Source organism: Myxine glutinosa, chromosome 8, assembly GCF_964187855.1.
Source record: "Myxine glutinosa chromosome 8, kmMyxGlut1.1, whole genome shotgun sequence".
Lineage (NCBI taxonomy): Eukaryota > Metazoa > Chordata > Myxini > Myxiniformes > Myxinidae > Myxine > Myxine glutinosa.
Window position 1 is genome coordinate 105,186,208 of NC_136268.1, and position 144,179 is coordinate 105,330,386.

A 144,179-nucleotide genomic window follows, 5' to 3' on the forward strand; every position below is an offset into this window, starting at 1 on the left:
TAGCAGTGGGTGGACAGGCGTTCTGATGCTTGCAGGGGTTGCTACAAGTGGTACTGCTGATTCCTTCCTGAAAGTGACCCATGTGACACGCACACGACGAGCACACCAAGTCACAGCCAGTACTCTCTATCTTCTCCTGAAGGAAGCCTACAGCCAGTACACCAGTGGACTAGATGAGGGACAGGATACGATACCACTAGATGACTGGTGCGGTGAACAAGCCAATGCAAGTCCACAGTTTCAGTTCTGGTTCCTAATTATGCAGCTAGAACTGGCAGTCCTGATCTATGTGAGATCCGTCCGTGAAGGAAACTTCCAACTGTACACTGATGCTCTGACCAAGCTTGTACCATGGTTCTTCGCCTTGGGACATACAAACTATGCCAGGTGGATCCCAGTTCACTTGCGCGACATGGTGACACTTGCAACAAAGCATCCAACTGTATACGCACAGTTTCTGGCAGGAAACTTCACCATGAAGAAGACTACACGTGCATTCTCTGCCATAGCCTTAGACCAGGCACACGAGCAAAATAATGCATTGGTGAAAGGTGATGGAGGGGCTGTAGGTCTTACGGAGAATGCTGCAGCTTTGCGCCGATGGATGGTGTCTGGTCCAGAGATGGCCAAACTGATCTATAAGTTCGAGGCCACAACAGAAAAAAGAATTAGGAAAACTGAACTAAAACACCATGAACAGACAAAGCACACGCAGGTAGCCTTTGCTCGAGATGTGAGAGCACTCACCCGTGTCATAGGAGAGATGGGGAACCCATTCTGTGACGACAGCAAAGATCTCTTGGTGCTAGACAGCAGAGACCTGGCAGACCCAGCAGTCCTCAACACCCTTTACCAGATCGAGAAGCTGGGAAAAGAACAGTATGACACATATGTGAACGAGAGGCTTGTACATCAGACAAAGCCTATCACTGACCCAATAAAAAGAAACAATCTCCCTCTCTTCAGCCGACCCCCAGTCAGAGAGAAGTCAAGAACAGAGTTGAAGGTGGTATCTCTGAAGAATGACTGCGTTCTGTTCTCCAGGCTGTTTATTGCATCCCAGACACGGAATGGAGATCTTGATGAATTCTTTGCACATGAAAACCAAGCTTGTCCCCCTGCATTGTCACAAATGGGCAAAATCCGGCTTGGAACCAAGTCTGATCTGGTTGGGTGCTTAGAAGATCTGATCACCTCACGGGAAAATGATGATGTAAGCCCCCCTGTTGAAGTCATGATCCTGGATGGAGCAGCCATCGTGAACATGCTGGCACCTCGTAATGCGAAGACCTTCTCTGAGTATGCATCACTAGTATTCTTGCCATACATCACATCTCAGATACAAAATAAGAGCAGGGTTGATATTATCTGGGATGAATATTTCCCAGACAGTTTGAAAGCCGACACCAGGAAGACGAGGGGTAAAGGCACCAGGAGACGAGTTGAGCCATCTAGTTCCATCCCTCGAAACTGGCAGGCCTTCCTTCGCATAGACGAGAACAAGGTGGAGTTGTTTGACTTTCTAGCAACGAGGATAGCAAACATTGAGACTGACAAGCAAATCGTCACCACAAACCACAAAGAAGTTTTTTGTACACAGCCACGAGATGTTACTGGTCTTTCCCCGTGTAGTCACGAGGAGGCAGATACAAGGATACTACTCCATGTCCAAGATGCAGTCAGACAGGGCTATACCAAGGTGTCAATCCGCACAGTGGACACAGATGTTTTGATCCTTGCAGTGGCAGCAACTGGATATCTTGACATCGATGAACTCTGGGTTGCTTTTGGCACAGGGAAGAATTTCAGGCACTTGGCAGCTCACGAGATGGCTGTGGCACTGGGACCAAACAAGTGCCGAGGGTTGCCATTCTTCCACGCCTTCACTGGGTGTGACACCGTGTCCTGCTTCGGCGGAAGGGGGAAGAAAACAGCATGGGAAACATGGAAAGCCTATGATGAGGTCACCTCAGCTTTCTGCGCACTGGCTGCCACACCAACCATTTCAACTGCAAATGACAACATGGATCCACTGGAGCGTTTTGTTGTTCTGCTCTACGATCGAACAAGCAGCCAGGAACATGTTAACGATGCCCGCAAGCATCTCTTCACCCAGACTGGTAGATCAATAGAGGCTATCCCACCAACGCAAGAAGCCCTCAGACAACACATCAAGAGAGCTGCCTACCAAGCCGGCTTTTGTTGGGGCCAGATGATGATTTGCGCACCTGAGCTCCCATCGCCAAGTGAATGGGGTTGGAAACAGAGTAATAACGGCTGGGGGATATATTGGACAACCCTCACAGAGGCAACTGAGGCATGCCGACAATTGATTAGATGTGGATGCAAGAAGGGTTGCAGGAAACAGTGCAAGTGTGTTAAGGCCGCACTCCAGTGCTCAGCTCTGTGTCACTGTGCAGGGGAGTGCACACGATAGTATACAGGAGGAATAACACACCTGTTACATATACACAAACATGTGGAAGACTGTTTTGTAGACTGTTTTATAGTGAAAGTCACTTCCACAGCGTTAATGTGGCATTTTCACTTCATTTCCATTGTGTTTCTGGAGTTTGCTCAAAATAGCTCAAAAAGTAATTATTTTTGTAAAGAATAAGGACCAAATAAATGTTATGTGAGTTTGTTGACATTTAATTATGATCTTACAACCTGTTTACGTGAAAAAAACATCATAGGTGTGCTTGAGCAATAAGTAAATCTAGTTTTATAGACATCGGTACTGTGTATCTTATTATCCGTAAACGGCCATTTTTAAAATGGCCGCCATTTTGTCCCTAGGAAAAGATTTGAATGCCCCTATATCCAAAAATCTTCCTAGTAGTATGCTCTATCAGTGTTCAAAATTTCATGCTTGTATCACCAAAAGCACAATTTTTTCACATATCTGCTGGGCTATAACTTGTGGCGGCGATTATTATCCTACTCTTGGTGAAAGGCAGCGTGGGATCTTTGACGTCCACTAACGTGTGAGCAAACACGACACCCATCTTCACATCCATCCGAGGGACGGTGCACATGTTGATACCTCGTCCTGCATGTGAATCACCACAGTATATAGCTGGGGAGGGATTCAAACCAGGCCAGTGTGCATACCTCCGAGATATCCTGCCAGTCCTTCGTAAACCAGCGCATGCTGCAGATATTGGTGTTTTAACGTGGCAATTATACACAACTACTAATGCACAATGTGAAACAATTCGAGATAAAGCTCATTTATCCGCATTGGGATACTTTGAGGGACTTTGACAGAGAGAGGCCATTTATGTGTTTCATCCAGTCTTATGCGTTATTTGATATTTCACCTGCCACAAGCTGGAGTGTAATTATGGTACCCCTCTAGCCCTCGGGTAGAGCAATATTCCACTGATGTTTTGTGTGTTGTGAGGAGGCATGAAGGAAGGACCGGACTTTTTGGAATACGCCCCTTCTGGCACATAGGTGAGGGTCTATTTGCTATGGTGCTTCATTCCATACAGAAAGAACATCAATTTGTGGGGGCAAACAACAAATACACAATCGAAGCCCACAAATGAAGCAAACGCCTAAACAGAACAGTATTTGCTAACCAGGTCACTTACGATCCAGAAATGTAGAGGAAGAGTCAATTTCCATTACATCATTATCTTCTGGTCTTCAGCTTTTAAGTTACACCCAAATCCCTCATCTTATATGTTATTGTGAACCATGGTGTCTGTGCATGCATTTGTCTGTCTGTCTCCCGTTTATAGTACAGCGGATAAGCTCTCATATTTTAACAAATTGTGCATTTTTTGAGAAAAGCATGAAATTTCTAGCAGAGTTAGTATATACCATAAGGTTTATTTTCAGATGTAGAGGGAAGTCAGATTTGACCTCTGAGGACCGTGAGAGGTCAAATACAAGATGGCCGCCAGTTCCCCAGGGGTAATGTTCAAACGCGCTTAATTTTGGAACCAAACAGCGTAGAAAAACATTTAAGGTTTCATTTCCAACTAAATTGGGGATGGCCATTCATTTGGTGATACTTTTGAGATCGCCAGAATTGAAGGAAATGCATTTAGGTCACGGTCAAGGTCAAATTACGTTAAATATCTATTTTTATGATACTGCAGTTGGAACTGCTTTTGGAAAAAGTTCATTTGAACTTTTAAAACTTTAGTTTTTTCAGGTACAGGGAGGGATAGGTACAGAACACCCAAAGACCAGAAATGATGAAAAAAAGTGTTTACACTGCAAGGAATGATGCAATAACCTCTGAAAAAATAACTGGAGTTAACCAAGTATGTCCACAAAAGCTTACATTAAATCAAGTGCAATGATGAAAATTGGTAATGATCAAAATCTAACAGTCTCCAGAACAGAAGCACAGTGCAGTGCACTTGAGTGCAGCTTTGGTACTTGCAGCGTCCAGTGCACCCTTTCTTGCAGCCACAGTGGATCGATTTTGGCACGATTTTGATGCTTCAGGGAGAGTGCTCCAAAGAGGCTGCCACCCAGTTGTCTCCTTTGACCAGCCCCAGTCAGATGGGTCTGGCATCTCTGGATCCATGACCAATGCCTGGTTCCAACAGTTGGCCTGGTAGCAAGTGTGCTTGATGTGCTGCTTGAGTGCTGCCTAGGTTGGAGGAATGTTCTCTAGAGTTCTACACTTCTGTGTGAAGAGCTGTTTCCTGGCATCATTCACTTCCGTGCTCACTGGTTCGCGGTTCGGTCGTACATCAGCACCACAAATCGCTCCAGCAGTAACATTGAGCCTTCACTGACCTCACTTGGCATGCCTAGGAGTTCATTGAAAGCATCATTCACCTCTGGGAAAGACTTCCAAGTTTCCCAGGCAGTCTTCTTTCCTCTACCAGCGAATGCAGATACAGTATCACACCCGCTGAAAGTGTGAAAGATTGGGAGAGTCAGACACTGTGTTGGATTCAATGTGGCAACCATTTTGTGAACAGCTATGTACCGAAAGTTTGACCCGACACCAAAGGCAACCCACAGCTCATCAGGAGCATCCCCAATTTAGATGGAAATGACACCTATAATGTTTTTCTACACTATTTGGTTCCAGAATTAAGCGCGTTTGAACATTAGACTCGGTGGACTTGCGGCCATTTTGGATTTGACCTCTCACGGTCCTCAGAGGTCAAATCTGACTTCCCTCCACATCTGAAAATAAACCTTATGGTATGCACTAACTATGTTAGAAATTTCATGCTTTTCTCATAAAATGCACAATTGTTGTTGTTATCCGCTGTAGTATTATGGCGGCTGCTTTCCACGCTGCGTTTGAAAAGCCGCTGGTTGGTTGTGTTGCATTTCCATTTGCCTGTCCCTGCACAGCAGGAGACGGGGTTTTGTAATCGCGTGTGTGTTGTAACTTTTTTTTTTTACCATACGAGCTATTTTCAACAAACCTTTATTATGATAATATGGAGAAGGCAAATTAATAATTGTCAAAAGGTCAAAGGTCAGCATCACCTTCAAATCAATTTTCATCCAATTGACCTAAAATTTCAATTTACCATTTGAGTTTTGTCATCAAATTTTTAACAAGGCTTTATGAGAATATGGAGAAGGCAAATGCATAACTTGGGCAAAAGGTCAAAGGTCAGCATCACATAAAATCATCAATTTTCTTCCGATTGACCTGCAATTTTAACAATTTGCATATTTGTTCACTAGTCAAAAGGTAGGCGTTGATTGGTTTGTTTTTAGATGAAAAGGTCGAAGGTCAAGGTTGCATAAAATCAATTTTCGTCCAACTGACGTGAAATTTTAAGAATTTGCATATTAGGTCACAATTGGTTCACCAATAAAAAAAAATAGAAACTGATTATTTTTTAAGATCTAAAGCTCAAAGGTCAAGGCTGCATAAAATCAATTTTCATTTTGTATTTTTTAAACTGTTTTCGTTATTTTGAGCATATGGAAGAAGAAGAAGACGATATCTGAATACAAATGAACGTGGACAGCCTTTGCATTTTCAGATGCTTTCAAGTTGCACTTTTCTTGATACAATATAGTCAGTAACATTGCTGTCCCTTCCAGTAATCTTTAACATCAACATGAACATGTGTTTTAATACACGTTAATGGAGTAACACACGATTTAAAATATATATTTTGCAATCTTTTTATAGAAAATTGAACCTTTGCCACCCGATGTTGCACCACCATCTTGCAGTGGGCAGTATAAGTAGCTCAGAGTTTTGGCTGAGTGAAACCAAGAGTGCAACACAATTGACCCTTTTAAAGTCCATGATATAATTTAATGTGATAGATTAACTAAAACTTTTCCCATCATTGGTGACAGGTATTTTTGTTTGATTGGGTACTGTGATAATCCAGAAATGTAGAGGAAGTACAAGCACTGTGATTGGGTTATTTTTTTTGCTAATACTGGATATTCTGTATTGTCCACCTAAAAACATGGAAATTTTCCTTCTACTGCCCATTTAATTCAATTCAAAGAAGGGAGAGGTGGGATGCGAATTGAATTTGGTACAAAAGATAGTCGAAAGAGATAACGAGAGGTAAGTGGAACACGAAGGCGAATGCCTGAACGATTAAAACAAAAACAACGGTGAAGTGGGTGTGATGGATCTTACATTATTTTGTGGGCCTTCAATACGCGCCCTTCTCATACAAGAAACAAATTGTGGTACGATATGGTATTAAAGGCAGTGGAGAAAATAAATAATCTTACACGCGACTTCAGAATATCTAAATGATGGAACAATCTTTGGCGATAAACAAGCATGGCATCCTCGACGCCTCGATTTCTCTGATTATGAGAATTGGGATTGGTGAAACGAGCCGACTTGAATGCACAAACATTTCAGCAATATCCTTTCAAATTACATGAGAGGTCAAGGCTACTGGACGGTCATTATTCAACTCATCGCTGATTTTTTAACCTTTGGTACTGGAATGATAATAATTAATGATTTCCAATTTTGGGGAATAACACCATTGTCTATGATTGATAGATGGATACATGTGAACATTGGAGCAGGTTGTTGACTACCTACACAGTTTCAGAACCTTATTATAAATACCATTTGGGCTCATGGACTTGTTCACTTTAGTCTTTACAAATTCATTACGAACCAAAATCTCTGCCAGACTCTTGTCTGAGTCCCCAAATCTTATCCTTTAAGGGGGCATTATACCATTGTAGGCAAAAAAAAAAAATTTTTACGAATATACAAATGCATCAATTAAAATGTTTGTTTCCTAGTATTGTATATATGTACCAAGTTTGAACGTAAATGGACTTGTCATAGAGAAGATATAAGCTCCCCATTACACTGAACACAGTAAAAACAACACTGAATCACAGTAATGCACTTTTTGATAAAATGTCTTGATTGAAAATATGCAAAACTATATATGTACATGTTGCTTGATATATGAACATTACATTGGTATACATTACATAGCATTATATTATGCATGGTTACCATGGTAACCAGATGCATACAAATGATGAATTACCACTTTACAGCTTATATCTTCTCTATGACAAGTCAATTTACGTTCAAACTTGGTACATATATACAATACTAGGAAACAAACATTTTAATTGATGCATTTGTATATTTGTAAAAAAAATTTTTTTTTTTGCCTTCAATGGTATAATGCCCCCTTAACATTTCCACAACAGAATCATTCTAAATTTTCAGATCATGAATGTCAAATCTACAATAAAAATCATTCAAATCATCAACAAAGTCTTCAGTGCAGTGTGCTAGCCCCATCGATGTGTTTTTATATCCAGTCACAGATTGCATTTTCTGCAAAGCAACTCAAATTATTTCCTTTAAAATTCGGTTCCAGCCTCAGTTTATAGTCTGCCTTTAGCCATTGGACCAATTCCATCTATTCCTTTCTGAATAGCTTTAACTTTCAATCTATCTCCATCTAAAAAGGCCTCCCTCTTTTGCTTAATTAACACAGCACTTCAGCTCCTTGGTAATCCACGGATTATTATTTGGGTGCAATTGAACAATCTTGCAAGGGATGACGGAATCGACACAGAAAATTGATGGACTCGAAAATAATTAAAGTCCATTCCAATTCCTTCAATTCAACACATTTTACTTTATTTTAAAATGTGATGCAATCAACAAAGTATGAGCGAATAACATTGGTTGATATAAAGTTTGTTTGTGATGTCAGCATGGCAGCATCAAATTCGACATTCCAAATACAGCATTGGAAACATTGAAATTCCGATGTTATTGATTCGTAACACCATATGCAATATTTAATTGCCACGACGCAACTGGGTAATCCGTTTCCTTGTACAAAAATAAAATGTCACCTTTGTCTTTAGGACTAGGTGCAAAATAGAGCAGATAGTCAGGTTCACCATGTTAACAAATATAATTTCTTTCAAGATTTTGGGATTAGCAAACCTGTACATTTTTGGAATCATCAGAGCATGGAGAATCCGAAAATCAATGTTGGCATTTGCACAGACACAGATTTTGGATTTTCAAAATGGCCGTATTCAAAATGGCTGTAGAAACTGACAGACTGCTGGAGGAAAGAGAAAGTCAAAAGCCCGCGGGATAATGAAGATAAAGAATTAATGAAGGTACCGAAAAATATTTTTCCCCACAGCAGAATGTATCAAAAGTGAATAAATACAAGGGACTTTGTAATCCCGGACTCTGAAAGACAATAGTGAATATCCGTAATTCATTGTGGAAAAGTGTACCGGCTTGGACTTCACTAATATTCCAATATAGTCAGGTTCGCTATGTTAACAAATATAATTTCGTTCAAAATTTTGGAGATTAGCAAAACTGTACATTTTTGAAATATTCAGAGCATAAGGAATCCAAAAAATAATGTTTACATTTGCGTAGACACCTTTGCGAAAATGACACTCAGGACAGTGATGAAGATAGTCAGGTTCACTATGTTAACAAATATAATTTCGTTCAAAATTTTGTGAGATTAGCAAAACTATACATTTTTGGAATATTCAGAGCATGAGGAATCCAAAAAATAATGTTGGCATTTGCGTAGACACCTTTGCGAAAATGACACTCAGGACAGTGATGAAGATAGTCAGGTTCACTATGTTAACAAATATAATTTCGTTCAAAATTTTGGGATTAGCAAACCTGTACATTTTTGGAATCTTCAGAGCATGGAGAATCCGAAAATCAATGTTGGCATTTGCACAGACACCTGCAAGGCCGCCATTTTGTATTTTCAAAATGGCCGCCATAAAATACATATTTTGCGCTATCTCGGCTTCGAGTCAACCGAGAAACTTAATTAAATATGCTAATCCTATGTTTTCTGGGTCAAGGAATCCAATAAAGGCCTCAAAATAGTGCTCAGGATTATACAAAAGCAACAAACAAAGGTAAATGAAAACCATTGTCTTTATATTTGTGATATAACTATTACATAATACATGATATTGCAAGTCCTTTGAAGTTATAGGTATATATATTGAAGGACGAGATTATATTATATTGAATTATGAATGCAGAGAATGAATGGGATGGCAACATAGAGAGTAACCCAGTTTTAGGACCGGCAGAGAAGATAACGGAGAAGGAAGTTGAGGAAGCAATAAAAGCAATGAAGAGTGGAAAAGCGGGAGGGCCGACGGGAGTTGTGGGAGATATGTTTAAGGCAGCAGGAAGTTGGGGTGTGAAGAGAATGACAGAGATCTGTAATCTGGTGGTGAAAGAAGGCCGCATTCCAGTGGATTGGGAACTGAGTACCCTTGTCCCTCTATACAAGGGAAAAGGTGACCCTCTGGAGTGTGGCTCGTATCGAGCGATAAAGTTATTGGAGCATGGAATGAAAGTATTGGAAAGGGTGTTGAAGAGGAGGATAAGGGAGAAAGTGAAGATCGACGAAATGCAGTTTGGATTTATGCCAGGAAGAGGAACGACAGACGCGCTTTTTATTGTGAGGCAGTTGCAGGAGAAGTACATGGAGAAGAGGAAGAAGTTGTTTCTTGGGTTTGTTGATCTGGAGAAAGCATTCGATAGGGTTCCACATGAAGTAGTGACATGGGCATTAAGGAAGTTAGGAGTGGAGGAATGGTTGATCAGAGTAGTGATGGCAATGTACAAAAGAGTGCGCACAGCTGTAAAGACGAAGGACGGAAACGGTGGTGAGTTTGAGGTGAAGGTGGGAGTGCATCAGGGGTCGGTACTAAGTCCACTACTATTTGCAGCTGTGATGGAGGTGCTGGCTCAGAACGTAAAGGAGGGTTTGCCGTGGGAGTTGTTGTATTCAGATGATCTGGTGTTGATTGCAGAAAGTATGGATGGACTGAAGGAGAAGACGAACAAGTGGAAGGAATGTATGGAGACAAAAGGTCTGAAGGTGAATATCGGAAAAACGAAGGTGATGGCAACTGGTAAAGCATGTGGTGAGGTGGAAAGAACTGGGAAGTGACCGTGTGCTGTGTGCAGGAAGGGTGTCGGAGTGAACTCCATTCAATGTACAATGTGCGTTGAGTGGGTTCATCAAAAATGTAGTGGTTTGAGAGGGTCATTAACCAGTGTCGCAGCGACATTCAAGTGTAAGGTGTGCACAGAGGGAGCTCCAGATGGAGGAAATGTTGAGTTGGATCTTGGAGACAGCGTGAAGCTGGAAGGTGTGAAAACATTTTGTTACCTAGGAGACATGCTGAATGGAGAAGGTGGACCAGACTCGGCAACGGTTGCTAGAGTGAGATGTGCATGGAAGAAGTTTCGGGAACTGAGAGGCGTGCTGACGAGGACGGGAGTGTCGTTGAAGCTGAAGGAAAAGGTGGAAAGGTGTATGCTGCATGTGTGAGAAGTGTTGTGATTTATGGGAGCGAGACATGGGTAATGAACGTAGAGCAGCAACGAAGGCTGGAAAGGGTGGAAATGCGAATGGTTCGGTGGATGTGTGGAGTATCGTTGAATGACAGGAAGCCAAATGATGAATTGCGAAAGATGATGGGAATAGAGCCTGTGATGGATGCTGTGAAGAGAAACAGTTTAAGATGGTTTGGTCATGTGTTGAGGAAGGATGAAAGTGACTGGTTGAGAAGAGTGATGGAAATGAATGTGGAAGGAAGTAGAGGACGGGGAAGACCGAGAAAGACTTGGCTAAAGATGGTGGAAGAAGAAATGCGGGCAAGGGGGTTAACAAGGAGAGATGCAGAAAATAGGGCAAAATGGAGAAGATTGTCATGGGGACCGCAAGGCTAACCCCCGCTCTTGCAGGGAAAATGGCCTTAAAATGCATGTTGTTGTTGTTGTTGTTGTTGTTGTTGTTTGAAGTTATAGGTATGGGTTTATAAAGCAAGAAAGCAGCCTTGTTAGTATCAGATTGATCTATAAGTCCTATACACAGGATCTACTAGGTCTATACCGTTCAGGAATATATGCTTTTACAGATCTTCATCAATGTCCTGAGTGTCATTTTCACAAAGGTGTCTACGCAAATGCCAACATTAATTTTTGGATTCGTCATGCTCTGAATATTCCAAAAATGTATAGTTTTGCTAATCTCCAAAAATTTTGAACGAAAAAACATCGTGAACCTGACTAAGAGTGGGGGTAAAGAGAAAAGGGAGGAATGGACTGGCAATGCTGGAGTGGAAATTGGACTTCTGGGAACTTTCTGAACTCGACTTGGACGTTCGGTTAACTTGAAATATTCCTGGAGAACCTGAAACCGTTACCATTTAGCTTGCCGATAGTCATTATAGTGTTAGCAAAATATCTTAACGATTGTAAAAACATAGGCTGGAGGTGGTTGTATGTCTGGAATTGAAAAAAAAGAAGCAAAAAGCTCGAATTGCACTGCCAATGGGATAAACCAGGTGAGGTGGTGGTGGTGGTGGTGGTGGTGTCGCAGCCATCATCGAATGCATGTTGGACTGAGATTCGATTTTCAATTTTTGCCTACCACCTGCATCATTGCTGAGGTGTGGCTGCACAGCTGATGCGGTGTCCCTGCTCATTTGAAATTGCCGCAGGGTGCTGGCAAAAACCCACCTACTAAAACATTTGGTAGACCGAGTGTAACGTCCATTAAGGGACAACACACACACACACACTGTTACCTCGTCCGACCTGTGAAACCCCAGGACAGTTTATAGCTGGGTCGGGATTGAAATCCAGGCCGCTCTAGACAGCTCGGAGGGGAGTGTGCGTACGTCTTGGCTATCGTCGCAGCAGAGATGGTGATTGTCATTGCTTTTAAAACAACTGTGACTTCTCAGGAGAGTTATGACGTCATCACTGACAGTTATAAATGTGCCAAAGAGGAACAATCTTCACGATTCTTCTGCTTCCAGCTCGAGGGAATAGAGCGGATTGTGGAAGACGAGTGGTTTGTACAGTTGTGTAGCTCGAGACCTGAAACGAGATATGTCCTGGTACTTCTGGGTTAGATCGGTGGCTGGCAACTGAACATCCATGCACACTGGGTTTTGAATAAACAGGGGAAGGCTTCGGGCCTTGTAGTTCTGGGGGTCTGATTGGAAACGCTGCTGCCCGTGTCTGCGGTGATTTTCTGCTGCTATAGCTAGTCCGTTCGGTTTGCTTCCAACTGTTGAGTCCTCTGTTGTGGTACGAGTTGGAGATCCATCTGCCGCTTCACCCTCAATCTTGCGTTCATCACCCAAATGGCCACCACATGCCGCTTCCCACCTAACGGGTCTTGCGACTGGTTGACGACTGCTCGCCGAATCCGGCAATGCTGGCGGTATTCCTGTGTCTGCCTCTGAAAAGGTAAAGACCTCTGGTTCCTTGGAGTGCCGTGGAGACTGAAAAACCACCGAGCTGTCCTTGTGTCTGATCAAAATGTCATTCTCGGAATGCCGTGAAGCCAAGGCCAGTTCAAATCCATTTTTCATTCTCCTTGTAGTTTGTTCATCCTCTTTCTTTATTCGAGTCATATTAACATTCTGAGGAAGCTGATCCGGTACTTTCGCTAATCCAGGGCGCTGTGCATCATCTTCCTGCACCTTCAGGTTCTCAAATCCAGGTTCGACAAGTGCTGTGTTGAGTTCCTTCAATAGTCGGGGAAGCTCTCCGAGTTTATGTGCAAGTTCCTGTGAAGGAAAGTAACATGTTCAGTGTTCATTCCAAATACCCCATACTTAAACAGGTAAACTTATACTTCTTACCTGCTGCTATACCACCGAAGGTGGACGGAAGCTATGTTTTCACCCATGTCTGTTTGTGAGAAGATATCTCAAAGTTTTGGACGAAACTTGGTGGAGAGGTTGGTTGTGTGACAAGGCCAAATAGATTCGATTTTGATGAAGATCCGGATACTATAATTTTTTAATTTCTTAAGTGATCCTTCACAATTGAGATAAGGGGCCAAAAACGATTTCTGGCACGATATCTGAAAATGTTGGGGATGAGTTATGACAAAATTTGCTAGATTAGTTGATTATGTGACAAGAACAAGCCAATTCGATTTTGGTTCAGGTTCGGATACAGAATTGGCCTATCGTTGGGATACAAAGTGTAAACTGTTCGGTCTGGCGGAGGTACGCTCTCTACCGAGTGCCGGTCTAGTTATGCATGCATTCTCGGAATGCCGTGAAGCCAAGGCCAGTTCAAATCCATTTTTCATTCTCTTTGTAGTTGGTGTGTCTGATTGGTGTGTCTTGTGTCTGATGAAAATGTTATTCTCGGAATGCCGTGGCCAGCAGGAAGTATTCTGGTTGTGGAGAAGAGATTCATGTTGTGACCTTTCTGCATTGTTTGACACTTTTCAATTTAACATGATCAGCATGTGTTGGGAGTCGTTGCATGAAGCCAATTTCCACTATGCAGGCCGACTCGGAATGCTAAACATTTTCCTCAAAGCAATAACACATGAGGGGCATGACAATTACAAAAGAATGAACAGAACAATACATTACAATGGACAACACGATTCGATACACACTCACAAGATTAACCACCTGTATCATTACCGTGGGGGTGGCAGGATAGCCTCGGCCCTACGTGTACACTCATCTCAGCCATCTAGCTTAGGTTTGAATCTTGACCCACCTATAAATTGTCATCTTGGTGTTTTGGATGCAGGTGAGGCATCAATGGGTTGGCCATCCCTCGGATGGACATCAAGCCAGAACACCCGTGTGCTAGCACCGGTTGGAGTTGGATGTTAAAGGCCCTACAGTTGATTTTGCATGAAGGAGGCGAGTTATCGTCGGAACCCTGAACAAATTACGCTATTGATTCCTGGCCAAATCACATTCCGTCAAAACTCGGGCATGGCTAGCAGATTCATGAAAGATTTGGGCTGAAAATGCTACCCACAGGAAGGCGAGAATAATTGGGGTCGTTAAATAAGTAGGCCGAATAGATCAGTAGGACTACACAAATTAAAAGGCATCAAATTACCAACATGTGATCCCAAGGAATTGGCGGTACCCAACATGTAATCCCAAGGAATTGGCGGTACCCAACATGTAATCCCAAGGAATTGGTGGTACCCAACATGTAATCCCAAGGAATTGGCGGTACCCAACACGTGATCCCAAGGAATTGGTGGTACCCAACATGTGATCTCAAGGAATTTTCGATGCCCAACATGTGATCCCAAGGAATTGGCGGTACCCAACATGTAATCCCAAGGAATTGGCGGTACCCAACATGTAATCCCAAGGAATTGGTGGTACCCAACATGTAATCCCAAGGAATTGGCGGTACCCAACATGTGATCCCAAGGAATTGGTGGTACCCAACATGTGATCTCAAGGAATTTTCGATGCCCAACATGTGATCCCAAGGAATTGGCGATACCCAACATGTGATCCCAAGGAATCGGCGATACCCAACATGTGATCCCAAGGAATCGGCGGTACCCAACATGTGATCCCAAGGAATTGGCGGTACCCAACATGTGATCCCAAAGAATTGGCGGTACCCAACATGTGATCCCAAAGAATTGGTGGTACTCAACATGTGATCCCAAGGAATTGGTGGTACCCAACATGTGATCCCAAGGAATTGGCGGTACCCAACATGTAATCCCAAGGAATTGGCGGTACCCAACATGTGATCCCAAAGAATTGGCGGTACCCAACATGTGATCCCAAAGAATTGGCGGTACCCAACATGTGATCCCAAAGAATTGGCGGTACCCAACATGTAATCCCAAGGCATTGGCGGTACCCAACTTGTAATCCCAAGGAATCCGCAGTGCCCAACATGTGATCCCAAGGAATTGGTGGTACCCAACATGTAATCCCAAGGAATTGGCGGAACCCAACATGTGATCCCAAGGCATTGGCGGTACCCAACATGTGATCCCAAGGAATTTGCGATGCCCAACATGTGATCACAAGGAATCGGCGATACCCAACATGTGATCCCAAGGAATCAGTGGTACCCAACATGCGATCCCAAGGAATTGGCGATACCCAACATGTGATCCCAAAGAATCGGCGGTACCCAACATGCGATCCCAAGGAATTGGTGGTACTCAACATGTGATCCCAAGGAATTGGGGGTACCCAACATGTGATCCCAAGGAATTGGCGGTACCCAACATGTGATCCCAAGGAATTGGCGATACTCAACATGTGATCCCAAGGAATCAGCGGTACCCAACATCCGATCCCAAGGAATTGGCGATACCCAACATGTGATCCCAAGGAATCGGCGGTACCCAACATGCGATCCCAAGGAATTGGTGGTACTCAACATGTGATCCCAAGGAATTGGGGGTACCCAACGTGTGATCCCAAGGAATTGGCGGTACCCAACATGTAATCCCACGGAATCCGCAGTGCCCGACGTGCGATCCCAATGGTTTATTTCCCAAATAGGTGGCAGAACTTGCACAATCATGGCTCTCACCAATTGGGCAAATCGAAAAGCCAATGTCCAACTCCAATCAAAATGGCAGCTTGTACGGGCACCTGATTTGTAAGAAGAGATTCGGCCAGCAACGAGTGCAAGCAGGACAGCTCACGACCAAGATCCACATGGCTTTGGGGCGTTGTTGGTACATGGGGTGCAGGGTGAGCACTGGAAACGTCCGCAAGGAAGTAGTGCATCCGTACGCTCTGTTTGTCCACAAAGCTGCTCACGAACACCATGGTCTTGTCCCTTTCACTGAATCTACGCAAAGGAACAAGTTAAAATGGTCACATTATTTTTTTTGGGGTTTTTTTTTTTTGTATACAACATCGAGGCTCGTGTAAGAGCTAAAACTGTGCTGATTACTGTGCTTCGCTTCGTAAAACACATTACTGTGCTTCCACAGAATTGCAATGTCGTTTTGCATGTTGTCACCTTATCCATATAAAATACATTCCTATAATGCATTGTCCTTCATTTTTCCAACTTTTCGAATTCCACAAAGTACTTGGTCACCTATTCAAGTTTTGCTACATTTTTTAAACTCCAGGGTGAGTCATAAGTCCCAGGACACGGTTTTAGCTGCTTATACAAGATTTGTTTATATAATACATTTATACTTCTTGTACACCACTCCTTTCCTATGCCATCTCCCAGGTACTGCATAACGTCATTGCCGGGCCCCCTGGACATCATTGGATAACCCCTGGCGTCATTGGACGCGCGCTGAAAGGGAGTACTCAGTTTTCACTCCTGTTGTTTGTTTGTTGGTTTTCTTGTTTGTTTTCTTGTTTGTCAGGGTGATATCTCAGCCATCCTTTGAGCTAGGAAGCTAAAATTTCTGCACAATAGTGAGCAAGTGCTTTGGCAAAAATTACATTTTTTTTTTTTTTTTTTTTTTTTTTTTTTTTTTTTTTTTTTTTTTTTTTTTTTTTTTTTTTTTTTTTTTCCTATACTGAATCGAGGCTCGTGAAAGAGCTGACAACCGCGAGGGAAAGACAAAGACAGTACATGGGGACCGCGAGGGAAAGACAGTACATAGGGACCGCGAGGGAAAGACAAAAACAGCACATGGGGACCGCGAGGGAAAGACAAAGACAGCACATAGGGACCGCGAGGGAAAGACAAAGACAGTACATGGGGACCGCGAGGGAAAGACAAAAACAGCACATGGGGACCGCGAGGGAAAGACAGTACATGGGGACCGCGAGGGAAAGACAAAAACAGCACATGGGGACCGCGAGGGAAAGACAAAAACAGCACATGGGGACCGCGAGGGAAAGACAAAGACAGTACATGGGGACCACGAGGGAAAGACAAAAACAGCACATGGGGACCGCGAGGGAAAGACAAAGACAGTACATGGGGACCGCGAGGGAAAGACAGTACATGGGGACCGCGAGGGAAAGACAGTACATGGGGACCGCGAGGGAAAGACAAAAACAGCACATGGGGACCGCGAGGGAAAGACAAAGACAGTACATGGGGACCGCGAGGGAAAGACAGTACATGGGGACCGCGAGGGAATTAATCAATTAATTGATTAGTTATTTAATTATTTATCGCTTAAGTCCTTATTTATTTCCTTTCTCACCTGGGCATTATCTCAGGCACCCTTTGAGCTATGAAGCTGATATTTGGACATGACAATGACCAAGTAATTTGTCTGTAAAGACTGACTATTTTTGATTTATCAATTGATCGATTAATTATTTAATTATTCGATCAATGACTTCATTCATTAATTTTTTTTAAGTTACAGATTCAGATGAAACAGTGGTGGTTTCAGTATTCTGTTAGCCAATTGATTTAATTATTTAATGATTATTATTTATTTATTTTCATTATTAATCATTTATTTATTTTCTTTCTCATCTGGGCAATATCTCAGGCACCTTTTGAGATGGGAAGCTAATATTTGGACATGAACGTGACCAAGTGATGTGGCTATCAAGGATATTTTTGATTTATTGATTAATCAATTAAATCGATTTATTATTAAATTTTTCTATTTATTACTTAATTGTCAAAACGTTACGGATTCGGATGAAATGGTGGTGGTTTAGGTATGCTATTAGCCAATTGATTAAGAAATGAATTATTTTATGGCAATGTCGCATGCTGGGGGATATGTTATTTATTTATTTTGGTGGTGTACTTTGAATACATGTAGCTCTACTTGTTTTTTTTTTTCAGATAATACAAATAATACATTAAACCACCATGGCATACACCAATCCATTTCCAGTGGAAGAGAGGCTCGTAGCAGTGGTGTGGTACCACAAGAGGAGAAACACAAACAAGATGATGAAAACAGGTGCAAGAAGACTGAGGAGCGTTTTGGAAATCCAGCACCGTCAAAATCAAATCTTCATCTTTGGGAAAAAGGCATTTTAGACTGGAAGTGTACTCGACAGCAAGCGGAGCAGACGACCAAAAATTCGCGATTTGGGAATTCAAAACATTAAAACATCCGTTCTCAGATCTCCAAAAAAATCATTATGGAAACGTTCTGCAGAGTTGGGTGTTCTGTATTCATCGTTACGTCACACAATGAAAGATGACCTTCAGATGAAACCATGTAAACCAACTGTCATTTGTGAATTGTCAGATGCAGATGAAGAAAACAGGTTGACAACTCTTGACACTACGACAGCACTTCAATACAATTCCTAAAACATCAAAGATGTTTTGTGATGAGTGTGCTGTTTACCTCAGTTCATCTCCACGCAATGTTTACTTTTAAAGTGATGCTAATCCACATTATGTCGAAGAAGTGCAAGACCATCCACCACATGTTTTGGTTTGGGCGACGTTATCGGCCCACCACCTCATGGGTCCCTACTTTTTTTGATGCATCAGTCAACCAGCAGTCATGTCTACATATGTTCGAGAATTACCTCACACCTGAACTTCAACGACGTGAACAAACATTTTATTAGTGTAATATATTATTATTACTCCTGTTATGTATTATTCTTATGACTGTAACGTGTTATTACTCCTGAGGTTTATGGCTCACCCTGGTAGCTGGTATAAACAAATCTTGTATAAGCAGCTGGAGTCATGCCCTGGGACTTATGACTCACCCTGTACATACTACATACCCGTTGTGCCATTACCATGTTAAAGTTTTTACAGAGTACAAACAAAACTTCATGCGATACTCGTTTAGCATGTTGTTCAAAACTACTCCCATGACAAGACACTTCTGGCTCTTCTTCTACGTTTCAAATTAAAGTTGTCGACATTGTTTCCAAATCGTTGTGTTTTACTTGTTGTTGTTGTTGTTGCTTCACCGGGATGTTGGCCCTACCAGCGTATGTTTCTCATTGATGAGCCTGATTTACATGGTCTGTTAACCATTTCAAATCGTGCACCCTGATATTAAACCATTAAAAGTTTGCGATTATCAACAAATCTGACGAGGAACATATCCGACAACATGATGGGAGCGCACTCATCTCTGAGCTGTCAAGTGTGGGTTTCATTCCCAACCCGAATGTAAGCTCGCATCAGTGCCGTGCATGCGGGGTCGGTGTTGCATCAAAGTCTGTCGTCCCTCAGATGGACGTTAAACCGGCTGTCCCATCTGCTAGCAGCCCGAAGATGCAGTGGATACCGCATCGGCGACACAGCCATACCTCCGTGATGATGCAAACAGCGGGTCAAAGTCGTAATGCAATCCCGATCCAACATGCATTCGCTAACAAGGACTGGGGCAAAGACAGAAATAGAAGAAAAAGGGTACGGGGACGGTGAGAGGACTACAACCACAAAATCACAACCACCGAGCCTCATAGTTTTTCTTACGAAGAGAAGTTTGCGATGCGTTGGACGACACAGGCCACACGTGTCAGGGCATTGCTCGCAGGATCGGTCGGCGGAGAAGGGGCCAAGTCAAACAGGCTCGGGGACACGAGGGCCGGACACAGTAGACGAAGGAAGAGCGAGGCACTGACGAGGCGCTCGGTGAGCTCAGGGCGTCCTCGTTCCTCACACTGAACTCTCCATGATGAGAAAACCTCACGCAGTTCCTGAGGGAAGATGCTGAACAGAGGATACAACGGGTTTTGTGATGTTAAACATCATTATCGATCTACCATGTAAAACACAATGCCAGTTTGGGTGTTTGTACCGATGTTTGTCCCCATTCATAAGGTAGATTTGAAAGGCCAATCTTTTAACACGAATGTGTGTTCACTACGGTCTATTTATTTGTGAGGATAAAACAAACTCGAAAAACATTTTCCATAAAAGAGTGATTTTGTCTCTTCTATTGGAATTGTAGACGGCGGCTTGCGAAACCGAGCCTCAAGGGCGGTGTACAGAAGGGTTTTTTAAAGATAATAAATACAAGGAGCAGGGAGGTGAAATTCACTGCACATGATGTGCAACACACACACAGAGTAAAACGAGTGTTCGTTTCCGTCTGTAGGATACCTGATAAATAAAGATGATGTCAGAACACCTGACACTAGGCCGAGGCTTCAGACTTTGGCACGCTCACGCGGCTGCACCGTCGAATAAACTGTTCTAACCCGTCATTTCTGACGAGCTTTTTACGAGTTATAACATAACTCATTGGAGGTGAATGCAAGGAGGTAGTGGGGAGCGACAGTTGGGTTGAAGAAACTGAATCTCCGACGGACCCCAAATATCGCCAGGATTTTACGTTTAACTCGGAGCACCGTCGAGCTGCCTTCCACTCGGGTGTCGATGTTCGAAGTTGATTTTTTTGGAGAAATTTACGGAAGAAAGAACAAAACAACTGCTTGTTCCTCTTACAGCCAAATCCAAACACCATGAGAATCCATGGAGTAAAATAAAAAATTTTAAAAAACCACCTTTAGAGGCCATTTTTCCCCGCAAAGCGGGGGTTTGCCTTTTTCGGGAACCGTGGTTGTTGTTGTTTTTTTTTTGTTTGTTTTTTTGGTCCCCTTTTTGAAGCAATGTTTTACGGCCGGATGCCCTTCCTGACGCCAACCCTTTTTGCCGCCTTTAACGACAAACAGGGAATTACCAGTGAACTGGTACTCAATTAGCCGACCTCGGAAGGATGACAGGCTGAGTCAACCCCCCTGGCGTTAATTCAGCAATCGACCGGGATTCGAACCCAGGATCCTGGGATCCTAAGCCGGCACCCTAGCCGCTAGCCCAACACCAGGGTTGGAGTAAAATAAGACTGTAAATAAATGGCTGCTGGTTACTTTGGTGCTGGGTGTGTGGTTGTGACGTTGATTTAATGCCTCCTGTTCCCAGCAAGCTGGTACTCATTTTGTCAACCTCGGAAGTATGACGGGTTGTCAACCCACCTGGTGTGAATTCAACGCACGACAGGGGCTCAAACGATCAGGACCCTAAGATCTGAAGCCTGCCACCTTAACCGCCAAGCGAACACCAGGCTTATTAAATTCAATGATCCAACATCAAAATGAATCGTCTGCGAGCAGGTTATTGCGTTGTTGGAAATATATCATAACCTGCCCTTTGGTACCAATTAATGGCGGAAAAACCTCTCCCAAGTTTGAGTGAGGTTCATTGTTTGGAACAGATTTTGAGAGTTGTTAGGCCTTTGGCTACTTACGCAATGGAGTCCAAGATCCGGTCCAACCCCGATTGGCATCGACTCAGGAACCATTGTCTGTTTCTCCGCAGATCACTTTGCCCACATTTCTCAGGCTCCAGCCGCCATGTTCCATGGACCGATTTGCACACATCATTGACGAAAGGACCTTGGGAGGGAAGGATAAGATGGCAACATGTGGATTTTGGCAGAGCTGAGTGCTTTAGTGATGCAAAGGGTAACAGATTGATCTGAATGTTCCGTTATGACTACACATGGCTTGGGGAGAGGAGCAAAGCAAGGCCTTCCTGGAGTAAGGTCGAAGAGATGGGACAAACAGGATAATGGAGATACAAAAGGAAGTATAATCTCTACTTATTTAACCTCTCCAATTATCCGTCCCCTTCTTGTGGTTTTGGCCCAAGTCTTTCACGAACCGGCTGGCCATTTTAACATTTTTGGTCTCTTCAAAGGACAACCTTGAGGGACGACATTTTGAAGCTGGCGATGCAAAGAAGTCAATGGTTCCGAGATACCAATGAATATTATTTGTCATAAAAGCACATACCAATCTATCCGTGCAGTTCCCCCATTTTAATTACGTGCACTGGGAAGCCAGTCGAGGATAAAAATCATTCCCGGTGACCCCCAAAGGAACCAAACCAATGTTCTGACGGACTGGCACCACGGTGGATTTGGGGTGGTACGCACGCCCACACCTGTCTGCCATTTTACAGACAAATGCCAGCTCTCTTAAGCCCGAGTGTTGTTTGGACGCCATTTTTAAGCTCGCCAGAGGAGAGGGTATTGCATTTGAGTCCGTTTGTTTGTTACTTGCAAAATCGAAGATTTTTCAAAGTACAGTATATTGGTCGGTTGCGTTTGTGGTTCTGTCTGTCTGTCTGTCTGTCTGTCTGTCTGTCTGTCTGTCACCGGCCTACAGGTCACAATTTTCAACCGATCTTCACGAAACTTCACCAAATGATAGAGTTGGTCAAAAGCAACAAGCCTATTGTTTTTGGGGTCAAAAGTTCAAAAGGTCAACATAGGCCAAAGGCCACCAACTTTGTTAAATTTCAAAAATCCTCAATTTTCATCCAATTGACTTGAAATTTGGAAAGAGGACTTGCATATCTGGTCACTGAATTCAACCACCAAGTATATTTGAGGTCAACATAGGCCAAAATGTCAACATAGGCCAAAAGGTCAACATAGGCCAAATTTCTAAAATCCTCAATTTTCATCCAATTGACTTGAAATTTGGAAAGAGGACTTGCATATCTGGTCACTGAATTCAACCACCAAGTATATTTGAGGTCAACATAGGCCAAAATGTCAACATAGGCCAAAAGGTCAACAAAGGCTAAATTTCTAAAATCACCAATTTTCATCCAATTGACTTGAAATTCGAAGAGGATTTACATATCTGGTCACTGAATTCAACCACCACGTATTTTTGAGGTCAATATAGGCCAAGTTTTTAAAATCCTCAATTTTCATCCGATTGACTTGACAATTGAACAGCATTTGTGTATTGCCTCACTGAATTGGGAAACCAACTATTTGTAATGTCAAAGGTCAAAGGTCAACTCAATGTTAACCTTCTAAAATCATCATTTTTCATCTAAAAAAATCGTCACTTTTCATCCTATTGAGCCGAGCTTTGATCAAGATCGTCAACTTTAATCTTGAAGAAATTGACAATTTGCTGTATTAATGGAAACCTTTGGGGGGGGGGGGGGGGGATTTTTGCAAGTATCGTGCTCTGCATGACGTCTTCTTGTCTGTTTGTGAACAGGATATCTCAAAATGTTGTGGACAGATTCGGACAAAATTTGGTGGAGTGGTTGGGTATGTGACAAGGACTAATTGATTCGACTTTGGTGAAGATTCAAATGCGGATCCGGATCAGATAATTTTTTAAAAGTGATTCTTCACCATTGAGTATCGTTTAGGCCAAAAACGATATGTAGCATGATATTTCAAAAAGTTGTCTTTGATTTATGACAAAACTTGGTGGATGAGTTGGGTAAGTGACAAGAACAAGCCGATTAGATTTTGGTTCAGGTCCAAATCCAGATCCGACCTGTCAGTGGGATACAAAACGTAAACTGTTCAGCCTGGCGGAGGTATGCTCTCTACCGAATGCCGTTATAGTTGTGGCATGTGCTGCCATTTGCTTGGTTATTAGAGTGAAAATAATAATAATCTATGGATTTGTGCATCGTCAATCCTGTTATTGATCTGGCATTTACTTGTACTTCCAATCCTCCATGAGGGTCATCTCAAAAATTGCTTCAACCTACCTAGCTCAATAGACATAGTACCATAGGCCTACTTCGTTCATGGCACATTGCTCTGCATGATCTTCGTCCCATTCGATTCATTTTGTCAAACATGAAACGAACCTTTTGATTCCAGTACATACAGTCCTAACGTAGTGGATGTGACTGTGTCGACCTCTTCGTTGAAAGGAAAACCTCATTTGACATTTTAGGGACCAAGTGGCAGTAGCATTGAATTGCATGCGGCGAATACGTTGGGTCAGGCAAAACGTTATGATTCGATGCAACAAGGCCTGTAATGAACGTGCCAGCCTAAGATATGTTGATGCCAAAAAAAAAACTACGCATCATCAGGTTAGACGGTTTCGCAATTAGTGTTGTGTGCTTCACATCATCGCCTTGGTTCCAGAATAACTGTGCACGATATTCACGGAGTTACGTGCATGACATGGAAACATTGGGAGGGAGGGTGGTGACAGTGTGGGTTGTCATACACAAGCTGCTGTTCGGCACTTGCTGATGCAAATGGCCACGTGGGTGGTGGTTTATATATATATTTGGTCGAGACGATGGAGACACACAAAGCTTAGTAACGTTTCCTCAAATTCAACCAACACAAAGCTTTTATGGACGTCACGTTTCTCTCTCCCCCCCCCCCCCCCCCCCCCCGACGTTTCATCCTGTTCAACAAAATGGCTTCCATTTTACGTTCTCTCTTCAGGTACAGATCATAGCAAGGGCATCAAAACCTGGAATTACGTATACAACCCTACCAAGGATCTCCGTGAGGTAGGAACTGCCGACAAGCCTGAGGTAGGCCTCAACGGCCTTGGAGGTGAGCGTGTTCTGACGCAGCACGTTATCTGGGTCCGTACCTTCCACCTCGCCCCACACCATGTCTGCTAGGAACGGCTAGGAAAGAAAGGAGGGGGAGAGACGTCAGATTTGGAGATGGAATATAAAACAGCTAGGCCACATTTATGACCAGAACTCCTCACTCTACATGCTTTGTTGGACCCATTCATTGAGCACAATGGAAGTTACAGACACCACCACATTTGAACCCAAAACCTTAAGGTCCACGACATTTGTCATATTTGAAACAAACGCCTTCCAATTGATCTATTTCATGATGTGCTTTAGGTGCAGCTTGTGCCCACCTTGATGTGCCCGCCAGCATGCAGCAGACGTACAAGGGAGCGGGCGAGTTCATCCTTGGTCCTCACGTTCAGGCCTGGCTCGAGTACACGACACAGAGGCAGTGCTCCCGCACTCAGAAAATCCATCAGGCCCTTGTACCGCTCCGTAGGCAGGATGCCCAGTGACCGGTGCCGCCATTTTATGCGCAGTGTGATGGCTGCAGTGGTGACGTCACCGGTTTGTGATTGGCTCAGCGGATACCATCGTTCGACAAAGGTCCTCTCACCGGGACCCTCCACAGCGATCGTCACAGAGCCTAAGTGACTGTTTTTCTTTCTTGAAGACTTCCTCCTTCTCTTCTTTTGCACATCATTGTCATCATGTTCCTTTGTTTTATTCTCGATCTGCACCTTCATCGTTCCCTGCAGTATTTCGGTCTTCCTTCTCCTTCTTCTCCTCCAGCGTCGACGTTTTTCCCGCACGAGTTTGACGGTGATGCCACGAACAGCACCCATTTCGGAATACTCAAAGTGTGCGCCCCAGAACACCATGCCGGAGCCCTCGGCACCAGCCGTCTCCTTTCTCTCTGTGCTGCCGTCCACGTCCACCTGGCAGCTGTAGATGCCTTTTCCGGGTAGACCCTTCGCCTCCAAGACCCACAACTTGAGCTCGTGCTGGATACGTTGGGAGTTGGTGCCCTGATGATAAACAAACAGTAAATGAACTTGGCCCGATTAAGGAATAATATTTAGCATTTGGAGAGAAACAATATAACAAAACATGCATGCCAATGGCAACTGGAATTGTTGCAACAGGGATTTGATGGGTGAAAAATGGTTTCCTGATGTACAGTGACATTCAAACTCGATCAATTATTCCTTCTCTTTCAACAAATCAACTCTCAAACACAACATTTTACCAACCGGTCCCCAAACCAAACATTTCTCCACAACAAGTGTGAAGGATTCATTGTCCACAGATCTGTTGTCATGATTTTGGGATTCTGGATTTCAAGGGACTATGGCATGCATAGTCGATCTTTCTGTTCCCACAGAGTGGTTGGTCCATTGTTCATCCCCCATGGGGTGGTTGGTCCATTGTTCGTCCCCCATGGGGTGGTTGGTCCATCGTTCCTCCCCCATGGGGTGGTTGGTCCATTGTTCGTCCCCCATGGGGTGGTTGGTCCATATTTCGGACCGTACAGGGTGGGTGGTCCATTGTTCGGTCCGCACGGGGTGGTTGGTCCATTGTTTGGTCCGCACAGGGTGGTTGATCTATTGTTTGGCCACCATGGGGTGAAAGGTTCATTGTTCGGTCCACATGGGGTGGTTGGTCCATTGTTCAGCACCCACGGGATAGTTGGCCCATTCTTCGTCCCCCACGGGATGATGGGTCAATCGTTCAGCCCCCACGTGATGGAGGTTTCATTCCTTGGCCCCCATGGGGTGGTTGGTTCATCGTTCATCCTTCACGGGGTGGATGGTTCATCGTTCATCCTTCACGGGGTGGATGGTTCATCGTTCAGTCCCCACGGTGTGGTGGTTTAATTGTTCACCCCCCAGGAGGTGCATGGTTCATCGTTTGCGTCTATATGGGACCAGATCTGTGGATGTTGAATTCATGACAAATAATGTGGAGAAATGTTTGTTTTCACGACCCATCTAATTCATTGCCGTATATGTTATGTTAACTGAGCAATTGTGAGAAATTAAATTGGTGTCTTGACCTTCAGGGTGATGGTGCTGGAAAATGAAATGGTGTTGCAAGTCAACGTTCAGTTTATGAAATATCTAATTTCCAAAATGTTCACATCCCTCTGGGAAAATATACTGTATGACTCATAACTAAAGTCAAAAGCTATTTGGAATCTGATTGTGTAATCAAAATTTTAAAAGTGGAATATTTACAGATGGACATTGAAATACATTGTGTTAAAACAATAGTCATATGTGTGTGTGTGTGTACATATATATATATACAGTACATTCAGAAAGTATTCAGACCCTTTCACTTTTTTCACATTTTGTTATGTTGCAGCCTTATGCTGAAATCATTTAAATTCATTTTTTCCCTCATCAATCTACACTCAATACCCCATAATGACAAAGAGAAAACAGGATTTTAGAAAGTTTTGCAAATTTATTAAAAAGAAAAAACTGAAATATCACATTTACATAAGTATTCATACCCTTTGCTATGACACTTGAAATTTAGCTCAGGTGCCTCCCATTTCTCTTGATCATCTTTGAGATGTTTCGCCACCTTTATTGGAGTCCACCTGTGGTAAATTCAATTGGTTGGACATGATTTGGAAAGGCACACACCTGTCTATATAAGGTCTCACAGCTGACAATGCATATCAGAGCAAAAACTAAGCCACGAGGTCGAAGGAACTGCCCGCAGAGCTCAGAGACAGGATTGTGTCGAGGCACAGATTTGGGGAAGCCTACAAAAAAAAATCTCTGCTGCATTGAAGGTTCCCAAGAGCACAGTGACCTCCATAATTCTTAAATGGAAGAAGTTTGGAACAATCAGGACTCTTCCTAGAGCTGAACACCCGGCTAAACTGAGCAATCGGGGGAGAAGGGCCTTGGTAAGAGAGGTGACCAAGAACCCGATGGTCACTCTGGCTGAGCTCCAGAGATCCTGTGTGGAGATGGGAGAAACTTCCAGAAGGACAACCACCACTGCAACACTCCACCGATCTGGGCTTTATGGCAGAGTGGCCAGACGGAAGCCTTTCCTCAGTGAAAGACACATGAAAGCCCGCTTGGAGTTTGCAAAAAAGCACCTAAAGGACTCTCAGACTGTGAGAAACAGGATTCTGTGGTCTGATGAAACCAAGATTGAACTGTTTGGCTTCCGTCTGGCCACTCTGCCATAAAGCCCAGATCGGTGGAGTGTTGCAGTGGTGGTTGTCCTTCTGGAAGTTTCTCCCATCTCCACACAGGATCTCTGGAGCTCAGCCAGAGTGACCATCGGGTTCTTGGTCACCTCTCTTACCAAGGCCCTTCTCCCCCGATTGCTCAGTTTGTCCGGGCGGCCAGCTCCAGGAAGAGTCCTGGTTGTTCCAAACTTCTTCCATTTAAGAATTATGGAGGCCACTGTGTTCTTGGGAGCCTTCAATGCAGCAGAGATTTTTTTTGTAGGCTTCCCCAGATCTGTGCCTCGACAAAATCCTGTCTCTGAGCTCTGCAGACAGTTCCTTCGACCTCATGGCCTGGTTTTTGCTCTGATATGCATTGTCAGCTGTGAGACCTTATACAGACAGGTGTGTGCCTTTCCAAAGCATGTCCAATCAATTGAATTTACCACAGGTGGACTCCAATCAAGGTGTAGAAACATCTCAAAAATGATCAAGAGAAATGGGAGGCACCTGAGCTAAATTTCAAGTGTCATAGCAAAGGGTCTGAATACTTATGTCGATGTGATATTTCAGTATTTTCTTTTTAATAAATCTGCAAAACTTTCTAAAATCCTGTTTTCTCTTTGTCATTATGGGGTATCGAGTGTAGATTGATGAGGGAAAAAATGAATTTAAATGATTTCAGCATAAGGCTGCAACATAACAAAATGTGAAAAAAGTGAAGGGGTCTGAATACTTTCTGAATGCACTCTGTATATATATATATGTTATTTTGAACTTATAGTGAAAGAGCAAAGCAACAATGGAGACAATAGGAAACATCTCACCATGTTTCCTCCAGGGTGGTTGTCCTGCTGAGAAGCATCTCGTGGACTTGACCCCCGATTCTTGGACACTTCTTGTAGAGTGTCGTACGAACCGGACAGCCTCTCATCTCTGCAGCAAAGAGACCTCCATGTTTCCAACATAGACATCCATGTCTACATACATGTCTTATCCATTGAGATTTTAGACTTTGTGGTAACCTCTTCAGCCATTTTGTTTAAAGAAAAACTAAAGTCAAATTTCAATAACTGAGAATTAAAACATATTTGTTAATGGTACTGGCCCTCATATGATAAATGAAGTTTGCTGTGAATGTCCTTTAACTGCATAACACCGTAAAGACTGCAAAGGTTTATCGGTGAAGTAAATCAACGGAAATGTAATTAGACGCTTTCAGAGTTGACTCAATCGTTTGTGGTTATATTATTATTTTATTTCTGGTAGTTGTGGGAACCAACAAATCTGAACCTATACACCACCAATGTGTGCAACAAAAATGCACATAACTCGAAATTGCATGACGATAAATATTTTTAGACCTCCGCATGTACTGTCTGCACCAAATTACTCTCCCGTCATAGTCAACGTGTGGCCCTGAATGGATTTCTCTCATCTCCCCTTCCCGTTCAGGCTGGAGTTCCCCAAGGCAGTGTTCTGGGCCCTGTGCTTTTTCTGGTCTTTATCAATGATCTCTCCGACTCTCTGGAAAATCCTCTCTATCTCTTTGCTGATGACTCCACTCTCTGCCGCTCCATTCCTCTTCCCTCAGATCGGCAGTCTGCAGCCTCCTCACTCTCTGCAGACCTGGACAAAATCACAGACTGGTCAAACAAGTGGAGCATGTCTTTCAATCCTGACAAATCTCACACTCTTACGATGTCTCTCCGAAAAGATCGACTGGACAACCCTCCCATCTACATTTTGAACAATCCTCTCAAGAAGTTCTGTCACTCAAGCTTTTGGGTCTCACTATCTGCCATGATCTTTCCTGGGAAAACCACATTTCCAAGCTGGCCTCCAAAGCCAGTCGCCGACTGGGCATCCTCCGTCGTGCGAAGTCCTTCCTTGGCACACCTGAGCTCCTCACCACATACAAGGCTTTCGTCCGCAGCTCAATGGAATACTGTTCTCCCCTCTGGGCTGGTGCTCCTGCCTCACACCTAGCTCGGCTTCATGCTGTTGAAACCAAAGCTTTCAGAATCATTGGAATCTCCTGCGATGAAGCTATCTCTGAGGGCCTTTCACTCACTCACCGCAGGCAGGTTGGTGATCTTTCTGTCTTCTACCGACTCCTCTCCGGCCTTGCTCCCCCAGCTCTGTTTGTGCTCTGTCCCCCAAATATTCCTACAGGACGCACAAGATCTGCCAGAAACACTCTTATGGTTAAACTGCCAAAATCAAGACTCTTTATTCACCTTCACTCTTTCATTCCTCTTTTCTCCCGCCTCTGGAAAAACTCCCCCACTCCCTTCAATCCCACTCCTCCCTCCAGGTCTTTACAACAGCTGTTCACCACCATCTCTTATCTTTCACCATCCAAAACCTTGATCTTTTCTACCCCCGTTAATACACCCCAAATCCACCTCTTGAATCTCCCACTTCATTCCTGAAATACCGAGTAGTGTTGACTGGTTTTATACCGTGTACCCCCTCCCCCCTCCCCCAGCCCTCTCCCTTCCACAGATCTACCGATGTCCCTGTTCCCTACTGTTGTTGTCCTTCCCTCTCTCTCCCCCTCTTGAGCTACATTTAAAGTACACTGCCCCCATGCCAAATAAATAAATAACATATCCTCCAGCGTGCCTTCGTGCTCTGCGATAACGTTATGCAGCGCCTGGAGATGGGATTTTTTTTTTTTTTTTTTTTTTTTTTGTATGCAGAATCGAGGCTCGTGAAAGAGCTGACATTTGCTTCACAAACAAATCAACCAGACAAACAAGATATATAAAAAGAGGAGCGGAAGACAAGAGAAGGGGAAGCACACAAACACTTGAGAGCACACAACATTTAAGAGCAGGGAGATGTGTGGGAGGGAGAGGGCTTGGGGGGAGGAGGCATGGGAAGGGGGGTGGGGGGGTGGGAGAAGTATAAAACACAAGGACACCAAGGACTTCCAGCACAGAAGTTGGTATTTCAAAAAAGTGGAATTGGGGTGAAATTAGCGGGATAGAAAAGATCAATGTTTTGGATGGGGGAAGATAAGAGATGGTGGTGAACAGCTGTTTTTAAAGACCTGGAGGGTGGAGTGGGATTGAAGAGAGTGAGGGAGTTTGTTCCAGAGGCGGGAGAAAAGAGGAATGAAGGAGTGGAAGGTGAGCAGAGAGTCTTGATTTTGGCAGTTTAACCATAAGAGGGTTGCAGGCAGATCTTGTGCGACCTGTAGGAATATTTGCGGGACAGAGCCCAGAGAGAGCTGGGGGGGCAAGGCCAGAGAGGAGTCGGTAGAATACGGAAAGCCTCACCAACCTGCCTGCGGTGAGTGAGTGAGTCCCTTGGAGGTAGCTTCATCGCGGGAGATTCCAATGATTCTGAACGCTTTGGTTTCAACAGCGTGAAGACGAGCTATACGAGGTGTGAGGCAGGAGAACCAGCCCAGAGGGGAGAGCAATATTCATTGAGCTGCGGATGAAAGCCTTGTATGTGGTGAGGAGCTCAGGTGTGCCAAGGAAGGACTTCGCACGACGGAGGATGCCCAGTCGGCGACTGGCTTTGGAGGCCAGCTTGGAAATGTGGTTTTCCCAGGAAAGATCATGGCAGATAGTGAGACCCAAAAGCTTGAGTGACAGAACTTCTTGGAGAGGATTATTCAGAAAGTGGATGGAGGGTTGCCCAGTCGGTCTTTTCAGAGAGACATCGTAAGAGTGTGAGATTTGTCAGGATTGAAAGACATGTTCCACTTGTTTGCCCAGTCTGTGATTTTGTCAGGGTCTGCAGAGAGTGAGGAGGCTGCAGACTGCCAATCTGAGGGATGAAGAATGGAGCGACAGAGAGTAGAGTCATCAGCAAAGAGATAGAGAGGATTTTCAAGAGAGTCAGGGAGATCATTGATGAAGACCAGAAAAAGCACAGGGCCCAGAACACTGCCTTGGGGAACTCCAGCCTGAACAGGAAGAGGAGATGAGAGAAACCCATTCAGGGCCACACGTTGACTACGACTGGAGAGGAAGTCCGCCAGCCATGCGTGGAGATTTCCATGGATACCAAAAGAGGAGCGTTTGGTGAGCAGAGCGGGGTGCCAGACCGTATCGAAGGCACGTGATATGTCAAGGGAGACAGCTCTAATTTCCTGTTTGGCATTGAGGACCTCCATCCATTGTTGAGAAAGCAGAAGCAGCAATAGGAAAGGAAGTGTACAATAGATCGAAGAATCGAAGATAACTCAGTTCTGAGGGAATATGTTCCTAATTTAATATTTAAGGAGTTCGCTGGAACATCCATTGACAGCATAATATCAGGGACCCACGGAAATTCTGCATAATCTGCAATGTCACTTCACGTCCTCAACCCCTTTCTTCTTCAAATCCTCAACTCCCACCCCCACCCACCCCATTCCCACCCCAAATCCTCAAACCCCCCGTCCCAACTCTTTGTCCCCTTATGTTCTTTCCAAACGTTATTGTTGCTGTTGTTGTTGAATTTCCAGATGCTATGGATTGTTGTGAAGAGGCATGAGGATGTACGAGGAAGTGGGACAGTGACGTAGCGAGAGATGCCATCTTGTAAGAATCTCAGAATGGTATCTAGACATTGTGCTCCACAACTTTATTGTCCAGACGTGGTTGACTTCCGTGCCACCCGTGAATCTTACTCTGTTCGATTTTGCTTCTGGTGTTCCTTATGTCATTGAATTTTAAATCGCTGTGAGGTGATTTTATTTGTTGTTTCTGAAGGGAATGTTAGTCTCTGTCTCTTATGGTATTTGGTTAATAACTATAAAGTATTTATTGGTATTTGGTTTACTAGGGCGTGCCCGTACATGGTGCAAAAAAACATGCGTGCAAACAACAACAACAACAAAAAACTTTGAAACCACGTGGCAGTAACGACCACAGAACCCCCCCCTCTATTTACATGAAATGGTTTGGTCCATTCGCAAAGCCAAAGCGAACGGCTTGCGAGTACGGTAGAACCCCCCCCTCTATTTACATGAAATGGTTTGGTCCATTCGCAAAGCCAAAGCGAACGGTTGGTAAATAAATCGCCATAGCTCGGTAACTACTTCTCCGATTAATATGAAACCTTGAAAAGGCACATCCTCAGGTCCCCAGCAATATACCTGGCAAGTTTCAAGTATATCGGACCCGTGGTTGTCGAGAAACAGCGGTCACAGACAAACAAACACACAGACACACACACAGAGATTACTGGAATTATAGATAGACTAGGGCGTGCCCGTACGTGGGTGCAAAAAAACATGCGTGCAAACAACAACAACAAAAAAAAACTTTGAAACCATGTGGCAGTAACGACCACAGAACCCCCCCCCCCTCTATTTACATGAAATGGTTTGGTCCATTCGCAAAGCCAAAGCGAACGGCTTGCGAGTACGGTAGAACCCCCCCCCCCTCTATTTACATGAAATGGTTTGGTCCATTCGCAAAGCCAAAGCGAACGGCTTGCGAGTACGGTGACCATACCTTGGGAACCACTTGTCCGATTAATTTCAAACCTTGAAAAGGCACATCCTCAGGTCCCCAGCAATATATCTGGCAAGTTTCAATTAGATCGGACCCGTGGTTGTCGAGAAACAGCGGTCACAGACAAACAAACACACAGACACACAGACACACAGACACACAGACACACACACACACACACACACACACACACAGAGATTACTGGAATTATAGATAGATAACTACAGACTTGGCATTTAATATGGAATTTTTTTTTCTTTCTTGACTTGGGTTTACTTTCTGAACTCAGTATATCAATCTGGTGAGTTTATTGTACCCTTCGGTGATGTCTTTGTTGAAAGAACCATGTCACTGATTGTCTTTCGCAGCAAGAAGTCAATAACAGGATTATATCACAGGTGGCGTGACAAAATGTAAGGACAGGTACATTTGACGATTGGCTTCACAATCGGATATATAAGGGTTGTTGCGTTCTGTATTAGTGGAAAACAACTGCTGCACGTCTACAAAAGTTATTGCCGCTTCCTCTGGAGATGGTCCGTCAACTCGACAATGCTGTTTGTCATGGAGTGGTGGCTTTACGAAATTCTGGCATGAAACAGCGTGCTATTGCTCGGCAGTATGGCATCACTCAAGGTCAGGTGTCAAAGATCCTGAAACGAAATGCTCAGAGGGGTGTCCCTACTCCGATACCGAGGCCAGGACATCCACGCAGAACCACAAGGAGAGATGATCGCCAGCTGCACCGTTTAGTCCGCAATGACCGTACCAAGTCAGCTAATCGGCTTAGGGCTGAGTGGCAGCAACTGACAAATGTGCCTGTATCCAGAAGGCTAGTCAACCAACGACTGGTTCAAGCAGGCTATCGTGCCAGGCATCCCCTGAGAAAGCCACGCCTGACCAGACAACACAGCCAGCGCCGATTGCAGTGGGCCAGAGAGCACCGTCAATGGCAGCCAGGACACTGGAATCACGTGACCTTCCGTGACGAGTCTAGATTTCTGGTCTATCTTCAAGATGGCCGTGTCCGAGTGCGCAGACAAGTGCATGAAGCCCACAACGAAGATTGTATAGTGCCAAGAGTCCAAGCTGGAGGTGGTGGGGTGACCGTTTGGGCTGCTTTTCATGCAGGGGGCAAAACTGACCTGGTTGATCTGAATGGAAACCTGAACCAGTTCAAGTACAGTGTCATTCTGGAAGAAACATTGCTTCCATTTGCTCGTGCAGCCTTTCAAGGAAACTTTGTCTTCCAAGATGACAATGCACGGCCTCATCGTGCTCGCATGATCCAACACTTTCTTGCTGACCGTGGTGTAGAGCATATGGAGTGGCCTGCCATGTCCCCGGATATGAATCCGATAGAGAAATTGTGGGCAGAATTAACGCGTCAAATCGACAACTTGGACCAGCAGCCTGCCTCTGTGCGTGAATTGCAGCAGGCTATTTTCACTGCGTGGCAAGCGATTCCTGTCCAAACCTTGGCAAATCTCGTGAACAGCATGCCTCGACGTGTACGTGCTCTCCTGAATGCTCGTGGGGGTTACACGAAGTACTGAACTGTAATTTTACTGTCCGTAATCCCAGTCATAATTTAGCTTTTGTTTTTGTTGAAAACAAATTTGGCTAATGTGCAAAATAAAGAGATACTTCTGGAAAACGTAAAGAAGTTTAACACAGTACTGTCCGTGAATTGAGTTCGATCTCAGCTCACATCACTTTCAAGGATCAATTTATTTGCTTCTAAATGTCAAATGTGGTTTTTGTTTCTTTTAAAGGTCACATTAACAAAATCTAGAATAATTTCAACATAATTCCAATGAACTTTTGGTTCAAAGTCAACTTGAAAAGTAAGTTCACCCCCACAAAAAATATATTCCATATTAAATGCCAAGTCTGTAGTTATCCTTGTGTTCATCCATGGGATGCCCATCCCATCCTTCACCTTTGTATGGGGGACATGGCACTTGACATCATTAAGCATGGGATTATGTAGCATGCAGTTTCTTTTTGTCAACCTTGACTCCCATGTTGTATATCTTCGAATTCGCATGTACCTGCATGCTGTGAACAAGGCAATTATTCCTGACAAATATTCACACCTGACAAATATTCACCTGACAAATACTACCTGCTCCTATGGCTCTACTGCTTTTAGTAAGTTGGACCTACAACAAAGTTACCTCCAGGTTCCCCTTGACATATGGCGCTTTTCCACTACGGTACCGTACCATACTGTACTGTAACCAAAATCCGTTTTTTCGTTTTTCCATTGCCAAGCAAACCGTACCGTACCTAAGTACCCGTGCTAAATTTGGTTCCTGCTATGGATAGGTACCAAGCGAGCCGAACCCGGACCTATGGGTGGAGCTAGCAATACTGCAGACCGTTTTGGGCGTTTTCTTTTCGTCACTTCAGATAACTCCGCCAATTTTCACGGTTCTGTTGTGTGATGGAAAAACGACACAGGGATTACCATACCGTACCGAACCGTACTGTACAGTGCCGTACCGTACCGTTCTGTGCAATGGAAAAGCGCCATAAGACAGCAGGGACCTCATGGGTTTCCTTACTCATACTGGAGTTTTTCATTACACCGGTATGTTGTTTGGACAAAGTTCCGCACCCAGCTGTTTTCAAAAGATTATGTCAATCATCTTCACTGGCATCCCAGTCTTGTACTTTTTCGTACATGACTGTGTGGTACATGGTCCCAACACCTCAATGCATGATTAACGCTTGCTTTAAATGTTCCAAAACGTCACCCAGCATAACTTAACAATGAATGGCGACAAATGTGTTTTTGCAGTGTCTGAATTAGAATTTGTGTGATTTAGGCTGTCACCCTATGGGATTTCCCCTCTCCAGTCCAATGTGGAAGCGATTCACTGCATCCCTGACCTTCAATCTGCTTCTTAGCTTGCATCCTTCTTAGCATGACAGCCTGCTACATAGGTTCTTGCCACCTGCAACTGGGAATTTGTGCCATCACTGCACCGTTACGTCCGGTTCTTCAGGAAGCCTCCTGGAACTGGCCCTGCGGCCTGTCAAGCGGATCTATGCATGTGGGAAACTCAGCCAACTAGAGCCCCTCTTCTGTTGCATTTTTACATCAAAAGTGCCATGTTGGTCAATTGTGATGCCTCAGTGATGGCATTGAGAGCTGTTCTGTCCCAGGTGCAGGGTGGCATGGAGAAAACCATAGCTTGTACTCCCATGCTTTGAGCCTCATGGAGCAGAAATATTCCGTGCGAGAGAGAGGGAGTTGTTGACTTGCATCTGGGCATGTGAACACTAGCATCTGGGCCTGTATGACTGGGCCTTTACCCTCAAAATATCACAAGGCGATCATGGCATTGATGTCCACATCAGGCACGGACACAAGCCACTCCGATTGTACAGATGGTCAGACTGGCTCCAGCAGTGGAATTTCCAGCTGCAGTTGACCGCGGGACATCACAATAGCATTGCAGACATTCTATCCAAATCAGGTATGGCTGCTGACACCAGTTTTGAGCCAGAGGACTCAGAGGAGGGTCTGATACAACTGTTGCATGGTGTGGTGTCCCTCCATGATGTGGTGTCCCTTCCAGCTCCAACAGGCATCAAAATAGGACTCTCTTCTCTGCAACCTGCATTCTTACATGAAAGAGGGCTGGCCAGCCCGAGTAGCAGACAAACTGATACTGTTTTTCAGGGTCAAAGACGAGCTATCTTGTTGGAATGATTTCTGTGCCGCACGAGGACAGTGCACAGTGATACCAAGTATACTGTGCGTACAGGTGCGAAACATGGCTCACGAGGGTCACCTGGATGTTGTCAAGCTCAAACAGTGTTGGCGTGACCAGGTGTGGTGGCCCGGTATCGACAATGACATTGGAACATTGGCGAAGGACTGTACAGCTTGTTTGATCAGTGGCAAATCTGGACAGCCTGGATCACTTCCATTGCAGCCATTTACTTACACTGCGTTTACACGTTGTCCCTGCCTCTCGAGGCCACTGCTTATCGCACATACAATCAAGACTCTTCTCCTTTGTCATCACGTCTACACGCATCCCGCAAGTCGGGGAATAGCTCACGAAAGTTTGATGACCTTGTATACCCTTGAGTCTCTTCGCGCAGGCACAAACGAGCGAGCGAAAGTAGTCCAATATGTCTGTGCTGCAATGGTCATACCTGTGCAGCATGTGGTCGATTAATCTGCGGTTTACCCCTTGGTGGCATCTTTCTCCCCGAGAGCCGAGGAGTTACCCTACCTTTTTGCCAGCGAATGATTACTCAGCTCTCGGAGAACCGGTTTTGCGTCCACACGTGGGTCATTCCCCGGCTCTCGGGGACGTGTAAACGCAGCTTTAGCCATCTCATTCCTGCGAACACCTGCAAATGGACATTTGTGGAGAAATTCATGGTGTTCCTCACTATCAGTGTCACATGATTTACACTCCAAGTAGCCTGAGGTTGTTCCTGTGGGATCAGGCAATTATCCACATACTGACCATTATCCACATAATGGACCACCCAGACCATTATCCACATACTGGACACTGATAGTTCATTTGGGGGTGTGACAGGCCATTATCATGGATAGTGGCCAACAGTTCATTACCCCTGCGCTCGCGAAGCGAAAAGCATGGTTAGGCATTCGGTTGCGTACGTGTGGTATACCTGTGTACATGCCTGCATTTTTAAAATTCATTTTCTCGGCAACTGTTGGTCCGATTGACACCAAATTTTCACCACAGGAGCACCTCCACCGTTATAATTTTAATGATAATTGTCACGTCATAGGTCACGTGGTACGGACGCCATCTCGGAAAAAACGCTACACCTCTATATTTCCCGAACCGCTCATGGAAAAAGTTGAAACAAAGCGCATTGTCAAGTACTCCCCATGGGGAATAAAATATGTCAATGATGATGTCATCGGTGCCTCCATTATGACGTCACAATTCGACAGGTAGAAGCTTGATCTCATCAGTATGAAAAAAACAAGAACGGAAGTCCAACAGTGGATGAAGCTGGGCTTGTAAAATATTATAAACCACAAACACATATGATTAGCTTTTTAAACAGTCGTTAATGCTGACTATAACATTAAACAAGGAAATTTGGAGGAATCCCGACATCCGTGAGGTAAGTTTTACTCACAGACCTGAGGGAAGATCTACTGTAATCTATATACCCCAATAGGGTTTGGTAAATAACATGACTCTTCCTGGCGCTGAAATGGCATTTTTCGTAGCGGCCTTTTGAAACCCACCAATTACGGTTTTGTTTTGAAAACCACAAATGAAACCCACATTTCCTGTTGTTTAACACGAAACTGAAAGGGAGGAAGCCCGAGTTATGCTCATTTACCAAGCAGCTAGCTAGTGCTTGCCAAGCCAGCCGTTCCTTAATGGTTTTTAATGGAGTGCTTGCTCGAATGCTTAAACCACTTTGCGATCTCTCCACAAGAAACTTGGTAAATGAACACACACCCCATGTTCTTGAGACCTGACCATAGAGAGACTGTTGTGGCGGACACGATGGCTCGCTGGCGCGGTGACATCATTCCACGCACCAATGGGGTGTCGGCCACGCCCGAGGGGTAGGCGTGGCCTCGGGATATACACGGGGCTCGCAAACCCGAGCAAGTCAGTGCTACAGTTTGAGCTTTACAATAAAGACTCTTTTGGTTTTGATCCTACGCGTTGTGGCTTACCTTTTTTGGCAAACAGGTTGTGCGCGTAGCACTGCACTTCACTGGTGACCTCGATTGGTTCAGCCGTCGCTGACCACAGAACGCGCCATGGCCAGCAACGCGGTCGCGGTAAAGCTCCCTGAGTTCTGGGAAGCACAGGCCAAGGTATGGTTCGTGCAGGCCAAAGCACAGTTCCAGCTTCGAGGAATAACGGCGGACGAGACGCGTTACTACCACGTGATCGCCGCCCTCGGGCCTGGCACAGCCGTCCGAGTCGTGTCCATCCTGCGGCACCCACCGGCAGAGCACAAGTACAAGGCGCTCAAACGTCTCCTCATCGCCACGTTCAGCCTCACGGAGTTCGAACGGGCGGACCGCCTCCTGGACCTTCCCGAACTCGGCGACACACGACCATCGGTGCGGATGGATTACATGCTGTCATTGCTGGGTGACAAAGCCCCGGATTTTTTATTCCGGGCGCTTTTTCTACGCCAGCTACCGGCACAGGTACGCCTCGCGTTGGCCGGTTCCAAAATAGGGGAACCCTGCACTCTGGCCGTCGAGGCTGACAAGTTTTTCGCGGCTTGTGACACGCGGGCGAGCTTCGGTGCGGCCGTCGTGGATCCCGAGGCTGATGCGGCTGCACACCTCGTGGATCCCGAGGCTGATGCGGATGCACACCTCGTGGCTGCCGCCACGCCCCGCCCTCCACCACCACAGCTGCGAAAGCTGTGGCCTCCGCCGCTCCCGCCGCAAGCCTGGTGCCGTTTCCATGCCAGGTTCGGCCACAAGGCTAAGAAGTGTTGCCCGCCGTGCTCGTTTGGCAAGTCGGGAAACGACCGAGCCGGCGCTCGGTAGCGGCACTGAGCGTCGGCATTTCCGGCAGCCTCTTATTCATCACGGACACCTTGTCCGGGCGCCGTTTCCTCTGCGATACAGGAGCGCAGGTAAGCGTCATCCCAGCCCACACGTCCGACAAGCGAACCACGGGCCGGGGCCCCGCATTGCTTGCAGCCAACGGTACACCCATACGCACATTCGGGAAGCGCTGCCTGTCCCTGCGGTTCGGAGGGCAGCGCTTTCAATGGTCATTCGTAACCGCCAGCGTGCCCATGGCATTGCTCGGTGCGGACTTCCTATGTGTAAATGGGTTGTTGGTGGACGTGAAGCACAGACGGCTCGTCCAGGCCGAAACCTTAAGCTTGCTCGCTTGTTCGCTGAGCAGCTCGTTGAGCGGCTCACTGAGTGGCTCACCGAGCGGCTCACCAAGCGGCTTGCGAAACGGTTCCGTCCCGGCGAGTTTGGTTTGTACGCTTCTGGCAGCGGATGACTTTACCCGCCTCCTCGCCAGTTTCCCGGCCCTCACGCGGCCCACCTTCTCGGCAGTGGCCGTCAAGCACAGGGTGGAGCATCACATCCCCACCATCGGGCCACCGGTCTACGCCCAGGCACGCCGCCTCAAGCCGACGAAGCTCGCGGTGGTGAAAGCGGAGTTCGCTACGCTGGAGCGGCTGGGCATCGCACGGCGCTCCAAGAGTGCTTGGGCATCGCCGCTGCACATCGTGCCGAAGCCCGGCGGGGGATGGCGGCCTTGCGGAGACTACCGCCGCCTCAACGATGCTACCACCCCCGACTGCTACCCGGTCCCCCACATCCAAGACTTTTCCGCCCGGTTGGCGAAAATGTCCCTCTTCTCCAAGGTGGACCTCATCCGCGGATACCACCAGGTCCCCGTCAGGCCGGAGGACATACCGAAGACGGCCGTCATCACACCATTCGGCCTCTTCGAGTTTCTGCGGATGCCCTTCGGGTTGAAGAATGCGGCTCAGGCATTCAAACGGCTGATGGACAGCATCTTGCGCGACTTGGACTTCGTTTACGTCTACCTGGACGACATCCTCGTCGCAAGCGCGTCCCGTGAGGAGCACCTCCGCCATCTCCGCACTCTCTTCGAACGCCAGGGCCGGCATGGCCTGATCATCAACCACGCCAAGTGCCCGTTCGGCGTTGCCGAAATCGACTTTTTGGGGCACCGCGTCACCAGGCACGGGGCCATCCCCTTACCGGCCAAGGTGGAGGCGGTCAGGGGGTTTCCGCGCCCCCGCACGATCAAGGGGCTCCAGGAGTTCCTGGGCATGGTGAACTTTTACCACCGTTTCCTGCCCCGCGTCGCCCAGCTCCTGCGCCCCCTGCACGAGGCCCTCCGGGGGAAGCCGGGCAAAGGTGACGTTGCTTGGACCGAGCCGATGGACGCGGCGTTCGCGGGCGCGAAGCTCGCCTTGGCTAACGCCACCATGCTCGCGCACCCGGCCCCTGATGCACCGATCGCCCTCACCACCGACGCGTCGCACTACGCGGTGGGTGCGGTGCACGAGCAATGGGTGAAGGGAGCTTGGCAGCCGCTGGCGTTTTTTAGCCGGCAGCTCCGCCCGCACGAACGGCGGTACAGTACCTTCGACCGCGAGCTCCTCGGGCTTCACCTGGCGGTCCGGCATTTCCGCCATCTGCTCGAGGGCCGTTCGTTCACGGCCTTCGTCGACCACAAGCCTCTGGTCTTCGCGATGGCCAAGGTCGCCGAGCCGTGGTCGGCCCGGCAGCAGCGTCACCTCTCGGCCGTGTCCGAGTACACGACGGACATCCGGCATGTCGCGGGGAAGGACAACCCGGTGGCGGATTGCCTTTCCCGGTCCGTCGCCCACGCGGTCCACCTCGGGATCGACTATGCCCGGATCGCGGCGGACCAGACCGCCGACCCCGACGTCCAGGCCTTGCGGACCGCCGTCACGGGCCTCCGCGTCACCGAGGTGCCGTTCGACGGCACGGGCACGGCCATCTTGTGCGACGTCTCCCTCGGCCTGCCTCGCCCCATCGTGCCCGCAGGCTGGCAGCGCCAGGTTTTTGACGCCATCCACGGCCTGTCCCACCCGGGCACGAAGGCCTCCCAGAGGCTGGTCGCCGACAAGTTCGTCTGGCATGGCCTCCGGAAGGCCGTCCGCGATTGGGCCAGGACGTGCCTTGCGTGCCAAGGTGCACCGCCACACACGTTCACGTGGACTTGGTGGGACCTCTGCCCCCCTCGCGGGGTTTCACCCACGTCCTCACCATGGTGGACGGCACCACCCGGTGGCCGGAGGCCGTGCCTTTGGCGGCGACGACGGCGGCGGACGTCGCGCAGGCGTTTATCGCCACCTGGGTTGCCCGGTTCGGCGCCCCCTCGGACATCTCATCCGACCGCGGCCCCCAGTTCACCTCGGAGCTCTGGGGGGCGGTAGCGCGGGGGCTCGGCGTCCAGCTGCACCGCACCACGGCCTACCACCCCCAGGCCAATGGCCTGTGCGAGCGCTTCCATCACTCCTTGAAGGCCGCGCTCCGGGCCACCCTCCGCGATGGCGGCTGGTCGACAGGCTCCCCTGGGTCTTGCTGGGCCTCAGGACGGCGCCCAATGACGACCTGCGCGCATCCGCGGCGGAGTTGGTCTTCGGACAACCGCTGCGGGTGCCGGGCGAGTTCCTCCCCGACTCCGCACTGCAGGAGACCGCCCATAGGTTCGCCCCGGTGCCGACGGCGCACCACGGGTGCCCGCCAACGCACGTCGCCCCGGAGCTTCGTACGGCGGAGTACGTTTTCGTCCACCACGATGCCCACCGGACACCGCTGCGACCCCCCGTATGACAGGCCCTTCCGCGTCCTGGAGACCGGGGCGAAGTATTTCACCCTGGACATCGGCGGTACTCCTGACCGCGTTTCCGTGGACCGCCTCAAGCCGGCCCACCTCGACGTGGACCACCCCCTGCAAGCGGCTCGGCCCCCGCGTCGGGGCCGCCCCCCGGCGGGCGGACCCCCGGCACCGCCCAGCCCCGCCGGCACGCCACCCCCCTGGCCTGCACCCATCCCAGATGCCGCCAGAGGCATCCCAGATGGCATCCCGGCATCCCAAACACCGCCAGTCGCCAGAGGGCGCTTCGGCCGGGTCATCCGTTTGCCCCGCAAACTGACCCTTCAGGTGCGCGGGAATTCTGGGGGGCGCGTGTGGCGGACACGATGGCTCGCTGGCGCGGTGACATCATTCCGCGCACCAATGGGGTGTCGGCCACGCCCGAGGGGTAGGCGTGGCCTCGGGATATACACGGGGCTCGCAGCCCCGAGCAAGTCAGTGCTACAGTTTGAGCTTTACAATAAAGACTCTTTTGGTTTCGATCCTACGCGTTGTGGCTTGCCTTTTTTGGCAAACAAGTTGTGCGCGTAGCACCGCACTTCACTGTAATCTATATACCTCAAAGGGGAATGACCCTTCCTGCCGCTCCCGCAGTGTGGGTGAACGAGAAAATAAAAATGTCCGTCGGTGGAGTCAGCCGTCGTAATGACATCATAAACGTTAGGACTGGACACAAAACTGCCGCTACTTTAATATATAGAAGATGATATGTTTTAACCTCCAGTAACTTTGCAGTCACTACGAGTACGAAGGGATTAATGTTATGATTACATTTACTATAACATTAACATTACATTATCATTATTATAAAAATGGTATTACTAAAAAAAGAAAAACCAAGGCTAATTCCTTACTTTCGCGTTATTTGTACCGAACTTATCATTGATTCATGAACCATACACCGCTTCAATCTAGAAACTTTGCAATAATGACAAAGGGATTGCAGTGTTACGATTATATTTACTATATTATTAGTATTAGCGCTATTATTATGATGAAAACAATACGACTGTATTAAGAAAGCTGGGCTAATTTGTCCAAAGAGGCCTGAAGGTGAGGAGTGAAGGCATGAAGCCTAAGGTTTATAAGTACTGTATCTTTGGAAGATCCGTAACGTCGATGCTTTCGATATTTGATGATCATTTTAACATTCGGTTTGTTTTGTGTTTCACACTGAATGAAGAACGTAAAGGTCGAGCATGGCGATTGTGATATATGACATGTTCGGCAATATGTTCGGCATGAACGGCATTGGAATCAAAATGCCAGAGTGTGGAGTCAGCAGTTGTATGCCGTAATGACATCAGACGTACTCACATCACCCTGTCATGTGACCAGATCCTCAGTTCTGATTGGTATACGTTTGAGGGGACATACATACATACGGACTGACAAACACTGTTCTAGACGGCTTTGTCCTATGGGCTACGTGGTAAAAATTTCCTTTGCAACTGTTGGTCCGATGGACACGAAATTTGTACCATAGGAGAGCCTCCTTCTGTAAATTTTAATAATTATGACGTCATAGGTCACGTGGTACAGGAACCGAAACCGCTCTATGGAAAAGATTGAAACATGGCTCATTGTCAAGTACTCCCCATGGGAAATAAGATATGTTAATGACGTCATTGGTACCTTAATTATGACGTCATAATTCGACAAGTACAACGCTCGATTCGATCAGTATGAATTTATTTTTCTCTGCTGCAATTCTTGGTCCAATTGACATGAATTTTTCACCATACGAGCGTGTCCTGAATAATTTTTTGTGAATATTATAACGTCAAAGGTCATGTGGTACAGGCGCCCTCTTGGGAAAACTTTGCTCCTCTATATCTCTGAAACCACTCCATGAAAAAAAATTGAAACATGGCTCAATGTCAAGTACTCCCCATGGGGAATAAGATATGTTAATGATGATGTCACCAGTGCCTTCATTATGAAGTCATAACTCGACAAGTATAACGCTTCATCCGATCAGTATCAATTTTGTTTCTTTACAACTGTTGGTCTGATGGACACTAAATTTTCACCATCGGAGCGCTTTCTCCTGTAGAATATTTTAATAATTATGACGTCATAGGTCACATGGTACAGGCGCCATCTTGGAAAAACCGAAAAACGTTGCATCTCTCTCCAAAACCGCACCATGGAAAAATTGAAACATAGCTCATTGTAAAGAACTCTGCATGGGGAATAGGTGTTGTTAACGATGACTTCATTGGTGCCGTAATTATGACGTCATAATTCGATAGGGACAACACTTAGTCTGATCAGTTTGAAATTTATTGAGCATAATCTATGCAACAATTATATTAGAGAATATGAATTTGTGACGTCATCACTCACGTAGTCTGGCAGCCATATTGGATCAAAGAAAAAAAAAAGTTCAAAAACAGAAGAGTTGGCTTGCACCAAGTTAACTGGGCAGGGTAAGTATTCTATGAATACCATCTAGTTTCATCTGAGTCACCACTTATCTCAGCCTCAATGGGATTAGACATATTCACATGTCTCCGACATTGTTACTGGTTTTATATTGACACCCCAAGTCGTCTGACTGGGAATCCTCCGTCGATCCATGTCTTTCCATGGAAACAATACGGGGCTCAGAGTGTGGGATCAGCCACAGGCCAATGGAGGCGTGGAAAGATTCAACCAATCCATCAATAATGTCATTTAAGCACACCTAACGCAAGGCTGCACATGCCAAACAGCTCTACTGCAGACCCTCTTGCACTACAGGAAAACACAGCACACCACCACACACAAACAGGGCCTCACCAGCAACGTTAATGACTGGACATGAACTACTACTGTCAATGAACAGATTTACAGTGCCTTCAGAAAGTATTCAAACCCCTTGACTTTTTTCACATTTTGTTGTGTTACAGTGTGATTTAAAATGGCTTGAATTGAGTTTTTTTTTTTGTGTGTATGATCTACACATCGTACCCCATTATATCAAAGTGGAATTTTCTTTTTTGTAGGAATTTTTACAAAATAATTAAAAGGTGCACGGATCAAGGCCACCTGTGTTACAGGTCGAGGATCGGGTCAAGGTTAAGCAACTTCATCGGAAAAACAAGATGCAGTCTTTTTTGTCCGCCCTACGTGTCAGCAGACAGCTTGGACGCGATCAAGACGGCTTGGATTGGAAAGACGTGATCTTTCAGCTTCAGAATGGGTCTAGGTGGCACACAGCAGACTGTGGAAAATTGTGGCCCTGCCAGCCAACCCAGCCTTTGAATATATCCAGCCAGCTGGGGGGGGGGGGGGGGGGGGGAGGTGTATGCCCTACTAATACAGGCAATATGGCTGATATAGGAGGGTTTAAACCAATGGCCTCAGAGTCCGCCAGCACCCTAACCATTTTTGGGAATTTGTGGCTTTATTCCATACTTGAACTTGGTGGGAGAGGGGGAAAATGTAAAGTTCTTTCCAAATGTTGTTGTGGATTGTTGTGAAGAGACATGAGGATGTAAGAGTCTGGACTGGTCTCCCATCTCTACCACCTCTGACATCAACTCATCCTGGGAATTCTTCCAAAGTAAATTGCTCTCTCTCATGCACAGATTTATCCCATCTCGTCTTCAGTTGTCATACCCTTCCTCCCGTCCATGGTACACGGAATCTTGTGGTGAGGCTGTTGCCCAGAAACAACTTGCCTTCGTCTCCTGGAAAGCAAATCCAACGGAAGGAAATCTCATTTCCTTTCACAAAGCCCGAAACAAGTGTGTGTCCACCCTCAGGAGAGCCAGGAAACAATATCTCTCCGTTCTCAAGACCGAACTCTCTTATCTGTCTCCCTCTTCCAAATCCTGGTGGCATCTGGTCAAATCCGTTTCTGGTGTTTGTTCCCCCTCCATCCCCTCCCTTACCTCAAACGGCTACACAGCTGACTCCGCACGTGAAAAAGCTGAATGCCTCAACTCTGTGTTTGCCTCTAAATCTTGTGTCCCAAACCCATCCCTCTCTGTACCCACCATACCCAGTCGTACCCTGCTGCTCCTGGACTCCGTGTCCTTTCCTCCTGACAAGGTGGAAAAGTTTCTGTCAACCCTCGACTCTGATTCTGCAACTGGACCCGACGGCATCAGCCCACGGGTCCTGTCCTAAAATCCTGCTCTGCTGCTCTATCTCACCCTCTCTCTGTTCTCTTCACCCTCTCTTTTGCTCAAGGTCAACTGCCATCTGCTTGGAAATCAGCCAACATCACCGCTTTGCACAAAAAAGGTGCAAAAACAGATCCTAGCAACTACAGACCAATCAGCCTTCTCCCAATTATCAGCAAAGTCATGGAATCCATCATTGCTTCGGATATGAAATCTTTCCTCTTCTCCAATGGCTTGATCTCTGATCATCAATTTGGTTTCAGACCAGGTCACTCTACTCTGGACATGCTGCTTCTGCTGTCTCAACAATGGATGGAGGTCCTCAATGCCAAACAGGAAATTAGAGCTGTCTCCCTCGACATATCACGTGCCTTCGACACGGTCTGGCACCCCGCTCTGCTCACCAAACTCTCCTCCTTTGGTATCCATGGAAATCTCCACGCATGGCTGGCGGACTTCCTCTCTAGTCGTCGTCAACGTGTGGCCCTGAATGGGTTTCTCTCATCTCCTCTTCCTGTTCAGGCTGGAGTTCCCCAAGGCAGTGTTCTGGGCCCCGTGCTTTTTCTGGTCTTCATCAATGATCTCTCTGACTCTCTCGAAAATCCTCTCTATCTCTTTGCTGATGACTCCACTCTCTGCCACTCCATTCCTCTTCCCTCAGATCGGCAGTCTGCTGCCTCCTCACTCTCTGAAGACCTGGACAAAATCACAGACTGGTCAAACAAGTGGAACATGTCTTTCAATCCTGACAAATCTCACACTCTTACTATGTCTCTCCGAAAAGATCGACTGGACAACCCTCCCATCTACTTTCTCAACAATCCTCTCCAAGAAGTTCTGTCGCTCAAGATTTTGGGTCTCACTATCTGCCATGATCTTTCTTGGGAAAACCACATTTCCAAGCTGGCCTCCAAAGCCAGTCGCCGACTGGGCATCCTCCATCGTGCGAAGTCCTTCCTCGGCACACCTGAGCTCCTCACCACATACAAGGCTTTCATCCGCAGCTCAATGGAATACTGTTCTCCCCTATGGGCCGGTGCTCCTGCCTCACACCGAGCTCGGCTTCACGCTGTTGAAACCAAAGCTTTCAGAATTATTGGAATCTCCCGCGATGAAGCTATCTCTGAGGGCCTTTCACTCACTCACCGCAGGCGGGTAGGTGGTCTTTCTGTCTTCTACCGACTCCTCTCCGGCCTTGCACCCCCAGCTCTCTCTGTGCTCTGTCCCCCAAATATTCCTACAGGTCGCACAAGATCTGCCAGCAACCCTCTGATGGTTAAACTGCCGAAATCTCGGCTCTCTGCTCACCTTCACTCTTTCATTCCTCTTTTCTCCCGCCTCTGGAACAAACTCCCTCACTCCCTTCAATCCCACTCCTCCCTCCAGGTCTTTAAAACAGCTGTTCACCACCATCTCTTATCTTCCCCCATCCAAAACCTTGATCTTTTCTACCCCCGCTAATTCACCCCAGATCCACCTTGTTTGAAATTCCAACTTCTTTCCTGGAAGTCCTGGCAGTGTCCATATGTTTTATACCTCTCCCACCGCCCCCTTCCCATGCCCCCCCCCCCCCCCAAAGCCCTCGCCCTCTCTCAGATCTCTCGATGTCTCCATGTCTCTCGGTCCCTGGTCTCAAATGTTGTGTTTGTGTCCTTCCCCCTCTCTCCCCATCTTGTCTACCGCTCCCGATGTTATATGTTTTATGTGTCGGTTTGTCTTTCTGTGTGATTAATGTTCGCTCTTTCACGAGCCTCGATCTTGTATACAAAAAAAAAAAAGAAAAAAAAAAAGAGGAAGTGGGATGGTGACCGAGAGAGAGGGGCCATCTTGTAAGTGGGAGTGTTAAGTGCTGTGGAATAAACAGACTTGTGTCTTGGAATAAATCGCATGGTTTTTGTGTCAGTTTATGCGACAACATCCCTCTCTGCCCCCACCCCAACCTCTCTATCCTCTCCTACTCCTTCATTCAAGTCCTCAACCCCCCTCCCCCCCCCCCGCCGTCATCCCCAAGCCCAAAGTCTGCAACCCCTCCCCTCCAAACAACCCTTCCCCTTCCAACCCCAAGTCCGAAACCCTCCCCTCCAAACCACAAACCACCCCCATCCCAAAACCCACGTATGCAACTCCCATTCTCCTGCCCCCACCCCCCTCCCTACCCCCCCCCCCCCCCCAAATCCGCATCAAGACTCCTACGGTTTCTCGGTGAAGTAAATGGACGCAAGTAATTTTACGATGGACGGAACTGTATGAATAGTTTGTGGTTATATTATCTTTTACTTTTGGTATGTTGTGAACCAGTGACTTTGGGCTTATACAGCACAAAAAAAAATAAAAAAATCACATAACCCAAAATTGCATGAATGTTCATGTTTGTCAATGGCCACATGGACTGCGAGGACCCAAGAACTCTTAAATGAGGTATCATTCAACATTATATGTGCTGTTGTTATGACGCTTACCCTGTTCAGTCAGACACAATCGCACAACTTGCACTTGCATGTAGGTAATACTGTGTAGACTGTAGATTATAGGATGTGACGTGGATAAAAAGTTAAATAATTGATCACATCCAGTATAATCTGAACTTGACTTACTTATAAGAATACTGTATTTCTAACAATTTGTAGTGAGCTCACTGTGAGACTACAGCCCAGGTGTGCAGCTCTCAGGTTACTGAAATACCTTTGTTGGTTTCTTTGTGAAACGGTGACATCGTTTGACACTTTATATTTTCGAGGTGAGGGGATGGTGCAATGGAGTTGGGAGGGGTTATAGGGATTGAGTGACTCCCTCTCCCTCCCCCCCCCCCCCCACCAAATATTGATCCTGGGCCCCTTTAATATGCTTAACAGATGGTGAACTGGTCATCGGCTAGTGGTCTCGTCCATAGTGGAACCAACATCCTTGTCCTACAATCAATGAGCCACACTAGTCAAGGTAAAGCTCTGCGGTCCAATCCAGAATGGACCATCATGGCTCCTCTTCATGGATCAACACCACGCCGACATCAATGGCCCTCCTCGTTCCCATCATCCCATTTTTGTGTTGTGACATTGTGTCGGAATGGAACACACCGAGCTTTAGGGGGAGGTCGACCAAAGTTTTAACCCCACTCGGCGTTAACTGAATCTGGTCCCTAAGCACCTGAAGAGTAGCCCACCTGGTGTACCAACACAGATTAAATAATAAATCTACTGCATCTCAAAATGAATACAAATGATCTGCTCACCTCCTCAACCTCCTTGGACCGATGAGGAGTCTGAAACTGACACACTTTGTGACCTTGTTTCGTTTTCCAGCCATCTGTAGATCCTCTGATAAGGAAACTGCCTCCTGCACCACGTGGGACACACAGTCAACACCTGTAAGGGAACGTGAACCTGCACGCTGGGACTTACCGTTTGATATTCATCGAAGGTGACTCGCTAGGTAATGTTTCATCAGTTTCCTTATTCTGGGACGGAATCTCCCTTTGGGAATTATTAAGGAAATAAAACGATTTAATACGTTGGATACGTCCCGCCCACCGTTTACCTAGTACCCTAAAGGTGATAAAAGGTCGACAGAAGGGAACCGAGAGGTTCACTTAGACGAGAGTTCGGTTCGAGCTTGACGCAACTGTAATGACCTTGGACTTTGAGCTGTAAAAGCAAACGGGAATAAATGAACTCGAGCTGCACCATCTCCACTACAATTGGGAGATACCGTAGGTGTCATTCGTTGCAAACCGAGGCAAAGAGTGAACGATCAGGTAAGTGAGACCGACATCAACACCTGTTCGACAAACACGTTGGAATTTCAACGCAAACAACACCGGGGGCGTTATTATTAATGAGAAAACACAGCGAGGCTGCACGAACGTACTTTGGAGCTCAGCGAGTGCATATTCGACACACTGAGAAGTGAACCAGCAGCGATGTCCGCAAGCTCTCGGTCCCAGTGAGCTGAGAGTGCTAGCCCAGGTTCCAGTGAGCTCAGAGTGCCAGCCCAGGTCCCAGTGAGCTGAGAGTGCCAGCCCAGGTTCCAGTGAGCTCAGAGTGCCAGCCCAGGTCCCAGTGAGCTCAGAGTGCCAGCCCAGGTCCCAGTAAGCTCGGAATGCCAGCCCAGGTCCCAGTAAGCTCAGAATGCCAGCCCAGGTCCCAGTAAGCTCAGAATGCCAGCCCAGGTCCCAGTAAGCTGAGTGCCAGCGCAGGTCACAGTAAGCTCAGAGTGCCAGCCCAGGTCCCAGTGAGCTCAGAGTGCCAGCCCAGGTCCCAGTGAGCTCAGAGTGCCAGCGCAGGTCACAGTAAGCTCAGAATGCCAGCCCAGGTCCCAGTAAGCTCAGAGTGCCAGCGCAGGTCCCAGTAAGGTCAGAGTGCCAGCCCAAGTCCCAGTAAGCTCAGAGTACCCCGGATACCAGAGCGCTCCTGAACAAGGCAAGTACTGGTCCCAGGGCTAATGTCCTGGTCCTAATCCCATTGCACACTCATACGAGGCGAATCTGAGCGCCCGTGTACACAAGTGCAAGGCGAGTCCGGGTTGCGTTGCGCCCCCGTTGTGCATGATAAGCCAGAGGGTAAGAGAGACACACCCGAAAACACACAAGTCCCGACGTGCCAAACGGGCCGCTCCGCACTGCAGTTTCGAAACAGTCGTTATCGCTCGAAACTTCAGCTTTTTGTACAAACAACGTAGTATAACCGATTTTACCACCGCACTGCAATCGTCACACCATGAACGACATCCCGGCGGGAAGAAAAGATGGTAAAACGCAATCAACGCACCTGTTCAACCGCGTACAATGACTGTGTTATCTTGAAGGTAAAAATAATCCTTTGCACTGTAACTGTATCCACTGCCCTTCCCTGGGTGGAGCCATTCCCCTCCACCCGAGTGCAACCACGATCACACACCTTTCTTTATCTCTTATCTTTGTCGGAAAACCTCCTGACAGTTACAAAATGGTGGTATGGGGACTTTGCTTCATTTTGGGCCGGGTCTCCTGCTCGTCTGACCTTTGACAATGAATGTCAAATTTTGAGGTTAAATTAAACTCAGGATCACTCTGTTACATCATACTGTTTTGTTCGATACCACAAAAAGGGCTGTGGTGCACTTCGGAGACCTCGAATGAAAGTTGCTCATTAATAATAAATAAATAAATAAACACCAAGTCGAACTCGCTCAATGCGACCTCTGACCTCCATCCGAGGATTCATTTCCGAAATAGTGAAATGCTGGATTCAGACACAGCTCATGGAGCAATCAACAATTTCGTGTCTTGTTCTCAGGAGCTTTTGTTCAACAACAGTTTTACCAACCCAGATCTGCAAAATGTCAGCCTCTCCTGTCAAAACGTCAAGAAAACCTTCCCTTTTGAGAGCAGAGCAGCTGTTTTACTTTAAAATATACAACTACAGCCTCAAGAGATTCACATTCCATTAAAATCTTGTTCATTCACAGAAGCAAGCTCAATGTCCTTTCCAGGAACGAGCTCACTGGGAAAACACAACCCACTGGGAAACATAGGCAAATTGGAAGGCCTGCCCATGGATAAAGACAACCCACCAGGAAAGCCAGTCCCGAAACCTGGAATTGATTAGATGCTGCTCCAAGAAATAAAACGTCTTTCAATCTGGGAAAATGGCTCTGTTGCTCTGGAAGGATTTTCAAACAAACCCACCAGTCTATTTCCGTGGTCAGCCACTGGCAGAGGTTGCCTCTTCAACTTCTCGGCCTTACCATCAGCCACGACCTATCTTGGGGCAACCACATAGCAAAGCTGGCCTACAAAACCAGTCACAGACTGGGAATCCTCCGTCTATCCATGTCTTTCCATGGAAAATCAGAGCTACTCGGTCTACAAGGCCTTTGTCCATATCTCATTGAAGCACTGCTCTCCACTATGGGCTGGTGCTCCAGCATCATATCAGTCTCTCCTGGATCTATGGAATCTATAGCTCAACATTATTGGAATCTCCTGTGATGAGGCCGAAGCAGGACTGTTCTTATAATCGCAGGCAGGTCGGTGACCTCTTTTTAACGCCTCTTCCCGCTAGCTTCATCTACTTTCTCTCCGACACTCCCCAGCTTCGAGGATGGATGTGTTCTTCCATGAACTCCCCTCTTGGTTAACTTCCAAAATCCAGGCTTAGCACACGCCTCCACTTTTTTGTTCCTATTTTCTCCCATTTGTGAAACTGCTTTCCAGAGACGGTTCAACACTTTTCCCTTCAGGACTAAGTGGGTGTTTCACCACCAATCTTTTGTACCCCCACTAACCCTACCTAACCCAACCCTCTTGCTTGTCTCGGTTACATTTCCTCCACTCCTCCATGTCTTCTTTTCCTGTTCTTTCATGCCAATCCTTGTGTTGTCCCACTTTCAGTACATCGCCTTTTCACCGTCAGCTAGCTCCCTCTTCCACGAGCCTCGATATTGGAAAAATAAAAAATAAAAAGATGGAATCGTTTCATAGCTCGGTCATAGACTGGTGTCTTCGAAATGTTGAGATGTGAAAAAAATCTAACATCCAACACTGAATACTAGCAGATGGATCGGCCAGCTTAACATCCATCCAAAGCGCTGGGCCGGCATAGTCAATTGGGGAAAAAAAATCAAACCCAGACCAAGCCAAATGACAAGAATCCTGGGGGTTATTCTGCCGGACCCCATCTTCAAATAGTGACCAAATCACAGTTTTGGCTTTTCATCGGATGCTCATGGCTGTAAAATCATCACAACCATCTCCAAGCAATCTGGCAAAATTCCATGTTGTAAAATGTAATTATTTTGTGGTAAATGTCAAAAAGCCAATTAATTAGTGCAATAAAGATTGTTTTGTTATTACGAGAATAAAAGTACAATAAAGGAATGCACTTTTATTGAAAAGTCACCAGGCTATGCAGGCCTGGAGCTTGTTCAGGATGCAACAACATCCTGGTCGAGCAAGTGTTGCAATCGGGTTTGTGTTCTTTACACTTCAAAAACCTTTTGCAGCTTACCTTCAAATCCCATATATGCACCATCACTATTTTCTCTGCATCCTAATATCCAACCATGCACTTTTTGTCCCTCGGCTCTCGGACAAGGCTCTCGGGGAGGGGGAACGTCAAAATGAGCTACGTCCGGCTGTTCATCCGTCCGTGTACTTTTGTCTGCAATATTTCAAAACCAGTTGAATATTTAGCTTTCATATTGCAGATATCTATTCCTCGTGACATTATCTCAGCCTGATTAGATCACAGAGGTGATTGGCTGAATTTTGTTAAAATGGCAACCATGTTGGTTGCAATATTTAAAAAACTGTTTAAGATCTCGCTCTCATATTAGATATCTATTCCTCAAACCACCCAAAAGGCGGGGTACCTAGAGTATCAGCTCCTTGTTACCTCCACCACGAAAGGTGGGCGGAAGTTATGTTTTCACCCGTCTGCCTGTGAACAGGATATCTCAAAAGGTTTTGGCAGAATTCGGATGCAATTTGGTGGGCAGGTTGGGTGTGCGACAAGGACGAATTTATTCGATTTTGGTGAAGATCGGAATCGGGATATGATCGTTTAAGTGATTCTTCACCATTGAGTTAGTGCCAAAAACTATATGTAGCATGATAATTCAAAAATTTGTGTTTGACTTATGACAAAACTAGGTGGATGTGTGGTTAAGTGATTAAAAACAAGCCGATTAGATTTTGGTTCGGGTCCAGATCAAGATCCGGTGGGTGTCCAGCCAGGTGGAGGTATGCGTTCTACCCAGTTCCGTTCTAGATACATCTGAAACTGCCAGCTATGATACCCAAACTTCCCTCAACTCTGCATTTCTGATGGCACTACCTATTGGAAGCGACACTGAATATAGTTTGACCCTGCTCTTAACACCAGTCACACAATGCCGTTTCCCACTCTCCTTGGAATTTGCTTGGAAACTGTCCTGGGAATTTGCTGGGATCAGACCTCATACAGCAATCCCTCGATCTGCACATCACATCCTGGCTCATCAGAAAACCCAATATATCTGAAGGAGGCTCGAGCTGTTGGACCCGAGACCAACCCGCACACCAAGTATTCCTGGCTGGACGACATGGTGCATAGGTTATCTTCCCTGCTACTCATTTGTTCTTCGATTACCAATATAATTACCTCCTTTACCACAATGTTCTGGTTCATTATGTACAACAGCAATGCTTTGTACATTTATAAGAGTTCTTACAAAAAAATATATATAATTATTTATTGCAAAATAAACAACACAAGTTTTCCTTGTTAACCACCAGTTTATTACAAGGTGCTGTTAATTGGTGTTCAGCACAACATACGGGCAGTGAGGATTGGAATCAAACCATTGGGAAGGGGAGTCTCACAAAGCACTAGTTCATAGGCTGGATGACGTCACCTCGGATGAGCGTGAAGACTGCAGATCGTTCTTCTGAGGTGACGTTTCCACGTGAAACTGCAAACATAAAAGATGTGATCAGCAAATCAGAGTCTCAAGGCACCGCACCCGTGAGCTTGTGCGGGGTACATTCCAGTCCATCTACAATTCCTGTGGTTCCATCCCTGGCCACAGACAGAAACTGCCTCAACCATGCCATCTGTATGCTTGGTGGGAAAAGATGGGACAAACAGGACTTTCCGAGGTGGTGAAGATCCAGAAAAATGTTATTCTGGTCTCCCGATCTAGTCAGAGAACAAGGCACAAGCCGCTAGAATGCATCAACAAGATTTAGCTTATCGTCACCAGTGAAGATACGAGTAAACTCATTAGAATTTTTTTTTTATTCCTCCACCATTCCTGCCTACCATCCTCATTCCTGAACACCTGGTCCATATAATGAACCAATCCCTCCATAAATCAGAACACATCACTAAACTCCATCATTGCCGAGTACAGTGAATGACAAGAGGCCGAGGGGGCACAAATTGATTGTTTGGAGCTTTACAGCATTCGGTGGAGACAAGTCAGACCTCGTCGGAATGTATGGCATCCCATAGGTTGTGGTTTAAAATCCCACTACAGGCTGTGGTATTAATAATGATGCAGACAGTCAAAAAGATGAAACTGCTGCCTTTATTGAAACCTAAAATAAATAAATGACTAAAATCTTGTCAACTGAGGATGCGTTCAAATTGGGAGACGATCACATGGAAACAATGGAAAGTTCAATCTTTCTGGGTCCGACGATTGAAGCGATTGGAGAATGTAGAGGAAAAATTAATATACGGTTAATTGGTTAGCATTGGGGAGACCAGCAATGGCAGGATTGGCAAAGATGTGGAAAGACAAAGATGTGACAATACAAACCAAGAGGTGGTTGGTGAATGCTCTGGTATTTCTAGTTAAAATGTATGGATGGGAGTCATGGGCAGTGAAGAAAGAGAAAGAAAGAAAGATTGACAGTTTTGAAATGTGGTTTTGGATAAGAATGTTAAAAATTCCATGGACTGAAAGAAGAACAAACAAATCAGTGCTTGCAGAAATTTGACAATTTGGAAGCACTGATGCCAAAACAGAAAGTCATACTTTGGGACACATCATGCATGCAGAAAGCAAAAGTCTGAAAAAAAAAAATCAAACCATGCTGGTGGGTATGGTTTGAAGGAAGATGAGGAAGAGGCAAATGCGCTGGATGGATGGTGTAAAGGGCTAAAGGTTGCAACAAAGCAGTCTCTGCCAGAGCTTTGGGAAGCAGTGCAGGCCAGGGAAGTTTGAAGATATAAAATATTGCCTATGGATATAAAGGCGCTGATCATGAATGTCCCATGAGCTTGAAGGAAGTAGATAACTAACCACCTTGAGCAAGATTCCCGAGGAAAGCCATGCTGCTATGGAATAATCCATTAAAAAAAAAAAAAAATTATATAATTATATCCACGGAAGCGATGTCATGCCTGTTTGCATTTGTGGTTGACTCAAATGCCCTCAGGGCACGTGTGAATTGGCACCAAAATGGTCCCATCAAAAGCAGTGCTGCCCACAGAAAAAACCCTCGAGTAAAATGTCAGAACGTTATCACATTGCCACCTTACAATAAGATAAAAATACTTAATTAGCATCAACATGTACCAGTTGGTAACTAATACTGTACCCATATTCCATGGTACCAATGTGGCCACCAGAGAGGAGGTTGGGTGGGGTCAACACCGCAACGGTGCTGTCCCAGTCGAAAATAATTTTGTTTTGAAAGACACAATCATGTCTACATACATACACGTGATAGTCGACAAGGTCAGATTTATGATCCCCCAGATGGTGTACTAAACCATGTCCCCTCCGCTACCCTCCCGAATGCACCAGAACAATAATATATTCAAATATTGCACCGTTGAGGACCAGCTCCAAAACGAGACAATTTGTAAACATACTACCAACTGAACTCCCAGTATATCGTACGCAATAAATTCTTATTGAAAATATTTGTCAAAAAATAAATAAATAAAAAGATCAAAAACTTTTGCTCATTTCAAGAATTTCAACAATTCACATCATATTTTAATACTTTTAAAATTGCAGATGAATTTTGAATGTCATATCGACTTGTAGTGCACATCCTGATCCAGTGCATGCAGTATGTCCCCACAGTATGGTACTCAAACCCATTGTGTTTGGGATTAATTTATAATATAGTACATTATGACAACATGAACATTGCAGTGAAGATGCGATCATCAAGTAAAACTCAAACTCCCCGTTCTCAGCATGTGGAAGTTTCACCACTTCACATCTTACATTCTCCAGGACTTGCGGCGGAAGGATGTGCTGAGCGAAAGTGATGAACTCCACAGTCATCTCGAGCACAGAGACCATGTCACAACGCCGCCCAGGAAAACTTGGAAGTAGTTCACGGAGATGGGCGCAGCTCTCCGCAATGCGCTCCCTGGTGGGATCGGTCAACCACACACCATGTACAGTCACACACTGCGATCGGTCCACCACAAGTGCTCTTCTCTTGAAACAATGAAAATAACGTTTTTAGGAGAAAGATTAAAAAACAAACAAACAAACAAAAAAACATCATGCAGACCACGATACTTGCAAAATCTACCCCTCCCCAAAATGAAAATAGAAATATAAAATATAAAATCTACCCCTCCCCAAAATGAAAATAGAAATATAAAATCCACCCCTCCCCAAAATGAAAATAGAAATATAAAATCCACCCCTCCCCAAAATGAAAATAGAAATATAAAATCCACCCCTCCCCAAAATGAAAATAGAAATATAAAATATAAAATCCACCCCTCCCCAAAATGAAAATAGAAATATAAAATCCACCCCTCCCCAAAATGAAAATAGAAATATAAAATATAAAATCCACCCCTCCCCAAAATGAAAACAGAAATATAAAATCCACCCCTCCCCAAAATGAAAATAGAAATATAAAATATAAAATCCACTCCTCCCCAAAATGAAAATAGAAATATAAAATATAAAATCCACCCCTCCCCAAAATGAAAATAGAAATATAAAATATAAAATCCACCCCTCCCCAAAATGAAAATAGAAATATAAAATCCACCCCTCCCCAAAATGAAAATAGAAATATAAAATATAAAATCCACCCCTCCCCAAAATGAAAACAGAAATATAAAATCCACCCCTCCCCAAAATGAAAATAGAAATATAAAATATAAAATCCACTCCTCCCCAAAATGAAAATAGAAATATAAAATATAAAATCTACTCCTACCCAAAATGAAAATAGAAATATAAAATCCCCCCCTCCCCAAAATGAAAATAGAAATATAAAATCCACCCCTCCCCAAAATGAAAATATAAAATATAAAATCCACCCCTCCCCAAAATGAAAATAGAAATATAAAATCCACCCCTCCCCAAAATGAAAATAGAAATATAAACTCCACCCCTCCCCAAAATGAAAATAGAAATATAAAATCCACCCCTCCCCAAAATGAAAATAGAAATATAAAATCCCCCCCTCCCCAAAATGAAAATAGAAATATAAAATATAAAATCCACCCCTCCCCAAAATGAAAATAGAAATATAAAATATAAAATCTACCCCTCCCCAAAATGAAAATAGAAATATAAAATCCCCCCCTCCCCAAAATGAAAATAGAAATATAAAATCCACCCCTCCCCAAAATGAAAATATAAAATCCACCCCTCCCCAAAATGAAAATAGAAATATAAAATATAAAATCCACCCCTCCCCAAAATGAAAATAGAAATATAAAATATAAAATCCACCCCTCCCCAAAATGAAAATAGAAATATAAAATCCACCCCTCCCCAAAATGAAAATAGAAATATAAAATCTACCCCTCCCCAAAATGAAAATAGAAATATAAAATATAAAATCTACCCCTCCCCAAAATGAAAATAGAAATATAAAATATAAAATCCACGCCTCCCCAAAATGAAAATAGAAATATAAAATATAAAACCTACCCCTCCCCAAAATGAAAATAGAAATATAAAATCCCCCCCTCCCCAAAATGAAAATAGAAATATAAAATCCACCCCTCCCCAAAATGAAAATATAAAATATAAAATCCACCCCTCCCCAAAATGAAAATAGAAATATAAAATATAAAATCCACCCCTCCCCAAAATGAAAATAGAAATATAAAATCCACCCCTCCCCAAAATGAAAATAGAAATATAAAATATAAAATCTACCCCTCCCCAAAATGAAAATAGAAATATACACAAAGAATTAAGTTAAGCACCCCTACACAAAGAATTAAGTTAAGCACCCCCTAATATATATTCTTTGTGTATATGTATACATTGGCAAATTGCGAAGATGGTCCCTCCAATAGCCAATCTGGATGAATTGGAACGTGCATTACATCGGGAATGGAACAACCTGCCACAGCAACGCATACGACGGCTTACAGGGTCTATGAGACGTAGGGTTGAGTCAGTGATCCGATCACGTGGGTCCTACACACGTTATTGACGCAAAGATCGCTAGAGGTCTTCTCAGAACAATGACTGTACGTTAGAAAACATAAACGTCATCCACACTGTCCGTGATGGACCTATAGCTCCATACTTAAATTGAGGTGAAAATATGCCTAAAATTCCCAAAAAATTTCACCTTAAATTATTCAGAATAAAATATTGAAAACGGCATGATTGTTATGTTTTTATGTGACCATAATATCACTTCTCCAGAAAATATAGCAATATCATGGGTATATTACACTGTTTTGACGACAACAAACTTGTAATGTGCGAGGTTGTAAAAAAACGGGGGGGGTGCTTAACTTAATTCTTTGTGTATATAAAATATAAAATCCACCCCTCCCCAAAATGAAAATAGAAATATAAAATATAAAATCCACCCCTCCCCAAAATGAAAATAGAAATATAAAATCCACCCCTCCCCAAAATGAAAATAGAAATATAAAATATAAAATCCCCCTCTCCCCAAAATGAAAATAGAAATATAAAATATAAAATCCACCCCTCCCCAAAATGAAAATAGAAATATAAAATCCACCCCTCCCCAAAATGAAAATAGAAATATAAAATCTACCCCTCCCCAAAATGAAAATAGAAATATAAAATCCCCCCTCCCCAAAATGAAAATAGAAATATAAAATCCACCCCTCCCCAAAATGAAAATAGAAATATAAAATCTACCCCTCCCCAAAATGACAATAGAAATATAAAATCCACCCCTCCCCAAAATGAAAATAGAAATATAAAATATAAAATCTACCCCTCCCCAAAATGAAAATAGAAATATAAAATCCCCCCTCCCCAAAATGAAAATAGAAATATAAAATCCCCCCCTCCCCAAAATGAAAATAGAAATATAAAATCCACCCCTCCCCAAAATGAAAATATAAAATATAAAATCCACCCCTCCCCAAAATGAAAATAGAAATATAAAATCCACCCCTCCCCAAAAGGAAAATAGAAATATAAAATATAAAATCCACCCCTCCCCAAAATGAAAATAGAAATATAAAATCCACCCCTCCCCAAAATGAAAATAGAAATATAAAATCTACCCCTCCCCAAAATGAAAATAGAAATATAAAATATAAAATCTACCCCTCCCCAAAATGAAAATAGAAATATAAAATCCCCCCTCCCCAAAATGAAAATAGAAATATAAAATCCAACCCCTCCCCAAAATGAAAATAGAAATATAAAATCTACCCCTCCCCAAAATGAAAATAGAAATATAAAATCCACCCCTCCCCAAAATGAAAATAGAAATATAAAATATAAAATCTACCCCTCCCCAAAATGAAAATAGAAATATAAAATATAAAATCTACCCCTCCCCAAAATGAAAATAGAAATATAAAATCCCCCCTCCCCAAAATGAAAATAGAAATATAAAATCCACCCCTCCCCAAAATGAAAATAGAAATATAAAATCTACCCCTCCCCAAAATGAAAATAGAAAAATAAAATCCACCCCTCCCCAAACTGAAAATAGAAATGGAAAATCCCCCCCTCCCCAAAATGAAAATAGAAATATAAAATCCACCCCTCCCCAAAATGAAAATAGAAATATAAAATCTACCCCTCCCCAAAATGAAAATAGAAATATAAAATATAAAATCCACCCCTCCCCAAAATGGAAATAGAAATATAAAATATAAAATCCACCCCTCCCCAAAATGAAAATAGAAATATAAAATCTACCCCTCCCCAAAATGAAAATAGAAATATAAAATATAAAATCCACCCCTCCCCAAAATGGAAATAGAAATATAAAATATAAAATCCACCCCTCCCCAAAATGAAAATAGAAATATAAAATCTACCCCTCCCCAAAATGAAAATAGAAATATAAAATCTACCCCTCCCCAAAATGAAAATAGAAATATAAAATATAAAATCTACCCCTCCCCAAAATGAAAATAGAAATATAAAATACCCCCTCCCCAAAATGAAAATAGAAATATAAAATCCACCCCTCCCCAAAATGAAAATAGAAATATAAAATCCACCCCTCCCCAAAATGAAAATAGAAATATAAAATCCACCCCTCCTCAAAATGAAAATAGAAATATAAAATATAAAATCCACCCATCCCCAAAATGAAAATAGAAATATAAAATCCACCCTTCCACAAAATGAAAATAGAAATATAAAATCTACCCCTCCCCAAAATGAAAATAGAAATATAAAATATAAAATCTACCCCTCCCCAAAATGAAAATAGAAATATAAAATCCCCCCCTCCCCAAAATGAAAATAGAAATATAAAATCCACCCCTCCCCAAAATGAAAATAGAAATATAAAATCTACCCCTCCCCAAAATGAAAATAGAAATATAAAATCCACCCCTCCCCAAAATGAAAATAGAAATATAAAATCCCCCCCTCCCCAAAATGAAAATAGAAATATAAAATCCACCCCTCCCCAAAATGAAAATAGAAATATAAAATCCCCCCCTCCCCAAAATGAAAATAGAAATATAAAATCCACCCCTCCCCAAAATGAAAATAGAAATATAAAATCCACCCCTCCCCAAAATGAAAATAGAAATATAAAATCTACCCCTCCCCAAAATGAAAATAGAAATATAAAATCCACCCCTCCCCAAAATGAAAATAGAAATATAAAATCCAACCCTCCCCAAAATGAAAATAGAAATATAAAATATAAAATCCACCCCTCCCCAAAATGAAAATAGAAATATAAAATCCACCCCTCCACAAAATGAAAATAGAAATATAAAATCTACCCCTCCCCAAAATGAAAATAGAAATATAAAATATAAAATCTACCCCTCCCCAAAATGAAAATAGAAATATAAAATATAAAATCCACCCCTCCCCAAAATGAAAATAGAAATATAAAATATAAAATCCACCCCTCCCCAAAATGAAAACAGAAATATAAAATCCACCCCTCCCCAAAATGAAAATAGAAATATAAAATCCACCCCTCCCCAAAATGAAAATAGAAATATAAAATATAAAATCTACCCCTCCCCAAAATGAAAATAGAAATATAAAATCCCCCCCTCCCCAAAATGAAAATAGAAATATAAAATATAAAATCCACCCCTCCCCAAAATGGAAATAGAAATATAAAATATAAAATCCACTCCTCCCCAAAATGGAAATAGAAATATAAAATATAAAATCCACCCCTCCCCAAAATGAAAATAGAAATATAAAATCTACCCCTCCCCAAAATGAAAATAGAAATATAAAATATAAAATCCACCCCTCCCCAAAATGGAAATAGAAATATAAAATATAAAATCCACCCCTCCCCAAAATGAAAATAGAAATATAAAATCTACCCCTCCCCAAAATGAAAATAGAAATATAAAATCTACCCCTCCCCAAAATGAAAATAGAAATATAAAATATAAAATCTACCCCTCCCCAAAATGAAAATAGAAATATAAAATACCCCCTCCCCAAAATGAAAATAGAAATATAAAATCCACCCCTCCCCAAAATGAAAATAGAAATATAAAATCCACCCCTCCCCAAAATGAAAATAGAAATATAAAATCCACCCCTCCCCAAAATGAAAATAGAAATATAAAATCCACCCCTCCACAAAATGAAAATAGAAATATAAAATCTACCCCTCCCCAAAATGAAAATAGAAATATAAAATATAAAATCTACCCCTCCCCAAAATGAAAATAGAAATATAAAATCCCCCCCTCCCCAAAATGAAAATAGAAATATAAAATCCACCCCTCCCCAAAATGAAAATAGAAATATAAAATCTACCCCTCCCCAAAATGAAAATAGAAATATAAAATCCCCCCCTCCCCAAAATGAAAATAGAAATATAAAATCCACCCCTCCCCAAAATGAAAATAGAAATATAAAATCCCCCCTCCCCAAAATGAAAATAGAAATATAAAATCCAACCCCTCCCCAAAATGAAAATAGAAATATAAAATCTACCCCTCCCCAAAATGAAAATAGAAATATAAAATCAACCCCTCCCCAAAATGAAAATAGAAATATAAAATATAAAATCTACCCCTCCCCAAAATGAAAATAGAAATATAAAATATAAAATCTACCCCTCCCCAAAATGAAAATAGAAATATAAAATCCCCCCTCCCCAAAATGAAAATAGAAATATAAAATCCACCCCTCCCCAAAATGAAAATAGAAATATAAAATCTACCCCTCCCCAAAATGAAAATAGAAAAATAAAATCCACCCCTCCCCAAACTGAAAATAGAAATGGAAAATCCCCCCCTCCCCAAAATGAAAATAGAAATATAAAATCCACCCCTCCCCAAAATGAAAATAGAAATATAAAATCTACCCCTCCCCAAAATGAAAATAGAAATATAAAATATAAAATCCACCCCTCCCCAAAATGGAAATAGAAATATAAAATATAAAATCCACCCCTCCCCAAAATGAAAATAGAAATATAAAATCTACCCCTCCCCAAAATGAAAATAGAAATATAAAATATAAAATCCACCCCTCCCCAAAATGGAAATAGAAATATAAAATATAAAATCCACCCCTCCCCAAAATGAAAATAGAAATATAAAATCTACCCCTCCCCAAAATGAAAATAGAAATATAAAATCTACCCCTCCCCAAAATGAAAATAGAAATATAAAATATAAAATCTACCCCTCCCCAAAATGAAAATAGAAATATAAAATACCCCCTCCCCAAAATGAAAATAGAAATATAAAATCCACCCCTCCCCAAAATGAAAATAGAAATATAAAATCCACCCCTCCCCAAAATGAAAATAGAAATATAAAATCCACCCCTCCCCAAAATGAAAATAGAAATATAAAATCCACCCCTCCTCAAAATGAAAATAGAAATATAAAATATAAAATCCACCCGTCCCCAAAATGAAAATAGAAATATAAAATCCACCCCTCCACAAAATGAAAATAGAAATATAAAATCTACCCCTCCCCAAAATGAAAATAGAAATATAAAATATAAAATCTACCCCTCCCCAAAATGAAAATAGAAATATAAAATCCCCCCCTCCCCAAAATGAAAATAGAAATATAAAATCCACCCCTCCCCAAAATGAAAATAGAAATATAAAATCTACCCCTCCCCAAAATGAAAATAGAAATATAAAATCCACCCCTCCCCAAAATGAAAATAGAAATATAAAATATAAAATCCACCCCTCCCCAAAATGGAAATAGAAATATAAAATATAAAATCCACCCCTACCCAAAATGAAAACAGAAATATAAAATCCACCCCTCCCCAAAATGAAAATAGAAATATAAAATCCACCCCTCCCCAAAATGAAAATAGAAATATAAAATATAAAATCCACCCATCCCTAAAATGAAAATAGAAATATAAAATATAAAATCCACCCCTCCCCAAAATGAAAATAGAAATATAAAATCCACCCCTCCCCAACATGAAAATAGAAATATAAAATATAAAATCTACCCCTCCCCAAAATGAAAATAGAAATATAAAATCCACCCCTCCCCAAAATGAAAATAGAAATATAAAATCCACCCCTCCCCAAAATGAAAATAGAAATATAAAATATAAAATCCACCCCTCCCCAAAATGAAAATAGAAATATAAAATCCACCCCTCCCCAAAATGAAAATAGAAATATAAAATATAAAATCTACCCCTCCCCAAAATGAAAATAGAAATATAAAATCCACCCCTCCCCAAAATGAAAATAGAAATATAAAATATAAAATCCACCCCTCCCCAAAATGAAAATAGAAATATAAAATATAAAACCTACCCCTCCCCAAAATGAAAATAGAAATATAAAATATAAAATCTACCCCTCCCCAAAATGAAAATAGAAATATAAAATCCCCCCCTCCCCAAAATGAAAATAGAAATATAAAATATAAAATCCACCCCTCCCCAAAATGAAAATAGAAATATAAAATCCACCGCTCCCCAAAATGAAAATAGAAATATAAAATCCACCCCTCCCCAAAATGAAAATACAAATATAAAATCCACCCCTCCCCAAAATGAAAATAGAAATATAAAATCCACCCCTCCCCAAAATGAAAATAGAAATATAAAATCTACCCCTCCCCAAAATGAAAATAGAAATATAAAATATAAAATCCACCCCTCCCCAAAATGAAAATAGAAATATAAAATATAAAATCCACCCCTCCCCAAAATGAAAATAGAAATATAAAATATAAAATCCACCCCTCCCCAAAATGAAAATAGAAATATAAAATATAAAATCCACCCCTCCCCAAAATGAAAATAGAAATATAAAATCCACCCCTCCCCAAAATGAAAATAAAAATATAAAATATAAAATCCACCCCTCCCCAAAATGAAAATAGAAATATAAAATATAAAATCCACCCCTCCCCAAAATGAAAATAGAAATATAAAATCCACCCCTCCCCAAAATGAAAATAGAAATATAAAATATAAAATCCACCCCTCCCCAAAATGAAAATAGAAATATAAAATATAAAATCCACCCCTCCCCAAAATGAAAATAGAAATATAAAATCCACCCCTCCCCAAAATGAAAATAGAAATATAAAATCTACCCCTCCCCAAAATGAAAATAGAAATATAAAATCTACCCCTCCCCAAAATGAAAATAGAAATATAAAATATAAAATCCACCCCTCCCCAAAATGAAAATAGAAATATAAAATCTACCCCTCCCCAAAATGAAAATAGAAATATAAAATATAAAATCTACCCCTCCCCAAAATGAAAATAGAAATATAAAATCTACCCCTCCCCAAAATGAAAATAGAAATATAAAATATAAAATCCACCCCTCCCCAAAATGAAAATAGAAATATAAAATCCACCGCTCCCCAAAATGAAAATAGAAATATAAAATCCACCCCTCCCCAAAATGAAAATACAAATATAAAATCCACCCCTCCCCAAAATGAAAATAGAAATATAAAATCCACCCCTCCCCAAAATGAAAATAGAAATATAAAATCTACCCCTCCCCAAAATGAAAATAGAAATATAAAATATAAAATCCACCCCTCCCCAAAATGAAAATAGAAATATAAAATATAAAATCCACCCCTCCCCAAAATGAAAATAGAAATATAAAATCCACCCCTCCCCAAAATGAAAATAGAAATATAAAATATAAAATCCACCCCTCCCCAAAATGAAAATAGAAATATAAAATATAAAATCCACCCCTCCCCAAAATGAAAATAGAAATATAAAATCCACCCCTCCCCAAAATGAAAATAGAAATATAAAATCTACCCCTCCCCAAAATGAAAATAGAAATATAAAATCTACCCCTCCCCAAAATGAAAATAGAAATATAAAATATAAAATCCACCCCTCCCCAAAATGAAAATAGAAATATAAAATATAAAATCCACCCCTCCCCAAAATGAAAATAGAAATATAAAATCTACCCTTCCCCAAAATGAAAATAGAAATATAAAATATAAAATCCACCCCTCCCCAAAATGGAAATAGAAATATAAAATATAAAATCCACCCCTCCCCAAAATGGAAATAGAAATATAAAATATAAAATCCACCCCTCCCCAAAATGAAAATAGAAATATAAAATCTACCCCTCCCCAAAATGAAAATAGAAATATAAAATATAAAATCCACCCCTCCCCAAAATGAAAATAGAAATATAAAATATAAAATCCACCCCTCCCCAAAATGAAAATAGAAATATAAAATCTACCCCTCCCCAAAATGAAAATAGAAATATAAAATCTACCCCTCCCCAAAATGAAAATAGAAATATAAAATCCACCCCTCCCCAAAATGAAAATAGAAATATAAAATCTACCCCTCCCCAAAATGAAAATAGAAATATAAAATCCACCCCTCCCCAAAATGAAAATAGAAATATAAAATCCCCCCCTCCCCAAAATGAAAATAGAAATATAAAATCCACCCCTCCCCAAAATGAAAATAGAAATATAAAATCCCCCCTCCCCAAAATGAAAATAGAAATATAAAATCCACCCCTCCCCAAAATGAAAATAGAAATATAAAATCCACCCCTCCCCAAAATGAAAATAGAAATATAAAATCTACCCCTCCCCAAAATGAAAATAGAAATATAAAATCCACCCCTCCCCAAAATGAAAATAGAAATATAAAATCCAACCCTCCCCAAAATGAAAATAGAAATATAAAATATAAAATCCACCCCTCCCCAAAATGAAAATAGAAATATAAAATCCACCCCTCCACAAAATGAAAATAGAAATATAAAATCTACCCCTCCCCAAAATGAAAATAGAAATATAAAATATAAAATCTACCCCTCCCCAAAATGAAAATAGAAATATAAAATATAAAATCCACCCCTCCCCAAAATGAAAATAGAAATATAAAATATAAAATCCACCCCTCCCCAAAATGAAAACAGAAATATAAAATCCACCCCTCCCCAAAATGAAAATAGAAATATAAAATCCACCCCTCCCCAAAATGAAAATAGAAATATAAAATATAAAATCTACCCCTCCCCAAAATGAAAATAGAAATATAAAATCCCCCCCTCCCCAAAATGAAAATAGAAATATAAAATATAAAATCCACCCCTCCCCAAAATGGAAATAGAAATATAAAATATAAAATCCACTCCTCCCCAAAATGGAAATAGAAATATAAAATATAAAATCCACCCCTCCCCAAAATGAAAATAGAAATATAAAATCTACCCCTCCCCAAAATGAAAATAGAAATATAAAATATAAAATCCACCCCTCCCCAAAATGGAAATAGAAATATAAAATATAAAATCCACCCCTCCCCAAAATGAAAATAGAAATATAAAATCTACCCCTCCCCAAAATGAAAATAGAAATATAAAATCTACCCCTCCCCAAAATGAAAATAGAAATATAAAATATAAAATCTACCCCTCCCCAAAATGAAAATAGAAATATAAAATACCCCCTCCCCAAAATGAAAATAGAAATATAAAATCCACCCCTCCCCAAAATGAAAATATAAAATATAAAATCCACCCCTCCCCAAAATGAAAATAGAAATATAAAATCCACCCCTCCCCAAAATGAAAATAGAAATATAAAATATAAAATCCACCCCTCCCCAAAATGAAAACAGAAATATAAAATCCACCCCTCCCCAAAATGAAAATAGAAATATAAAATATAAAATCCACTCCTCCCCAAAATGAAAATAGAAATATAAAATATAAAATCCACCCCTCCCCAAAATGAAAATAGAAATATAAAATATAAAATCCACCCCTCCCCAAAATGAAAATAGAAATATAAAATCCACCCCTCCCCAAAATGAAAATAGAAATATAAAATATAAAATCCACCCCTCCCCAAAATGAAAATAGAAATATAAAATATAAAATCCACCCCTCCCCAAAATGAAAATAGAAATATAAAATCCACCCCTCCCCAAAATGAAAATAGAAATATAAAATCTACCCCTCCCCAAAATGAAAATAGAAATATAAAATCTACCCCTCCCCAAAATGAAAATAGAAATATAAAATATAAAATCCACCCCTCCCCAAAATGAAAATAGAAATATAAAATATAAAATCCACCCCTCCCCAAAATGAAAATAGAAATATAAAATCTACCCTTCCCCAAAATGAAAATAGAAATATAAAATATAAAATCCACCCCTCCCCAAAATGGAAATAGAAATATAAAATATAAAATCCACCCCTCCCCAAAATGGAAATAGAAATATAAAATATAAAATCCACCCCTCCCCAAAATGAAAATAGAAATATAAAATCTACCCCTCCCCAAAATGAAAATAGAAATATAAAATATAAAATCCACCCCTCCCCAAAATGAAAATAGAAATATAAAATATAAAATCCACCCCTCCCCAAAATGAAAATAGAAATATAAAATCTACCCCTCCCCAAAATGAAAATAGAAATATAAAATCTACCCCTCCCCAAAATGAAAATAGAAATATAAAATCCACCCCTCCCCAAAATGAAAATAGAAATATAAAATCTACCCCTCCCCAAAATGAAAATAGAAATATAAAATCCACCCCTCCCCAAAATGAAAATAGAAATATAAAATCCCCCCCTCCCCAAAATGAAAATAGAAATATAAAATCCACCCCTCCCCAAAATGAAAATAGAAATATAAAATCCCCCCTCCCCAAAATGAAAATAGAAATATAAAATCCACCCCTCCCCAAAATGAAAATAGAAATATAAAATCCACCCCTCCCCAAAATGAAAATAGAAATATAAAATCTACCCCTCCCCAAAATGAAAATAGAAATATAAAATCCACCCCTCCCCAAAATGAAAATAGAAATATAAAATCCAACCCTCCCCAAAATGAAAATAGAAATATAAAATATAAAATCCACCCCTCCCCAAAATGAAAATAGAAATATAAAATCCACCCCTCCACAAAATGAAAATAGAAATATAAAATCTACCCCTCCCCAAAATGAAAATAGAAATATAAAATATAAAATCTACCCCTCCCCAAAATGAAAATAGAAATATAAAATATAAAATCCACCCCTCCCCAAAATGAAAATAGAAATATAAAATATAAAATCCACCCCTCCCCAAAATGAAAACAGAAATATAAAATCCACCCCTCCCCAAAATGAAAATAGAAATATAAAATCCACCCCTCCCCAAAATGAAAATAGAAATATAAAATATAAAATCTACCCCTCCCCAAAATGAAAATAGAAATATAAAATCCCCCCCTCCCCAAAATGAAAATAGAAATATAAAATATAAAATCCACCCCTCCCCAAAATGGAAATAGAAATATAAAATATAAAATCCACTCCTCCCCAAAATGGAAATAGAAATATAAAATATAAAATCCACCCCTCCCCAAAATGAAAATAGAAATATAAAATCTACCCCTCCCCAAAATGAAAATAGAAATATAAAATATAAAATCCACCCCTCCCCAAAATGGAAATAGAAATATAAAATATAAAATCCACCCCTCCCCAAAATGAAAATAGAAATATAAAATCTACCCCTCCCCAAAATGAAAATAGAAATATAAAATCTACCCCTCCCCAAAATGAAAATAGAAATATAAAATATAAAATCTACCCCTCCCCAAAATGAAAATAGAAATATAAAATACCCCCTCCCCAAAATGAAAATAGAAATATAAAATCCACCCCTCCCCAAAATGAAAATAGAAATATAAAATCCACCCCTCCCCAAAATGAAAATAGAAATATAAAATATAAAATCCACCCCTCCCCAAAATGAAAATAGAAATATAAAATCCACCCCTCCACAAAATGAAAATAGAAATATAAAATCTACCCCTCCCCAAAATGAAAATAGAAATATAAAATATAAAATCTACCCCTCCCCAAAATGAAAATAGAAATATAAAATCCCCCCCTCCCCAAAATGAAAATAGAAATATAAAATCCACCCCTCCCCAAAATGAAAATAGAAATATAAAATCTACCCCTCCCCAAAATGAAAATAGAAATATAAAATCCACCCCTCCCCAAAATGAAAATAGAAATATAAAATCCCCCCCTCCCCAAAATGAAAATATAAATATAAAATCCACCCCTCCCCAAAATGAAAATAGAAATATAAAATCCCCCCCTCCCCAAAATGAAAATAGAAATATAAAATCCACCCCTCCCCAAAATGAAAATAGAAATATAAAATCCACCCCTCCCCAAAATGAAAATAGAAATATAAAATCTACCCCTCCCCAAAATGAAAATAGAAATATAAAATCCACCCCTCCCCAAAATGAAAATAGAAATATAAAATCCAACCCTCCCCAAAATGAAAATAGAAATATAAAATATAAAATCCACCCCTCCCCAAAATGAAAATAGAAATATAAAATCCACCCCTCCACAAAATGAAAATAGAAATATAAAATCTACCCCTCCCCAAAATGAAAATAGAAATATAAAATATAAAATCTACCCCTCCCCAAAATGAAAATAGAAATATAAAATATAAAATCCACCCCTCCCCAAAATGAAAATAGAAATATAAAATATAAAATCCACCCCTCCCCAAAATGAAAACAGAAATATAAAATCCACCCCTCCCCAAAATGAAAATATAAATATAAAATCCACCCCTCCCCAAAATGAAAATAGAAATATAAAATATAAAATCTACCCCTCCCCAAAATGAAAATAGAAATATAAAATCCCCCCCTCCCCAAAATGAAAATAGAAATATAAAATCCACCCCTCCCCAAAATGAAAATAGAAATATAAAATATAAAATCCACCCCTCCCCAAAATGAAAACAGAAATATAAAATATAAAATCCACCCCTCCCCAAAATGAAAACAGAAATATAAAATCCACCCCTCCCCAAAATGAAAATAGAAATATAAAATATAAAATCTACCCCTCCCCAAAATGAAAATAGAAATATAAAATCCACCCCTCCCCAAAATGAAAATAGAAATATAAAATCCACCCCTCCCCAAAATGAAAATAGAAATATAAAATATAAAATCCAGCCCTCCCCAAAATGAAAATAGAAATATAAAATCCACCCCTCCCCAAAATGAAAATAGAAATATAAAATCTACCCCTCCCCAAAATGAAAATAGAAATATAAAATATAAAATCCACCCCTCCCCAAAATGAAAATAGAAATATAAAATATAAAATCCACCCCTACCCAAAATGAAAACAGAAATATAAAATCCACCCCTCCCCAAAATGAAAATAGAAATATAAAATCCACCCCTCCCCAAAATGAAAATAGAAATATAAAATATAAAATCCACCCATCCCTAAAATGAAAATAGAAATATAAAATATAAAATCCACCCCTCCCCAAAATGAAAATAGAAATATAAAATCCACCCCTCCCCAACATGAAAATAGAAATATAAAATATAAAATCTACCCCTCCCCAAAATGAAAATAGAAATATAAAATCCACCCCTCCCCAAAATGAAAATAGAAATATAAAATCCACCCCTCCCCAAAATGAAAATAGAAATATAAAATATAAAATCCACCCCTCCCCAAAATGAAAATAGAAATGTAAAATCCACCCCTCCCCAAAATGAAAATAGAAATATAAAATATAAAATCTACCCCTCCCCAAAATGAAAATAGAAATATAAAATCCACCCCTCCCCAAAATGAAAATAGAAATATAAAATATAAAATCCACCCCTCCCCAAAATGAAAATAGAAATATAAAATATAAAACCTACCCCTCCCCAAAATGAAAATAGAAATATAAAATATAAAATCTACCCCTCCCCAAAATGAAAATAGAAATATAAAATCCCCCCCTCCCCAAAATGAAAATAGAAATATAAAATATAAAATCCACCCCTCCCCAAAATGAAAATAGAAATATAAAATCCACCGCTCCCCAAAATGAAAATAGAAATATAAAATCCACCCCTCCCCAAAATGAAAATACAAATATAAAATCCACCCCTCCCCAAAATGAAAATAGAAATATAAAATCCACCCCTCCCCAAAATGAAAATAGAAATATAAAATCTACCCCTCCCCAAAATGAAAATAGAAATATAAAATATAAAATCCACCCCTCCCCAAAATGAAAATAGAAATATAAAATATAAAATCCACCCCTCCCCAAAATGAAAATAGAAATATAAAATATAAAATCCACCCCTCCCCAAAATGAAAATAGAAATATAAAATCTACCCCTCCCCAAAATGAAAATAGAAATATAAAATATAAAATCCACCCCTCCCCAAAATGAAAATAGAAATATAAAATATAAAATCCACCCCTCCCCAAAATGAAAATAGAAATATAAAATCCACCCCTCCCCAAAATGAAAATAGAAATATAAAATATAAAATCCACCCCTCCCCAAAATGAAAATAGAAATATAAAATATAAAATCCACCCCTCCCCAAAATGAAAATAGAAATATAAAATATAAAATCCACCCCTCCCCAAAATGAAAATAGAAATATAAAATCCACCCCTCCCCAAAATGAAAATAGAAATATAAAATCTACCCCTCCCCAAAATGAAAATAGAAATATAAAATCTACCCCTCCCCAAAATGAAAATAGAAATATAAAATATAAAATCCACCCCTCCCCAAAATGAAAATAGAAATATAAAATCTACCCCTCCCCAAAATGAAAATAGAAATATAAAATATAAAATCTACCCCTCCCCAAAATGAAAATAGAAATATAAAATCTACCCCTCCCCAAAATGAAAATAGAAATATAAAATATAAAATCCACCCCTCCCCAAAATGAAAATAGAAATATAAAATCCACCGCTCCCCAAAATGAAAATAGAAATATAAAATCCACCCCTCCCCAAAATGAAAATACAAATATAAAATCCACCCCTCCCCAAAATGAAAATAGAAATATAAAATCCACCCCTCCCCAAAATGAAAATAGAAATATAAAATCTACCCCTCCCCAAAATGAAAATAGAAATATAAAATATAAAATCCACCCCTCCCCAAAATGAAAATAGAAATATAAAATATAAAATCCACCCCTCCCCAAAATGAAAATAGAAATATAAAATCCACCCCTCCCCAAAATGAAAATAGAAATATAAAATATAAAATCCACCCCTCCCCAAAATGAAAATAGAAATATAAAATATAAAATCCACCCCTCCCCAAAATGAAAATAGAAATATAAAATCCACCCCTCCCCAAAATGAAAATAGAAATATAAAATCTACCCCTCCCCAAAATGAAAATAGAAATATAAAATCTACCCCTCCCCAAAATGAAAATAGAAATATAAAATATAAAATCCACCCCTCCCCAAAATGAAAATAGAAATATAAAATATAAAATCCACCCCTCCCCAAAATGAAAATAGAAATATAAAATCTACCCTTCCCCAAAATGAAAATAGAAATATAAAATATAAAATCCACCCCTCCCCAAAATGGAAATAGAAATATAAAATATAAAATCCACCCCTCCCCAAAATGGAAATAGAAATATAAAATATAAAATCCACCCCTCCCCAAAATGAAAATAGAAATATAAAATCTACCCCTCCCCAAAATGAAAATAGAAATATAAAATATAAAATCCACCCCTCCCCAAAATGGAAATAGAAATATAAAATATAAAATCCACCCCTCCCCAAAATGGAAATAGAAATATAAAATATAAAATCTACCCCTCCCCAAAATGGAAATAGAAATATAAAATATAAAATCCACCCCTCCCCAAAATGAAAATAGAAATATAAAATATAAAATCCACCCCTCCCCAAAATGAAAATAGAAATATAAAATCTACCCCTCCCCAAAATGAAAATAGAAATATAAAATATAAAATCCACCCCTCCCCAAAATGAAAATAGAAATATAAATTCTACCCCTCCCCAAAATGAAAATAGAAATATAAAATCTACCCCTCCCCAAAATGAAAATAGAAATATAAAATCTACCCCTCCCCAAAATGAAAATAGAAATATAAAATATAAAATCTACCCCTCCCCAAAATGAAAATAGAAATATAAAATATAAAATCCACCCCTCCCCAAAATGAAAATAGAAATATAAAATCCACCCCTCCCCAAAAGAAAAAAATTACCATGGATACATCAAATTGTCCATTTCATTAAGATTAAAATTGACGATCTTAATCAAAGCTAAGTTCAATCAGATGAAAATGGATTTTAGAAGTTTAACCTTGAATTGACCTTTTGACTCCAATAGCTGGTTTTCCAATTCTGTGATGTACACTGCAATTGTTCTTTACTTTTCAGGTTAATCGGATGAAAATTGACAATCGTTTCCCAATTTAGTGACTGAATATGCAAATGCTGTTCAATTTTAACATCGGATGAAAAATGCTAATTTTAGAAATTTGAACTCAAGATGACCTTTGACCTCAAAATCAATAGGCTTCTTCGTTATGACCAACTATCTGGTGAAGTTTTGAGAGGATCAGTTTAAAATTGTGACCTGTAGGCGATTGATAGACAGACAGAATAACGGACAAGACCAACCAATAAACTTGAAAAATCTTCAATTTTGCAAGTAATAATTAAATAAATCCTTTGGTTCAGGTTCCTCCTCATTTGGTTCAGCTAAAGCACTTGTGAGGGTTTGCATCAGCTTGCTTTTGGGTTGGTTGTGCTTTATTATGCAGAATAGATGGTTTACCTACTGCAAACAGCTGCAGAGACTGGCCAAATTAATGGTAGTATTGTGTTTGATTGGTTAACTTGTTTGTTTTTGACATCTCAAGTCAAATACTAATTCATCACAGTTTTACCATCCAAACCCTGGACTACCATAGTCCATAATCACATGATCAATGTGTGCAAACTCTCATTACCCCTGCCACTGAAGGTGGACGGAGGTTATGTTTTCCCCTGTGGTCTGTCTGTCTGCGAGCATAATATTAGAAAGAGTTATGGATGGATTCGGACAAAACCTGGTGAATAGGTTGGGAGTGTGACCAGGAGGAATTGGTTAGATTTTGTTGAAGATCCATACCCAAATCCGAGATTTCCCTTCCTCCCCCCAATGTGATTCTTCATGATTGAGAGGCAGGGCCAAAAAACGATATACAGTATAGCACAACATTTCAAAACGTTGTAGACGGTTAATGACAACATTTGGTGGACGAGTTTGGTAGGTGACAAGCCGATGAGATTTTAGTTGAGTTCCAGATGCAGATCCAGCCCATCAGTGAGAGACAAAACAAATAGGTCAGTCTGGTGGATGCATGCGTTCTACCAAGTTCTAGTTGTCCCTGCATCTGTAGTTTACACATGGGTAGAGATAGTGTCGGGTCCTCCTTGGGTAGAGATAATGTAGGCCTATTTTAGCCAAAGCTAGATCGATCCCAGGCCCAGCACTAAGCTACAAGAAGCAGCTGAAAGACAGTACTTTATACATCAGAAAGGAAATTATTCAAAATGTTCAAAAATTCAACCTCTTAAAAAATACATCAGAAGAGTGACTCAGCTGCTGTCTGCCAGTCAAAGGGATGGTGTACGATTTGCTGTGCAACAACACTGAGTCAACCGCAAAATAACCATTTACCAGAGTTTACCTTTTTGTCCCCCGTCGTACCGCGGAGCAAAAGGGGGACTATGGTTTTACCCTCCGTCCGTGCGTGCTTCTGTCAGTGCGTGCGTGCGTACGTACGTGCACTGCAATATCTTTATAAAAGTAAGCGAAAGATCGAATTGTAATTTGGTGTGTGGGTGCAACTAGGCATATGGAAGAACCCTATTGAAAAGTAGGTCGCCACATCAAAATCCAAGATGGCTGTCACCATATCTAAACCTTGTGAGCACGATATCTTGAAAAGTAAATGTCTGAACCTTGTGAGCGGAATATCTTGAAAAATAAATGAACTACTAACTTCTAATCCGGTGTGTGGGTGTATCGAGGCATAAGGAAGAACGCCATTGAAAATTGGGTCACCACGTCAAAATCCAAGATGGCCGCCTTGCGTCTTCCACTTTGTCAACTCACATCACTTCAGCGACGGGGGACCTAGGCGTAACGCTTGTTTGACATTGTAATGACAAATGTTTCTATAAATGTCTTCTGTTCGGATGTACAAATGTCAAATGTCTTCTGCTCCAATGGATCCATCCGATTGTGTGCTTGAGAGAGTCAGCATCTCTCTAGCTTTTGTCAGAGAGCTGCCTCAGCACACTAGAGTCTGGCAATTCACCAAAGCTGACTGGCAAGGACTGTAAGCTGCCCTCATAGTGCAGGCCCATATGTCATAACAATATTGTTTGTGTTTTTTGTTTGTTAAAATTGATTTAGCAATGGATTCTGCTTCAGAATATTATAGAGATGTAAAAAAAATAGGGTTCCATTTTTTCTTTTACGTCTAATAGGTAGTAATTCGAAGAAATCCAAGATGGCCGCCATAAAATTTGGAAAATACACTTTTGTGCATATCTTTGTATCTAGATATCATATAAACATGAATAATATGTCCTTTTATATGTTTTCAGACCCAAGGAAGCCATTTCTGCCATTGTTTTTACAGAAAAATGCAAGGAAAATAAAATAGTGGACATATACCAGCCAAAGTGGGGTCGGCCGGCATGAAATCGGTTAATTAAGTTTCCACCATCTAGTTAAGGTCTGGTTTTGACTGTGTTGACGAAATGTGAATCTGAATAGTAGTATCTATCTTTGCAGGACCGACGACAGTTCAAGAGTGTCTAGAAAATTACACCTACCTTCAAGATGAGTGACTCACCACCCAGGAAGATTGAGAAGTCAGTAGATTTCGGACTTTGTTTTGTATGCCAAATGGCCATAGGGCAAACAGACTATACAACCTTTGTAACGAAACCAAAACTCTCCTCTGTCGAGAAACTGATGGCAGGTGCTGAGGAACAGTACACGTATGGTGAAACAAAGTTTGCATCATTGAATAGACGTTTGCAATATTCCTCTGCTGAAGAATTGCTCGCAAAAGGTCTCCGCTACCATAAAGCTTGTTACAAAGATGTTACCAATAAGATGCACATTGATCGAGCAAAGGCTAGGTTTGAGAAAGGAACAACATCAGGCAGTGCCGCAGAAATCCGACTGAAAAAGAGAGGACGACCAAGTTCTAGTGATCTAGGGGAAAGCACGTCAACATCCAGAAGGTGTTCCCGAGAACAGACATTTGACGCGCTCAGATGTGTCATATGCCAGGAAGACAGAGGAAGTGAACTACACAATGTGTCAACAAAGAACATGGGACTCCAGATCAGAAACATTGGCCAAGAAACAAGTAATGACAATCTGAAAGTGAGACTGAACAGTGTCATAAGTTCGCCTGACCCATTGCAAGCAATGGCTGAGGACATGAAATATCATTTACCATGTGTAGTTAAGGCCAAACGTGCTATAGTTAAGACGGAAAAACAAACAGAAACAACCAATGTTAACTTTGGTCAGGTGTTATCAGACCTTGAACTCATTGAAATTGTTGAAACTGCGTTGAATGATACTACTGAAAATGCTGTGCTGAATATGAATGAAATTCATGTAACCTATGTCAATTTACTTAAGGAGCACGACTTTCCGGTCTCAGACAACCATAGTTATAAGCCATACCTGAAACAATTGATCCTAGACAACATTGCCGATGTTCATTTCAGCCGGCCCTCAAACAAAACAAAGCCAGAGCAGATTCTTTCCACAAAGCTCAAAGACCACATGATATCAAGCACAATTACAGCAGACAGCATCAAAGACGATTTTAAAGTACTTTTGCGAGCTGCGAAAATATTGAGGAAAGACATCGCATCTTCCCCAGCATGGAAATTTAATGGAACCTTTGCTGATTACAAGCCACCCCCGATGCTCAACATCTTCTGCAAGCATGCAGTCATGGGAACAAGGAAAGTAGGAAATAGCAACAGGGAGGACTCCATTGGTGTGAGTGCATCATTGTTGGCGCAGCACTTTGTCGGTGCTTATAAATCTGACCGACAGGTATCGTACGAACCAAGAAGCGAGGATGGATCATTCAAACAACGATTTGAAACTCCATTGAGTGTGGGCTTAGCTCTCGACATACACAAAAACACACGATCCAAGGCGCTTGTAGAGAAACTTGCACATCTGGACCTCGCCATCTCCTACAAAAAGGTCATGGAGATTGAGACCAGCATTGCCAACTCCGTACTGAAGCAAATGGAGTCCACCGGAGGCATCTGTCTACCACCATGGTTGGTTCAGGACACGTTCGTCTGGTTTGCCATGGACAACATCGATTTTCTAGAGTCAACTCCTTGCGGGATGAATACCCTTCATGGTACAGCAATTGCGATCTACCAGCCTGTATCACCGGAGAAATCACCCATGATACCACCAATTGAACTTGACCGGTCATCAAAAGCTCAAACGATACATGATGCAGTTGGCTGTAAAACGTTGACCTGCAAGAAGCCAGCACCCGAGAAGAGAAAGAGCGACTGCAAGCTGCTCACATCAAAACCCGAGACAGACAAGAACAAGAAAACCGATATGACCTGGATGATTGGATGCCTGAACTTCGAGGAAGAAGGAGAAGTTGACGTCAAACTCACAGCTCCGGGGACGTGGGGAGCCTTCAATTCCTTGCTATCTTCGTCCAGTGAGAAGACCAATGTTGCTCTCGTTCCTCCGTTGATAAGGTCGCCTCCTACAGACTATGATACACTGTACACGGGTCTGATGAGAGCTCACAACATCACAACTCGTGTTATGGGGAGTGAGGCAATCACAGTCATGACTCTCGATTTGCAGCTATACGACCTGGCGATGAAGCTGTGGGTGGAACGCGAGGACATCAGGAAGCAATTCCTCTTCCGACCTGGTGAGCTACATGTTGTGTTTTGGGCCTTAGCTGCATTAGGAAAATACGTGGAAGGGAGTGGAATTGATCAGGCATGGGTCGAGGCTGGACTTTTCTCGCCAACCACAGTGAGCCAAATACTAAATGGGAGGCACTTGTATCGAGCTCTGGAGGCACACATGGTAACACTGATCGCTTTGTACAACCTGTACTTCCAGAGATTCCTGGCAATGGAACCTGAAGAAAGGGCCTATCTGAACGAGTCATCTGTTCGTCTGGGAGAGGCATATCAGAGAGACATCAGCGGGAGCATGGAGCCAGAGAAGAATCTATGCGACATTCTCAAAAAAACATTGGCCATGATGGAGTCCAGAGATATGACCAAAAAACTGGAACAATTTGAGGTCAGCACAAACAAGATACAGCGCTTCATCCTGAACTACATGAAACAGTTTGAGACTATCCTTCTGTTCATTAGAAGTACAAGACAACGTGATTTGCTGCTGCATATGGAGAGCATCGAGTCTCTCACGAAGTACTTCTTCGCTCACGATCATCTAAACTATGCTCGGTTGCTCCCTCTCTACATTTCAACAATGCAGGAGACTGAAAAGCAGCACCCAGAACTGTGGAGGGAATTCATGAAAGGGAACTTCTGTGTGACAAAAGGATTGGCAGGCTTCACATCAATAGCCCCAGACCATGGCATTGAGCAAGAAAACCGTACACTGAAGGTGATTGGAGGAATCGTAGGGATAACTCAAAATGAGAAGGCGCTTGACAAGTTCTTCCTCATTGCACCTGAGCTGTCAAAGTCACTGCACGAGTTTGCGGAGGGATATGGTCTTGGTGAAAACCAGAGCAGAAAACAACACCACGAAATCACGGGGGGAAAGCTTTCCCGGGTGATGAGCCATGCCTCCAAGCTTTCTAGGGTGTTCCGTGAACATGGCGATCCATTTATGGAAGAGGAAGTAGACGAGGTCTACAACCTGCTCACCAAAGAAGTCATGAATGAAAAAGTGTCCAGCGACATCTTAGAGCGCGACGAGATCGGACAACAGATGTTCCAGCAATTTGCCACAGATCGTTTAGCTGAGGGAAAACTTTCTGTGTGGGACAAAATGACGAAAAGAAAACTTCGAACATTCAAGAGTTCGAATGCCACAACAGAAGTGAGATCGGGCGACAAGCTGATCAAAGTCAAAGAAGAGCGAGGATTGTTGCAGAGGTTCATCGTTATCTCACGGAGCCGACCAGAGCTCGACCTGAAAGAATGTATTGGCACCTATGAATTTGGCATCGTTCCACGTTCTTTATTTGCATCTGATGGATCCCTCTTGTTGGCATACGACAAGGCAAAAATCCTTCGTCAACTTGAGCATCTGGCTGAGCCTGAAGAGCAGGATGTACATGATCCACCAGGAGTGCCTATTTCGACAGAAATCAATGAGCATCAAGACGCGGGAATTGCCGCTTTGAATGATGCAGCAGCACACGCTGGGGAAGAAACTAATGACCCATCAACTGACTATGAAATCTCAAGCCAAAATTTGCAGGAACCCTCTCAGATCAGCCAAAACCCAGACACAACCACAAGATCAGGAGTGATCAATGAAAACGAGACTACTTCTCGCCATAGAGTGATTAATCATTGATGGCATGGCTCTTGTTAACGGGATCTCCAAAACAGAACAAATGATTACATGCAGTGACTTTGCTCAATCGTTCATTGAACGCCTCGAAAATATTGCCGTGCATTATGATGACGTGAGGTTGGTATTCGACCGATACATCGATAACTCACTGAAAGACAAAATGCGCCTAAAGAGGACAAAGGGGAAATCAACATACTATCACGTCAGGGATAGTACATTGATCCAGAAGATTTCACTCAAAGATTTCCTTTCCAATGTGAAGACCAAGGCAGAGCTTACAGAGTACTTGGCTGTGAAGTGTCTATCTTACAGCAAGGCTCATCCAAACAAGTTGAAGAAGTTCATGGTGACATCAGGAACTAAGACCACGGGCAACACTGAAGTTCCAGACAGTCTACTCACGCACAGCCAAGAAGAGGCCGATACACTCTTAATTCTGCATGCTCTCACAGTCGACAAAGATGCAGAAGTTATCATTGATTCGCCAGATACCGATATCTTCCTCCTACTGATTCAGAGATTTCACGATCTACCACCTGCTACGAGGTTTCTCACTGGGAAGGGAAAGTTGAGGAGGAGCATTGCAGTCCAACCTATTCATGGCATGCTAGGAGAGAAACGTGCGTCTGCAATACTTGGATTCCACGCATTCACGGGAAGTGACATGTCTGGAAGGTTCGCTGACAGGAGCAAGGACTGGTGCTTTAAGGTCTTCATGACATGTGACAACAAGATATGGGAGGCTCTGGAGTCTTTGGGACAAACTGATCCGTCACCAGAAGTGTGTTCCCAGCTGGAACGCTTCGTCTGTCTGCTGTACAAGTCTAAAGTTCACACGAAAGTAAACGAGCTTCGCTGGTTCTTATTCTCCAACCGTGCTGCTGAGGGAGAGAGTCTTCCACCTACCACTGGTTCGCTAAAGTTACACGTTCAGCGAGCACATTATATCGCAATGATATGGAGAAAGGCAGCAGAAAGCCATCCGTCCCTTCCATCACCTGTCGAGTATGGTTGGCAGTTACTTTCGGATGATGGGGTTTATGCCCCAAGTCGATGCCTGAATCCTCCAGCCCCAGAAGCAATAATGAATCTCGTGAACTGTGGGTGCAAGAAAGGGTGTATGGGAAGATGTAGCTGTCGCAATAACAATATTCCTTGTACTGAAGTTTGTGGGTGTGTGGGTTACAGTTGTAACAACAAAGCAAACATCAATGAACCGCGTGTGATAGATATGGATGAGGATGAATGAGGCATTCGTTTATGTGATCGTTTATGTTCATTCATCGTTTATGTTTAGGTGTGTGTGTATGTGTGTGCGTGTGTGTGTGTGTGTGTGTGTGTGTGTGTGCGTGTGCGTGTGTGTGTATTCAAAATAAATGTTATCAGTGAAGATTGTTTATTGAATCGATTCTAATTGGGAAATTATACGATCCGATTTCACGACGGCCGTCTCCATTTTGGCTGGTATATTGCCCACTATTTTAATTTCCTTGCATTTTTCTGTAAAAACAATGGCAGAAATGGCTTCCTTGGGTCTGAAAACATATAAAAGGACATATTATTCATGTTTATATGATATCTAGATACAAAGATATGCACAAAAGTGTATTTTCCAAATTTTATGGCGGCCATCTTGGATTTCTTCGAATTACTACCTATTAGACGTAAAAGAAAAAATGGAACCCTATTTTTTTTACATCTCTATAATATTCTGAAGCAGAATCCATTGCTAAATCAATTTTAACAAACAAAAAACACGAAATTACTAATCGCCCTAGACTATCATGTCAGAACTGGTTCTTCATTTTCCACCTCTCCTGATATTTATACTGCTTGGGAATCCTTCCACACAAGTTCCCTTTCCCTCATGCACAGATTTATACCATCTCATCTGCAGTTCGCATACCTATCTACCCTCTCATCCCTTGAACACAGAATCCCTGTGTGACTGCTGTGTGATTTGCGTTTTAATGGCTTTTGCGGCCGCAAATTTTACCCGCACTATAAGTGAGTTTCGCGGGATATCCCACCAGATGTATAAACAGTTCATCCTCTGTGAATTATATAATGCAAACGCTTCATTAAATCGATTACAGTTTGCAATTTATGGTAAAGCATCATCAGATATGTTACACAATGAAAACGAGTTTACCTTTTGTTCCACCAGCAACGAAAACATGTCAAACCCACGAATTATATAATGCAAATGCTTCATTAAATGTGTTATTGAAATTAGCCGATAGGCTCAATACCGACAAAGCTAGCAATACTACATTAAATAAGACCAGTTCTCTTTGTTAATCCAGTTGGCGGTTTATTGCAACTTCAACAATGAACACGGTCTGAAAGACAAAAGAACAAACATAATGATCAGTAATGATTAAGAATCCTCTATACATAATACAGATTGTGTCCTCTATCTCGATCATTGTTCTCGTCCCTTTGCTTCGAACCTGTTTTTTTGACTATCACTGTTCATCGTTCAATAATGGCTCCTAAGCGCAAGACCAGTGCCGGAGGTGCATTGACTACCAAGAGGCAGAAGAAAGTCATGAGCCTCAGCCAGAAAGTGGAGCTGCTCAACCGCCTTTTGAGAGGAGAGAGTGTGGCCTCTGTGGGAAGGCATTATGGCGTCAACGAATCCACCATTCGCGACAAACGGAAGACCGAGAAGACGATTCGTGACAGTATTTCAGGGCTGTATCGAGTACGAAGGTGGTCACCCATGTCCGGGATGTCCACATAGAAAGGATGGAGAAGGCTCTCAGCATATCGATCGAGGACAATGTGCAAAAAAGTATGCCTTTGAGTGGACCTCTCATTCGTGAAAAGGCCAAATGAATTTACGATCATCTGTCTGGTGCTGGCGTGGGTGGTGCCAGTACGTGTGATGCACCGAGCGATGATGGTACAAGCAGCGCGACTTCATTCACTAAAATGGGGGTTGGTTCCATTGTTTCTAGGAGCGGCACTGTGACAAATGTGAAGCTCTCAGGAGAGCGTGCCTCCGCTGACCACAAGGCGGCAAAAGTGTTCCCTGCTCCAGCCCCATATATATATATATATATATACACAGACTTGGCATTTAATATGGAGTATTATTTTTGTGGGGGTGAACTTACTTTTCAAGATGACTTAGAACCAAACGTTCATTGGAATTATGTTGAAATTATTCTAGATTTTGTTAATGTGACCTTTAAAAGAAACAAAAACCACATTTGACATTTCGAAGCAAATAAATTGATCCTTGAAAGTGATGTAAATTGATATCGAACTCAATTCACAGACAGTACTGTGTTAAACTTCTGTACGTTTTCCAGAAGTATCTCTTTATTTTGCACATTAGCCAAAAAAACTTTCAACAAAAACAAAAGCTCAATTATGACTGGGATTACGGACAGTAAAATTACAGTTCAGTACTTCGTGTAACCCCACGAGCATTGAGGAGAGCATGTACACATCGAGGCATGCTGTTCACGAGATTTGCCATGGTTTGGACAGGAATCGCTTGTCATGCAGTGACAATAGTCTGCTGCAATTCACGCACAGAGGTAGGCTGCTGGTCCAAGTTGTCGATTTGCCACGTTAATTCTGCCCACAGGTTCTCTATCGGATTCATATCCAGGGACATGGCATGCCATTCCATATGCTCTACACCACGGTCAGCAAGAAAGTGTTGGATCATGTGAGCACGATGAGGCCGTGCATTGTCATCTTGGAAGACAAAGTTTCCTCGAAAGGCTGCACGAGCAAATGGAAGCAATGTTTCTTCCAGAGTGACCCTGTACTTGAACTGGTTCAGGTTTCCATTCAGAACAACCAGGTCAGTTTTGCCCCCTGCATGAAAAGAAGCCCAAACGGTCACCCCACCACCTCCAGCTTGGACTCTTGGCACTATACAATCTTCGTTGTGGGCTTCATGCACTTGTCTGCGCACTCGGATGCGGCCATCTTGACGATAGACCAGAAATCTAGACTAGTCACTGAAGGTCACATGATTCCAGTTTCCTGGCTGCCATTGACGGTGCTCTCTGGCCCACTGCAATCGGCGCTGGCTGTGTTGTCTGGTCAGGCGTGGCTTTCTCAGGGGATGCCTGGCACGATAGCCTGCTTGAACCAGTCGTTGGTTGACTCGCCTTCTGGATACAGGCACATGTGTCAGTTGCTGCCACTCAGCCCTTAGCAGATTAGCTGACTTGGTACGGCCATTGCAGACTAACCGGTGCAGCTGGCGATCATCTCTCCTTGTGGTTCTGCGTGGACATCCTGGCCTCAGTATTGGAGTAGGGACACCCCTCTGAGCATTTCGTTTCAGGATCTTTGACACCTGACCTTGAGTGATGCCATACTGCCGAGCAATAGCACGCTGTTTCATGCCAGAATTTCGTAAAGCCACCACTCCATGACAAACAGCATTGTCAAGTTGACGGACCATCTCCAGAGGAAGCGGCAATAACTTTTGTAGACGTGCAGCAGTTGTTTTCCACTAATACAGAACGCAACAACCCTTATATACCCGATTGTGAAGCCAATCGTCAAATGTACCTGTCCTTACATTTTGTCACGCCACCTGTGATATAATCCTGTTATTGACTTCTTGCTGTGAAAGACAATCAGTGACATGGTTCTTTCAACAAAGACATCACCGAAGCGTAAAAGAAACTCACTAGATTGATAGACTGAGTTCAGAAAGTAAACCCAAGTCAAGAAAAAAAAAAGATTCCATATTAAATGCCAAGTCTGTATATATACTCTGCACTCTGCCATAAAGCCCAGATCGGTGGAGTGTTGCAGTGATGGTTGTCCTTCTGGAAGTTTCTCCCATCTCCACACAGGGTCTCTGGAGCGCAGCCAGAGTGACCATCGGGTTCTTGGTCACCTCTCTTACCAAGCCCCTTCTCCCCCGATTGCTCAGTTTGGCTGGGCGGCCAGCTCTAGGAAGAGTCCTGGTTGTTCCAAACTTCTTCCATTTAAGAATTATGGAGGCCACTGTGCTCTTGGGAACCTTCAATGCAGCAGAATTATTTTTGTAGGATTCCACAGATCTGTGCCTCGACACAATCCTGTCTCTGACCTCTGCAGGCAGTTCCTTTGACCTCATGGCCTGGTTTTTGCTCTGATATGCATTATCAGCTGTGAGACCTTATATAGACAGGTGTGTGCCTTTCCAAATCATGTCCAATCAATTGGATTTACCACAGGTGGACTCCAATCAAGGTGTAGAAACATCTCAAAGATGATCAAGAGAAATGGGAGGCACCTGAGCAAGTGTCATAGCAAAGGGTATGAATACTTATGTCAATGTGATATTTCAGTTTTTTCTTTTTAATAAATTTGCAAAACTTTCTAAAATCCTGTTTTCTCTTTGTCATTATGGGGTATTGAGTGTAGATTGATGAGGGAAAAAATGAATTTAAACGATTGCACCACCAGTCCGGAAAAAATGAATTTAAACGATTGCAGCATAAGGCTGCAACATAACAAAATGTGAAAAAAGTGAAGGGGTCTGAATACTTTCTGAATGCACTGTGTGTATATACATATATATATATATATATATATATATATATATATATATATATATATATATATATATATATACACACATACATATATATACACACATACATATATATATATACACACATACATATATATATATACACATACATATATATATATACACATACATATATATATATACACATACATGTACATACACATACATGTACATACACATACATGTACATATATATATACACATACATGTACATATATATATACACATACATGTACACATATATATATATATACGCATACATGTACATATATATATATACACATACATGTACATATATATACACACATACATGTACATATATATACACACATACATATATATATATACACATACATGTACATATATATATATACACATACATGTACATATATATATATATACACATACATGTACATATATATATATATATATATATACACATACATGTACATATATATATATATATACACATACATGTACATATATATATATACACATACATGTACATATATATATATACACATACATGTACATATATATATATACACATACATGTACATATATATATATATACACATACATGTACATATATATATATATACACATACATGTACATATATATATATATATATATATATACACACATACATGTACATATATATATATATATATATATATATATATATATACACATACATGTACATATATATATATATATATATACACATACATGTACATATATATATACACATACATGTACATATATATATATATACACATACATGTACATATATATATATATATATACACATACATGTACATATATATATATATATATATATACACATACATGTACATATATATATATATATATACACATACATGTACATATATATATATATATATACACATACATGTACATATATATATATATATATACACATACAAGTACATATATATATATACACATACATGTACATATATATATATACACATACATGTACACATATATATATACACATACATGTACACATATATATATACACATACATGTACACATATATATATACACACATACATGTACATATATATATACACACATACATGTACATATATATATATACACATACATATATATATATATATATATACACATACATATATACACATACATATATATATACACATACATATATACACATACATATGTACACATACATATGTACACATACATATGTACACATACATATGTACACATACATATGTACACATACATATGTACACATACATATGTACACATACATATGTACACATACATATGTACACATACATATGTACACATACATATGTACACATACATATGTACACATACATATATATATATATATATATATATATATATATATATATATATACATACATACATACATACATACATACACACACAGACTTGGCATTTAATATGGAATATATTTTTTTTCTTGACTTCGGTTTACTTTCTGAACTCGGTATAACAATCTGGTGAGTTTCTTTTACGCTTCGGTGATTTCTTTGTTAAAAGAACCATGTCACTGATTGTCTGTCGCAGCAAGAAGTCAATAACAGGATTATATCACAGGTGGCGTGACAAAATGTACGGACAGGTACATTTGACGATTGGCTTCACAATCGGGTATATAAGGGTTGTTGCGTTCTGTATTAGTGGAAAACAACTGCTGCACGTCTACAAAAGTTATTGCCGCTTCCCCTGAAGATGGTCCGTCAACTCGACAATGCTGTTTGTCATTTAGTGGTGGCTTTACGAAATTCCGGCATTAAAACAGCGTGCTATTGCTCGTCAGTATGGCATCACTCAAGGTCAGGTGTCAAAGATCCTGAAATGAAATGCTCAGAGGGGTGTCCCTACTCCAATACCGAGGCCAGGACGTCCCCGCAGAACCACAAGGAGGGATGATTGCCAGCTGCACCGCTTAGTCCGCAATGGCCATACCTAGTCAGCTAATCGGCTTAGGGCTGAGTGGCAGCAACTGACAAATGTGCCTGTATCCAGATGGCTAGTCAACCAACGACTGGTTCAAGCAGGCTATCGTGCCAGGCGTCCCCTGAGAAAGCCACGTCTGACCAGACAACACCGCCAGCGCCGATTGCAGTTGGCCAGAGAGCACCGTCAATGGGAGCCAGGACACTGGAATCATGTGATCTTCAGTGATGAGTCTAGATTTCTGGTCTATCGTCAAGATGTCCACGTCCGAGTGCACAGACAAGTGCATGAAGCCTACAACGAAGATTGTATAGTGCCTAGCGTCCAAGCTGGAGGTGGTGGGGTGACCGTTTGGGCTGCTTTTCATGCAGGGGGCAAAACTGACCTGGTTGTTCTGAATGGAAACCTGAACCAGTTCAAGCACAGGGCCATTCTGCAAGAAACATTGCTTCCATTTGTTCATGCAGCCTTTCGAGGAAACTTTGTCTTCCAAGATGACAATGCATGGCCTCATCGTGCTCGCATGATCCAACGCTTTCTTGCTGACCATGGTGTAGAGCATATGGAGTGGCCTGCCATGTCCCTGGATATGAATCCGATAGAGAACTTGTGGGCAGAATTAACACATCATATCGACAACTTGGACCAGCAGCCTGCCTCTGTGCATGAATTGCAGCAGGCTATTGTAACTGCATGGCAAGCGATTCCTGTCCAAACCTTGGCAAATCTCGTGAACAGCATGCCTCAACGTGTACGTGCTCTCCTGAATGCTCGTGGGGGTTACACGAAGTACTGAACTGTAATTTCACTGTCCGTAATCTCAGTCGTAATTTAACTTTTGGTTTTGTTAAAAAAAAGTTTGGCTAATATGCAAAATAAATAGATATTTCTGGAAAATGCACAGAAGTTTAACAGTACTTTCTGTGAATTGAGTTCGATATCAGTTTACATCACTTTCAAGGATCAATTTATTTGCTTCGAAATGTCAAATGTGGTTTTTGTTTCTTTTAAAGGTCACATTAACAAAATCTAGAATAGTTTCAACATAATTCCAATGAACTTTTGGTTCTAAGTCATCTTGAAAAGTAAATTCACCCCCACAAAAAAAATATTCCATATTAAATGCCAAGTCTGTATATATATATATATACTGTACGTATATATATATATATATATATATATATATATATATATATATATATATATATATATATATATATATATATATATATATATATATATATATATATATATATATATATATATATATATATATATATATATATATATATATACACATACACATACATATATACATATATACACATACACATACATATATACAGTCACGTGAAAAAGTAAGTACACCCCATGTAAAGTTTTGACTTTTTCAACATACAGCTATTTGATCTTCATTTCAACAATATTGATAGATAAAGGTGATATAATACAACAAATATCATGAAACATTTACATTTTGTAGTCCATTGTATAATTTAAATAAACATAAATGCAAATTTCGCATGTGGAAAAAGTAAGTACACCCTTGGCTCTAATAGGTGGTATTGCCCCCTTTGGCAGAAACAACCTCCAGTAAGCGTTTCTTATAACTGTCTACCAGTCTCTGACATCGACTGGGAGAAATTTTTGCCACTCCTCCCTGCAGAATTCTTTCAGCTGTGTGATATTTGAGGGGTTTCTTGCATGCACAGCTCGTTTCAAAACCCCCCACATCATCTCGATGGGATTTAGATCCGGGCTTTGACTTGGCCATTCCAGAACCCTCCATTTCTTTCTTTGCAGCCATTCCTTGGTGGATTTACTGGTATGTTTAGGGTCATTGTCATGTTGCAAGGTCCACCTTCGATTGAGCTTCAACTTTCCGACAGATGGCTTCACATTATCCTCAAGCACACTCTGGTACAATGAAGAATTCATAGTGGATTCTATGACGGTGAGCTGCCCAGGACCTGATGCAGCAAAGCTGCCCCAAACCATATTTACACCACCATGCTTTACAGTTGGTATCAGGTTCTTGTGCTCAAATGCTGTCTTTGGTTTTCGCCAAACATGTCTTCTGGTACTGTGGCCAAATAGCTCTACCTTTGACTCATCTGTCCAGAGCATATTGTTCCAGAAGTGCTGGTCTTTGCCTTGGTGTTCATTGGCAAACTTTAGTCTTGCCCTGATGTTCTTTCTGGACAGCAAAGGTTTCCTCCTGGCACACCTCCCATGTAGATCAAATTTGTGCAGCCTCTTTCTAATGTTAGACTCGTGCACTTTGACATCAACAGTGGCAAAAGCTACCTGTAGGTCCCGTGATGACATTCTGGGGTTCTTTGAGTCTTCTTTCAGCATCTTGCAGTCTGCTCTCGGGCTGAACTTGCTGGGGCGGCCTGGCCTGAACAAGTTGGAATCTTAATTGGTGGGTTTCAAAAGGCCGCTACAAAAAATGCCATTTTAGCGCCAGCAAGGGTCATGTTATTTACCCAACCCTTGTGGGGTATATAGATTACAGTAGATCTTCGCTCAGTTCTGGAAGTGAAACCTACCTCACTGATGTTGGGAATTCCTCCAAATTTCCTTGTTTAATGTTATAATCAGCATTAACAACTGTTTAAAAAGCTATATGTGTGTTTGTGGTTTATAATACTTTCCAAGCCCAGCTATGCTGCTGTTATAGACTTTCGGGGTCGTTTTCAAGTGTACATTGGGTTCCAGAAAAAAGTTTCACTGTGGAAATATCAACACTTCACATTGTCCTTCGGGAGTGTCCATGTCGGCCCACCTCCAGTGGGAAATTAAAATTGTGATATTTTCAAAGTGAAACTTTCTCCTAAAACACATCAGCACTCCCACCATACAAAAAAAAACCCGAGTGCAGGCAAGCTGATTTGTGTTGTGCATTGTTCAAAATATGCAATTCAATTGAAACTATAACGGCACTCGGTAGAGCATTATACCTCCACCAGGCTGAACAGTTTACGTAGATCCCACTGATCGGTTGGCTCTGGATTTGGACCTGAACCAAAATCTAATCGGCTTGTTCTTGTCACTTACTGAACTCATCCATCAAGTTGTCACAAATCATCCACAACTTTATGAAACATGATATATATATATATATATATATATATATATATATATATATATATATATATATATATATATATATATATATACTGTATATCATTTTTGGCACTATCACTCAATGTCAAAGAATCACTGCAAAGAGTAAAAATTCTTTTATTTCTCGGATTCGGATCTTCACCAAAATGGAATAGATTTATCCTTGTCACACAACCAACATGTCCACCAAGTTTCGTCCGAATCCGTCCATAACTGATATCGTCCTATATAATTTTTTTTAGCCCCATCTCTCAATGTTGAAGAATTATTTAAATTCTCAGATACAGATCCGGATCTAGATCTTCACGAAATCAAATTATTTTAGCCTCGTCACATACCCAACCTCTCCTCCAAATTTGTCCTCTGCTTTGAGATATCCTGTTAACAAGCCAGCAAACAATGATGACGTCATACAGAGCACTATACTTGGAAAATCCACCCCCCCCCCCCACCTCAAAAAGTTGACATGTACACATCAAATTATTCATTTCATGAATATTTAAATTGATTATCTTAATTAAAGCTCGGATCAATTAGATTAAAATTAATTTTTCAGATGAAAATTGATATTAGAAGTTTGACCTCGAGTTGACCTTTGACTTTTTAACCTTCTTAGTTGGCCCAAATCAGTAATGCACTATGCAATTTTCTTCAATCTTCAGGCTAATTAGATGAAACATCCTGATTTTTCAGATGAAAACTGATGATTTTGTAAATTTGACCTTGAGTTGACCTCATATAGTTAGTTGATTTCCCACTTTAGTGACTCAATATGCAAAAGCTGTTCAACTTTCAAATCAATTGGATGAAAAATGACAATTTTAGAAATTTGACCTCAAGATGACCTTTGACATCACAATCAATAGGCTTCTTCCTTATGACGAACTCTACTGTTTTGTGAACTTTCGTGAAGATCGGTTTAAAATTGTGACCTGTAGGTGATTGACAGACAAACAAACAGAATAACACACAAGACCAACCAATAAACTTGAAGAATCTTTGATTTTGCAAGTAACAAGACCGACACACAGACATCCGTGAAATTATAACCTCCATCCACCTTTGGTGGCAGAGGTAATACATTTTAAAGGCTGTAGAAAAAAAAAAAAAAAAAACTGAGGACCATTTGGCCCAACACGCTTGTGCCACGTCCACACATTAGGTTAATCTATCACTTGCCCATTTGTCTTCCCTCTCCTCCATATCTCCCCAAGTCACTCCTTCATACACCCCTCTTCCTCACCCCTTTCCACCACTGGGTCTTGGTAGAGTTTCATCCAATGGTCTAAATTTGAGAAATACCATAATGTTTTTAACATTCATAACCAAAATGCAGACAAGGACAGCCAATTTGTCCTCAAAAGATGTCGGTCTGAGATTTAGCACATCATTGAATGCCATAGATTCATTAGATGTATTGTTATTGGTTATTGATGCCGGAAGTGAACTCTGACCAAACCTAATGTTATTAAAGCGCGGTGCTGCGCGCGCTTACTTGCTACCAAGGAGGAAGCGGACAACGCTGTTAAACAAAAGAGTCTTTATTCCCAAGAGGTCACTGTAGCACTGGCGCGCTCTGGGCTGCGCGCCCAGTGTATATCCTGAGGCCATGCCTACCCCTCGGGCGTGGCCGCCACCCACTTGGTGCGCGGAATGATGTCACCACGCCAGTGGGCTTTCGTGTCCGCCACACACGCCCCCCCCCAGAATTCCCGCGCACCTGGAGGGCCAGTTTGCGGGGCAAACGGATGACCCGGCCGAAGCGCCCTCTGGCGACCGGCGGCGTCCGGGGTGCAGGGATGCCAGCTGGGATGCCCCCGGCTGTACCCGGGATGGGTGCCGGACCGGGGGGCGGCGTGCCGGTGGTGCTGGGCGGTGCCGGGGGTCCGCCCGCCGGGGGGCAGCCCCGACGCAGGGGCCGAGCCACCGGCGGTGGGTGGTCCACGTCGAGGTGGGCCGGCTTGAGTCGATCCACCGAGACGTGGTCGGGAGTACCGCCGATGTCCAAGGTGAAGACTTTCACCCCGGTCTCCAGCACGCGGAAAGGCCCGTCGTACGGGGGCCGCAGTGGTGTCCGGTGGGCGTCGTGCCGGACGAAGACATACTCCGCGGTGCGAAGCTCTGGGGCGACGTGCGTGGTTGGGTGCCCGTGGTGCGCCGTCGGCACCGGGGCGAACCTCCGGGCGGTCTCCTGCAGCGCGGAGCGCTCCTGCGCCGCGGACCAAGGTGCCGTGGGGTCGGGGAGGAACTCGCCCGGCACCCGCAGCAGTTGTCCAAAGACCAACTCCGCCGCGGATGCGCGCAGGTCCTCCTTGGGCGCCGTCCGGAGGCCCAGCAGGACCCAGGTGAGCCTGTCGACCCAGCCGCCGTCGTGGAGGGTGGCCCGGAGCGCGGCCTTCAACGAGCGGTGGAACCGCTCGCACAGGCCGTTAGCCTGGGGGTGGTAGGCCATGGTGCGGTGCAGCTGGACCCCGAGCCCCCGCGCGACCGCCCCCCAGAGCTCCGAGGTGAACTGGGGGCTGCGGTCGGACGAGATGTCCGAGGGGGCGCCGATCCGGGCGACCCAGGTGGCGATGAACGCCTGTGCGACGTCCGCCGCCGTCGTTGACGCCAAAGGCACGGCCTCCGGCCACCGGGTGGTGCGGTCCATCATGGTCAGGACGTGGGTGAAACCCCGCGAGGGGGGCAGAGGTCCCACCAGGTCCACGTGAACGTGGTCAAACCGACGTTCCGGCACCACAAACGGGGCCAATGGGGCCTGGGTGTGTCGGTGCACCTCCGTGCGCTGGCACGCAAGGCATGTCCTGGCCCAGCCGCGGACGGCCTTCCGGAGGCCATGCCAGACAAACTTGTCGGCGATCAACCTCTGGGAGGCCCTCGTGTCCGGGTGGGACAGGCTGTGGATGGAGTCGAAAATCCGGCGCTGCCAGCCCGCGGGCACGATGGGGCGAGGCCGCCCGAGGGAGACGTCGCACCAGAGGGCCGTGCCCGCGCCGTTGAACGGCACCTCGGTGACGCGGAGGCCAGTAACGGCGGTCCGCAAGGCCTGGACGTCGGGGTCGGCAGCCTGGTCCGCCGCCATCCGGGCATAGTCGATGCCGCGGTGGACCACGTGGGCAACGGACCGGGAAAGGCAATCCGCCACCGGGTTGTCCTTCCCCGCGACGTGCCGGATGTCTGTCGTGTATTCGGACACGGCCGAGAGGTGACGCTGCTGACGGGCCGACCACAGCTCGGTGACCTTGCCCATCGCGAACACCAGTGGCTTGTGGTCGACGAAGGCCGTGAACGCACGGCCCTCGAGCAGATGGCGGAAGTGCCTGACCGCCAGGTGGAGCCCGAGCAACTCGCGGTCGAAGGTACTGTACCGGCGTTAGCCAAGGCGAGCTTCGCGCCCACGAACGCCGCGTCCATCTGCTCGGTCCAGGTGACGTCACCTTTGCCCGGCTTCCCCCGGAGGGCCTCGTGCAAGGGGCGCAGGAGCTGGGCGATGCGGGGCAGGAACCGATGGTAAAAGTTTACCATGCCCAGGAACTCCTGGAGCCCCCTGATCGTGCGGGGGCGCGGAAACCCTTTCACCGCTTCCACCTTGGCCGGTAGGGGGACGGCCCCGTGCCTGGTGACGCGGTGCCCCAAAAAGTCGATTTCGGCGACACCGAACCGGCACTTGGCGGGGTTCACGATCAGGCCGTGCTGGGCCAGACATTCGAAGAGCGTGCGGAGATGGTGTAGGTGCTCTTTGCGGGACGCGCTTGCGACGAGGATGTCGTCCAGGTATACGTACACAAAATCCAAGTCGCGCAAGATGCTGTCCATGAGGCGCTGGAACGCCTGAGCCGCATTCTTCAAACCGAAGGGCATCCAAAGAAATTCGAAAAGACCGAACGGCGTGATGACAGCCGGCTTCGGGATGTCCTCCGGCCTGACGGGTACCTGGTGGTAGCCGCGTATGAGGTCCACCTTAGAGAAGGACATATTCGCCAAGCGGGTGGAAAAGTCCTGAATATGGGGGACGGGGTAGCGGTCGGGGGTGGTGGCGTCGTTGAGACGGCGGTAGTCCCCGCACGGTCGCCATCCCCCACCGGGCTTGGGCACGATGTGGAGCGGCGACGCCCACGCGCTCTCGGAGCGCCTCACGATGCCGAGCCGCTCCAGCATAGCAAACTCCGCTTTCGATACGGCGAGCTTCGTCGGCTCGAGGTGGCGTGCCCGGGCGTAGACCGGTGGCCCGGCGGTGGGGATGTGATGTTCCACCCCGTGCTTGACGGTCCCCGCCGAGAAGGTGGGCCTCGTGAGGGCCGGGAAACCCGCGAGGAGGCGGGTGAATTTGTTCGCTGCCGGAAGCGTGCAGATGAACCTGGCCGGAATGGAACCGCTCAGCAAGCCGCTCGGCGAGCCGCTCGATGAGCCGCTCAGTGAGCTGCTCAACGAGGTGGGCAGCACGCACGCGAGCGAGCTGAACGTCTCAGCCTGGATAAGCCTTCTGTGCTTGACGTCGACCAACAGGCCATTGGCACAGAGGAAGTCCGCGCCGAGCAGTGCCATAGGCACGTCGGCAGTGACGAACGACCATCGGAAAACCTGCCTTCCGAACCGCAGAGAAAGGCAGCGTTTTCCGTTCGTGCGAATGGGCGTACCGTTGGCAGCAAGCAGCGCAGGGCCCCGGCCCGCGGACTGCTTGTCGGACGTACTGGCGGGAACGACACTCACCTGCGCTCCAGTGTTGCACAGGTAACGGCGCCCGGATAAGGTGTCCGTGATGTATAGGAGGATGTTTAATCAGCCGGCGCTCAGTGCCACTACCGAGGGCCGGGCCGGGCGTTTCCCGACCTGCCGAATGAGCACGGCGGGCGACATTGCCGAGCCTCGTGGCCGAACCTAGCGTGGAGATGGCACCAGGTTTGCGGCGAAGCCGGAGGCCGCGGTTTCCGTGGTGGTGGTGGGCGGGGCGTGGCGGCCACCACGAGGCGCCCCTCGGAGCAGCGGTGGGCACCCGCAGGAGGTTCAGGCTCGGGAGCCGCTACGGCCGCACCGAAACTCGCCTGCGTGTCCAAAGCCGCGTAGTACTTGTCGGCCTTGGCCGCGAACGCACGGGGTTCCGTTGTCGCGGAACCGGCCAACGCGAGGCAGACTCGTGCTGGCAGCTGGCGTCGAAATAACGCCCGGAATAGAGCGTTTGGGGTTTCGTCGCCCATGAGCGACAGCATATGGTCCATTCGGACCGACGGTCGCGTATCACCGAGCTCGGGGAGGTCCAAGAGGCGATCGGCCCGTTCGTCCACGGTGAGGCCGAACGTGGCGAGGAGGAGATGCTTGATCGCCCCGTACCTGTCGTCGGCCGGTGGGTTCCTCAGGACCGACACGACGCAGGCGGCCGCGCCAGCCCCGAGGGAGGCGACCACGTGGCAGTAGCGTGTCTCGTCCGCCGTGATGCGTCGAAGCCTGAACTGGGCTTCGGCTTGCAGGAACCAGATCTCCGCCTGAGCTTCCCAGAACTCGGGGAGCTTCATTGCTACCACGTTGGTTGCCATGTCCGGTGGTCAGCGACGGCTGACCAGAACGTCGGAGTCACCAATTAAAGCGCGGTGCTGCACGCGCTTACTTGCTACCAAGGAGGAAGCGGACAACGCGGTTAAACAAAAGAGTCTTTATTCTCAAGAGGTCACTGTAGCACTGGCGTGCTCCGGGCTGCGCGCCCAGTGTATATCCTGAGGCCACGCCTACCCCTCGGGCGTGGCCGCCGCCCACTTGGTGCGCGGAATGATGTCACCACGCCAGTGGGCTTTCGTGTCCGCCACATTATTGTATTTTTACCGATTTGTCAAATGACGTTTGGGAGAATCAATTGCTTTATTTTTAAAATTTAGTCTTTTGCTGGTATTTGATGAGATTGTTAATGTAACTTGTGAAAAGTAATTTGTGTTAAAATGTTGAATTCTGACGAGTTGTGGATCGAAGCAGTCGACAGGACCAACTGTCCGACGCCATTTTAGAATTTCGTGAATGCACATTTCTGGCGCTGTCTGTTCAAGATGTCAAGCAAGACGAGCTACATTTGTGAAACCTGATGGTCATTTGCATTTAAAAACGTTGTCAATCATCGTCCTGCCGAGTGGCCTCTATGCTTTAATGTTTGGCACATTTGATAAATTTTGATTACTGATTTGAACAATTATTTGAATTTGTGAAATGAGAAGATTGTCACTCACGTACCATCACATTGTTTTTGTAAGCAACCTATTCACTGCTTTTTTTTTTTTCATCTGTTTTCCACAAATAAACCCGTTTACTGAGAGCGTGTTCCCATCTATTTAATGAATAAACAGCTACATTACCAAAACACAGTTTCCTGAAACTCGATCTAGACAAGGTAACTTTCTTTGCCATTATAACCTCTCCAGATAGACTTCAACCATCTCAACTTCAAGGGTGGCCACCTCTCTTGACATTATCTCAATTCACCCCTTATCCATTTTCAGAATACTTACAAAATCACCTTTTCACACCTTACCTTCTGTGCCTCTCCTTGGCAATACTCTTCTTCTCCACCACAGCATCATCTGCTCTGGCTTGGACCTCCATGGCATCAGTTGCACCTTTCACTGGAACTCTCCTTTCAGAAAATATGGAGTGTTTCACGAAATAGAAAATCAACAAAAACATGCAAACATCTTTAAAATGTTTAACCACATTGGTCTACCAATCATTTTGCTTTTATATTCGAGGTCATTTTCAATCATTTTGAAGGGAGATGGACAGCACAGTGCTCAGCAGCTAGCGGTAAAGCATATTTGGGTTTTAGGTTGTTGGGGGCATCATTTCAGCATCATATCAAAATAAAGGTAGGGCCGAATTTCGGAAAGGTGTTTAAGAGTTAGACGCGTGTAGAATCGCTAATCATGCGATCATCATCCATTCAAAGTTAGTCGCCAATCGCCGAAGAGCGATTATCGAATGCGGATGAAAACCTAATCACAAGCGTTTAGATGACAAACATTTACACGTCGGCGAGCACATGTTTAAGAATGCGTTTAAGACCTTGAAATAATTATAAGGCAAAAATGGTAACGTTAAGGCTGCAGTTGTCCTCTCATACTTGCTGGCAGTTCAAGTTAACTTTAGAATTACTATAGGTTATGCTATTGGGGTTTATGTACTGCAGTAAGGATTGCCAGCAACTGAAGTTATTACAGTTCTAATTACAGTAGTCAGCAGAGAATAACTATAGTAAAGGGACGTATAAGAATTGCATGGCTTATAATTGGTATTTTACATGGGATGGGGAATATGGATAGGTTTGGAGTGCATTAGCATAAGAGGCAGAAGAGGATAGGAATAGGGCAGTTCACCGACGTGCATTGAGAACCTTTGAGGACAGATGCAATCGTTTGGGGAAGTATGAGAATATAAAATTTGTCCGGAGTTAGACTCTTGAAGTAATCATTTTGCTGGCTGCTAAATCTAGATGAATTGGACCAACCTACGATTAGGAGCAATACACTGAATCCCCTCCATTGCCCGTTGCGCTTTGATTCTATACAAGTGCATCATTTCAATTTGATGTTTGAGATATGTTCAGTGTTTCACAGGCTAATCGGCTGTGTGGACACACAACTAAATGGCTATTTATCGCCCTTTGTAAATTGATGTTTAGACGTGTGATTAGCTGTGCGCGTACAAAGATGGTTTTGTCGGCATTTAAGAGTTAGGCGTGTGTCAGCAAGATGCTCACAAAATGCAGTTAGTCAATTCGGCCCCTAGTGTTAGAATATAGTGGGGTCCCAGGTGTTTAAACACTGCACAGGAATATAGTGAGGCCTTATCTAGAATATCTTAATGGGTCTAATTGGCCTCCTCATTCATACAAGTTCCTTGGAAATCCTTGTGAACCTGAACAGGCTAAACTTCTGCATTATGATCTGGAATACAGGTCCAAATGCCAACACTGTCAGGAAAGTAATCACAAGCCACCCAGTGTACTCTATCAAGCGGTGGATTTGTGACCATCTGGTTAATAATGGGTGAAGAGTATGTTATTTTGAAGGGTTTTCAAACTACAGAAATCTTGGCTCATGGAGGAGGTAAATGATGGAGAGCAGCAGGTTTACAGACTGGTAGAGGATGAAAGGGTTACACGGGGTGATAAAGACAAACACACACACACAATAAATAAGAGGGAGTAGGAGAGTCGGCATGGATCTGGGAGAAAGGATGAGGTGATTATGGGCAGCATTCTTGAAAGCCTGCATGGAGAGGGACGAGACAACAGATACAGGGAGACTGGTCCACAGACAAGGAAAAAAGAAAGAAAGAGGGATGTAGGTCATGTATTCAGCTTAGAATTGGGGAATAAGTAATTATGGGAGAACGGATGTGATCTCGACTGGATGAGGAATGTAGGGAAGCAAGAGTGACATGATCGAAAACAGAGTCCACAAACCTGCTCGTCATGGGTGAGAAGCAGACCTTGGGACTCAGCCTCCTGCCACGGGATAACAATGACACGAAGAGCCATGGATCCAATCCCCTCCAGAGGAGCAAGATTGGAAGCAATTGCACCAGCCCAGAACGGAAACCTTCATACATTACAATGTACTAGCAAAGAACCAGTCGTTATAGAGGGGTTAATTCCCCCACTTGTATGATGTCTATGGAATTTTATGTTGACTTGTAATATTAGCTTCCAACAGGTGACACTATACAACAACATTTACAGAGAGAACTTGGGCGGGCTAGAGTCCCTATATACAAGGAGCAGCGATATGGCGAGCCCCGGAAATGTTACGTGGGTGATGACCAACATTTTCTTTCCATAAATTGTTCATTGAATGAGCACACAATAATCGGTAGTTCATAAAAAAAAATTTTTTTAATTAGTGGGCCTGTTGGTCCATTGGACCAAATTTTCATTTGTATTCACGGCCTTGTAGCATACCTTACCTGCCGCACTGCTTGAGCATTAGGTTACCTTTCACCAAGCCAAGATGTGCTTGGACCAGGGCGGATTATTATACATTCATCATCATTCGTGCCAAATGATACTACTATCATTATCGTTAGTGTTAATTAATATATGTTTTGCGACAATGTTATCATTCTTTTTGTATTTAGAATGCCATGCCATGGAAGGATGTATTAAAACTGCCCCGCACACCTCAACATGGCGTGCGTTTTAAAACATGGGAATTCTTCCAGATTCTGCAATTAATTAATTGGCCTAATCAACTCCAAAAAAAAACAAAAAAAAACGGCGCACGCACATCCATGTTTTCAGCACACATGAAGGACTACATGCACATGCATCATTTCAGCACACATGGAGGATTACATACATATACATGTTTTCAGCACAGGTGAATGATTACATACACATGTTTTCAGCACACATGAAGGCTTACATGCCCATCCATCATTTAAGCACCCGTGAAGGATTGCATGCAAGTGCATCATTTAAGCACACGTGAACGATTACATGGACACATGCACGTTTTCAGCACACGTGAAGGATTACATGTACAGATGCATGTTTTCAGCACACTTGAAGGATAACATGCACATCCATCATTTCAGCACATGTGAAGATTACATACACATGCATGTTTTCAGCACATGTTAAGGACTACATGCACATTCATCATTTCAGCACATGTGAAGGATTGCATGCACATTGCACATGCATGTTTTCAGCACATGTGAAGGATTGTATACACATTACACATGCATGTTTTCAGCACATCGAAGGATTGTATACACATTACACATGCATGTTTTCAGCACATCGAAGGATTGTATACACATTACACATGCATGTTTTCAGCACATGTGAAGGATTACAAGCACATGCATGATTTCAGTGGCACATTACTTATATTAAAATAAATGCAGAGTTGGAAAAAAACAGTAACCCCTTCACTTATGGCTCATCTCCATTTTAATGGTGCCCTCTTTTACTCCTTCCTTGTTCTAAATGTCTCCTTTCCTGTTCCGTTCCGTTCAATTGCAAAAAAACTGGCCTGGAGGTATACACACTAATCTCTTGGCTCGTCAGCCTGGGTTCGAATCCCAATCCAAGCTACAAATTGTCATCCTGGTATTTCATGGGAAGGGTGATTGAAAGTTTGTACCATCCATTGAATGGACGCTAAGCCAGGTGTCCTATCCACTAGCATTAGTTGGTGGGTGTTAAAGACCCCTCGGCGTCCTTCACCAAGAGTTGGCGAGCTATCACCAGCATCCTGGCCAAATTGCAAATTCCTACCCGAATTTCTGGGATGGCAATGGCAACCCACCCAGTATCACCCATGTTAAGCAGCCAAGTAACTGCTTCCAGGCAGAATACACAATCGATCGACTCAAGCTCTCTTTTTTCACTCCATTATATTTTCCCATTCCCTACTCTTCATACTGCGCCTTCATTTATCTCCAAAATTTCTCTATTCTGTCACTACCCATGTGTTTCTTCTACTCGCTCGATACACTTTAAATTAGCCAATCAGCGTGAACCTTTTTTTTGCTCATTATACTTCATTTTTCCTAGGTTTTTGTGATCTGTTTTAAGGTTAAACCAACCCTTTCTCACGTGTCTGATTGTGTGCTTATTCTGACGTGTTGGAAGAAGAAGAAAAAAATATTAATAAAAGCATCAAGTGATATAATCTCCCTTCAGGGGGCAGAGTAAGACACCTCATTTAGAAATTGGACATTACACGGAACATCTTCGGTGCGTGGTGCTCGATGGATACAAAATGGCCGTCGTCACTACTACTAATATACACAAACATCGCATCCCTTCCCTCCCCGCTCGAGGGCTACAAAATTATTTTAGCCGATAAAACCACAGAGTACAACCACTCACTTCATCCTGTGGTTCAAGAGGGCATATAAACAAAAATAAAACATGAAGTATATTTATAGTGCGATTGCCTCACATATTTGACGTGTTTCGATGAAGATAAATGGTGAATTTTATACCAGCTTCCACCAGGTGACGCTAATATGATGCATTTACATGGGGGAAAAAAATAGACCCACCCTGAAACCCCTGTGACAATTATTAATCCCCCATCACATTACGGAGAAAGGATAACATCACATTACGGAGAAAGGATAACATCACATTACGGAGAAAGGATAACATCGCATTACGGAGAAAGGATAACATCGCATTACGGAGAAAGGATAACATCGCATTACGGAGAAAGGATAACATCGCATTACGGAGAAAGGATAACATCGCATTACGGAGAAAGGATAACATCGCATTACGGAGAAAGGATAACATCGCATTACGGAGAAAGGATAACATCGCATTACGGAGAAAGGATAACATCGCATTACGGAGAAAGGATAACATCGCATTACGGAGAAAGGATAACATCGCATTACGGAGAAAGGATAACATCGCATTACGGAGAAAGGATAACATCGCATTACGGAGAAAGGATAACATCGCATTACGGAGAAAGGATAACATCGCATTACGGAGAAAGGATAACATCGCATTACGGAGAAAGGATAACATCGCATTACGGAGAAAGGATAACATCGCATTACGGAGAAAGGATAACATCGCATTACGGAGAAAGGATAACATCGCATTACGGAGAAAGGATAACATCGCATTACGGAGAAAGGATAACATCGCATTACGGAGAAAGGATAACATCGCATTACGGAGAAAGGATAACATTACGGAGAAATGACAACATCACGGAGAAAGGATAACATCACGGAGAAAGGATAACATCACGGAGAAAGGATAACATCACGGAGAAAGGATAACATCACGGAGAAAGGATAACATCACGGAGAAAGGATAACATCACGGAGAAAGGATAACATCACGGAGAAAGGATAACATCGCGGAGAAAGGATAACATCGCGGAGAAAGGATAACATCACGGAGAAAGGATAACATCACGGAGAAAGGATAACATCACGGAGAAAGGATAACATCACGGAGAAAGGATAACATCACGGAGAAAGGATAACATCACGGAGAAAGGATAACATCACGGAGAAAGGATAACATCACGGAGAAAGGATAACATCACGGAGAAAGGATAACATCACGGAGAAAGGATAACATCACGGAGAAAGGATAACATCACGGAGAAAGGATAACATCACGGAGAAAGGATAACATCACGGAGAAAGGATAACATCACGGAGAAAGGATAACATCACGGAGAAAGGATAACATCACGGAGAAAGGATAACATCACGGAGAAAGGATAACATCACGGAGAAAGGATAACATCACGGAGAAAGGATAACATCACGGAGAAAGGATAACATCACGGACAAAGGATAACATCACGGACAAAGGATAACATCACGGACAAAGGATAACATCACGGACAAAGGATAACATCACGGACAAAGGATAACATCACGGACAAAGGATAACATCACGGAGAAAGGATAACATCACGGAGAAAGGATAACATCACGGAGAAAGGATAACATCACGGAGAAAGGATAACATCACGGAGAAAGGATAACATCACGGAGAAAGGATAACATCACGGAGAAAGGATAACATCACGGAGAAAGGATAACATCACGGAGAAAGGATAACATCACGGAGAAAGGATAACATCACGGAGAAAGGATAACATCACGGAGAAAGGATAACATTACGGAGGAAGGATAACATTACGGAGGAAGGATAACATTACGGAGGAAGGATAACATTACGGAGGAAGGATAACATTACGGAGAAAGGATAACATTACGGAGAAAGGATAACATTACGGAGAAAGGATAACATTACGGAGAAAGGATAACATTACGGAGAAAGGATAACATTACGGAGAAAGGATAACATTAGGGAGAAAGGATAACATTACGGAGAAAGGATAACATTACGGAGAAAGGATAACATTACGGAGAAAGGATAACATTACGGAGAAAGGATAACATTACGGAGAAAGGATAACATTACGGAGAAAGGATAACATTACGGAGAAAGGATAACATTACATTACCAAGACAGAATAACTACATTACCAAGACAGGATAACATTACATTAACGAGACAGGATAACGTTACATTAATGAGACAGGATAACATTACATTAAAGAGACAAGATAACATTACATTAACGAGACAGGATAACATTACATTAACGAGACAGGATAACATTATATTAACAAGACAGGATAACATTACACTCCGAGACAGGATAACATTACATTACCGAGACAGGATAACATTACATTACCGAGGCAGGATAACATTACATGACCGAGACAGGATAACATTACATTACCGAGACAGGATAACATTACATTACCGAGACAGGATAACATTACATTACCGAGACAGGATAACATTACATTACGGGCACAGGATAACATTACATTACATTACCGAGACAGGATAACATTACATTACGGACACAGGATAACATTACATTACCGAGACAGGATAACATTACATTACCGAGACAGGATAACATTACATTACCGAGACAGGATAACATTACATTACCGAGACAGGATAACATTACATTACCGAGACAGGATAACATTACATTACCTAGACAGGATAACATTACATTACCGAGACAGGATAACATTACATTACCGAGACAGGACAACATTACATTACCGAGACAGGACAACATTACATTACAGAGACAGGATAATATTACATTACGGAAACAGGTTAACATTACATTACATTACATGACATTACATTACCGAGACAGGACAACATTACATTACCGAGACAGGATAATATTACATTACGGAAACAGGTTAACATTACATTACATTACATAACATTACATTACCGAGACAGGACAACATTACATTACAGAGACAGGATAACATTACATTACGGAAACAGGATAACATTACATTACTGAGACAGGATAACATTACATGACATTACATTACCGAGACAGGATAACATTACATTACCGAGACAGGATAACATTACATAACATTACATTACAGGATAACATTACATAACATAACATTACATTACCGAGACAGGATAACATTACATTACCGAGACAGGATAACATTACATTACGGAGACAGGATAACATTACAAGGTCTTCCAATGCTCAATACAATGAAATGGTTCAATCTCACCTGGATTAATGGAGTCGCATTTCGAGTTGATTGGGTATTCACATAAATACAAATGTTGTAACTTTATAACATTTGGCAGGTGGATTTATATTCCAAAATATATTGGGACGTTATAATAACCTTTTACATTTACACAAGGAAGTCCAAACACAGGAGGTCACTTGGCTAATCATGGACATGATTTATCAAGTGTTGAAGCTCCATCTAAACAAGGAAACGTACTTTACTATAACAACCTCTCCAGGTACAATTCAAGCATTCTAACTTTAAAGGTAGCCACCTCTCTCGATGTCACCTCTATTCACGTTCCTCCTCCGTTTCCAAAGTACTTACAAAGCCCCGTTTGCTCACCTTACCTTCTCTGCCTTTCATTGGCAATACTTTTCTTCTCCACCTGCCCAGGATGAGGATTATCCGCAATGGCTTGCACCTCCATGACGTCAGTCAAACCTGTCATTGGAACTCTCCGAGAAAATATGGAGCGTTTCACCAAATAGAAAATCATCTTCAAACACATGCAAAGGTTACCAAGTGTCTTGTCGAGCGCTCGCCAAATCGCTTAAGCATTCAAGCAAGCACTCCAAGCAAAACCGGCAATACGGAACGGCTGGCTTGGCAAGCGCTAGCTAGCTGATTGGTAACTGAACACACCTGCAGATATAATTAAATGTTTAACCACATTGGTGTATCCGTCGTTTTGCTTCTATACAATACTGTACATGTAAATGTTATAACATTGAGAATATTGGTCGTCATCGCACGTTTTGTGATAAAACATTTTCAACTTGACAAAAGTTTGGAGGAAATTGTATCGTTCACTTCATTCTTGAACTCGACAAAAATATAAATTAAATTAAAAGAAAAGTTCACAAACTCATCAAACTAACGAGAAAACCACACATGAGCCCATTCCTTTCACCGCTTAATAAACAAACTTTTTACATCAACACGAAGGCCGCTTAATGCGCTGCGTCACATGCTTTGCTTCTTCTACTTCTTCTTCTTCCTCTTCTGCTTCTTTTGCCTCTTCTTCTTCTGATTCTTCTTCTTCTTCTTCTTCTGTATTTAATGGCGTTCTCAGAGCCGCAAGGCTCCATACCATAGACTCCTTTAGAGAAGGACTGGAACGTCCCATGCTCGGGGTTTGTAACTCGAGTCTGAAGGATTAACTTAAGTCCTGGGCTAAAATGACTTCTAGAAGGGTTAGAGACACGATCTCGGGGTCAAAATAGGGGTTTTTGAGGACGGCGAGTTCAATAGCGATATTTTCAACACCACCTGGGGTCATCTTCAAGGTCAAAAGGTCATATTTCAAGGTCAAATTAGTGAATTTGGGCAATTTTTGCCCGTTTTTTGTGTCTAACTCATAAACGGTGAGAGATGGCTGATTATAATAAGAGGCAAGTTTGTAGAGCTGTCCAAATTTAATATATATTGTCATATATCGTATTACACAAACATACAAACATACAGCAAATACACATTCGAATAATAACAATGCACCGTTTTTCAATAATATTTTGTAAAAAATGTCTATTACAACTATGTCTATGTCTATCACTAGTTGGAGAGCTTTTCTTGCCTCCTGAGGCATCCCACAGCCTTTTCTTTCTCACTGACATTGAGGACATGAGCTTTCAATAAAATGTTAGCTAAAGTAGTACATGCTGCATTATTACGAGCTAAAGGTGCATCTACAAAGGATAACAGCTCAGCAAAATGAAAGCGGCAACGCATTTTAGTCATGCCATGCAAATTATAGGCATTATGTACAAAGAAGACGGTTGACATAGTCGGCACACTCAGTCCACCTCTATTCAAATTATCTAGGAACTCAGATGACACCTCGTTACCATCTTCATCATCCATGATCTCCTCCATACTGGTGCTATCACCATATTTATGAACAAGGAATCCGGCCAAATAAACAACTTTGTAGCGGCTACCGCTGGGTTTTCACAATCGCCTTGCACCTATCAAGGACGCGGAGCAATCACCATGCTGGACTCGTCCAGGACGCCCGGGCAGGCTCGCCCTCAACTTGCCAGGCCGCAGCCAGGACGCTGGGCCACGCCCCCTCTCGCCTTTCCTGGACAAACGCTCCGGGATAATATGTATATATATTGCTGCCCGATAAACGGGCTTTTCAGAGTGCCTGAGTGTTTGGTTTGATTAAAGCAACTCGGATGAATTCCAGCTTTTTGTCGCGTCCATTCTTCCGATCGACGTGGGAGCCCCAGCTCCTTCATTGGTGACCTACCGACATGGACACGGCAGTCACCCTTAAACTGCCTACCTTCTGGGAGGCTCACGCGGCGGTTTGGTTCGCACAGGCGGATTCCCTGTTCGCCCTGCGAGGCATCACGGCCGACGACACCCGCTTCCACCATGTGGTAGCAGCGCTCGGTTCGGCCACCGCGGCCCGCGCCCTGAGCCTCCTCGAGAGCCCGCCAGCCGCTGACAAATACGGCGCGATTAAGAAGCTTCTCCTCGACGCTTTCGCCCTCCCATCGGCGGAACGCGCACGGCGCCTGCTCGACCTGCCCGAGCTCGGCGACACGCGCCCTTCCGAGCGAATGGACTACATGCTTTCACTGCTCGGCGAGCACTCTCCGGCATTCCTGTTCCGGGAGCTGTTCCTCCGTCAGCTGCCTAACCCGGTACGCCTCGCCCTGGCAAGCACGACGATCACAGATCCCCGGGCCCTTGCCAGAGAAGCCGACAAGATCTCCGCCGCAGGACAGCGCATCGCAGCGGCGACATGGGACCCACCGCCGTCCGACGCAACACCCATGGCGCCCGAGCACCCGGCACGGTCGACGACCGAACTGCCGACGCAATTGGCGGCCGCTACACCGAGCCGACCACCTCCAGCACGACGACCGGGGCCTCCACCTGACCAAGCGTGGTGTTACTATCATGGCAGGTTCGGACAGAAGGCCCGGACATGCCGACCCCCGTGCACCTTCGGCAGGCCGGGAAACGGCCGGGCCGGCGTTCATTACCAGCCATGAGCGCCGGCCACACGGACAACTTACTGTTCATCACAGATAAAGCGTCCGGACGGCGCTTCCTGTGCGACACCGGCGCCCAACTGAGCGTCATACCCGCCTCTGACCAGGACAGGCAATCCGCGGTTTGCGGCCCCTCCTTGGTTGCGGCCAACGGATCGACCATCCGCACCTTCGGCCCGCGCAACGTCACCCTCTGCTTCGGCGGCCAACGCTTTGCTTGGACGTTTGTAACCGCAAACGTGCCCATGGCTCTGCTAGGCGCCGACTTCCTCTGCGCACACGGACTGCTGGTGGACGTCCAACGGCGTCGTTTAATCAACGCCGAAACCTTCAGCTCCCTGGTATGCACATTGAGCAGCTCCGCGCCGACCGAGCTGGCATGCGCTGTCCCGGCGGCGAACGAGTTTGCTCGCCTGCTCATGGAGTTCCCGGCCCTCACGCGGCTGAGGTTTTCGGCCGTCACAGTACGGCATGGGATCGAGCACCACATACCAACCACGGGCCCGCCGGTCTACGCCAGGGCCCGCCGCCTCGACCCAGCCAAGCTCGCCGTGGCGAAGGCCGAATTCGACGCGTTGGAGCACCTCGGCATTGTGCGGCGCTCCGATAGCGCGTGGGCCTCGCCATTGCACATCGTGACAAAGCCGGGGGGTGGATGGCGCCCGTGTGGCGACTACCACCGTCTCAATGACGCTACCACCCCTGACAGGTACCCGATCCCGCATATCCAAGACTTCTCCGCCCGTCTGGCGGGACGGGTCATTTTTTCGAAAATTGATCTCATACGGGGATATCACCAGGTACCTGTCAGGGCGGCCGACGTCCCTAAAACGGCAGTCATCACGCCGTTCGGCTTATTCGAATTGTTGCGGATGCCGTTTGGTCTCAAGAACGCGGCTCAGGCGTTCCAGCGCTTGATGGACGGCGTGCTGCGTGACCTGCCGTTCCTTTTCGTTTACCTGGACAACATCCTCGTCGCCAGCACGTCCCGGGCCGAGCACCTCCTCCACCTCTGAACACTGTTCGGGCGCCTCAGCGAGCACGGCCTCATCGTCAACCTGGCCAAATGCCACTTCGGCACGACGGCCGTTGATTTTTTGGGCCACCACATCACCAAGAACGGGGCCGTGCCAACCAAGGTCGAGGCCATCACCACGTTCCCGCGTCCCCGCACCATAAAGGCCCTGCAGGAATTCCTGGGAATGGTGAATTTTTATCACCGCTTCGTGCCCCGCGCTGCTCAATTCATGCGGCCCCTCTACGAAGCCCTCCGGGGCAAGCCGGCCAAGCACGACATCGCCTGGTCCGCAGCAATGGATGCGGCCTTCCAAAGCTCAAAGCGGGCCCTTGCCGACGCAACACTGCTCGCTCACCCGGTGCTCAACGCTCCAATCGCCCTCACCACGGATGCCTCTGACTACGCGGTGGGCGCCGTACATGAGCAATGGGTGAACGGGGTTTGGCAGCCACTCGCTTTTTTCAGCCGGCAGCTCCGGCCGAACGAGCTCAAATACAGCACGTTTGACCGGGAGCTCCTCGCTCTACACCTGGCCGTCCGCCATTTCCGCCACCTCCTGGAGGGCCGACCTTTCACGGCGTTCGTCGACCAAAAGCCGTTGGTTTACGCCATGGCCAAGGTCACGGAGCCGTGGTCGGCCCGCCAACAGCGCCACCTCTCCGCCGTGTCGGAGTTTACCACGGACATCCGGCACGTCGCCGGCAAAAACAACGCCGTGGCCGACTGTCTTTCCCGGGCCAGCGCGAACGCCGTCCACCTGGGCGTGGACTTTGCGCTTATGGCGGCGGACCAAACCACCGACACCACGGTGCAAGCCCTCCGGGCGGCGGACACGGGCCTCCGCCTGGCCGACATCCCCTTCGCGGACACTGTCCTGCTCTGCGACGTCTCCCAAGGCCAGCCTCGCCCCATCGTGCCTGTCACCTGGCAACGCCGCATCTTCGCCTCCCTCCACGGCCTTTCCCACCCGGGCCGGAAAGCTTCCCAGAAGCTGGTGTTGGCGCGATTCGTCTGGCACGGCCTCCGTCGGGACGTCCGCGATTGGACCAGCACCTGCACGGCCTGCCAACGGGCCAAGGTCCACCGACACACCCAGGCCCCGCTGGCACCTTTCACCGTGCCCGAACGACGTTTCGACCACGTCAACATGGATCTGGTGGGCCCCCTCCCCCCGTCACGGGGGTTCACACACCTGCTCACCATGGTGGACAGGACCACCAGGTGGCCGGAGGCCGTTCCCCTTGTCTCCACCACCACCGCCGACGTGGCGCAGGCTTTCATCGCCACCTGGGTCGCCCGCTTCGGTGCACCGGCGGACATCTCGTCAGACCGCGGACCACAGTTCACCTTCGAGCTGTGGGGCACGGTCGCCAGCAACCTGGGGGTCAAGCTCCACCGTACTACGGCCTACCACCCCCAAGCAAACGGGTTGTGCGAGCGATTCCACCGCTCCATGAAGGCCGCGCTCATGGCCGGCCTTCAAGACGGCGGTTGGGCCGACCGGCTGCCGTGGGTCCTTTTGGGCCTCCGCACGGCCCCCAAGGAGGACCTCCAGGCATCCACCGCCGAGCTTGTCTATGGCCAGGCGCTACGCGTCCCGGGCGAATTCGTGCCCGACGCTATCAGTCCCTGGTCCGCAGCTCACCAGCGCTCGGACCTCCAGGAGGCCACCCGACGGTTTGCCCCCGTGCCAACATCCCACCACGGTGACCCCCAGTCCTACGTCCCCCCAGCACTTCGCACAGCGGAGTATGTTTTTGTGTGTCACGACGCACATCGGGGGCCACTCCGGCCGCCGTACGACGGGCCCTTCCGGGTGCTGCGACGGGACGACAAGTCGTTCGTCATCAACATCGGCTGCAGGTCGGACCGGATTGCGGTGGACCGCCTCAAGCCGGCGCACGTGGACGTCGACCACCCACCACGGGTGGCCCTTCCGCCGCGGCGAGGCCGCCCCCCGTCCACGGTGCCCCCCACTCGACCGCCCACCACCACACCGGACCCCCTCCCACGACCCGCCAGGGGTCGCTTCGGCCGGGTCATCAGGACCCCCCTCAAATTGACCCTGCCGGTGCAAGTCGATTCTGGGGGGACGTGTGTAGCGGCTTCCGCTGGGTTTTCACAATCGCCTTGCACCTATCAAGGACGCGGAGCGATCACCATGCCGGGCTCGTCCAGGACGCCCGGGCAGGCTCGCCCTCAACTTGCCAGGCTGCAGCCAGGACGCTGGGCCACGCCCCCTCTCGCCTTTCCTGGGCAAACGCTCCGGGATAATATGTATATATATTGCTGCCCGATAAATGGGCTTTTCAGAGTGCCTGAGTGTTTGGTTTGATTAAAGCAACTCGGATGAATTCCAGCTTTTTGTCGCGTCCATTCTTCCGATCGACGTGGGAGCCCCAGCTCCTTCAACTTTATGCTTAAGGGCATCATCAGACCTCAAGAGATCCTGAGTGTCATGAGGAGTGATCTCGTCAATGAGTTCATTTCGCTCATCTGGATTTATGGAAGTACCACAATTCTTGTCGCAAACAAGCACACGAGAACTAGATTCTGGCATAATGTCATGCTTAACGAGTGTCTGGAAATTTGCAATTTTAGCTGCAGCCATAATGTCAACCACGTCAATGTAGAACTTTCCACCACATCTTTGCCTGGCTTGGCCGAAAAACTTTTCCAAGGCTTCATCCGCGAATATAGCAGGAAGAACGTAGTCAAAGTCTTTCTCTGCCAGAAGCAATTTGGCAGCATCCACATTATTACGTGTGGACACAGTGAAGGCTTCAGCAGTTTGCCGAGTTAGCTTCAGCTTACGACCACCACCTCCTTGCCATGCGCAGGTAGATATAATTTGGCAGGCCTCCTCCAGCCTAGTGAAACTTGTACAGTCTGCTGTCCAAGGCTGTCTGGATTCGTCGCGCAGATGGATAGCTGAGAAACGGTCTTTCACATTCATCATCTTGAACCACTCACTCATTGTCTGGGTGAGAATGATGGTGCCTTCGCTGATGCCCAGTGAATCATTGAAGGTCTTTAAGGCAGCGACAGTCTTGTCATTGAACACCTGACATACCAAAGGTACGCTCTGGCGTTGAAGGTGCTTGGGGAAAACAGCGGTGTGCGTCAGCTTGGTTAAGCGAATAGGAGTAGCTCGGTCGATGTCATAAAGCTTCCGAATATCACTCCAGTAAGCTTTGTCAAGTCTTTGTCAGAAGGCGAAGGGTACGGGAGCAGAAACAGCACAGCATGAAAGTTATAAGGCAGCCAGGAAGGCTGCAAAGAAAGAGGTAGCAAAGGCGCAGGAGGCATGTAGGAAAATGTTCGGAGAACGCTTGGATTCGGAAGAGGGTCAGAAAGCAGTATTCAAGATTGCAAGGCACATAGCGAAAGAGAGGTGTGATGTGATGGGGTGAGTTGCTTGAAGGATGAAGTGGGACAAATCGTTGTCGACCCAGATGGAATTAAAGGAAGATGGAAAAGATATATGGAAATGCTGTTGAATACAGAGAATGAATGGGATGGCAACATAGAGAGTAACCCAGTTTTAGGACCGGCAGAGAAGATAACTGAGAAGGAAGTTGAGGAAGCGATAAAAGCAATGAAGAGTGGAAAAGCGGGAGGGCCGACGGGAGTTGTGGGAGTAATGTTGAAGGCAGCAGGAAGTTGGGGTGTGAAGAGAATGACAGAGATCTGTAATCTGGTGGTGAAAGAAGGCCGCATTCCAGTGGATTGGGAACTGAGTACCCTCGTCCCTCTATACAAGGGGAAAGGTGACCCTCTGGAGTGTGGCTCATACCGAGCGATAAAGTTATTGGAGCATGGAATGAAGGTATTGGAAAGGGTGTTGGAGAGGAGGATAAGGAAGAAAGTGAAGATCGATGAAATGCGGTTTGGATTTATGCCAGGAAGAGGAACGACAGATGCACTTTTCATTGTGAGGCAGTTGCAGGAGAAGTACATGGAAAAGAGGAAGAAGTTGTTTTTGGGGTTTGTTGATCTGGAGAAAGCATTCGATAGGGTTCCACACAAAGTATTGACATGGGCATTGAGGAAGTTAGGAGTGGAGGAATGGTTGATCAGAGTAGTGATGGCAATGTACAAAAGAGCGCGCACAGCTGTAAGGACGAAGGACGGGAACAGTGGTGAGTTTGAGGTGAAGGTGGGAGTGCATCAGGGGTCGGTACTAAGTCCACTCCTATTTGTAGCTGTGATGGAGGTGCTGGCTCAGAACGTAAAGGAGGGTTTACCGTGGGAGTTGTTGCATGCAGATGATCTGGTGTTGATTGCGGAAAGTATGGATGGACTGAAGGAAAAGATGAACAAGTGGAAGGAATGTATGGAGACAAAAGGTCTGAAGGTGAATATCGGAAAGACGAAGGTGATGGCAAGTGGTAAAGCATGTGGTGAGGTGGAAAGAACTGGGAAGTGGCCGTGTGCTGTGTGCAGGAAGGGTGTCGGAGTGAACTCCATTCAATGTACAATGTGCGCTGAGTGGGTTCATCAAAAATGTAGTGGTCTGAGAGGGTCATTTACCAGTGTGGCAGCTACATTCAAATGTAAGGTGTGCACAGAGGGAGCTGCAGATGGAGGAAATGTTGAGTTGGATCTTGGAGACGGCGTGAAGCTGGAAGGTGTGGAAACATTTTGCTACCTCGGAGACATGCTGAATGGAGAAGGTGGATCAGACTCGGCAACGGTTGCTCGAGTGAGATGTGCATGGAAGAAGTTTCGGGAACTGAGTGGCGTGCTGATGAGGAGGAGAGTGTCGCTGAAGCTGAAGGGAAAGGTGTATGCTGCATGTGTGAGAAGTGTTAAGATTTATGGGAGCGAGACATGGGTAATGAACGTAGAGCTGCAACGAAGGCTGGAAAGGGTGGAAATGCAAATGGTTCGATGGATGTGCGGAGTATCGTTGAGAGAGAGGAAGACAAATGATGAATTGCGAAAGATGATGGGAATATTGCCTGTGATTGATGCTGTGAAGAGGAACAGGTTGAGATGGTTTGGTCATGTGTTGAGGAAGGATGAAAGTGACTGGTTGAGAAGAGTGATGGAAATTAATGTAGAAGGAAGTAGAGGACGGGGAAGACCGAGAAAGACTTGGCTAAAGATGGTGGAAGAAGAAATGCGGGCAAGGGGGTTAACAAGGAGAGATGCAGAAAACAGGGCAAAATGGAGAAGATTGTCGTGGGGACCGCAAGGCTAACCCCCGCTCTAGCAGGGAAAATGGCCTTAAAATGCATGTTGCTGTTGTTGTTGTGTGTTGTAATCTTTGTACTCATTGCCATGTATGACAAATGAGAGTGTCTGGCCATCAACAGTAATCCAGTTGTTGCGAACATTTTTGAAGATGTGCACGTAGTCGTACACTAAGAACATAGATTGCTCTTGAATCGATAGCACTTGACAACTTCCCGGTCCTCCAAGTTTTGAATAAACACTGCGATTGGTATTGCAATTGTCACATATCAAAGAAATCACAGTACCACCAGCACCAACTACAGCTGAGGCAGCTTCGATGAGGAGTTCCTTCAGCTGATCGGCAGTTAGTTTTTTGCAGGGCAAAACGCATAGAATATAGCGTGGACCACCAAAATGGCAGGCAACTTCAACAACCATGGCATGTGAAGCAAGCATTTCATGGTCACCCCCCACTGCAGCATTTTGAGCGTATCCTAGAACATGCCCTCCAGAAAATCGCAATGTCTCGACCAGCTTTACCTCGTCAAACATTAAATTGACCAAACGCTGCTGCGGCTTAAGCTGGTCGAACAACGTTTTGAGGTTGGAGTCCTGCAGACTACTAGAAAGCACCTGTTTTACCTTTTTTGTTGATGGTAGAATGATTAAGCCGGATCGACGAATCATTTTGTATGCACTGGGTGATATGTTGTGAAGTTGCATTGCGAAAATCATAGTATCGGTATCAAATCGGCGACCATCAGGAGGTATGAACACATGCCGCAGCTGCGACAGAAGGAAGGTTAAATGAGGAAGCTCGTGTGCCTCAGTCATCTTGCAGAGCTGGCTTATTACGTGCTGAAGAATTTCATGGCTTGTGTACTCATAGGTGTTTACCTGGTCAGTTATGGATTTAATATGGGACCGTTTTGAGAGCAAGCTGTTCTTTTGCAAAGGAAAATGTCGTTTGGGCACCTCAATGCCATCTTTCTCAACTCTATTCAAGAATAGGATTCCAAAAGGTGAGCTGACTTGTTGGAAATGAAAGAACTGCCTGACCGTTTGTCCAGTAGCGTCAGTTATTGATAGGTACAGGTTTTTCTGGTCTTTTATGACGTTAAAGCCAGGAAAATAGGAGCTGATTTTGGCACAGAAGTGGTCGAAATCTTTGATCTTGTCTGCAGCCTCAGCAGCTGCATGCACCTTCTTAGTTCTTGATTCTGATGTAGAAGATGATGTTGGGCGTGGGGCTGAAGTAACCTGCTTCAAAACTGATTTCGGTAATCCAGGAAATATTGATGGGGGTTCTTTGGGTCGCTTGCCACCCTTAACTGACACCCATTTACAATTGAAATGTGTCTCACAAATATATATCTCCTTCAAGCGCCTCAAGCTTTCTTTCTCATTCGGCATTGCCAATATCCATCTCTCCCTCTCCTCAGGATCTTTTGGGAAGGATAGGACCTTTACATAAGGCGTCCCATCATAGTTTCCTTTACAGCCAAAGCAGCTGCAATCACGTGGCATCTTGTCATGAAAGCAGGAAACAAAACAAAGATCCTGTGAGATCACCAGCTGGACAGTTTCTGAAAGAGAAGAGAAACATATTATTTTGCTGATTTCCGATATTAAATGTGAAATATCACAATGAATTTTAAAATAAATAATAATTAATACACAAATCAAAAAAATTAAAAACAAAATTGTTTAAAAATAAAGTTGCCAAATGGAAAAAAATATTGTATATTCAAATCATTTTTTCGAGGGAAACTAATCTGTTATAATACAGACTATTATATTTTTTTTATTTATTTATTTAGTTATTATTTTATTACATAAATTACATGTCATATGTCAATTTCATTCCAATCCATCCAATAGTAAAGTGCTGTGGTATTTGCATAGAAAACGAGGCATTCATAGAAAACGAGATAGAAAATGGGAACTCAGACTCAAGTTACAAACCCCGAGGTCGTGACGTTCCAGTCCTTCTCTAAAGGAGTCTATGCTCCATACACGCCACGCGCCTGAACATAACTGTGTTGAAAAGAAAATATATTGAAAAGGAGGCACATGGGATATCCATAAAACTATATAGGTCTCCCACACGCTTTCAGAAAGTTTAGGACCGCCTTGCACAACCGGGTATGCTTCTGGTTTAAATGACCAAAAATGACGCGCAGGTTAGACCCACCGACCCCCCCTCTAACGATTTTAAATAGGACCAACCTCAGTCTGTCATATAGGCGGTATACCAGAAATAAGTGAGATAATCTTCGGGTTCCCTACAGGCGTCGCAAGTCCCGGAAGGGTGACACCCTATCCCCAGTGCCGTATATTAACAGAGTCTGGCCAGCCCACTGATCTCTACAACCACTGGATAGCGCATTGGCTGATCGATCTGACGCCAAACGCCGCCATCTTAACCACTCGCATTGATTCTCCAAGAAAGCTCGCGTTAACACTCCTGCCAATACATATATAATTTTGATTCGTTATCTATCTATAATTCCAGTAATCTCTGTGTGTATGTTTGTATGTTTGTATGTTTGTATGTTTGTATGTTTGTATGTTTGTATGTCTGTATGTCTGTGACCGCTGTTTCTCGACAACCACGGGTCCGATATACTTTAAACTTGCCAGGTATATTGCTGGGGACCCGAGGATGTGCCTTTTCAAGGTTTCATATTAATCGGACAAGTAGTTACCGAGCTATGTCCAAAAAACGATTCAACCAATCAGAGAGCAGCGAGCTATCACGTGTGCCGAACGTGGCGAACAGACTCTGCCTCGGACGGCACATTTGAGAGCGTATTCATTTATTTCACGTTGGAAAACTATGTTGCCGTTAAACTATGTTTTAAAACTAATTAAAACTAATTTGCGATTCATTCGCTTTCCTGCGCGTTTGTGCACGCGATGGCGATTTCTTTACCAAACTCCGCAAGCCGTTCGCTTTGGACCAAACCATTTCATGTAAATAGAGGGGGGGGATTGTCACCGTACTCGCAAGCCGTTTGCTTTGGACCAAACCATTTCATGTAAATAGAGGGGGGGGATTGTCACCGTACTCGCAAGCCGTTCGCTTTGGACCAAACCATTTCATGTAAATAGAGGGGGGGGATTGTCACCGTACTCGCAAGCCGTTCGCTTTGGCTTTGCGAATGGACCAAACCATTTCATGTAAATAGAGGGGGGGGATATAATTTTAGATATATATATAGTACGGGCATGCCCTAGTTACTATAAATGGACTCAAGTTGCCTTCATGTGCTGCGGTCAACTGCACAAATAGGCAGTTCAAGGGTTGCAATCCAACATTTCATCTGTAAGTATAATAAAGTTACTGTAAATGAGACTGTTTAGAGTTAATAGCGTGCAACACATGAACGAGTTGGATGTTTGTACAGACCCATGTGTAGATTCCCTTGTTAGTTGCTGTGTAAAAAGTTCTATCTTTTAGATTTACATTACAATCTAAAAACAAATAGCTTGCAAAACCACAGATTTGTGTGGAGCTAAGTATGAATTATTACTTAATTGTAAGTGAAGAATAAAAATCTGTTTATAAAATGCACAAAATTACGGTGTAAAACTGTAATGAGATCTAGATCTGATTACAGTTTTACACAAATGACAATGTGACTAGATCTGGAGTCTAGACTCTAGATCTAGTCACATTGTCATTGAAGAGTCTCGACTCCAGATCTAGTCACATTGTCATTGAAGAGTCTGGACTCGGAGCTCAAGCAATACTGCCACTACATGACTGTAAAGTATCTTGTATGTACATGCATGTAGTTTATTCCTTAAAGGCTAAAGGGCTAAGGACCAAAGGGCAAAGGCTAAAGCCACAGTCGAGTTCATTCGGACCATCGACCACCTGTTTGACATCATGAACTCACGTAATCCTCTGGCACGAAAGTACAAGGCTCCGATGAGAAAGGAAAATGAGCATCTTTGGAAAGGATTCCTTACGTATGCTTACACCTACCTCACCACCCTCACACATGCAGATGGGCAGCCAACATACCTCACCAGGAGGAAAACTCCATTCATCGGATTTCTAGCTGGAATCAAGAGCTTGCAGGGCCTGTTTGATTCTCTTGTTAAATGCGATGAGCCCAAGCTTAAATACTTCCTCAACTACAAGCTCTCACAGGACCACGTCGAACTGTTCTTCTGTGCGGTACGGTCAGCCAATGGGACAAATAACAACCCAACAGGTAGACAATTCCAATCCACCTACAAGAGGCTGCTGGTTCGTCATGAAATCAAGGGAATGGGAGGTAATTGCATCGCGCAAGACAAGACACCGATCCTTCATGTGTCCAGTGTACTTGTCAGCCATGACAGAGAAGGCCGCATCACCGATGAGAGCGACATGTTTCTTATCAGGAAATATGACTTGGAAGATCGGCAGCCATGTAATGAAGACCATGATTACATTGATGCACCTAACATCCCTCCCTTGTCTCCAGTGCTACATGATGCTATAGGATGCATAGCCAGGCTACGTTGTACGTATGGTAAAGAGACGCACACCTTGCCTTGAATGTCAACAGGTTCTGACTTCAAATGGGATGGATGCCGGTGGACGCCTCTTGAAGAGAAAGAATCGGGGTGGCCTTATCAAATGTTCTGATGATGTGGTGAAGGTGTGCAAATCTAGTGAGCGATGCCTCCAGAGACTGCTCCGCACAACAGACGGTGCTCTACCTCGGTCTGAAGGGATTGCATCTGCCCTATCGACGGCTGTTCTGCATGAAGTCGGATCTCAATGTTTGTCTGCACAGCTGAACGATCACGTGTTCGACTGTCCGCCAGACCACAATCAGATTTTTGTGCTTATCAAGTGCATTGCAGCATGTTACATCAAGATCCGGATGCATCACCTTGCCAAGTGCTTCACCGAGAAGATAACAGGACCCAAACTACGCAAACAATTGTCAAAGCTCATGTTATTTAGGCATGAGTAGTTCGAACTATTAGCAGCTTTCATGAACAAGGAAACTACCCGCATCCTATTACCATGGATGGACGTACAGGATAACTTTTTAGATATTTTATCTAAATCACTACATCATTGACTTTGTCAATGCAAACCAAAAGCTTGCAAGTCAAAGACCCACAGCAAATGTCGGCATATTCAATGCAACTTGAGTCCCCCTGTGGCAAGTCGCTGTAATGAGAATAGCCTCAGCTGATAGCTCATTGTACCAGTACGATTGTCCTCCTTTAAATACCAACGTTGCCAAAGGACGATCAATTACAAATTGCCTTTCATTGCCACAACTGTACTTTTTGCCTTACGTATTGCCTTTTATTGCCATAACAGTGCATGTATTCCTGAAATGATTTTTTAGATTCCTTCATGCCCCCCCCCCCCCCCCATTTACTACTGAAAATAGTTTACTTCTGACAAGAAATAAGAATGGAAATAAATCACGAGAAAGTAATTACCTTTTTAAAATTACTTTTATTCAGCAAAGAAAACAAATGACCATTCAATAAGAACTGTTGGTGGAGGCCATTACTGATCTCGTCTGCAAAATGCTGCAACATTAAGAGCATTGTTTTGTTTTGAAGAAGGAAGCAAATGATTGGGACTTGGTGTAGTGGGGGACATTTTTTTTGATGATTAAACAAGTTGATGTTGATGTAGGCCTCGATTACGAGAATACAATTTGAAACTATAGTATAAGGGATTTGATATAAAGTCCAGATCTGAAGGAAAGTAGCGAGCTTAGTTGGGAATTGCATACAAATTACTTGTTGTTCACTCCCTGACTCCTGACGCGTCCGCGTACGATGCGAGTGGTTAAGATGGCCGACCTGTGTGTGCGGCAGCGTCAGTTGTGTGTGTTACGTTCAGTGGGCGATGCGCTATCCAGTGGTTGTAGAGATCAGTGGGCCGGCCTTTGATCTGCTCAACTACCGCCGTGATTGGTCGAGCCGCGTCACGTGGTTTACAGGCGCCATTTTGCATACCACCTCAGCCGAGCAGCTTTCCCGCTGCACCCATTCCGTGCCATTGCTTCGTGTCGTTGCATATTTCATTTGAGTAATATTTCAATAAAATCAACCAATATGGTGTGTTGTGCACATTGGGGATGTTCTGTTAGACCAGGACAAGGTCGTATAATGCACAGATTTCCGCGAGACAAGGAACGAAGTGCTATTTGGGTGGTTAAAATACGCCGAGTTGGATGGAATCCATCACCTTACTCATATTTATGTTCGGTAAGTGAAATCGCTTAATATATATTGGTTTCAAATCAAAAGTGACATATGACACGTGTGTATTAGGTCTCTGGTGAGCTTAACATTTATTTAGTCAACCATATATATATATATATTATACATATTCCCTGTAACATTTTTCGTGTACATATGCAGTGTATAGGGTATAGATATATATATATATATATAAGGGATTATGTATAATAACTGAAAATCAGGTATTATACATAATCCCTTATTACACATATACCCTGTAACATGCACTGTTTATATATGCTTATATATCAGGAAATACTTGTTTATGACGCAATATTTGTCACTGTTTGTGTCAGTTTCCTGAGTAAATTGTTCTTTGAAAACGTAACATTTTTTGGGGGAAAATAATGTACAATGTACATGTACAATGTACCTCTGAGTCTGTTTACTTTTTTTATTGCTGATTATGGTGCCAGTCACGTTATAACAACATTTGTGAACCCAAGCTAATGAATAAAATAATAGACATTGTACTTTCGTAGCATTATGGGAATATTGTATGTTACGTTTCCAGATAATAGATGAAAACTAGTATACAAGCTCCATTTTATCAAATTACAATTTCATGCCAAGAGAAATAAAATTTATCAGTATGCTGTATGCAGCTGACAATAAATCGTGTGCCGTGACAGGCAAACAATTCGTGTGAATAAATGACGCCGCTTGCAGATTTTATTATTCCAATAACAAACAACACGTCACTTTAACTTGAATTAGTTGTTCCTCATTAAATCTGCGACCAAACAGTAATAACATCGATTCCCTCGTCACAGAACTACAGGATTGCCACAGCTGACATACATACATCTCGCAGTGCCAGCGTGCGAAGTTAGGTATGCAACATGGCACCAGTATTTCAGTTGGCCAGACTCTCAATATACACGGCACTGCCTATCCCGTGAAGATACAAATTAAGGTGACAGTGCCCAAGTCTAAGCCTGGAGAGAGCCACCTGGACTCTGCAGGACAACTGAGGGAGCCGAAAAGGGGGGGGGGGGGGGGGGGAGGGGTCACGTCTGGATTCACCCTGTAACAAACCCTACCCTTCGTGGTGGTATCCCACTGGGATTGCCATTTTTTAACGATCTTGTCCCTGTCCACATGCACAATTTCAGATGGTCCCAAAGGGATTTGGGTGACACATTCGGATGTGAGCGCACACTTGGCTGCAAGATCGCAGGCCTCATTTCCTCCGATGCCCACATGAGCGGGGATCCAGTACAGATTGACCACAGATCCTTTCCAACTAGCAATGTTGATCAGGTGCAGTACTTCGAGCACCAGGTCAAATCTGCATTCCTCCTGTGGAGACTCTAGTGCCTTAAGTGCAGAGAGGGAATCAGAAAAGATCACGACACTGAGAGGGTTGAACTCGATTATCCATTCCAGTGCCAATACGATAGCAAAGAGTTCCACTGCGAAGACAGAGAGATGATCAGATAACCTCTTAGCCTTTGTCACCTTAACATCAGCGATACATATTGCCGCCACAGTTCTCCCAAGGGAAGGGATCTTAGAACCATCCGTGTAAACGTGGAGAGATTGACTCCAAACCGAATGGATGACCTCGATCGCCTGGATTCAGGCAGGATGCAGAGGGGTTATCCTTGTCAACTCTCCCCATAGATCCAGGTGGATTTGAGGCATAATAAGAGTCCAGGGGGGGCCAGATTGGAACTTTATTGACGGACTCGATGGGCAAGGAGTCCAGACCCATTTCACCTGCTACCCGCCTACACGCTATCCCGAAGGGAGCGGAATTTAGGTTTTTGCCCCATGGCTCATACTCCCAACAGTCTGCAAAAACAGCTTGGACTGAGTGATTGACCCCAGAGTATATAGATTTGGCCCAGAATTTTAGCCAGGACACCTCCCAGCGGAGGGATAGAGGCATCTCACCGGCCTTCACCAAAATGGCAGCGATAGGCGTACTCACGAAAGTGCCCAGACAGACACGCAGGGCTTTATCCTGAATGGCTTCAAGTTTTCTGCGGTTGGTTTTTGACATGTCTGAAAAAACGTGGCTACCATAGTCCAGATGAAGGCGGATATGGGCTTTGTACAGGAGAAAAAGACTGCCTTGGTGGGCTCCCCAGGAAGTGCCAGTGAGGCATTGAATTAGATTTAGGCCCTTGGCGCATTTGACTGCGACCTTCTTGATGTGAGAGCTCCACGTCAGCCCCTTGTCAAAAACAATATCCAGGAACAACACTTCAGAAGATGCTCTGAGGATGGTTCCACCAACTGATATTGATGTGTCCTGGACCATCCTCTTGCGGGAAAAAATTACGAGCTTGGATCTGGACCCAGAGAACTGGAACCCCCACTTTTGGGCCCACAGCTCCATCAAGCCGATATCAGCCTGAAGTTTCCTTAACGCAAAAGCTAAGTTTTTACTCTGGACCCACAAGGCTATGTCGTCCGCAAACAACAGCATCTTGCCGTGGATCCCTGAGAGGGAGGCTATATCATTGATCATAATGTTGAAAAGTGTAGGGCTTAAGCAGCGGCCCTGGGAGACTCCTTTCAGATGAAAGTAGGAAGAGAGGGTCTGCTCCACTCTCACTTGGAATGATCTGGTGGTCAGAAAATACCGGATCCACCAAAACATTTTGCCACTGACGCCGAGATGGTGCAGCTTGTAAAGCAAGCCTTCCTGCCAAATTGTATTGTAGGCTTTGTGAATGTCCAGGAAAACACCAAGAAGCGACCCCTGATTATTGAGGGATTTTCTCACCTCGTTAGCCAATAAAACAATGTTGTCGATAGCTGAACGACCCCTTCGGAATCCGCTCTGTGATTCATTCAACAGGTTGTTCCGTTTGAGGAAGAAAACAAGGCAACTGTTCACCATCTTCTCCATTAATTTGCTTACCACCGAGATGAGGGAGATAGGGCGGTATGACGATGGGTTTTGGGAATTTTTCCCCGCTTTAAGGATCGGGACGACTATAGAGTGTTTCCACTCATGGGGAAGTTCTCCTAAAGACCAAACTCTATTAAATAGGTCAAGAAACACGCCCAACACCTTGTCTTCCATATTCGTGAACATATGAAAGGTCAATAGGCCAGGCCCAGGGGCACTGTTCCTAGATTTATGAACTGCTTGCCTTCGTTCCCAGTGGGAGGAGTCCAGGTTTAGAGGAGAATTATCAGGACACCGGTCATTGAGAGTTTCTCTATACTGGGTCTGGAACTGGAACCTGGACACCTTGGACTCCCTGCCGGTGTTGTTTTCTCTAATCAAGTCAGAGAAATGTTTGCCCAAGGCCTCAGCCTTGTCTTTGTCCTTATTCATGGAGGAGGTTCCATCAGAAGAAACGAGTACAGGGATGATCCTTCCCCTGTCTTTAATACCACTCATGGATTTCACCTTCCTCCAAACGGATTGAAGAGAGGGGTCCCGGCTAATGGCTGAACAGAAGCACCGCCAAGAGGCAGTCTTGGCACGTTTTATGACCCGCTGGGCCTGGGCTCTTTTCCTCTTTGTACTCTATTACATCATCCATCCTTAAGGATTTCCTCACTTTCTTCAGAGCCTCCCTCCTTTTCCGGATGGCCTTCCCACACTCGATATTCCACCAAGGCACTTTGGTTTTCCTGCTCGATGAGCTTCTGCAGGTAGGGATTGTTCCCTGTGCGATGGCCTTCACAGTCTGAACTAAAGAGCTGTTGAAGTCCGCAGTATTCCCACTTGCAAGATCTTCCCTCCCTCCCTCGGAGCTCTGATGAGAAAAGGAAGCCCAGTCGTCCTTGGAGAAATTCCAGGATGGAGGGCCACCATCAGCCTCAATGTCCCTTTCAAATAAAAGATTTGTGAACACTGGAAAGTGGTCGCTCCCCAGATTAACCCCATACACCCACCACTTGCATCTTGTTGCTGTAGACGAAGAGATGAAAGTGAGATCAAGGGGGGAGGTTTTCCCCGAGGATGGATTTAAGCAGGTCCCACTTCCATTATTTAACGGCACCAAGTTGAACTCCTCAATGATGCTTTCAATGCACTCACCATTTTTATCCGTGATATTGGAGCACCAAAGAGAGTTATGGCTATTGAAGTCTCCACACCAGATTACGACCCCTTCACACTTCCTCAGCACCTCCTGGAGCAGACCGAGATTCAATGATTTGCAGGGATTGTATAGGTTTATAATCGATAGACCTTCCCTCGAGCCGGGAACCCTGAATATAATCGATTCCAGTTCGGCATCACAATCCATTTCCTCGAAGGAAATACCGAGCTTAACAAAAACCCCGCAACCTCCTCCACTCTCCCTCACTCTATCCTTGTGGACGAAGGTATACCCAGGGATCCAGAATAGCTTGGGACCTTTGAGCCAGGTTTCTTGAATACATATGATGTCAGGTCGGGGTGTTAGGTCAACAACAAACTTTTTTAATTCATCACCATGGGCCACTAAACTTCTTGCATTCCACTGAATTATTCTCATTACTCCATGAATGAATCCTGCGACTGCCTAGAGTTGCTCATAGCACCGGACTTGAATAACTTATTGATCTCCTTGGAGGAAATCCCCTCCCAACCCAGATGCTTCTGGGCTGCGGCAGTAATTATGGCTAATTTCTCTGTTCTTCTTTTGGCTCTGGCTGCACAATTAACGACTTCCGTGATGGAGCCAATAAACCCCAGTTTAGAAAAGTTCATACCCATACTGGTTCTTGACCCCTCGGTTTGGCATTCTTGATCACTTGTCTCGGTCTGGACTCCCACCTATCTTGTTAGAGTTGGGGCCTGGACTGCAATTCTGGGGCCGGGATGATGCCTTTTACAGGGGCCTTGACCTTCGGGACTTTGTGGACGGCCTCTGCATAGGATAGCTTCCCTGATGTTTTTATTTGTTGGATCTGGATGGCCTTCTGGAATTCAGGGCACCCTCTATAGGCCGCGCTGTACTCCCCGCCACAGTTGGCGCAGAACATCTTGGAACTAGTACAATCCCCATGATTGTGGTCTCCATAGCACCTGCTGCAATGCTGCTTACCCCTACAAGACGGAGCAGTATGGCCAAACTGCTGACACTTGTAGCATCTTAGTGGAGGGGGAACATATTCCTGGACGGAAAAAGCCTGATAACCCAGAAACACTTTGGGGGGAAGAGCCGGGCTGGCGAAGGATAGAACCACCGATGATGTTTCCACCTTCACCCCTTCCCTTATTGCAGTGAGCCGGCGGGCATCCACAATTCACATATCAGCTAAGTGGGTTTTTATGTCAGCTATCTCGACGGATGGGGCAATACCATAAATCACACCACGACTTTCCCGCAGCGATCTAGGGATGAGGCAGGAGACTTGACTGCCACCAGAAAGAGAGGCTCTCAAGGCCTTGTCGTGCTGGGAAGCGGATTTACAAAGAATTAGCACGTCCCCAGATCTGAGCTTTTTAGCACTGATGATGTCGCCCAATTCACTCTTGATCATGGAAGCCATTTGGATTGGATTCTCGTAGCACAGGGGTTTAGAACCCCCTAAAATCGAAATTATAATGGGAAATCCCCCATTCGGATCATCCTGACTAATTACGGCCTTTCCCACAGCTGGAGCGTTCGGACTCGTCACTACTATCCTGCTGGGACCTTACCCTCTTCAGGCCAGATCTCGTGAGGCCCTGTTCACTGATGGCTGAGCCTCATCATCCTCCTCCCCAGACCTACTACCCATTATTACCCCCCCACCCCGGACCTACGACCCATTATCACCCCCCCTCCCCCACTCACACCTCCCGAGGGGATAGGGTTCAACCCACTGAACCACTGACTAGACGATCGGTCTCCACTAGAAGGGAGTGGCTGACTGTCCACTTGAACCTTTCTCTAAGTTACAGCAAGAGCTTCACCACCGGCACCGCATTAGCCGCCTCCCATCACGCGCTCCTCCAGCCTAGCCTCCTTCCGGTCTCGTCGTTGCCGTTCCCCCGGGTCACATAAAGGAATTCGTCAACGAACATTCAATGGAACGTCACAACGCTGACGTCATCGCACGAGCACAGGTAAATTAATGAATTACCAGCGAAGAACAATTATTAGGATTCCTTAAACCTGTGCATTAATTACCTCCACCACCGGAGGTGGATCGAGGTTATGTTTCACCTCTGTCTGTCTATTAGTATTAGTAAGGGCATTTTATGAGATATTTCACAAATCTGTTAACTAAATTGTTACCAAAAAATTTCTTCACCAATATGTTTGTAAAGGTGTGTAATAACATGTGTTAAAATGTTGAAGTTCAACTCCCGTGGGAAACCCAGAAAAAAAGCTGTTGAATTCGGGTAGCGAAAAATTATTTTCGAGAATGTTTATTTTTTTTAATCGGCCCTTAAGTAACTTATGAGGGGTCAAATAAGGGTTTTTCATGATTCTGAGTTGATTGTTAACATTTATATTTTCACTTTTACATTTACACACAAAGTAGCTTTTATTTCACATACATATATAATACTCAAGAGTTATTTCTCATTCACAATGTCAGAAGTTTCAACAGTCATTGTCTATGTCTTCTTCAGACTCAACAACATCATGACTGCAGTTTCTGCATGTAATGCCATTACAGACTCCACAGGCCGAGATGCACGTGACCCCATTCTTCTTGCAGCTGCATCGCCGGTTGCTGCAATCTCCATGACAATTACAGCTCGTGAACTGCAATAGCTCCTCAGGAGCCGTGGGGTCCAGTGTTGGAACTGGCTCATACCCATGCACACCTATTGTCCATCCATAGTCACTGGGGTTCAGAGACATGCTCTGTAGAAGGATCCAGTCCCGGGTCTGCAGGTAGGCACGGAGTGAATGTTGTGCAGCTGCACCCTCTGTTGGAGGTAGAGTCTCTGGTTTGATCACCCACCCCGCTGCCCAGAGTGTGTCACCTGGAGTGAGGAGTGGCTGATCATGAGCCAGGGAGGAGGAAAGCTCAGCGAGGGGGAGAAACATGATCGCGTTCGTTCCTATCTGTTTCCTGTTCGTAAATGGAATAATCTTTTCTTCAGTTCCTCTCAGGATCTTAGCTTTGTCGAGTGCCTTCAACTTCACCCGGGGGAAAGCTGCTGTTGTCTGTGGATCTGGCAAAGGTGGTGCCGGAGAGGTGACTTCGATCCAACCCATTGAGTGAAAGGGAGTGTTTCCGTGAATAGAGACAATGTTTAAATCTATATTGTCTCCAACAAACTGAGTGACTGCATTGTTTGTTTCCCCAACCTCCATAAAGACCACCTGATCATTACTTGACAATTCACTTTCACTGGCTGGCACTTTGGCTGTCATCACTGATTGATCCTCAAGCGCAGCATCAACCGCAACCTCATCATTGATCTGTTCATCGGTTTCCTCCACAATGGTGTCAAGAGTGCCAGAAGTATCTGGAACATCATCTCCACTCCTACTATTAAGGAAGCAGTATTTGTAGTTTTGTGTCTCCGTGTAAGACTCAGTGTATCCCAGCCGGTGGAACTTGTTGAGCATCCATTTTGACCCAAATCTATGATCAAGTTGTATGGCAAGCCCCATTTGGTGTGGCAATACTCCAGACCGAGGTCGACAGGCCTTAATAAAATTCTGCCCCCAAACGGCAACTCTTTCGTCTGTCTTGACAATCGGTCTCAAGAACATCTGAAGGCTTGCAGGAACAAGTGTCAGCTGACTATCGATGTCAGTCATACTGTGTGTGGTGGGGTATGACTTTGGACCTAAATCAATCAAGGCAATATCATTGGATATGAACTTGAGTGCCGTCTTTATGATCTGAGTCTTCTCATCTCCATGGTCAAGATTAGCATGATGCGCTCGCAGAATATTGTCGGTGCCATCTTTGAGACAGAGTACATCTGCCCTTCTTTCCTGTGTTGTGAAATACAAGGTGTCTTCGTATTTCTCTAGAAGTTTTATCTTTAGCCAATGCTTTGAATAAGAAAGGCTCTTCTCTGGTGACTGATCAAACTCCTGCAGCTTTTCATGGACTTGGTCCATGTTCATTACCCCATGCTCTAATTCTGAGTCTAACCATTCGCAGAATTCAATAAAAACTGCCTCTCGCTCCTCATCAATACTCCTCTGTCCTCTCTTCCTTTTTCCTTCCTCATCAGTCTTGGACAAACTGTCACCTCTCGCAAACATAAGTTTGCATCGCAAATGGTACAGTGTTTCTTCTGCTACCAAGTCGTTGATCCCTTCCAGGCGTCCAGTGACTTCAGTGCCCCAGTCATCCCCGCGACTCCATGCTGTCTTCAGCAAGCTTGCCTTCAGTGTATCTGCAGTCAAATTATCTGGCACTCTGTATTTCTTTCTAGCTTGTGCTGGATTATTTTTGTAGAGCTGGGCTGGTTGGTTGCAAAGAATGCATACATCCTTATACAGGAGGTCAACTGACTGTGATCTTCTAGAACTGCAGCCAGTTGATGAACTGAACTCACAAGTAGTGCGTCTTCTCTTCAACTTTGATGACTCTTTCTCTGCCTTTGATGCTTGAGCTGACTTCTTGGTGGTTGCAACAAAGTTGTTGTACAGATCATTTTTACACTTCTGGTGGTACCTCAGTTTTCCTTCCTTTTGAGCCTCCTTCATACGTTCCACAACAGTAACATTTTCGACAGTTTCTGCTTGTTTCAATAAAGTTGAGTATCCCTTTGGAGTTGCCTGTATGAGCCTTTCAGCTGGTGTATCCGAGCGTGCACAGATGAAGCAATTGAGCACAGGTGGAGTAACGTCTTCATCCATATTGCTAGACTCCATGTCCTGCAAAGTAGAAAATGAGATATATTTAGAAATTATTTTTCCACAAAGGAGTGTCTGTGGTGAAATATAAATGTTAACAATCAACTCAGAATCATGAAAAACCCTTATTTGACCCCTCATAAGTTACTTAAGGGCCGATTAAAAAAAATAAATTCTCGAAAATAATTTTTCGGTACCCGAATTCAACAGCTTTTTTTCTGGGTTTCCCACGGGAGTTGGCCTTCAACATTTTAACACATGTTATTACACACCTTTACAAACATATTGGTGAAGAAATTTTTTGGTAACAATTTAGTTAACAGATTTTCATATGTTTCCCTTACTATATCTGTTTGTTACTTGCTGGAAAAAATTCCGGCATGTATGTTGGTTGGTTGGTTCGTTTGTCTGTCCGTCTGTCTGTCTGTTTGTTTGTGCGCAGTACTATGTCTACATCGTTGCACATAGCATCGCCATACTTTACACACATATTTGCCTTGCCCTGGAATAGACTGTGCCCAATTTTTAACTCTCTAGGCCCAAGGTCAAGCTCAAGGTCACCCAAAACGTGAAAATCGTGGAAACTGTCATTGGTTACTAGGCAACGGATGCTCACGCGGTTATTAGGGTGCATCAAACGCCCCATGATTTTCAAAAAGTTGTTGTATTTTAATGTCTATTCCCTCAAATGTTACACTTGTTGGTAGAAGTATGTATGCAAAAAATAGATGAAATCAGAGGTGGTCCTGGGTGGCCACCGGCCACTTTTATATATTTAGGGCCATTTAGGGCCACAGCTAAACTACTTTACAAGATAATGTAAAATTAACTACAAGATAATGTAAAATTAACCATTATACCTATATACAAAAGTAAAGTCCTACTTTTACTAAATGCCTAATATCAAACAGTTAAAACAACCTTACATGTCAATGTAAAATTAACCAAAATCGTTCTTCATATTACAAAGTTGTAGTACAGTGTTGTAGTATTGTACTTTCATTGATTAAAAGTTTGAAAATGTATTAAGCACAACGCCAATGTCACTACTCCAACTTTGCTCGTTTCCGCAAATTTGGCCTCGCTTTGCGGTCACATTCAACCACTTGAAGAAGATTTTGGAAGTGGTCTTCTCTTCTTGCAGTTGAGACAAAATCAGTTGCGAGCTTTACTGCTCTCTCCGCAGGGTCATTCACAACATTAAGCCCATCCACAATGGACTTGGCTGCCTTGAAGTGCTCATTGTTCTGCCAAGTGTCAACATCCTCTGTTAGGAAGGTCATATCTAGGTGAAGAAGGTTTACTGTAAACCACGAGTCCTCGTTCACAAGATCAGCCAGGGTTGTCGCTTCTGTAATTTTTGGAAATGACGGTTTGCCATATCCAGAACCGTAGCGGTGTTTTGGAGTGCTTGGCATTTCATCTGGTTGTATGGCCAGTAACACATCTGCAAGGGCACGACGATCCTTTTGAGGAATTGCATTGCTGAACAGTGAACAGTGCCAAAACAACCAGTTCTGGGGTTAAATACCACAAATGTCTATCAAAGGCTTTCACAGCGCTGACTGAAATGGTTGAGTTGACAGCTTTATAGTTGAGCAGAGTCTTGTAAAAGCACAAATCAAACCATGGGGCATTTGAAGCAGACTGACATATGAGCCACCAATCACAATAAATATAAACAACAAAAACAACAAACTCCTTCAGTTTTTTCTGTTGATGTTGTGTTGTTACAGTTCCTCGAGGTAGTAGAGAAATTTGCTCTTCAAGTAGGCATATTTTGATGGAATAAAGAATCTTTGACATCCACCTTGCTTTATGCATGGCCCCTGGTCTGTGGAGTGTTCCTTGTTTTGTGACATCATCATCGAGGACTACCTGGCAGAGTTGTGCCATTTCCTTGTAGTCTTCCCTACAGTATGAAGCGCTTGTGCGGATTGTGCTTAAAACCTTGTTTTTGCAGGATAAAAGCAGCTGTTGTGCATAGTCATTGTACATGGAAATGTCAATTTTGGTTAAACTTTCATTCTTTGCATGCGATATGCGTTCCCAATTCTTCTGGAATTTTTGGAACAAAGATACTTCTGGAGACTTTGATGCCTCAATTTTGAGAACGTCAAACACATGATCCAGGATTACCTCTCCAACATGATGGCGACATGCACACCACAGAAGAGCACGGTCCAGTTTTGATTGAATGGTAACACAGGCAGCTGTAACGTGTCCAGTGTTTGATGCTGTTGTGTCAAAACATAAGTTGACAACTGATTGTTTGCACTTCCATGAATGTAGATACGTGTAAGTGTGCTCGGCAATGATGTCACCTGATGACCTATCACTTCCAGGAGGATATCTAGCCACCCCCAGTAGCTTTACATCAGTGGCATTCCCAACCAACACTGGCAATCTTTCTTCCTTGACATTCTTGTTTGTGAGCGTTGGTATCTGCTTGCCATCCCAGTGAAGTGTTGCAGCTGTTGGGGCGATCCAATTTTCTTGAATATCTTTGGCGATAGCACTTGTTATTGATCGTCGAGCCTTATCAGCAGTTGAGTACGACTTGGCCACACGACGTGGATCACCTCCTGCCTCTTGAATTACAGCTTTGGTGAGCGCAACCTGTTGAACAGGAGTTATGTTTAGTCGAGTAGCAACAGACACAACTGAATGTCTTTTCAGAATATCATGAGGAATAAAGGCAGATGTACCTGCATATGTTGATCTGTGGTGACTACGCTTCCTTTGAAACTCTGGAATCGCCTCTTCTTCAGTTTCTTCCAAGCTATCTGCAGAGTCACTATCATCAGAGCATACAGAACTAATTGTCATCTCTTGTACACTGGATGATTCATGACGTTCTCGTCTTGAAGCTTCCGCTAAGAGGCGTTTTTCTTTTCTATGATCTTTATCAACTTTCTTCTTGTCAACACCACCAAATGAGGCTACTCTGTCAGATTTCATTGACTCTAAAAATACTCTATCTTCCTCATTCTTAATGTTTGTCATTGCATCTTTTGTCCATACACCAAAGGTCTTATCAAGACGTTCATTCATGGTTTGCAACTTAGCCAAAGTGCTTGGAGATTCTCGGCGAGAAACAGGTATTTGACGCAATTTGTTATTGTCATTAAGAAGGTCAAGTATTAGTTTGCAGCATTGATGGTCTGAAAGCATAGGAATATTTGCTTTAGTGTAGAATTTTTTCAGCTGGATAAGGACGATGCTGGCAGATTTCCATTTCAGTGGCTGAGTTTGTTTGCCTTCACATATTTCTTTCTGGATGTACCACATCACGCATCGAAGAACCTGCCGGCAAGTTGGGAGGCGGACTCCTGTCAATGTACCATCTGCTTCTGTAAAAGCATTGCCAAGACCAAAAATGGCACTTGCTAATCTGGTCTTCTTATCTGCCATCTGAAAGAAAATAAAGGATATTATTAGACTACTAGTATGGGACCCACGATTAGACCTCCGATTTCATTCATGTAAAAATACAAACTAATTATCAAACCATCGTTTTTTGCATAAAATTGTTATATTTGTATTCCTCTCATCAAGACCTTCAATTTGATACCAAACATGACTAGGTTTGGGTGTAAAATAACAAAATCAAACATTTTTACATAGTGCGGCCCCGAAAATGGCCCTAAATATATAAAAGTGGCCGGTGGCCACCCAGGACCACCTCTGATTTCATTTATTTTTTGCATACATACTTCTACCAACAAGTGTAACATTTGAGAGAATAGACATTAAAATCCAAGAACCTAAGGGCGTTTGATGCACCCTAGCGGTTATACATTGCAGTTACACATCGCGGTCACTGCGATGCGAAGCGAAACACGCCTCAGAGCTGTCACATTCACAATCGCTATGTCGTATTTACTCCTGATATGTGTTTCCTTCATTGTAAAAACTACCAAGTCAACAGTTAAAAGGATTTTGAGATGATAGGTGTTACGGCCTTGGCAAGATCAATGGAGACAGCGATCTGTTAGCTTATACACCACCCAAATAGCTATGCTGGCTATGCTGCTAGTTATACACCGCCGGCAAGAGTATACATGTATTTTCAAGAGTATACATGTATAGATATAGATTTCCCGCCATTTTGATCCAAAATGGCTGATAAAAAAGTACATTCCGGCAAGTCCTCAGTCTCTGACCGATTTCTCGTTTGTCTGTCTGTCTGTTTGTTTGTCTGTTTGTGAACAAAATATCTCAAAAAGTTATATATGGATTCGGACGAAATTTGGCAGAGATCTAGCATACGTGACAAAAACTAAATTATTAGATTTTGCTGAAGATCCGGATTCGGATCCGGCTACTAGAATTTTTTGAATGATTCTTCACCCGGCGCCATATTGTTTTGAGTGAAAAACCACTAAAATCCCATTTTCTCCAAAACGCCTGAACACATTGAGGCCGAACTTTTCAGACAGAATCGCATACCCATGATGAACAAAAAAGTCAGCGAGCATGACATCATGCGCACATGTTTTCAGAGTTATGACGTTTTTAAGCATAAACATTTAAAACTTAGCTCCTCCCTCATTTTTGATCCAATCGAGGGGAAACTTCAAAGATGTGTTCAGCATATCAGTCTGCTAAAATGACCTTTTGGAATTTGCGATAGGTCACGTGGTTTGGCAGATATCGTGAATTAAACGAAAATATTAAAAACATTTTTTATCTCTTGAACCGCTTCATTGATCGATGTGAAACTTCATACTTTAGTAGAAGTCATGAAGAGTAACAAGTGTGCAAAATTTCAAGATGATTGGATGTATGGTCTGGAAGCTCGAAGTTGTTATTGCATGAAGAAGAAGAGTCTTCAAATGTGGGCAATTAATTATTTATCACATGTACAGACATGCAGGCATCGTTCGACATGATCTCACGGGGTAATTTGAACCTCAAATAAAATTCTAATTTCAGATTTGTTAATGGCTGAGGTATATTAACAAATGAATAAAACAGATTTGGCAAAATTCTGACTTTTTTTTTTATACGATCGCATTTCACACAGCAGTGTCAGTACACAGCAGAGTTGACTGCATTATTTGATTGAAAATTGTTACACTCGTGGGGTGGATTGTTTAATGATGGTACACTCATGGGGCTGGGCTTGCAATGATGAGAAGCTGTGGTCGTTGGGGTGTACCTTATGTGAAATTCCGGGCCAGCTGTGAAACCAGATTTGCTCTTTTCTTTCTTCCTTCCTTCCCTTTTGACTTTATTTTCATTCTTTTGTTAAAAGAAAAACAAAGATCTTCCTTATTGTCCTTCTCCCTCCCACCGGAGCTCTACATAATTGAATAGAGAAAGAACCTTTGGAAAGAAAGAAAGAAGAGGAGAGGGAGGAGGAAGAAGAGTGCGCCGAGTCGGTGGAAAAGGGCAAAAACGAACGCAGGATGCGCGGTCCAAGTTTTGACGAGAAACTCAGCCTGTGTGAGCTTTTTGAGGCTTTGATTAATATCTCTGAGGGCTGCCTGTTGGAGGCACAGTTGGTGCCGGAGAGATTGGGGTGGAGGAGGATTTTCTCGTTGCACTTGGGATCGTGAGGAAAACGTGGGAGAGGAAGCAGAAGCTATTGCTCGTCGTCAAGTTTCGTCTGAGCCGACTGGAGGCAAAGTGTGGCTTCAGGGTCTTGCAGAAGCTGCCCTGGGCAGGTCGTTCGTGGAGTTTGGGGACACCCACTGGAAAGAGAAGAGTGGAGGGGAGGCGCCACCCTCGGGACACGTGGTTGGGGCGAGGCAGCCGGGACGCCATCTGAAACAGGCCTGAATTCCCCTCCTCCCCTTCTCCCTTCCTCCTCTCCCCCCTTCCCCTCCCGGTTTTATTTTACCTTTTATTTCCTTTATATCCTGGCGAATATTTCTTTGTTATTTTGCTACCCTCTCCCTCCCCTTTGCGATTAGCTAGGGTAACCGGGTGGGTCGTTTAATTGTCTTGTCTGTTTTGTCTTGGCGCCTGTCTGTCCTTTAATTACTTGGACTTTGCCGCTGCATATCAGCGGGATTTCTTTTCCTTAGGATTTATCTTTTCCTTGGTGTTGTGCCCTGTGTTTTTTTTCTTGATTCTGAGTGAAGGATTTGCATTTATTCCCCTGTTTTGAATTTGCATTGCATATCTCGATTGGCATACTGTGTGTTGAATTTTTTGGGGGGTAGGGAGGGTGTAAAATTGCGTCAGCATTTGGATGGTAACTTTGCTCGGTCACTTCTGACTGCTCATACGGCGCTACCCACCCATGGGGAACGTATTGATCTCCCGAGCACATCAATTAGGATCTCCGGAGCAATAGGCAGTACCCCGAGCCCTTCACGCAGGGGCCAGGTCGTAACAAAATGAAGTGAGCATCGATTTCATAAATATCGTGGTTAGAGATATAACTTTATAAGTGCTATGTTGCCAATATTCTTGTTAATATTTTGATATGAAATAAGTTCACACTTTTGTTGTACATGTGGAACAAAAAGGGCTTCGCCTTGAGAGCGGTGTATTTTAGAGGAGCATCTGCAGCAATGTTCCTTGTTTATTATTGTTATGAATTTGGGTAGAGGAATATCTAGTCAGATAGATCTGTATAGGTAGGTATTCGACTGTCGCAATAGGGAATCTACCCTGTAATAAGTTCTGTTTTTTAGACGGTTTGTCGGGATAAGTATATACCTGTGAACATACCAGGATGTTCGTGTGTTAAATAGAGTAGGGACTAAGATAAACCCCCCTGTGTGTCAGAGCTGGTAATCATTCCTTTGTCCCTTATGACTTTGCTCACCTTGTCCCGATGTCCCTTGCATGGCAGAGATGCAGAGCTGTCGTAGCCACATGTAGTTTTGTCGTGATAATCACCGTTGGATGCGGATCCACATACCTGCCAGTATAGTGGGGACAAAAGTGAAATTTGGAGAAATTTGATTGGCCCAATGATAAATTTTGGGATTGTGAAGGGTGGATGGCACTTTGGAACTGACCAACCGGAATACCTGCTCATCAAGGTAAAGGTAAGGCCTTGATGTTTACTGTCCCAGGCTTCAGGACATGCTATAGAAAATTGGGACATGTAATTTGGAGTTGGGGGCGGGTGAGAGTGATGACATGGCCGGTGAGGGGATTGGAATGTGTGCCACAGAGTCTTGTGGGTGGCGTTTGTGTTAGTGTTGTGGTTATGTGTTTTTACGTGGTCGTGAGGTTGAAAAAAAAATAGATGAGTGGTGATTATTGTGAAATGTGATTTAAATGTGAATTGGAATTTCACAAGGGCAGGCCATGGCAACTCTTTTGTACCATCTCTGAAATGTGTGAGAATTGAATGGCAGTAGGGGAGGAAATGTGTTTTGGGATCTTGTGGGTGGGGAAGGTGTGTGTGCCCGCAGGTACTGATCAAGCTCTGAGGAGCAATGCCTGCGACCCCCCCACCCCCCCTCTGCAGAAATTACCCCTGGAAGCCAGTGGTATCTGGAAATTGGAGCTCGTCGGTGGAGGGTCTGGTTGGATGCCATGGGGTAAAGGAGACCCCCGGCGACCCGTGGAGCTGCGCAGAAGCAGGAGGTCAGGGAGGAGCCTGGGGTGTGGAGACCCTCACTGGTGGGGTAATGGCGGAAATGGCTGTTTGGCTGTCACGGGGCCAAGAGGTAAAGGAGGGGGGCAATGAACTTGTAAGTCGGTTTACTTGTTTTTGGGACTGCAGGCACCACAGCCTGAAGCGCCCCCACTATCTTGTTGTGCGGTACCTCCCCGCTGCCTAGTTGAGAGATGCACACATGAATGACATCAATGCCATGGTCCTGCAGGGGGGGTGAAGTATGTGCTTTGAAATGATTTTAAGTGTTGTGATGACTTATGGAATGTGTATGAGTGGTTAAGGGGTTGTGTTGTATGAATTTGGGCGAAGCCCACCGAGCCATGTCACTCACCTGTAACACCTGGACAGGGCCCGTGGAAATTTATGGGTACATTGGGATGGCCCCGCAGGTAAGGTTGCGTCTTGTGGCATCCACCGGGGGACGCGGTCTCTAGACCGGGGTATGTACAAATGTTCAATCGAGTTTTGGAATTTTTGGTTAAGGTTAAGGTTTGTGGTGAAGTTAGTTTTTGCGTGTTGTTTGTTTCCTCCCTCCGCAGGAACGACCAATGAAATCATTGTACATACTTGCATGATTGTTAAGGGGATTAGCTTGTCAAGGAGGATAGGTGAGTAGCTCCGGCTCACTTCCACAGCCCTCCTGCTTTATTTCGTAGGTTAATTAAGTGTGAGACAGTAAGTGTTAAGACTGGAATGGCAGCGCCTGCAGCGAACCTAGCAGGAGCTATGGTTCCAGGGGGAGGGGGGGGGGTGGGGGAGGGGGTTGTGTTATGAATTTGGGTAGAGGAATATCTAGAGTCAGATAGATCTGTATAGGTAGGTATTCGACTGTCGCGATAGGGAATCTACCCTGTAATAAGTTCTGTGTTTTTTAGGCGGGTTGTCGGGATAAGTGTATACCTGTGAACATACCAGGATGTTCGTGTGTTAAATAGAGTAGGGACTAAGATAAACCCCCCTGTGTGTCAGACCTGGTAATCATTCCGTTGTCCCTTATGGCAACGCACACATATAAACATGTAGATAGGTCCTTAGTGCAACATTAATTAATTCCCCTCCCTTACCACAACGACTTTGGAAAACGGGCAGAAAGCCAGATCGGGGCACTGCCGGTTGGCCGCCGCTGGCCACACCTCCGGCTGGCCTAGCAACAACGCGTGACACGAGCTATAACCATACCACAGGGAACAGGTGATTGGTTGGCACGAAAGGCGTGAACCTCCAGCCAATCAGGGCGGGAGGCACGAAGACGCAACTGAGGAGTAGGTGGTTCATTGGAGGGAAGGCGGGAGAAGGTTCGGTGGACGGCGAGAAGCTGGAAGGGACTGGTTGGTGGCGCGCCAAGGCTGATGTCACCGCCGAAGGTTATTAAAGAAAGCGCGGCACAACATTTTCTCTCTTCCTCTTCGCTCTGGGCTTCCACGCAGGTCTCTTGTCTCTGCGCTTTCCTTCTTGGTCTTGAGAGGTCCTGGTGGTCGTTGTTTCGCCATCTTCGTGGTGCTTGGAGTGGGTGCCCGGAGCTTGGAGTGGTTCTTGTGCTTGGTGCTACGAGCGAGGCTTGCAGGTGCCGCTCGGCGCTCGGTGAAGCCTGACGGCGCACGAACGAGGGGCGCATCGAGGCCTGCTTTCCGCTGACCGGAGCCGCGGTCAGACGACTGCGCTCAAACCCGGATGACGCACTGCAGACTACAGACAGATAAGGCCGCACCCACAAAACATTACACGAGGAGACATTTCTTTTCTTAATTCAGTCCTTTGTTCGTTTCTGAAGTGAGGTGTGCGGGATCCCGATTTAGGCTCATTATTTATTTACCGTCGCGTTCCTTTTTCTCGGGTTCCGGAATAAACGTGTTTCTTTTTGTACATTTTACCCCGGATTCCCGTTTCATTAATTCCCTGCAGGATCGGAGCTGCCGTCGGTTCGCTATAGGTAAGCGTTGCCGCTTCTTCCTCTTCCCTTCTTCTTCCCGCGTTTGATAGCAAAATCCGTATTTGCCACTATTTGGTCGTCGCCTCAATTCAATCCGTTCGGTCTTCCCTAGTTAACCTCGAGGGATTCGCACGACATTATTATTATTATTTTTAAAAATAGACATTTTCTGTTATTTTTATGCTACAAAAGTATGTGTTATGGTTGGACATTTCAGAAAATGTTACGTTAAATACGTATAAAAATCTGTTTTTTCTTTAAATTCGATATGAACAATTACCTCAGTAAATCGCAATTCGCGTTATTATTAATTGATGAACTTACAAACACTTAGGTGAATTTTAAACGTGACCAGCATGTGCAGGGGATGCTTCCCAGAAGAATGAGTGGTCACATTAGCTTGTCCGACCTAAAATAGGCGTACTGGATAGTGCAATGCTGGGATATTTGGACCACTTTTACATGTTGTACACCTAATGAAAAACAAATGTTTTTTGTGCGTCAAAATTTTATTTTAAGTCCCACATGCTTAAAAATACACTCATTTGTAATATAATATACACTTGCCTCAATTTTGACGTCATAATACGACAAGTATGTGTATGCGGGGATGTGTGTGTGTGTGTGTGTGTGTGTGTGTGTGTGTTTGTGTGTGTGTGCATGTGTGTATGTGTGTATGTGTGTGGCTCTGGGTGTGTATGTGTGTCGTATGTGTGTGTGTGTGTGTGTGTGTGTGTCTCTGGGTGTGTGCATGTGCGTGTGTGTGTCTCTGGGTGTGTGTGTGTGTGTGTGTGTGTGTGTATGTGTGTATGTATATGTATATGTGTATGTGTATATGTGTAGGTATGTGTGCATGTGCCCGTGCTGTGTACGTTTAACCGTTTCGTGATTACATCATTTATTCTCTGCTGGTGTGTGCAGAGGATTTGTCCGCATTAATGGGCCGTGACTATGATGATCGAGTGAGTGGTGCTCAGTTGACGATCCAAGCAGTTTTTAAGACGCGTGCAGAGCGGAGAAAAAGAGAGACAAGGAGTGAGTGTGAAGTCAATCATTTGGAACAATCCTGGCAATACAGTTCAGACATGCCAGGATAGATCGATTGTGTATTCTGTTTGAAGAGCTGTTAGAAACATGCCGAGAAATCTGTTTGCAGGTGATTCCACAAACACGGTCCCGATGACTCGATGAGTAAACCCTAAATCCGAACAATGGTTTTCCAGGTAAAGTAGCTTCAATGACTTCCAAACCTTTTATGACAAATGTAAAAGGGAAGGAGCCATTTTGTTTCTTTGTATGTCTGCAATGTTTGTGAAAAACGATTGTACAGTTTTAACTTTTATATTGTTGTTTGAAGTCTTCATAATGTTGCACAAAAATGATGCTGTGACTGCTTTTGTACGTCTGCGGAAAAAAAGCTGTTGGTGTGCGACTCTTCTTTTTCATTTTGACAGTTTGCTTCACACACTCTACTCTTCTGCCCCATTTGTCAGCCTGGAGAGAGAAACTTTTCCAAACATACATCAAGTCGGGCAATCCAATAAGAACTCATCTATACACGGGTCTGAAGGCCTAGTTGACGTTCCTTCACAAGTCTTGATCGAATTTAGTATAAATGGTTTTATTGGCAAGTTTGGTGTGAATGATCTTTCTTACATGAACATCCATTTTTGAGCAGTTCCGGTACCAAAAACAATGTTTTTCATCAATGGTGTTCATCTTCGGTTGGATGGCACGTGGTAAGCAATTCCTTTATTCGAACAAGATCTTGCCAGCATTTCCCTGTTCCATCCTCAGTTGCATTCCACAGGTATTGGTGCTTCCTCAGATCTAGTCCAGGTATTTTATATGAAGGTACTGCACCTCCAGAATGACACACAATTAATTGCCTCATTCTCATTCATGGGACGTCAATTACACTAAATACTTTTGACAGTGGAGTTTGGGTTTGTGCGGTGGGGGAGTTGGGGGGGGGGGTTAGGGAGGGGGATGTGGGGGGGAGGAGTGAGGGAGGGGGGGGGGACTTATGAACTCTGGAGTGCAATACAGCAATGTTGGACCAAGCGGCCTCTGAGCACAATCTACATTTCTTACAAGCTGCCATTTTTTTCTGAATCTCGATATTCCCCAATGCTGAGAGGATGAGCAGCAAATTTGATTGGTCGAGATGGCTGAATATATATATTGTTACGGTTTTTAGAACCTTCACTAGTAAATTTTAGTAAATGTTTCCCTTATAAATGTTCCACCGTAAATATCCCCATCAATTGGTTTGTTAAAGATCGCACCCTAGTTAGTCCATGTACAAACACGTAGCGAACCATAGGACCTCTCCATAATTATTTCATTATTATGTGTTTCAGTTAAGGATCTGTTCCCAGTAGTTGAATCTGCGTTGCATTAATGAAATAAGAGTAGGCTCCAAAGTTCCCTTCAAAAGCGGTGCAAGTGGTTTTCTATCTCCCCACAAGACGCCATTGCCCATGTGCTTCATCTCGGAGAAGAAGGGGGAGGAGTCCTCAGAGCTCCAGGAATAAGGCGTGGCCCCGTCAACGCACCATCAGGGGGCGGAGCTGGTGAGCCCTCGTGACCAATCAGGGCCGAGGCGAGCTCACCGGTGGGTGTATCCTAAAAGCCGCGGCTTGATACGCAAAAACCCAATATAAGCGCGGCGCGCGGACTACTTGAGGATGAGTGGTTGGGGAAGCAAAGAGAGTGGTGAGGAGAGAGTCGTGTGTGGGTCGTGAGCCAGGAGACGAGAGAGGCATGAGCCAGAGAGAAGGGACGGGTCGGAGACGAGTGAGGAAGCCCGAAGTACGAGTGGAGAAAAAAGCAATATACCCTCCCCGATTTGATAACCCCGCCGAATAAGGTCCGCTCGCGTGCAACCAATATCATCAGCGCTGCCTGCCAGGGTTTTCCCGCCACGACGCGAGTCGACTCCTGGAGCCGGACCTCGACGCCCACCGTCTGCCTGGGCCTTCTCATCCCTTCTTCCAGTCATTCCTGCCTGCTATTCCCTTTCGTGGAAGTCTGTTTGTCTGTCCTGCTTGTTGTCCTGGGGAATAATATAAGACTGCTTGAGGCTGCCCTGTGTCTTCTTCTTCTTCTTCTTCTTCTTCTTCTTCTTCTTCTTCTTCTTCTTCTTCTGTATATTACTTTCGTTTCTTCTTTGGTTCTTTGGTTTTGTAAATAATTAATAAATGTCTGGTATTCCTTACTTTGGTTTCTTCTTGCCCCCGATCGCTTTAGTCCCTTCTTCCCATTGAGTACCTGTGGCACGGTTTGGCCAACGCTCGGAATCGGGTTTGTTAACGGCTCGAACCGCGGATTGCTAAACCGCTCGGCAAATACCATCTTGTCCGTGGTTCGAGCAGTACTTGTCTCCCTGTTTTGCGGAGGGATTGGTAAAGGTATTCGGGAGAACACCTTGACCAATAACCCTGATCAATTCCACCCCGCAGAAGAGCGTTACAAGTACCAGGACCAGAGACGGCCAGCTTAACAGGCCAAGGGGATTAACCCCCCCCCCCCCCGCTTGCTAAGGGGAGTGCCGTCTCTGAGATCCATAACAATATATATATATACAGTATTGCACAGTGTATTGTATTGTCGCGTGAATCCCTCGGTTAACACCGAAGGACCGCGGATGACCGAACGGCTTTACTTGAGGCGACGATCAATGGCGGATTTGACTAACAAGCACGGGAGGAAGAAGGAAGAGGAAGAAGCGGCAAGCGCGTACCTGTAGCCCCGACGGCAGCTCCGATCCTGGAGGAAAGTAACTCAAAACGAACCCGAATTCAATGTACAAAAATAGCGATTTATTACGGGAATAAAGAAAAATAATAAAGAAAATCCTACGCATCGAGCTTCGCTCCAAGCTCCGAGCACCGAGCACCACTCCAAGCACCACGAAGATGACGAACCAACAGGGAAGAACGCAGGGAAGAAGACGAACAACCACCAGGGAAGAAGAAGCAACAGATCTCCAAGAACGGGGCACGAAGGGTCCAACACGAAGCACGAAGGGTCCATTGTGCAGGGGCGAAATGCCCGCGAACCAGACGTTTTGTCACGTGCGGTGTGACGTCAGTTCTGGCGTGCCACCAACCAGAGCCTCGATTCTTCGTGGTGTTTCCCGCCTTCTGAGG

General features: G+C 44.0%; 2 protein-coding genes across 3 annotated transcripts; both read right to left on the minus strand.

The window, feature by feature from the left end:
* Positions 1–8,079: 8,079 nt before the first annotated feature.
* LOC137432808 (disabled homolog 2-interacting protein-like) lies at positions 8,080–51,512 on the minus strand. Of its 2 annotated transcripts, none has more exons than XM_068125034.2 (9): positions 50,544–51,512; positions 49,909–50,012; positions 28,532–28,640; positions 24,859–25,536; positions 24,472–24,610; positions 21,435–21,582; positions 19,661–19,897; positions 15,907–16,108; positions 8,080–13,071 (listed from the first exon to the last, which is right to left on the minus strand). In XM_068125034.2, exons 1-9 carry the CDS (start codon positions 50,562–50,564, stop codon positions 12,292–12,294), a joined length of 2,418 nt encoding a protein of 805 aa, XP_067981135.2. In that variant the 5' UTR covers positions 50,565–51,512; the 3' UTR covers positions 8,080–12,291. The 2 variants fall into 2 exon arrangements, with proteins under 2 accessions (XP_067981135.2, XP_078639768.1); XM_078783642.1 differs by lacking the exon at positions 50,544–51,512 and adding an exon at positions 50,214–50,235.
* A 3,402-nt stretch (positions 51,513–54,914) lies between these two features.
* Positions 54,915–107,281, minus strand: LOC137432109 (uncharacterized). The gene is made up of 4 exons (XM_078783643.1): positions 106,646–107,281; positions 98,695–98,796; positions 57,384–57,531; positions 54,915–55,106 (listed from the first exon to the last, which is right to left on the minus strand). Exons 1-4 carry the CDS (start codon positions 106,804–106,806, stop codon positions 55,029–55,031), a joined length of 489 nt encoding a protein of 162 aa, XP_078639769.1. The 5' UTR covers positions 106,807–107,281; the 3' UTR covers positions 54,915–55,028.
* Between the last annotated feature and the right edge of the window lie 36,898 nt (positions 107,282–144,179).

Bases quoted from the DNA above. Each gene is read 5' to 3' on its own strand.
- LOC137432808 (XM_068125034.2), bottom strand. From the start codon at position 50,564: ATGCACTCGCTGAGCTCCAAA. The intron at 50,013-50,543 runs GTACGTTCGTGC...CACGTGGTGCAG, and splicing joins TGCACTCGCTGAGCTCCAAA to GAGGCAGTTTCCTTATCAGA. The intron at 28,641-49,908 runs GTGAGCAGATCA...TCTTTGCTGCAG, and splicing joins GGTCCAAGGAGGTTGAGGAG to AGATGAGAGGCTGTCCGGTT.
- LOC137432109 (XM_078783643.1), bottom strand. From the start codon at position 106,806: ATGTGTTTGAAGATGATTTTCTATTTGGTGAAACGCTCCATATTTTCT. The intron at 98,797-106,645 runs GTAAGGTGAGCA...ATTTTCTGAAAG, and splicing joins GCCAATGAAAGGCAGAGAAG to GAGAGTTCCAGTGAAAGGTG. The intron at 55,107-57,383 runs GTAAGATGTGAA...TTATGTTTGCAG, and splicing joins CGCCGCAAGTCCTGGAGAAT to TTTCACGTGGAAACGTCACC.